Source organism: Tamandua tetradactyla, chromosome 3 (assembly GCF_023851605.1).
Source record: "Tamandua tetradactyla isolate mTamTet1 chromosome 3, mTamTet1.pri, whole genome shotgun sequence".
Classification (NCBI taxonomy): Eukaryota; Metazoa; Chordata; class Mammalia; order Pilosa; family Myrmecophagidae; genus Tamandua; species Tamandua tetradactyla.
The window spans coordinates 182,415,837-182,560,015 of record NC_135329.1 but is presented as its reverse complement, the minus strand read 5'-3'; the positions used below and the strand labels follow the sequence as shown (position 1 = coordinate 182,560,015).

The window sequence follows — 144,179 nt, the reverse complement described above, 5'->3', positions numbered from 1 at the left end:
AGCAATTAGTACTTCCCTGATTGGACTTTCCGATAATGGGCTATAACAGTGTATTTCCAGGACTTTTGTTGTTTATGTTCTCCCCCCTTTCTTTCTCTTTTAATCCCCCCTTCTTATTCTTTCAGTACATTCACACATTATGTAACTAAGAGATTTGAGCAAGATATATTCATTTTCCTTCCACCACCTGCTTCCCTTTCTTCATACACTGAAGGGTTCAGAAATCTATGAAAACCCCATTTCACTCCTACTTTTATGTTTTAGGAAGGCAAGTGATTGAAACAGAACACAGTATTTAGGTACTGCTGTTTATTGCAAACATACGTGCAAAATCTAAGCATTATGTATAATCTACTGTGATAGTTGTATTTATTGGTTCTGATTCTTAAAGCCTTCAAAATTATGAAACATATTTGTCACCTCTTTACACTTAAAAGAGAATTTGTGGGCAGCACTTCATGCTTCTTGGGAGAAATTTAGCATAGTATCATTACTTCATTTCAGGTATTGGATGAGGTTTAAGAATCATTACTTCCACTTATGCTCTGGGTCAAATTGAGTCTTGTTAAAAATAATCTTGTTTTCTTTCACAGACCTTTTATAAAAAAGAATTTGTGACCCATTGCATGTCTTTTTCCTTTGCCTTTTCTTCCCATTAACTGCTCCCAACCTTTACTTTCTAGTCAGCACAAGCCCCTTTTCTATGGTTTGCTTATAGGTTATTAAGAAAAAAGATGTAAACTCACAGGGAGGATTAAGGTAGACACAGCTGGTGTCAACAAAAACAGACAGAGATGAAAGAGTATTGAGCATGTCTGAATGGACAGCCCGTGGGGCTTTCTCGTGACTCATCCTTGACCTTTACCCTCCCAAATCATGCCCAAGGCAAGTAAACAGCCTTTCAAAGTAGGCTACCTTCTGGGACTCTTTGCACATTTTCATTATAATCTCTTTGCAAAGTGGTCAAAAATAAACCCTATGAAGAGAAGTGTTTACCGACAAAAGTTGAATTTGAAATGATGTAGAATCACTCTATTACCTATCATATAGAGAAAGTCCTAAACTCCTCATCAGTTTATTCTAAATGAAAAGAAAGGAAATGATCTTCAATGAGTGTTTTAAACATCTCTCTACACTATTCAAAATGGTTACATGGCCTTTGAAAATATTGCCTTGAGGCATCACGGATGATTTAATTTCTTCTTTGTAGTGTGCAAATTATGGACAATAAGCATGCATTTCTTCTATAATCCAGGAAAAGATTGTTTTGATAAAATGGAATTACAGTATACATTTTTAAATTATGAAAATACCACCTAGTGAGTTATTTTTACAAATGACTGGAATAAAGGAAGCAGCTTTTAAACGTTGAGCTATTTAATAATGTAGATAAATGGTCACAGGTTTAAGATATCCCAAACCAGGCAACAACTCTCCCTATTGTGTATTGCTCAGCCCCAATAGATAAAGGAATATATATATATATATAGTTGTGGCTTGTAAGTTGTAAGCGATTTTTGTAGTCACACTCAGCTGTGTGAAAAGAAACATGAGACCCCCAAATAATTTAACCTATAAAATCTCAGTGACTACTTGATAATGGATGGAACAGCAAACAACAGAATTATCTGTGGGCAGACACCTGTAATGGTCCCTCCATCTCGTTTACAGTGAAATTTCTTTGATAGTTGCACCTTCTTTTTTTTAAGATCCCAGTGTATAAAGTATTGAACATATGTAAAAGGTAGGTTAACTAGTTCTCAAAATCAGTTCAGAGAAAGAAGTGAAACCCAAGTCCTGATATCATGTTATAGGAAAATTACTTCAATCATTTTGTTCACATTGCGAGGAAAAACCTACCCCCTGAAAAACAATAAAACTTATTGTTAAAGAAAACTGTTGAGAAATCTAATATAGAATGTGTTCCAAGTGCTAGTTATACTGAATCCTAAACAACCAGCTTTTTATAGACTTGCAAATCAAATTGCTTTATGGTTAGAGGAGCATTTAATACAGTGTGACCAGTTTAAAGTTAACATTTGGTATTCAGAATGATTAATGGCACCATATTGTATTTCAATTACTACAAAATACGTCTCTGTAATAAACGATGGCAATAATATTCACATTAAGTCAATAAAAAGCATCTTCAAAGTGTGATGTATAAGTGCCATTATTATGGTATAAGTTGATCACATCATACAATGAATCATCAACAGTGGAACAGGAAATCTCTATAACAAAGCATATATTTTCATCTCAGCACACGGGGGATTTTGGCAGATCACCCTCATTAGTATTAACAGGAGTCAAGTGAAAATCTTTGCATGTATTCACAAGAAGACTTCTTATTCTCCCAGCCTAACTACACTTCACTCTCTTCAAACTGCATTTTAGCAGGTCCAAGTATGACAAACCAACCTGTTTCTCAGAGCATTCAAGTTCAAAGGGAAATAGACGTGACAAGTGGCTTAACTACTTATGTGCTGGAAAACTAGTAGTTGAGAAAACAGGTACCAAATATTAAGTATTTATTTTCCAAAAGGGGCTGTCCATTTGAAGGGAGGAGTATGGGTGCCGTGGAACTTAGAAAAGCTTCTGAATGGGAAATCCTAGGTGGGGAAGGGTTCATTGTTTTTAAAGTTGTTCGGAAAGGTACCTAGTTACAGAAGTAAGGTCCTGGAAGAGAAGGCCCCTGGAAGCCCAGGAAAATAGGAAAGTGGGGTAAAAGGTAAGGTGAGTGGTTTCCCCTCCCCTCTTTCCTGTCCACCCTACATGGCTTCAGCTAAGTTGGACATCATGCTTGAATGACAAGAGGTCCCCTTTGGATGGTCTGACAACTGCAAAGAACTTCTAAGTACTCTCCCTGGAGGGGTGGTGCAGGAGGACGTGAGTGTCAAATAACTAAAAGAGGAGCACCAATGTGTGGGGATGGTAATATTAGTTGGTAAAATTGTCCCCTGTACGGTTGAGTAGGCATGCAATTGTCTGATTGCTATTTCACAAGAGTTATATACAAATATAATTTTCAGTATAAAGGGGGAATAACCTGATCTTTTTCTTCTTTACTATTTTAAAAAATTTGTTTTTTTTTAAAACAAAATTCTCTCTTGCAGACTGCATGAGAGGTGCTGATAATTGCTGGTGGTATTGTAGAGTTAAAAACAACATTTGAAATAGCCTTTTATGCATTCCTTAAATTGCTCACTAGAAGAAAATGGAGTCACTGTTATGAAACCATCAACATCAGAATAAGAGGCCCTGTTTACTCCAATACAACTCAAAGTCATCAAGGAAGAATTCTAGAATACTGAGACACATTTGAAAGACAGCAGCAGTGCCAATAGAGCAGTAACATGAGATGGATATGGACTCCAACATATAGTTTCAACTAGATCTATGTAAACAAAATTTTCTTAAAAATCTGGGTTTACTTTCCTTGAACACCTTTGCCACATGACTCTCTTTATCGTCAGAAAAGTAGGATCCCTATTGCCCGTTCCCCTTGGTTTTCAGCTATTAAATGACTGTGGGAAAGTTAAGTTGCTTAACTTTCCTGGGTCTTGGTTTCCTCATGTTACATCTTCCAGCATTCAATCTAACAATTATGTGGAGATCCTAATTAGTCCATGGTCTGTTTTACTCACAATTCTGAAACTCCCACAGTTCCAAAAAATAGAAGCTGTTTTGATTTTTGTTTGTAAATTGGTGCCAACGTTAATCTGATGGTAAGATCTAACCTGAAACAACATGAGGCTGTGTACAGATAAAATCTATTTATTCTCATTTAGTATGATTTGCTGCTGAAGCATTAATAGGTATTATCTTTCTAAAGTCCCTGAATTCTAAATTGTAAAACATATCTATGTCCAAAGGATTCAGATACGGGACTGTCAATTTATATGATGATGATGAAGGTGATGATAATTCCAGCACTTTGTCTCACATTAGTACTGGTTACAGCACTTGATTCTTGATTTTTTGGTATCTTTATCTCTCAGCAACTGTGCCGGTATGAAAGGGTTATGTGCCCTAGAAAAGCCATGTTTTAATTGTGATCTGTCTTGTGGAGGCAGCCATTTCTTTTAATCCTTATTCAGCACTGTAGGTTGGAAACCTGATTAGATTATCTCCACAGAGACATGACTCACCCAATTGTGGGTATTGACCTTTGATTAGAGGGAGATGTGACTATACCCATTCCAGGTGGGTCTTGATTAGTTTACTGGAATCCTTTAAAAAAGGAGACATTTTGGAGAAAGCAAGAGAGCCACGAGAACCACAGTCAGAGACCTCTGGAGATGAAGAAGGAACGAAGGAATGTGCCCCCAGGGGAGCTTCATGAACAAGAAGCCTGGAGAGAAAGCTGGCAGACGTCGCCATGTTTGTCATGTGCCTTTCCAGTTGAGAGAGAAACCCTGAACTTCATTGGCTTTTCTTGAGTGAAGGTCACCTTTCATTGGTGCCTTAATTTGGACATTTTTGCAGACTTCCTTTAATTGGGACATTATCATGGACTTAGAACTGTAAATGTGCAACTTAATAAATTCACCCTTTTAAAACCATTCTGTTTCCAGTATATTGTATTCTGGCAGCAAGTAACCTAGAGCAGTGACCTTCTTGCATTGCCTTTTGCTGAGACTGTGACCTAGTTTCTGAGCAGAACCTACCACCCACTCCCAGTTTCCTGTACTGACGCTCTACACCCTCTGGTTTTGATTTTGCATATCCTCTGTTGTTCTGGGTCCAACCATCAATAACTTCTTGGAATGAGAAACTTAGCTTTACATTTGTTTAATGAATCAGGACAAAGACTCACTTCTTCAATTTGACTGTGAAAAACAGGGAGCTTGCTTAGTAAGGTTGGAAAAAGGACATGGAGGATGGGAACAATTCATCTTCTTCTGAAGTAGAGTCCATTCACATACTGATACCTAATTTATTTTTATTCATTATAATTCATTGTATACAAAAAAAGCTCCCTTAAACTAACATGTTTTGTGATATGAATTCTATTATCTATGTCTTATAGGATTGAGTTCCCTCTGCTTGGTCCCTCAGTGAGTAGGGTAGTGTATGTCTCCTAAGTCTCTACCCCAAGAGATGAAGTTTCTATTTCTTTCCATTGACAAATGGCTAAAGCACAAGGACCCCTTTCCCCATTTCCAGGAAATTGTCTCAGGCATTGGGGGAAACTTCCTTGCATTATATCTGAGTCTCTGCTAGAGATACTGGTTTCACCTCAGCTACCACCAAGCCAAGATTGAGAAATCAGAAATGTTCCACTCAGTTTTCTAAGTTTATATTTTTTAAAAGGCACTTTCTTTCCCAAAATTTATTGATCTAGCCAACCTATAATATGTGTTCATTTTCGAATACATCCAAAAGACATTAGTTGTTGATGAATCAAAAGGTTTTTTCTCAGACAATGTGATGGTTAAGTTCATGGGTCAACTTGGCTAGGTTATGGTGTCCAGTAATTTGGTCAAGAAACCACTGCCCTAATTGTTACTGTGAGGAGATTTCATGGATTTAAATAAATAGTAAGTTTATTGTATCTATGGCTGATTATATCTATCAGTCAACTGAGGAGATTGCCTTCAGCAATGAGAGCAGTCTCATCCAATCAGTTGAAGGCCTTAAAAAGAGAACCTATGATTTCAGCAGTCAGAAGAAAGAATTTCTTTCTCTACCTCAACCATACAGCTTCTCCTAGAGAATTCATAGAAAACCTTCTTCAAAGTTCACAACTTATGGCCTATCCTACAGAATTCAGACTTGCTCATCTTCATAGTTACGTGAGCCAATTCCTAAAATAAATTTAATATTTACATTAGATAAATAGATAGAGAGATTGATAGTATATATTCTGCTGTTCTGTTTCCCTGGAGAACCCTGACTGATATAGATAGCTTCACCTGTAAGGTGGTACCTTGGCTTCAAACCAAAGAATGTCATTACATTATTTAATTACAAAATAGGATTAAAAGGATGAAAGAAGGAGTTCACAATAGGCAGTATATGGTTTGTAACATAAATGCATAGGAAATAGGTGTTGACTGCAGGGATTGGTGGAGAAGGGAGACTAATTTGGGTTGAAATATCAAGAAGACATGCCTGAGGGATGTGGGATTTGAAGTGGACCTTAACTTTGGGTACTTTTGGATGGATGGAGATGGAGTAGGAACAGTGAGCTATTTTTGAAAAAAGTAACTTGTGAACAGTGCTGAAAAGGTGAAAAATGTGTATTTGGGGACAGAAAGTCTTTCTGTAGTGGAAGAAGAACTCTTACAAGAAACAGTGAGGAAAGGAGCAGGTTGGGAAGTAATTTAAGGTCTGATAGTAAAAGGCCTTGAATGAGAGGCCAAGATGTTTAGTATTTTTCTTACATACTAGGGAGCAGGTTAGATTTTGGAGCAAAAGATCCTGGATGTTGTTTATTTTGGGAAAAGATATGTGAAAAAAGGTATAAAGGTGGTAAAAAAGGAAGAAATTGGTAATACAGAACAGTTAAAAAATAATATAAGTGTTCAGTGGTAGAATGCTTGCCTGCCATGCCGGAGACCCAGGTTCGATTCCTGGTGCCTGCCCATGCAAAATACATAAATAAATAAATAAACAACAAAAAAAGTAATTATGTACTTTGCATACCTTACTCTAGCAATCCCAGAGGTAGTGACTTATTGTATCTATTTTTCAGGTGAGGCTCGGAAATGTTAAGTAACTTGTCGAGGATCACACAGCTACCATGTGGCTGGGTCCGAATTTGAACCCAAATTCATTTGCATCCAGATTTAAATTCTTATACACTTTACAATAAACTGATGCTGCAACAATTTAGTTGTGAGGTAACGAAGACCTCTATTAAAGTGATAGCAATAGGAATGGAAATAAAGAGAGAGATATTGCAAGAGAGAGATATTATGAAGGAAGACTCAACAGACCTAGTGATTGAGTGTGAGTGGCAAAAGCAAAGAGAAATCAAAGATTTGGTTTAATTGCTAAAAGCTTAGCTATTTGGAGAATAGTAGTAACATCAGTCGAGAAGGAAAGTTAGGAGGAAGCCCTGGTTTGCAGAGACAGATTATGAATTACTAATGAGTTGTGATCAACACTGGCCTCTACTTATCTCTCTCTCTCTCTCTTTCTTCCCTATTTTATCCCACCTTCTCTCCCCTTTATTACCAGCATCACTGAAGACAGTAAGGCCCTTATTCTAATCCTATTCTAAGTCCTATGAGATAAGACTTATATTATATGAGAGAGTGGGATGAGTGCAGGGGGATGAAAGGAGAATTATAATTTAAGGAGGATTCTCCACTGGATTTATCCTCAGTCCTCAGGCTTCACTGTAAGTGAACTTTAGTGTAAAAATATGATTACACTTACTTGTATCAGTCTCCCAGAATGGTACTGGGTCCACAGTGCAGTTACAAGACCAAATCACAGTAGGTATTTAAAATTCATGATGTTGCTGCTGCAAGGCAGAACAATGTAAATTGAAAGTCACAGCCTGGACACCATCTTGTGTCTTTATAAGGGGAGAATGAGTGGCGCTTTGACTCATGACAGGCTTATGGCAGGCCTGGGCCCTGTGGTGGCACTAATATAGCCATCACTGGAATGCCAAGAGGTGGCCTGCTGTGTTAACAGCTGTCATTTCGTGCCAAACTCACATAACTGAAAGGTTATGGGCCAATAAAAAATAATGCTTCTCCTCTTTGGTTATGAGATGCAAGAGCAAATACTTTGGAAAGCAAGCTACCTTGTTTCCTGCTAAAATATGCCTGTCAAAGTCACCAGCTTCTATGGTGAAAAGCATTTTGTAAACATGTATATGTCAAAATTTCTTTGTCTGGTCTGTGAGCCTTGCTGGAAATCATCTTTGGAGCATAATGAGTGCTAGGCCAACAAGAGAAGCTGATTTAGGATGAAGTTGCTTTAATGTTTCCATCAGAATGGCAGCCTGTGTGGGATAGTAAGCAATGCCTGAATTCTGGGGTGAGAAAGACCTGGTTCTGCCACTTGTCAGCCTTTTAATTTGGTGCAAGACTTGTAGCTTATCTGAGCCTGTGTTGCCTTATCTATACAATGAGTTAATGCCATTTATTTTGAAGGTTTGTTTAAATGATCAGACATAACATATACAAAGTGCTTTGATACACTAAGAAATTTACCGAGTTCTTATTAGCTGCCCCCTGCTAAGCAGTTTATATAACATCCAAAGCCACAATCTATAGAATCCTAAAGCCTCTCTTGAAGGGTTTCATTTCCTCTTTGACAAAGTATGGCTCTACTTGCAATCAATGGGTTACTTTCTGTGGTGTTATGATTATTATAGCAAAGCATTGAGGTTAAGTATTGGGACTCTGGACTCTGACTGCCTGGCTTCAAATCCTGATTATTCTACATTCTTCCTATGTAATCTGGAAAAATTTACTTAATCTCACTGTGCTTCATTCTTTTGGAAAAAAATCATAGGGTTGGTGTAAAGATTAAATCAGTTAATACTTAAATCACATGTAGAGACATAGGAAACAGTAAAAGTTATCTATTATTATTCTACTAAAAGATAAGATGAATGTTTTGTTCCCTGCTATATCCAAAGCATCTAGAAACATGACTGACACATAGCAGGTAATCATGAAACATTTACTGTATAAATCTGTATAAATAATGAAATGAACAAATGCATAAAGGGAGCAATTAGAGGTAGTTCTGGGGCTCAAGTAAGATTTGGACTTTGTGATGTCAGATCTCCTCTAATAAGTAGCTTTGGCACTAAAAATACAAAGAATAAGCACATGATGGAATTAGTAGCTAGTATCTAGTAGGAATTTCATCTACCCTAACTCATCATAAATGAGAAGAATGAGATTCCAAGAGGTAAGAAGATATTGTGTGAAGTACCTAAGTGGATTGACAAAGCTGATATTAGAATTCAGGTCTTTGGACATCTTAAGGACTTCAAATATCTGGGTGGAACTACCCAGGTGACTTGAACTCATTTATTTTTTAGGAAACTACATTTTAATATTTTTCCATGGAAGGAGGGAACCAGAGTGGGAAAAAGAAAGAATATTCCTTCTTTGAAGCTATGAGCTGACATAGGATGGAGAGTCCATAATGTTTGTGACATGAAATCTACATTTTAACTGTGATTCCTGTCTCTGTAAATATTAGCATTATTTTTCCAGTCACCTCAGTTGGGTCTTTTGGAGTCATTTTCACTATTGTCTTTCCTTCTTTCTCAGTCTTCAAGTCCTTTTGCTGCAGAACATTGTAGTTAAGGCACCAGCTTTGCATTTGGACATGGGTTGGGATCCCAGATTTGTAATTTGTCAGTTGTGTGACCTTGGGCAAGTCACTTAAATTTGCTGAACTTCAGTGTATCTCATCCATGAAATTAATTACTATACATACTCTAGGAGTTGTTATGAGGATTAATGAGATGATATAGCTAGAGAAGTTAGCACAGGGCCTGACATATAGTAAACCCAATGATGTAGCAGCTGTCATTGTGGATCATATTGATTCTTCCTGTGGAATGTTTCACTTAACTACCCCCCTTTAATGTAGGGTCACTAACTCCACTGTGGGTCCTGGACTCACTGGTGGTCTAAAACTTCATTTTCTTTCCTCTTAGACTCTACTTTTTATAGGTGTCAGATGAATCTTTGTTACATACTCTCACAAAATGTCTGTTGGTCCTGATTTCCTGTTTCAACATCAAATCTAGTTTCTGGTCTGTTTTTCAAAGCCTTTATCTTAAAATTCCACTCTGGTTCTCCTACCCATTTACTCACAGGCCATCTCTGCTCTGTCCGTGGTCCTGATTTATCAGGTTTACATACTCGGTTCACCCCTCTTGTAGCCTATGAAAATCCTTTTTTTATTTCAAGGCACAGCTGAAGTTACAGCTCTTTCAAGAAATTTTCTGATTATTCCAGTCTGCATTGAGTTGCTATTCTGAGTTCTGAGAGTACTTTGAAACTTGTTTGGATGGTACCTGATTTTCACAGCAATGGGAACCCATCAACTGTGGCTGAAAGTGAATTGTTATAAAACTATCAATACAATGCTACAGTTGGAGGTATGACTATGAAGATTTGTACCAAATATATCATTTGAATACCAGTATATATAAGGGCCCAATAATAAGCCTGTAAAAATATACAAAGTATTAGTAAATATATGCATGGATTTCTATAACATAGGTGCAGATGAATACTTAACGCTGATTTGTCAAAAGGAGACCAAGATATTTTAAAGGGTGCACTTTTTGTACCAAAATATTCATGCAAGTATGCAAAAATGCACAAAGATTTTATGGTAACATGTTGAAAATATTGAAAACAAGCTACATATTCATCAATAAAGCTTGAAATCATGGTGCCTCCATACCCAGAATACCATGTGTTCTAGTTTGCTAGTTGCTGGAATGCAATATACCAGAAATGGAATGACTTCTAAAAAGGGGAATTTAATGAGTTGCTAGTTTACAGTTCTAAGGCTGAAAAAATGTCCCAATTAAAACAAATCTATAGAAATGTCCAATCTAAGACATCCAGGAAAAGATACCTTGGTTCAAGAAGGTTGATGATGTTCACGGCTTCTCTCTCATCTGGAAGGGTACATGGCGAGCACAGTCAGAGTTTTTCTCTAGTAAGAAGGCACATGGTAAACATGGTCAGGGTTCCTCTCTCATCTGGAAGGGCACATGGCGAGCACAGCATCATCTGCTAGCTTGTTCTCCTGGCTTCCTGTCATGAAGCTCCCCGGGAGGTGTTTTCTTTCTTCATCTCCAAAGGTGACTGGCTGGTGGACTCTGCTTCTCGTGGCTATGTCATTCTGTTCAGCTCTCTCTGAATCTCTTTCATTCTCCAAAATGTTTCCTCCTTTATAGGACTACAGAAACTAATCAATACCCACCCAAATGGGTGGAGACACATTTCCCCCAATCAAGCTTAACAACCACTCTTGAGTGGGTTGTATCTCCAGGGAGATGATCTAATTACAGATTCAAACATAGTATTGAATAAGGATTATTCTGCCTTTACAAAATGGGATTTAGATTAAAACATGGCTTTTTTTAGGGGACATACATTCTTTCAAACCAGCACACCGTACAATTATTAAAAAGAACAAATTGGATGGATATGGAAAAGTGGCCTTGAAAGATTATGGAGAAAAAGCAAGCTATAACTCAGCATGAAACTTTCCAGAGAAAACTGTGATATGATTTCTATTCTCAAGGAACTTCAAGAACTTACAGTTAGGATACAAATTTGACCCAAGACTATTTGAAAATTCTGAGTGCTGAATTGAATTATGAGTGCCAAAGTAGTCCAAAGAAAGATAGGCCACTGTTGGCTGTGAGAGATTAAAAGCCTTTATAGGCAAAGTAGAAGTTCAGTTGGGTATATAAGAAAAGGAAGAACTTATTTATAAAGGCTTTCATATGCAAAGCCATAATAGATTTATTTGTAGGATTGATTTAGATTAAAAATTCATATACCGAATTTTTAAACTCCAAGTCATTGTTAGTGGTACCTTAATGGCTAAAAGTAATTGGCAAAGTTGATTCTTGATTTGACTCTTGATTTGGTAGTCTGTGAGCAGGCTTCATCTCTATTTTCTGATCTATGCTGTATCCTGAAGTACTAGCAGGATGCCTGACACATGGTAGATACTAAGCATTTGTTAACTAACTAGATTTTTTCCATTCTTACTCAGTGTTTTCTTTATTAAATGATTAAGGCCTTATTTATAACTTCTTTTAAATTGAGGTGCACCAAAGTGTATAAATCTTAAGTGTACACTGGTGCACACCATCCTGTAATCACCACTCAAATCAAGATATAGAACATTTCCAGCACTGTTATGGCCCCTCCCATTTCCCCACCCCATCCACTGCACAAGAGTCACTATTTTGACTTCTGTCAGCATAGACTGGTATTGCTGGTTTTGAACTTCTTGTAAATGAGATCATATAGTGTGATGGTAAAGTTCATGTGTGAACTTGGCTAGGTTATGGTGCCCAGTTGTTTGGTCAACTGGGCTTGATTGTTACTGTAAGGTATTCCATGTATTTAAGTCATTAGACAGTTGATTGAATCTATGGCTGACTCTATCTACAATCAGTAAAGGAGATCACCTTCCACAATGAGAGAAATCTCATCCAATCAATTGAAGGCCTTAAAGGGAAACTGATGATCTCAGCAGTCAGAAGAATTTCAATTTCTCTCTCTACTTCAGACAGCCAGCTTCTAGAGAAATTCATGGAAATCTTCGTCAGAGTTCCCAACTTGAGGCGTGCCCCATGGAATTTGGACTTGTCTATCTCCATGGTTGCATGAACCAATATCTATAATAAATATATATACATCTTATATATGAACCAATACCTATAATAAATATATGTACATATTATATAAAAATTTATTACATAATTTTTATATAAAATGTAAAAAATTGTTACATAAAAATTTATTACATAATTTATTATATAATATGTAATAAGAAAGAAAGAGCAAGCTATAGAGTAGTGTAAATAACTACATTGCTTGTAGAACATATATTTCAAATATATTTTATGTTCCCATATGCATAGCAAAAATTTAAATAAGTATTTCTGAGCAATATAGAGATTGAAAATTTACAGAAAATTGTTATGGGTTTTAAGTAGTTATACAGTATATAAAAATCCAACTCCTCCACGTTATAAGTTCAAGACCAAAGCACAGGTCAACTGTAATATGTATTTAAAATTTTACAGAAAACCTTGTGCTTGCTTTCTAATCATCTTGAGGTTTTTTTTAAAAGGGATGATGTTTATGATTGAAAGAATTGATTTTTTTTTCTCAGCATAAATTTTCTCCTGGCAATAAGTTATTCAGATGTTTTCTTTTAACCTTGGGGCTGCATTCAGATTTGACATTGTTCCTCTAAAAAACCATCATTTGATGTCCTCAAATTTCATGGATTTCTAAGTATGTCGCATCCCTCAAAACATGTCACAAAATATGTGACATTGTATTTCGTCATATAAAAAGTCACATTCTGAATGGCCTTTGTGCTGACCAGTCAAGATGTATGCTGGCTAACAATAAGCTGGGCTGGGCCAACCTGGCAGAACACCAACACTGGTTTTAGCCTTGTGAATTGGCGAAAGGTAGTCTCTTGAATCTGCTTCTTACTTTTGTCCTCCTTGCTTGAACTCTACCCTCTCCCACCCACCCCAGAATCAGGGGTCATTTTCAAGGAGAAGTTGGTCTGCAAGCAATGGGGAAGAGGAGGGGTTATATGCATGCTTTGGTCAAGGCGATATAAGGCATGATAGGTAGCTAGGATGGTGGAGTGGAAACAGATCTGTGTGTGAGTCCTGGCTCAGATATTTCCTGGTTGTGTGACTCAGGAAGACAGGTGATCTTTCTGAGCTGCTGTTTCTTCATAGGTAAAATGATTATGATTATATCTACTTCATAGGGGTGTTGTAAAGGCAAAATGAAGGTGTTGTAAAGGTAAAATGAAACTCATGTGCCTGGAGCACATGTAATTATGTGCCTGGAGCACAAGAGTTATTTGTAAATGTTGGTTACCCCCATCCCCGTCTTACCCACCAATTCACCTACCCTCATGAGCTTGACCTACTAAAAAAATGTAGGATTCGAACATTTTCAACATCTACTGATAAATACACCCTTTCCTCTGCCAAGGACTACCTCTCTGAGGAATTGCCCAATGCTAGGTCATGTACCTATTTTGTCAAAGAACTAAATCAATGATACATGAAAGCAGATACTAGGCACCTTTGAATGTATAATCATCAAGCAGCCAAGATCACAGAATACACCAATCTAGCAATTTAGTCCATAATTACATGTGTGTTCATATGAGCCAGTTTCACCTTTTTTCAACTGGCAGCTCCTTGAAGACAGATACCTGTTATTCTATATATATATGCCTTGCACAGTTATGAACATTCACTAAACACTTGTTGATGGATTGAGCACTGGCCCAGAGGTAGGAATGAACAAAGCAGCTTCTCCAATAGTCACGGGGCTTGATCAGAAATAAAACCCAAATCTGACTGTTGGAGATTAATTACACTTTATAAACAAACCTCTACATCATATCAGATTGGAGAAAAGCTTCCATCTGTAGCTATTCTTCATTTTCTCATTGGCTTTGCAGCAGCTCATTAGTGTAATGGAGATGCCTTGAGGCAAGCTTCGCTAGCCTTAGAGCAGAGGCAGATATCCCTGAGCTGTAGAAAGTACCTGGACAGGCCCTGAAAGCATGAGGGAAAGCTTTGGAGAAGGCAATTGAGAAACCTCCCAGTGAGACATTGTCTTCGGATCATTGGCCTGATATCACATAAAGGCCCCATCTGAGCCATTACAGCCTATTGTGTCAATGTGTTTTCTGGGAGGCTGTCATCCATAGATCACAGTTGGCAGCAATGGTAATGCCGCCACGGGAACTGTTACTATTTCCTATCGGTGAATTCTATTAGAGGTCCCTGGGTTACTGCCACTAGAGTTCATATTAACTCAGTCAAAGGGATGGTGATTGATTCTGTGGAATTTTGTGAATACACACAGAATGCATTTCGTACTGTCATCTAGGTTTTGTATTGCACTTCCATGATCTCTGCTACATGGCAAATCCAATATCATCTACTCGAATTGCTACAGAGAAAAAACCCAAATTTCCCATGCCATTTTAAAGCTGAAATACCTGCCCATTTGCTTTCTTCTCCAGTCACAAAAGAGTTAGACCTTACTATAAAGCATTGACTTCTCTTTTGACTTAACAACTTGATCTGATGAGAAGGACATATAATGAATGCCCACTGTGTAAGAAGCATAGTTGTAAAACTATGGGAAATACCAAAAAAAAAGTAATATATTAGGTTTGTGCCTCCAGGGAATTTACCATATATATAGTTAGGCAGAGGACACTCATAGAATGATTAAAGAATATAATTACTAAATAAATAACAAGAAGTGCCAAATTAATTCACAGGTGTGGCTCTTAGTTCAATAGTTATACTCTTAAGCAAATGAGAGGGTACAGAATCTTGTGGATCATTGTGAAAAATAGCTATTTTTAGAGGTCTTCTTATAAGGTAAATAGTGAGTCCTCTTATAGTCTAATGGATTGATATTGGAAGTTCTACATTTTGTGAATTATTCTTTTCTTTGAAGTAGGTTATGTATACTTTGGGTTCCTGGGCCAGAAAAAAAAAACAAACAAAAAAACCCCAGCACTGGATTTAGGAGTAGCCTTACGAAGTTTCCTAGATGAACTGAGATTTGGATGAACTGCTGAAAGTGACGCATGAATTAATAGTGATTTCGGTGAGGGCCGATATTCCAAAACATACTCAAAGCATAAGCAAAATAGCATCAGTCCTCCATTTCTTCCCTGAGTGGGTGTTTGACAGAGGGAAAGAAGATATTTGCAGGTATTTTCTCACCAGTAAGTGATTCCTTTCTTTATTCTGCCTTCCTGCCCTGCACTCTGACATGCTTTACATTCAGAATCTCAATAGCTCAAGACCTTTTGTTTATATGGATTCTTGGTGGTCCTCTGACTCCAGGTCAGGTCTCCTGGAGAAGAAGCAGGTGCAGGTGCTTTTAGGGTATCCTGAGTTACTGCAGCCAATGGCATACTGAGTAGAAGGGCTCAAGGGTCTGAGTCCTGATGTCAATTCCTTTGTTCCTGCAACTCCTCTCTGAAGGTCTTTGTGCTGGTTTGAAAGGAAGCATGCCCCCTAAGAAAAGCCATGTTTTAATATAAATCCCATTTCATAAAGGTAGAATAATCTCTATTCAATACTGTATGTTTGAAACTGTGATTGGATCATCTCCCTGGTTGATGTGATATAGTCAAGAATGGTTGTTAAACTGGATTAGGGGATGACATGTCTCCACCCATTTGAGTGGGTCTTGATTGGTTTACTGGAGTCCTATAAAAGAGGAAACATTTTGGAGACAGAGATTCAGAGAGAGCAGCACTACGAAGCAGAGAGTCCACCAGCCAGCGACCTTTGGAGATGAAGAAGGAAGACGCCTCCCGGGGAGCTTCATGAAATAGGAAGCCAGGAGAGAAAGCTAGAGGATAACACTGTATTCGCCATGTACCCTTCCAGCTGAGAGAGAAGCCCTGACTGTGTTCGCCATGTGCCTTCTCACTTGAGAGACAAACCCTGAACTTCATCGGCCTTCTTGAACCAAGGTATCTTTCCCTGAATGCCTTTGATTGGACATTTCTATAGACTTGTTTTAATTGGGACATTTTCTCGGCTTTAGAACTGACTGTGTTCGCCATGTGCCTTCTCACTTGAGAGACAAACCCTGAACTTCATCGGCCTTCTTGAACCAAGGTATCTTTCCCTGAATGCCTTTGATTGGACATTTCTATAGACTTGTTTTAATTGGGACATTTTCTTGGCTTTAGAACTGTAAACTAGCAACTCATTAAATTCCCCTTTTAAAAAGCTGTTCCGTTTCTGGTATATTGCATTCCAGCAGCTAGCAAACTAGAACAGTCTTCAAAAAACAGGGCAGATATCTGTGGGGTTTTGTTAGAGTGAGGCTCCATTTTGAAGATGGAGTGATAACACGGATGGCCAAAATTCCTCAGAATTTCTTCCTAAAAGCCCTTACAATGCTCCATAATTTTTTTATCGCCCTTTAATTTCCATAGTCCCCTTGTTGTTTGGGGTTCTCTTTGCTAGGTAGGTGGGAAGGTAGGGAGATAAATGATAGATAGATGAATGGAGGGATGGACAGATAGATAATTGGTAGATAGCAACACCCTCCTAGCTGGACACTCTCATTTTAATTCTCTGTGGTCCAGATCAGCAATTGTCCTCGAGCACAGAGACGTTTTGATCCAGAATTCCCTACTGTTTACATTAACAGTCCAATTCTTTACTCTAACATCAGCGTCTCATATACTTTCTCTCACCACCAATGAACACCTCTTTCAATCTCTCTTCAACTACCAGCATGTCTCCTTCCTTTGTATTTTTTTCTATCTTCTAAGTAAAATTTCTTCCTTCCACTTCTGCATTTTCCTGCTGCTCAAAAACCCCCTTCTCTGTCTCAAAGTACACCCTTCCAGCATAGATTCAAATCCATTCATTAATGTATCATTCCTCACTTCAGCACATTATTAACTTTCCCCTCATAATTTATATTTTTGTCAGATCCAAACTTCTTCATCTAATCATCCTTAAAGCATTTTACATTTGGATTTTGTTCTTCAATTAGATCTCAAGTTCTTAAAGACTGTGGCTATGTTTTTCCCTTTTTTTCACCTTTCTCTGCCCCCTGCCCACACCCAACAGCTTGCAATATACAGCATTGCCATTGTGCCTAAGAGTTATTATAGGCAGCCACCAATTAATCTTCACATTATTTTCTAAAAGATTTTTAAATTGGCTTTTGAAATTGGAACAATTCTCCTAAAGAACAAAATTTAAAATAATGCTTAATCTCATGGCCAAAAAGCACTTGAAAAGATGCTCAATGCCATTAGTCATTAGGGAAATGCAAAATCAAAACCCCAGTGAGATACCACTTCACACCCACTGCAATGGTATTAAAAAACAAGGGAAAATAAAAGGTGTTGGTGAGGATGTGGAGAAATTGGAACCCTCATACATTGCTGCTGGGAATATAAAATTAGGCAGTTGCTGTGGAAACAGTTTGGCAGTTTGTTCCTCAAAGAAGTTAAACATAGAATTACCATATGGCCCCCCAATTTTACTCCTGCATGTTTACCTAAAAGAACGGAAAACAAATGTTCAAACAAAAACTTGTACATGAATGTTCATAACAGTACTATTCACAATAGCCACAATCCAAATGTCCATCAACTGATGAATGAATAAATAAAATATGGTATATCACTACATTGAACTACTACTCCGCCATAAAAATGAATGGTGTACTGATTAATGCTACAACGTAAATGAACCTTGGAAACATTATTCCAAGTAAAAGAAGCCAGTTACACAAAGTCATATATTGTATATTCCATTTATATGGAATAGGTGAATTCTAGAATAGGTGAATCTATAGGGACAGAAAGACTGGTGGTTAGCAAGGACTGGGGAGAAGCAAGAATGAGGAATGACTGCTTAATGGTTATGGGGTTTCCTTTTGGAGTAATGAACACTTTCTGGAATTATATAGCAGTGATGGTTGCACAACTTTGTGAAGGTACTAAAAGCCACTGAATTGTACACTTTAAAATGGTTAAAATAGTATATTGAAAATTATATATATTTTATCACAATTTTAAAAAAGTGATGCTTAAGCTCCTTGTCAAACCTTCAAAAGTCTATTTGCTTGTACTGTAGCACTAACACCATGCTAATCTTATCATAATTGTTAGAGTTATATTGTTCCTAATAATACTATAAGTAGCTTATCCATTCCAGACTTATGTGTCATTGAGTTTCCTCTGAGCCAGCACAGGACATTGTGTGAAATAACACGGACCCTCTTTAGGTGATGAGTGGTATCAAGCTAAATTACAGGAAGAAGTGATAGGAAATAGCAGGGTGGTCATGGAAGACTTTCCGGAGGAGGTCATATTTATAATGAGACTTAAAATTACGAGAAGGACTCATTGATGAATAGAATGAGCAAACGTGTACCCATACAGAAGAACTATGGAAGGTCTCTAAAATAGAAAATAACTGGTCATGCTCAAGAATCTAGAAGGTCTGTGTGGCTGAAGCATGATGCTAAGGAGAGATGGTGGCAAGAAGTGAGACTTCAGCAAAATGCATGAAGATTGGTGGAAACTGAAATAAGCACTTTCAAGAGAGAACGGGTGAATGGTACAATGCTGTGTTCCATTGTGGCTTACTGCAATGAGCTGTGCTAAGTTACTTAGCATCCAATGTTCTGTGCCAAGCTACTTTACCATTACTATATGACATAAAACATTGATTTGCTGGGGGGGGAAATCGTGTGAACCAGTGTGTCTTTTATGTCCTATAAACATTAATCCCTTATTTGCCAACCCTATATGAGCCATTTCACATTCTGGAAACTTGTCCAGAAGCAGAAAAGACTAGATTTGCAAATTTAAAGAAGATTTGGAGAACCATCACTCTTTAATATGATGGGGTTACAGTGAGGTAGGAACACTTGAGCTTGCTGAACTCTTTTGTGTGGCCTGCACAGTATTTTTAAAAGTTTTGAATTGGTATGTTCAGCATTGAAATATTCAGAGGTTTTACATAAAAATCTGAATATGCAGCTCCTTATTTTCATATGGCAAAAATTCAGTGACCTGAGTAGTGGCTGCCTCCATTCAAATGGTGGTTCTATTCATTAATGTTACCTGGCTCATTCTGTAGAAGATGGGGTTTGCAAGACTGGTTATTCTTTTCATTCTCCAGGGCTCTGTTCATGTGCATGTGCATTCATAAGTTGGGTCTATGTAAGCTATGTGCATTAATAAGTTGGGTATTTAATTTCTAAGTAAAATACAGGGAATGCTTGTATTTTATTTACATCCATAGTCTTTTTGTGTACTTCTCTTTACCCCCAAATGCATACTCTTTATTTTAAAAGTGACCCAGATCCATACTAAACAGGGCACAGGTAAGTGAGATAAATGAATCCCAGAAATAGAAAAAAAAAATAATGAGTTTTATGGGCAAATCAAATGTTACCCTCCTAATTATCACTGTTACATGCTTAAAGAAGATCTGCTGATCAACTTTGGGTAGTGAGTATTTTAGTGTGCTCTTTTTTAATTTAATTTGATTTGATTGCTATGGTTCTTGTGAAAAGACAAGTGTATATAATGTCAATATAATTTTATTAGCTACCACCCACATAATTGCTTTAGAATAAGCTAATTCTTCACGCTTCACCTGGGAGTCCTAATATTATTGTAAACATAAACAGAGCATAAAACCTTTAATTTTCATGTGACAACAATCGAATCATTTTTTTTTTTTTACTGTTGCTCTTACTATTGAGTTGAACGCAACCCACATTTACATATTTGGTTTTTATTTTTCAAACAAACTGATGATCCCCTCCTTATACTAATTTACAAAATAAAACTAGGGTACTAGGCTACGCACCAACATAAGTCTTATGTCAAGTTAAGTTTGTATTGGGATTTGACATTTCTTCACATCTGATTCCTATGGTAAGACCCACCTCTACCTCTCATGACCCCAGTGGAGTAACTACGAGCCTTGTTTCTGAGTTTGACTATGAGAGGGTCCACATGATGTCTAAGCCTCTCAAGCACAGAGTTCATATTCCTTGACTTGTATTTGATGGATATTTGTTCACTGCATCAAATTCACTTTGTCCTGTTTCAACCATTGTTGACAGACTTAGTTTAAGAACAGGAAGTTAAAGGAATATTGCTCTAAGAATGAGCAACATTCCCTATCAAGATGAGCTTGCTCTACACAACATATAAAATCCACAGCCTTGGTATACAGCTTTATCAAAGAGTGGACAACGGAGGGAGCACAAATATACACATGCACAAAATGTTAATAGGTTCTTTCCTCCTTACGATTTTACTTTTGTTAATTTTCTTTTTATTATTAACTATAATTATGAGCAGTCCGCTCAGTTAGCATAGGGAACTATAACTGAATTTTAAAAATTCATTGTTAATTTAATATCCTATTGGACGTAAAAGCTCAACATACTCCTTTTGGTATTATTGTTTATTTGTCATGTTTCAGGTCAGAAGGATTCAAGGCACTTTCCCCTATCCCCTCCATGATTCAAAAGTTATAGAGATATATTTATTTTACATAGATTTTAGTTATTGCTGGTGTAGTCAAAGACTTTGTGATTTTCCACCTCACTGTCTTTCTGATATCACAGTGTATTTCCATGGAAAGTAAAATGATGTCAGAAATAGAAGAGCGATGCATTTCACAGAAAAAGTCTCTCTCACCTTCTAAGCAACACTCATTCTCTACTGTTATCTTAAAGTTTCTTTACAAATCTTCCTCTTTTTTTTTCAGCTTTTATCTCTGATTTCTAAAGTCAGTAGAAAACTACCCAGGTTTCCCTTCTCCCAAATAAACATTTAGTTCACATTTGTCAAAGCTCCAGATTGGAATGGTTTCTCACAAGGATTTCTATCCTCGCTTTTGGCAATTTTATGCCTGATTACTCAATAAACTATTAAATAAATACATGCATTCCCTGTATTTTCACCCAACAAACTTCTTTAAAAACTCATATCAAAGAATTCCCACTTAGGGAAGAAGCCTTCAAGTATGCACAGTGTATTGTTAATTACTGCACTTCTTTATAGCTCCACGGACACAGCAGATATTGTCAATGACAGTGAAGTGACAATGAGTCCACAGTGCTTCTGACATTCTGTCCTTTCATGGGAAGAGCACTGGATTGGGAGTTGGTGGAGCTGTTCTGAAATATAAATATGTCACCCCCCACCTCTTACCACAAATGGCTTGAGACTACTTACAATGATATTGCAGCAATAACAAAGCCATAAATAGAAGTAGTAAGACAGGACAAACAAAATGAGAACCAGAAATGTGCCAAGTCTAGGGTCAACTATAGTTGTTATTGTCGAGCTTGAAGTCGGGAGGACAGGATTATAGTCCAGGCTGTGCCCTAACACGCTACTGACCTTGGACAAGACACTCCATCTCTGTGTGTCATGATCCCCTCATCTGGAATAGGAGGGGATTGCCTTATCTGATAATTTCTGAGGTATCTTCTAGCTTTAGATTTCCAAGTTCTTGTTACTTGGGGTGTGCTGGTTTGAAAGGATGTTTGTCCCCTAGAAAAGACATGTTTTAATCAAATTCCCATTTCGTAAAGGCAGAATAATCCCCCCTATTCAATACAGTATGTTTGAAACTGTAATCAAATCATCTCCCTGGATATGTGATGTAATCAAGAGTGGTTGTTAAGCTAAATTAGGTGATGACATGTCTCCACCCATTTGGGTGGGTCTTGATAAATTTCTGGAGTCCTATAAAAGAGGAAACACTTTGGAGAATGAAGGAGATTCAGAGAGAGCAGAGAATGCTATAGCACCACGAAGCAGAGTTCATCAGTCAGCGACCTTTGGAAATAAAGAAGGAAAATGCCTCCCAGGGAGTTTCATGAAACAGGAAGCCAGGAGAAGAAGCTAGCTGATGATGCCATGTTCACCATGTGCCCTTCTAGATGAGAGAGGAACCTTGACTGTGTTCCCCATGTGCCCTTCCACTTGAGAGAAAAACCCAGAACTTCATCAGCATTCTTGAACCAAGTTATCTTTCCCTGGATGCCTTAGATAGGATATTTCTGTAGACTTGTTTAATTGGCACATTTTCTTGGCCTTAGAACTGTAAACTAGCAACTTATTAAATTCCCCTTTGTAAATGCTATTCTGTCTCTGGTATATTGCATTCCAGCAGCTAGCAAACTAGAACATAGGGCTTTTATGAATCACTCTGCTAATTAGAGAAATTTAGTTTCAGGGATACGGCCAGATGGGTACTGTTGGGGATGGTATAGACAACGCAAATGAGGGTGGGGATTGAGCCTGCTTTCACAGTGGAGAAATGGGGATTCCAAGCTGCCCAGGCTTTAATTTTCATAGGAACAGTGTATGCAGTTGAACTTCAAGAAACAATATATTTTTCTTTGCCCTGAGCTGCAAAATCATTTTCTTTCAATCTTGGGAACAACTACTTGTCCTCATTCATTGATTCACTTTAATGTGAATTTTTAACATTTCTTTTAAAGAAAAATTATCTTATTACTTTTCTATCATATATATTTTTACATTAGAAAGATACCTTAAGCAATAAAAAAGAGAAAAAGAAGAAAATAAAAGCAACACAAAACAAAAACCATGCCAAATCCCACAACCCAAAAATGATCATGATTCATTGTTCGAGTAAAGCTACTTTAAGAAAGAATGAGTAAATATAAATTTTTGTTTGTTTGTTTGTTTTTTCAGGTGCACGGTCTGGGAATCGAACCTGGGTCTCCTGCATGTAGAAATGTTTTTATAATTCTGAGTCATATTATATTTACTATTTCAAAGAATAAAAATTTACTTTAACTTATTTAACTCAAATTTCATAGAAAGAGAAATAAATGAAAGTAAAGCAAATTGTTGAGATTAAAATAAATACTTGCTCTCAAATATCTGTTGTGGGAAAGAAACCTTTGCCTTCGTTTAGCCCACACTTCCATATTTACTTACATGAGCCAGTGAGACCAAAAATGTAAGCCAAACTCATTCCCACCACTCTATTATTTTTTGTTTGTTTCTGACATGGGTAGTCTCTGGGAATCGAACCTGGGTCTCTGGCATGGCAGGTGAGAACTCTCCTCTATTATTTCCTTTTAAATGCAACACATGACCTCAGAGAATGATTTCAGTTAAATTTGGATATTTGGACCAAGGGTTCCCTGGGCATAAGTATCACCTCGCCGATCATCATCATCATCATAATCATCGCCAATCATCATTATCATCATCATCGTCATCATAGCCAATCATCATCATCACCATCATCGTCATCAGCATTGTCATCGTCATCATTATCATCATCATCGTTGCCAGCATCATCATCGTCATCATCACCATCATCCTTATGGTTGTGTTTAATGCATGACACTCAGGGAACTTCTAGAGAAAGGTGATATTTTGGTCCTAAGTATAGGCAGTACTTGGCAGGTGCCACTTTGTGCATGCAAAATTACTTAAGCTTTAAAAACAGAGCATGGAGGATGATCAAAAAGATGTGTTCAAAGGGGCTCAGGGGTCTGTCCCCACTCCTACACCGCATTCCATAACTCAGTGGTTTCATTCAGTGGAATGAAAGCAGAGTATGCAAATAGGGGACACAAGTTAACCCATGAGCAGAAAGTTAATTTTAAACTAGTCCTTACAAAACCTCTATTTTTGTTAATTTTTATAGCTTTGTAAGGTATATAATGTATGAGTGCAGTAGTACAACTGTAGCATTTATAAAGAAACAAATAAAAAGATATACTTTGAGGATGCATGCTTAGAATGTTCTTAGAAATGGGTGGCCTTGGAGACCCCTGTATACTAATTGGTGTATGCAGAATCAGCCTGCAGATTTCTTTTCCTTTGCTCTCCATTTGTAAACAGAAATTCCTCCCTCTCTTTTTGCCCTTTCCTCTAGAGAAGCTGAGAGATCCAGAGGGAACACTGTTACCCTAAAGAGCAAAAATTCCATAAACGTTATGCATTGACTGGGGTAATTTGATTCAGATTAAAGAAATTGTTTTACAGCACTTATTTTAGTTCATATGTTAATGGCCTCCATTTCCTGTGTTTAATTCATGTGTGTGGGCATTCTCCCAAGTACATATTCTGAATTAAATTAAGAAGATGCAAAAAAAAAAAAAAAATGTCCTGAACAGGCTTTTCAGTGTACCTGACAGATTCATATCAAATCCCCGTGTCTTAATTTATGACTGAAGGGGAATAACATAAATGGACTCTGTATTTTTCCCATGTAGCTCATTTATAGGAGTACCTCTGCTTGCTAAGAATATGCCTCTTGTTGGCCATTAGAACAGTTACTAGAATATTTATTAGGTATTAACACAGAAAGTGTGTTTGCATGTGCGGGGGTATATGTGTACGTGTTGGAAGAAATGTAGCTCTCTAGCTACTTACCGCTGGGGCTAGTTTAGATTGTAATGTGGTATATGTGAGTTAAAAAATAGCTGAATACAAGAGTAGATTTAGGTGAGACTCAGTAGCGGGCGGATGCGTTAACAGGGACAAAAGCAGACAGAGCCACTCTGCTTAAGGGACTTTGGATTTCTGGGATTCGGACAACCAATGACCTAATAAAATCCAGGCAGCAGAGCTGTTTGTGCTTAACACTGTGACATTCCCCAAGGCCACATCCCAACAGCCTTCCAGCTAAGCTACAGCTAAATTCACACCCTATAGAAGCTTTCCCTTGGCCTGGACTATCTTCATCCACTATTGTGAGATGCTTTATTATGTAGCTGTTAAATTAAATTTGTTGCTTTTCATGCCAGAGAAAGAGGTTCCAGAAATGAGTGAAATATTTCCTGTACCTTTTCTGTAAATTTTTTGATGCCTCCATGAGTGTGTGTGTGCACATGCATGTGTGTACATGTGTATGCATACATGCTGAAGGAACGAGAGGGAGAAAAGTGGGGATTTACTGCTGCCAATTATTACTATAAGTTATTCAGGAATGCAAGTCTTAATACTATTTGTAGGTTTCATTTGCATGGAAAGAATGCGATTTATGCATTAACATAAATTTGGTTTATTTTTCTCCTGATTCATACTCTGCCCCACCCTGCCCCTGAAGGCACTTGGACTTGAACTCTTCAGAATATAGAGAAGAGGGTCAAATGCAATTGGTTTGCTAAACTGTCATACAAAATTGCCCTTCTAACATTTGCAATATTTTCCTTGGCTGACAGGGCACTTTTCTGCCTGGAAAGTAAACAGCAAACAGTTGCCTATAAAATCGGTCAGAGCAAATATATTTGGTCAGGTGCAGGATAAATAGATTATAGATGGACTAAAATAGTCCTAAACAAAGCAAAACATTTCTCCAAGTCACACAGACCCAACCTGAAGGCTTTCAAAGGCAAAAACAAACAAAGCAAAAACTTCAATCTATTTGCGATTTGCTTATATTTATATTAAACGTACATTTCCTGAAGCTTTATTCTTTCAACTATAGATGACCAAAGCATCAACCAACCAACCAAAAACCCTGCGCCAGACAGAATTTTTACAAATTATGATGTCCTATGATGCCAGAGACCACAAAATTGGTTTAGAGTTCCTGGTACCCTCAAAATCATAGACAACATCATGGAATGATTGATGCCTTAAGAAATAGGAGAATACAATAAGTTGAAAACCAAGTCTTCATTATTAAATTTTCTTTAATAATCAGGAAAGAATTTGAAGAAATATTGACAGAATGTAGAGAAAGAAAATCTCCAACTTGGAAAAGCAAACCAAACAAAATCTTCATCAAAATCAAAACAAAGTAACTCTCCCTTTTGTGTTTACTAATCCAGCAGGTATTGACTTCCAATGACCTTTGGCTTTTTCTTGTTATTTTTCACTGTGTTAGTCCCTTAGCAAACCATCAACTAGGATGGTAGAACTTTAGAGTTAAGTGGGAATTTAGATTTTCCTTCCTTGAAACTCTCTTGGCTTTAATGATACTATATCCTCTTGACTTTCTCCTCTCCCTTTAGTTGATTCTTTTCAGTTTTCTATGCAGCCTCCTCTTTCTCTTTTCTGTAGATATTGGTGGTTCAGTCCTTACTCTTCTTGGGTGAACTTATTCACTTTCATACCTCTGGTGCCATCTATGTGCCCGTGACTTCCAACACATATCTCTCTTCTGAATTGCTGACCCATAAATCCAGCTCACTGTTGTCCATCTCCACCTTGATACTACAGGAGCACTTCATATTTAAAACTGAACATCCCAAACTGAAGTCTTCATTGCCCTCAACTGTAGTAGCTGCCCCCAAGATGGTCCCCATTATCCCCATCTCCTGGTATTTAGGACTTTGTGTAACCCTTTTCCATATTAGGTAGGATCGACCTGCATAAGCAAGACAATACTGTGGAAATGAAGTGTGCCTTCTGAGGCTTAGTCATGAAGACATTGTGGCTTCTGTCTTGTTCTCTCTTGGACTGTTTTCTCTAAGGGAAGCTTGCTATTATGTCATGAGGAGACTCAACAGCCCTATGGAGAGGACCATATGGCATAGAAGAGATATCCTACCAACAACCAGCACAAACGTTCCAGGCATGCAAGTAAGCCAAACTGGAAGCAGATCCTCCAGCCCCAGTCAAGCCTTCAGATGACTTCAGCCTCAGTCAACTTCTTGACACCTCATGAATAAACTTGAGCCAGAAAGGCCTAGCTAAGCCACAATGGAAGCCTGACTTACTATGTGAAATGAGCATTCTTTGTTGTTTTGGGCCACTAAATTTCGGGGGTAATTTATTGCACATCAAACATATAACCAATACTTCGATACAACCTGAAACTCTTCCTGCATTTCATCCCTCAGTGGACTGCAACCACAATCCAAGTTCAGTAACTCACACAAGAAATAATGAGGACCTTGTTAAAGTAGTGGCAATAGATGTGGCATGAAATGAATAGACGATTCATGTGATAAAATTTGATGACAGGAGGTGGGGGGTTAGGAGTGGCAGGAGTTTCAGATGATAGGCTTGTTCACTCTGTTTCATTTTTTACTGAACTCGGTTCCAAAAGGAATGGAAGAAACACCCAGCCAAATCACCATTAATGAACTATGTAATCTTTCAAAAATCAGTTTGCACAAATTTTTCACAGGAATCAGGATTTTAAATTTCATAACTAAAGAGGGAAAGTGGCAAGAGAAGTTTGCCTTTATGATGGGATGACAATAATCTTTTAGGTTTTCATATTTCTGTTATATTCTTGAAATTTCTCTTACATACATCATTTGCTCTTTACAGCAATACTGTTTATTAGCTCAGTCAGTTTTTATGTAAACATAAGAGTGAGAAAAATGAGATAGCAGTTGGTAGTTCTTTTTTTTTTTTTAATTGAAAGTGTGACTGTGGATACAACTCAAACTGACTTAAGCTAAAAAGGGAATGCATTGACTCTTGTATCTAAAAGTCCAAGAAGCTTCAGGTCAGCGTGATTCAGTACTCAACAAGGCCACTGGGATTCATTTCTTGGCCCTGCCTCATTGCTTCCTCTGGGCTGGCTCATTCTTAGGCTCTCTGTATACTCAGATTGATGGAAACCAGAGAAAGTCTCTTCAGGTAGCTTTTAGGAAAGTCCTGAGATTCACTCTGCCAGAGTGCCTACTCCTGAACCAACCACACAATCCAGGGAATATGGACTGCTGTTAGCTAGGCTTAGTTCACATGCTTCACCCCTGGAGTTGAAGAGGAAGAAGTTGAATCCTGAAGCTCACGAACTGTAACTGGAACCAGGGGTAGTTCAGAGAGGAAAATCAGAGTAGTATTACTAAAGAAGGCAACTTAGGAAGCTAGATGACTAAAAACCAGTAACTGTCCAATAAATATATTACAGGTAAAAAAAAAAAAAAAAAAGGGTGATATGATGGTGGCTCAGTGGCAGAATTCTCTCCTGCCATGCTGGAGACCCAGGCTTGATTCCTGGTGATTGCCCATGCAAAAAAAAAAAAAAAAAAAAAAAAAAAAAGATACACACACACACACACACACATATAGGTAAATAAGGAACATATGCCTGGTGCACAGTCATTACTCAGAAAAAAAAGTTAGGTCTAAATGTGGAAATTAAGGCAAAGAGAGTACCTAAGCCACAGTTAGCACCCAGGTTGTCTGCATATTAGATTAGTGCCCCTTCTACCCTTCCACTGTTAAGGCAGAAGGTCATCGGCCTCATGGGTTGCAGATAGTGGATGATTTTGCTCCAACCTCTGCTCCCTTCTCATTTCATGGCTGGGCTGAATCTTCCTGTGTCCTAAATGCTGGCAGTGGAGGTCATGGCCATGCCCATATACTGTTATTCCTGAGCCTATTATGGCTATAAAGATTCTTCAGACTTGCAGAACAGAACCAGAGTTGGAGGTGAGGAGGTAACTGGCAGCTGTGAGTGAAGTAGCAACCTGGAGAGAAGGAACATCTCTACCCTAGAAAAGCAACATAAAGCTTGGCTGAGCAACCGATATATTGCACATCCTTCATTAGTGCTGAGACCAGTTCCTAGCTTGGAGTCCCTGTGGAAGAGAAATTCAGCTCTACCACTACAGCAGGAAGCATGGTGTCAAGCAGGGACAGAGTTGTGCCAAAGACTCTGAAGTGCTATGGGAAAATGTATTTCCAAGGAGAGGCTAAAGTGCTTCCCGGTAAGAAAACAGCTTGGAAAATATGATTAAGAGGTGTCTGAAGCAGTTAAGACATGGTCACTTAGTCACAGCATCATAAGAATTGTACTCAGAATCCTTCAGAGGTTGTCCAAGGCTTGCCCTAGCTCAGTGGGGTCAACTGTAAAACCAACCACAGTGCCCACGCAGCTATACTATGTGTGAAGACATTTGGAAAGGAGGTTGTCTACTTTGGAAAACATGTCTTAATGCTGAATCACTCTTTCAATTGAAAATTCTTTCTTGTGCATTCTTACACCCCATTGTCTGTCTTTATTAAAGGAGCTAAATAACTTGAATATAGAGAGTGAGTTGAAGGACCAATTTTTCCTGTCTGTTTGACTTCAGGTTTTGTCATTTTAACTTTCAGTACCTTGACTTTTACATCGATAAATCAGAAATAATAAGTGACCTTCTTACCCTTTACAGGAACATAATGAAGATAAGAAGATACAATATGAAAATAAATATTGAGCCAGAAAGACAGAAATCTCTATTTAGACCAACATATGATTTTCACACTCACTCTTTCTAATAATGACCATCATACTTTTAATAGTAAGCCTCTGCACAGAAAGACCATACACAGTAATTTCTAGTTTGGGCACAGATGCCCGTATAAATTAGAAAAGTGAGTGGTAACACTTAGCTATCACTTGTTTTTGCACCTACTATAGGGAAACAATCGAGACTTTCTATCTTTTGCAAATATTTCAATACTTTGCAAATGAGGGCCCAGCTGGAAATCTGGGTGACTTCAAGTTTTGTTCATTAATTTTCATACCTTTCTAACAATAGCCTCCAGATAGGTTAAAATCAATGTTTTACTATCAGAAGGGGGACATTTTCTGGTGTGAATTGATCATAAATCTCGAAAAGGAATATTGCTCATTTCTTTTAAAAATGAATGGTGGCTCCTAGGTGGGAGCATGACGTGTATCATACCCATGAGCATTTTGTTTTGCCCAGAAGAGGTGTTCAATAGAAGTCTGGCAGTTTCTGTGGTTGCCAGCAATTTCATGGTTACTGTCTGAAGCACAAAGCGCACATCATTAAATTCTCCCTTCTAATGCAATATTGTCTTCCTTGAATTTGTAATATATTTCTAATATGGATAGGGAATAATTTATTGAGAGTGCACAGTCATGTTAAAGTAAATACCCTGGAGAAATACTTTCAATTAAAATTCAGAAGGTTTAAAAATCCAGGCTAGAAAGGATTTCCCTGACCTACAAAACCTAATAAGATTTTTCCCTCCTAATTTCTCCCTCTTCATGTCCCCTCAGTATGTGGATGTGTCCTGCTTTCTTACCTGGTGGCCCCATTTGGCTCTGCCCTCTAGACATTTAAGTCAGAAAATGGTTTTAAAAAATGTGTTGAGAAAACTTGACATACTGATCTACTCTCAAACTCATTTTTTTTTTTAAGCTGGAAGAGAGAAAGAAATCACAAAAACAAAGCAACAATAAAATCATTTACTCAAATAAGAAAAATTTGATCAGGAGAAAAATAGGCAGAATTTGCAGTGACTGGGGGATTAAAACAAGAGGAGCTTAGAGATCAGGGATTTTGAAGCCTGCAGGAGGGCAGGATGAAGGAGAGGGGTGCACAATTGGAGACAGAGATTTTGCTTTGAGGAGTGCCCTGTCTTCAATGGGACTCGGGACCCATCATGGTCTCATCTCGAAAGCAGGGTAGGAATGCCTAGGATGCATTACTATAAGGGTTGGAGACAGCGCATGTAACAAATCTATGCAGTTTGAGTATAGTTCCTCTATCATAGGTGCTCAACTATTTAGCATTATCCTTGAAAAGATTAAATATCTGGGCATGAGAGAAAGAAAATTCTCTTTTTCTGTGAATGTGTTATTGTTGGGATTATGGTTAAAGGTATAGCTATTCAACCAAAATTAATTAAAGCATGCAGGTTATAACCCAAAAAAATGAATTCAAGGGGATAATGATGTTCATTAGAGATCATTGTCAACTCAGAGGCAGGGCTGGGCCCAGGGTGAGGCAAGGAAGGACCGAGGGCAATAACTCTGAGGCACTGTCTCCAGGCATCCTGCAAGCCAACCCTGAACTTGCATAATAATGGAGCGAGAGCCTCCTTAATTTTTGCACTTAGGTGCCTCTCTTACCTTACTTTAGCTCCACCCTCTCCTCTTCCCTGTTGACGGGACCCCTCCTGGCTCTTTGGCAACTGTGCCTTGCCATCTCCTTGGGGCCTTCTTTCATATTCACACTGCTTGGAGACCCAGTAACCACTGTTGTCAGACTTCTTTGACTTCCCAGAGAATTCCCAAAGAGATCATTACAGGACATGGCATGTAAAAGGGAACAAGGTGCATTGAAGACTATATATTTTAACCACAGAGATGACCTAATATTTAGTCATCAAAGAAGTACACAGAGCAACTTGCTAAAATTTCCACTGTTGAAAGTAAGAAGTCATGACCTCTTTCTCACTCATACCGGAGCCATAGCATAAATGCTCAGAATAGCAAGCAAGAGTTTTCTTATTGGCTTTTCAAGAATGACACTGGGGGCTGGAGGACAGCAGTTACCACCAAGAACTAGCAACAAAGGGAAGATTGATGGCAGCTGGTGGTCAACCTCCAACATATATGTACATCTTAGATATTGTTTTCAAAATGTCTGAAAATATATGGTACTTTCCTTATTCAACTCATTCAACCCCATCCGCAATCTAAATCATTTGTAAACACTGCCTGATAACAACTATCACTTTTACCTGGAATAATTGGTATTATTTGATAAAATCATACAAAGTCAATTTTGTTTTGGAGAATGGAAATATATTAAGAATGCATTTGTCTACAAATAACAGAAAACCCAACTCAAGGACTTGAAGCATAAGGGTTTGTTTCTCAGATAGCAAGATATTCAGATTTAGGTGGTTCATAATGTTAACTCAACTCCTTAGCTGTCTTGGTCTTTCCCTCATAATTACAATATCACTGGGCAGCTCCAACAATTGCACCTGTGTATAAAGCAGAAAGAAGGAGAGACAATGGAAGGATGGCACAATTCTCACTGCCTCCTTTTACGATGAAAGCAAAAGCTTCCTGGAAACCCACAGTCCCTGGGAAGATTTCCATTTCCATATCTTGGCCAGTACCGTGACCCCGGCCATCCCTGACTATAAGGAAGGCTGGAAAGCACACACGTAGTTGAACTTTATTCCACTCAGAAAAGTAGGATTTTGTTAGCAAAGAAAAAAGGGGTTTGGACATCAGGTGGACAACCAAGAGCATTTTAAACAAAGGAAAAAGAGTTCACCTAATATGAGATGGGGAGGTCTCTCTGCAGCCCTGATCACAGATTTGAAATAACCTTGTGGAGAAGAAGTTGTGCAATGGAAAGAATACAAGGGGTCTGGCTACTAGAACTCACTTTGACACTCCTTGCTTGGTGATCTTCACAAGGTGCTTTAACTGCTAAGCCTCAATTTTTTTAATATGAAAAATGGGAATAAAAATCTATGCTCTTCCTTTCATGTGGGAGACCCAGGTTTGATTCCTGGACTACACACCCTTCCCCTCCCCCATTAGCATATATATATTTTTTTACATGGGCAGGCACCGGGAATCGAACCCGGGTCCTCTGGCATGGCAGGCAAGTATTCTTGCCTGCTGAGCCACCGTGGCCCGCCCCCCATTAGCATTTTAATTCCACCTATGACATGGAGCTGCTGTGATGACCAAGAAAGTAACTCTGAATATATAATAATCTACCTAGATGTAAAAGGTAATTGGGGAGGAGTTATTTCAACGGCTATGTCTTGGGAATGGAGGAAATTGGGAACAAAATAGACTTCTCTTAGAAGCAAGAGAAAGTGATGGGGAGAAGCAGTTCTTCTAAATCTAATTCATACCAACAGGAAGGCACCAACTGATGAAGTGGGAGTGACACCAGAGGAAACAACCCCATTATCTCAGAGGAAATAGGAATCAGGTAAGTGGATGCAATCAGATGGGTTTGGCTTTAGGCTTCAGAAAGCTATTTTCAAAAAGTTCAGAAAAAAGACAGCCCTAGAACTGTGACAGTGCTTTTCAAATGGTAATGTGTGTATAAATCACCTGGACATTTTGTTAAGATGCATACTGCAATTCAGTAGGTCTGGGTGAGGGCTGAGATTCTGCATTTCTAACAAGCTCTCAGGCATGGTCAAAGCTGCAGGTCCTAGGACCACACTTTGAATAGCGAGGTTTATATCACTGAAATGAAAGATGACCCAAGAAGGACATGCAGTTTTCAAAACAGAAATTCTGACAATACATAAGTAAATGACCCTGATGAAGAAAAACTGTAAGAAAGGTAAAAATTCTACCCTTTCTTGGACTTGTTGAGCTTCCTCTATAAGTTCAGCTTCTAAAAGAATGTGTAAACATTGGAAAGAGGGACATATAACCAAGGGCAATTACAAACAATTGGTATAGTCTTGTCTTAAACACATTAGAACAAAATAAGCTGTGCTATTTGAAAATTAATTAAAATTTAAAAAGCACTGCTTAGTATGGCGAAAGAGACCTTGCCCATTGTATTTTTCATATGAGGATGGTTGAAGAAAAGCTTTAGATGCTTCACTTGCAATACATGATATACCAATAAAAGATGACTATGAAAGAGGAACTTCTAGAGTTTTGACACCACTTAAGTCCCCCAACTAGAGAATAGGACTTCAAGACTAGCAATCTCAGAACATACAGTGGTAGGATAAAACAACTTTCTAGGTTTTTGAGGAGACTGTAGGGTACACTTGGCAGCTACAAGTGAATTCAAGGACCCCAGTTCTGGTGGCTTAACTTACTTAGGAGGTTAGAGAGTGTCTTAGATGAAATTTTTCATGAGGAGATTGGGAAAGATATCAGGGAAGTAAAAATAGGTAAACTTCCCATTTTCTAGGCAGATATAGAAAGTGAATTCCACAAATTGTGGCATTATTTCTTAGCAAAATTCAACAACTACTTATTAATCTGATGGCTTGTACAAACTCAGAATGAAAAGGCACAATTCCTAGGAACCAGCATTAATGTGCAAGATAGAGTCAGTCCATAGAGCAAAATGTCCTCATTGAATTAAATGACCTGGTCAGAGGCAATTATTGTTGTCTTCCCTAAGTGTTTTCTTCCTCAGACCAAATATTCTCAGTTCTTCCAAAGAATCCATGTAAGATATGAGTTCAATCCCCTCTAAAGTATTGGTTTGCTGGGTACTTTAGGAGTTCTGGAAGATAGAAAAATGCCAATTAGAAGGAAGTTAGAGGCCAAGCAGACTTCATCTCAATCTTAGGCAAAAGGGGCTGAGAACTGCCTGGAAATGGAATGGCCTTCTTTGGATGGAGCAGGGGGTGGTATTTCTGCCTATCTGAATGCTTAAACCACAGCTGGTAGGACAGCTTCTGGTGAAGGATGCTGCCAATGAAGGAGTCATGCATAACAGAAGGGTGGTTACTAACACACGTGGTGGCCCATGACCAAATTTGATCCACAGTTGTGCAGTTTGCTTTCTCTTGCAATTTTTTTCTTTAGAAGCTGGATTCCTTGTCAGCATTTAAAAAGCAAGAGATTACACATAGAAATTCAGATTTCTAGCTTCCCTTGAAAAATCAGAAGATCTGGCAGCACAGAGGGGTGTGCACACCTTCATGGCCACAGTGGCTGCAGTTGAGGAGCAGCTATCTCCTTTCAATGGAATGTGTGCCCTCAATGCCCACCATCCCTACCTGGCCCACCTCATGCATTGAGGCTACCTGTCTATACCTTAGGCATTTGAGTCTGTGCTTCATGTGCTGTTCTCTGGGGTATGTCCTGACACAGTGGATTTAGAAATTTCCTCAATCTGTTCTGTCTTGGAAATATTCTGAGAAGTTGTTTAAATCTGTAGAAAGACGAGTGAAATTCAGATATATGGAGAGACTGGGTGTGTGCTATAACTGTGGGACCCTACGGAAATGTAGTGAGTTGAGTTGTGACCCCCCCCAAAAAGAGATGTTCTCCTGGAACCTGTGAATGTGACCTTATTTGGAAAAATGGTCTTTGCAGATATAATTAAGTTAAAGATCTCAAGATGAGATAGTTCATCCTGAATTTAGGGACTGTACTAAACAATGGCATTTGTTCTCATGAGAGAAGGCAGAGGGAAATTTGAGACACAGAGAGAAGGCCACGTGAAGACAAAGACAAAGATTGGAGTTATGCTGCCATGGGCCAAAGAATGCCTGAAGTCAGCAGAAGCTTGAAGAAATAAGGAAAGATTGGAGGATGGGCCTGTCAGCTTAATTTCAGACTTCTAGCCTGCAGAACTGTGGGAGAGTACATTTCTGTTGTTTTAAGCCACTAGGTTTGTGTTAATTTGTTACAGCAGCCTTAGGAAGCTAACAGAGGGAGAATCTATTCCATATCAGTTCTAGGGTCTGGTGGTTACTGGCTTCCTTGGCTTATGGGCACATCACTCCACTATCTGCCTCCATGGTCACAGTGCCTCCTCCTCTTCTGCCTTCGTGTGTGTCTCTTATAAGGATGCTTGTCATTGGATTTAGGGACCATCTGGATAATCCAGGATGATATTGTCTCAGTATCCTTAATTTTATCTGCAAATACTCTTTTTCCAAATAAGGTAACATTCACAGGTTCTTGGGATTAGGTTGTGAGCATACATTTGGCAGGAAGGGGTCTCCATTCAACCTAATAGAGAAGACATGCTGGCAGGATGGAGAATATGGAGAAAAAATAGAATCAAATGAATACGATTTCTTCCTTTTATGACATGCAGTTATGTAATAAGCATTTGTGTATCTATTCCGTGTCAGATATGGCACCAGGTGCCAAGGGTGGCGATACAAACATGAATAAAACATGCACATGTTCTTGCCCTTGAAGGCACACAGTTGCTCTTGTCATCAGTTTTAGCTTACAAGTTAGGACTCCGAAATTTGAAATCCAGGCTCATTGGGTTCAAATCCCACCTCTACTAATTCTATCCTCTGTTATCTTGTACAATCTCCTAGTAAAATAGTGATGATGCCAATAATAGCTATTTCCTGGCATCGTTTTGAGGACTAAGTAAGACAATCTCATAAGAGCACCTAGGATAGCATTCATTGCTTAGGGAGCATTCAATAAATGCTCCATTCAAATACCTATAGAAGGAGCAACTAAATGAGAAAGGAAGTTTCATTTGCACACACACGTGCACACACTTTCTGACAGACTCAAATGGATTTGTGATTTTGTGATCTGCCTGCTCTCCTCTCCTCCCCCTTTCATTCTCACCTCCTCCTTCTTTCCTTCATCCTCCTTCTCTGTCTGTAACTTTTATGGTTATATTTCTTCAACATTCTATTGTGGACATTTTCAAACATATACAAGGTTGAAAGAATTTCCTGTGACTAATCATGTATCCACTACCTAGATACTACCATTAATATTTTATTGTACCTGCTTTGTCACATATCTACTTTCCATCTCCATGTAGGTTAAAATGTATTTTAAAAACATTTTTATTGTGATACTGTCTTTGACCCATGGACTATTCAAAATGGCATTTCTTAATTTCCAAAAACATGAGGACTTTGTCATTATCTTTTTCTTATTGATTTCTGGCTTAATTCCTATTGGGTTCAGATAATATGTTCTACACACAATGGGAGTTAAGCCAGAAACCAATAACAAAAAGATAACTGCTTCATTGTCTGGAATTTGCTAAGATTTTATGGCAAAATATAAGGTCTATTTTGGTAAATATTGTATGTCCCATTGAAAAAATATGTTTCTATAGGCATTAAATGCCATAGTTTATATTTGACAATTGGGTTGTCAACTTGTTGCTCAAATCTTTTTATCTTTATTATTTTTGTCTGTGTGTTTTATCTGTTACTGAGGGGGAAAAAAGCATGTCAAACTTTCTCATTATGATTGTAAATTTTTCTACTTTAATTCTGCTGGTTTTGTTTAACCACTGGAGACTATATTAATAGGTACATATGAAGTGTATAACTTCCTGGTAAATTGACCCTAACATATTATGAAATATCTTTCTTTATGCCTACTTTAGTTTATTAGCTTAATGTATAATTTGTCTTATATTCATAGAGTTATAACAGCTTTACTGTGTTTATATTTGTATGGTTTATCTCTTTTCCTTTCAATCTCAACATTTCTTTTTCCTTATGCTTTATAAGTGGCGTATATTTCAGATGAAGCATTTGAAATAACCAACATTAGACCATTTCTGATCTACAAAATGGTAATTTCATTATTCTTGGTATTGGTTTATTATTCAACATGACACTTTGCCTTTTAGTTGGACGTTTTAGTCTGTTTACAATTATTGAAATGTATTATTTAATTCTACCATCTTACTATTTGCTTTCTGTTTTCTTAAAAATATTTTTATTATAAACAATGAACTGACATACCAACATTATTGACATACAATCAATCCTGACATCCAAATATTCTTGACATGGTTACAATCAATGGCTCACAATATCATCATATAGCTTTGTATTCATCACCATGATCATTATTTTTGAACATTTGCATCTCTCCAGCAAATGAAAGAAAAAAGAAAATACTCAAAAATGCCATACCCCTTACCACTCCCTTTCATTGACCACTAGCATTTCAATCTACTCAATTCCTTTATAATTTTTATTTTTATTATTTTTTTGCATGGGCAGGCACTGGAATCTATCATTTTTAAATGCAATTTTATTTGAGATATATGCACACATCATAGAAACCATCCAAAATATACAATCACTGGCTCACAGTATCATCACATGGCTGTGCATACAGTCCTCATGATCAAATTTAGAACATTTTCATTACTCCAAAAAAGAAATAAAAAGAAAAAAGAAAACCCAAATGCTTTCTATTTTCCCTACTTATTCTATTTTTATCTCCTGGCCTAGCCTGCTAATTAACATTTTTAAAATTCTCGCTTAGTGGTGATCCTAGAAATTATAACATTCCTCCTTACTTTGTGAAATAAAAAGCAAATTGGCATTTTTACTATTTTGGACAATGCAAGAGTGTCAGACTTTTTAAACTCCATTTACTTCTGTCTCTACTTTTGTGCTATTTTTTCTTTTATTTCTTATCTATCACCTCCACCTCTAGTTCCTTCAGCTTTCTATCTTTGTATCCCCAGTGCCTACCACAGTGCCCCTCACAGTGAATGGCTGAATAAATAAAACCAAGCTCTAAAAGATCAAAGAACTTGCGCAATCTGAGTCCACAGCAGAGACTGAAATATCTCAAAATTTAAACTCAAGACATATCTTACTGCTACATCCAACCCTCTCCACAGAAAACTACAAAGTGGGCACAATGGAAAAGTCCTGGGTCCTGCAGTGAGCCACAGATCAGGGGAGGTTCCTGAGCATTGGCAAGACTTTAAGGCTCCAAATTCTGTATGGGCTTGGCTGACACGGCTGACTAAGACTATCTGCCTTGCATTGTTGTCTAAGTGGTTTCACGGAGCTGATGGAATTGGAAACATAAACAGAAGCTGCAAGCCCACAGAGCCCTGGGTGCTGTGCTCTTTAACCTGGTGCCATCTCACTCTGGTGGGCTATCAAGAACCCTGAACTTGAAGACATCCTTTCAGAGAATCGCAGGGAGGCACAAAATATCTACCTGCATCTGTGTCTTATACCTACCCTTTTCACTGCTTTTCAGCCTTTCTGGAACAAACCAAACAAAAGCAATCTTTCTCTGAAACCAGTCTTCAGTCTTATCTATCCTTTATGAGATAGGTGGAGAAAGGATAGCATATTTGATAGGCTATGAAAAAGCTTGCCTCTTTTGGTGTCATAAGCTAAAATTATCTTCTGCCCATTTGTTAATGCCTCCTTCTCTTTCTTCCTTCCTTATCAAATAATGAATAAGCACTTACTAGGTGCCAACCTTTGAAATATATGAATGAACAAGACACTGTCCTCTACCTTCAAGGAATTCACAGAACTCTAGAAGAGATAGAAAAACAAACAAATACTCATAATACACCTGAATTAATGCTGTAATAGAGGTAGTTAAAGACCCTGTGAGATCAAGGGAGGGGGCCATGCTTTTGTGCTATTTTTGATGTGTATTTTGATTCCATGTAATCTTAAACTTCACAGACTTTATTGATATTGTTTTATAGTGTCAATATAAATATTCTTCCATGCTCTTACTTTTTCCCCTTTATTTCTATGCCTTTATCTAGTATCTATCATTATTCTTCTCACTGAAAAACTCCCCTCAGTATTTCTTTTAATATGATTCTGCCCCCAACAATTTTTATTTACCTGAAAATTCCTTTATTTAGCTTTCACTTTGAAAGACATTTTTTTACTATGTATAGAAATCTAAATTCACTGTTTGTGCTGGTTTGAAAGGAAGTATGCCCCCTAAGAAAAGCCATGTTTTAATATAAATCCCATTTCTTAAAGGTAGAATAGTCTCTATTCAATACTGTATGTTTGAAACCGTAATGAGATCATCTCCCTGGTTGATGTGATTTAGTCAAGAATGGTTGTTAAACTGGATTAGGAGATGACATGTCTCCACCCATTTGAGTGGGTATTGATTGGTTTACTGGAGTCCTGTAAAAGAGGAAACATTTTGGAGAGAGAGATTCAGAGAGATTCAGAGAGAGCAACACTACAAAGCAGAGAGTCCACCAGCCAGTGACCTTTGGAGATGAAGAAGGAAGACGCCTCCCAGGGAGCTTCATGAAACCGGAGACCAGGAGAGTAAGCTAGCAGATGATGCCATATTCGCCATGTGCCCTTCCAGCTGAGAGAGAAGCCCTGACTGTGTTCGCCATGTGCCTTTCCAGATGAGAGAGAAACCCTGAACTTCATCGGCCTTCTTGAACCAAGGTATCTTTCCCTGGATGCCTTTGATTGGACTTTTCTATAGACTTGTTTTAATTCTCGGCCTTAGAACTGTAAACTAGCAACTCATTAAATTCCCCTTTTTAAAAGCCATTCCGTTTCTGGTATATTGCATTCCAGCAGCTAGCAAACTAGAACACTGTTTTTTAAAATCATTTTGAAGATACCATCCCATTGTGTTCTACTTCCAATGTTTCTATTGAGAATGTAGTTTTCAGTTGTTTTGATGCACATTTAAGGTAAAGTATTTCTTTTATCTAAATGCTTTGCAGATGGACCCTTTGGCTTTCAGCAGTTTTTCTATGATTTTCCTAGAAATAGTTTCTTTGTTTATATTCCATTCGGGGGATCATAGTTTTCCTTCATCTATGGTTCTTAACATCTTTTGTTCAATTTTGAAAAAAATTCTGCTTCTTAATCTTCTCAAATATTGCTTCTGTCCCATTCCTTCTCTTCTTCTGGAATCCAGTGATACATATATAAGAGTACTTTTCATCCAGCTCCATTTCCCTTTTATACTCTTATTCCTTATTTCCATCTTTTTCTCCCTATACTTTAGTCCAAATATTTTCTTCTAACCAACTTCCCAGGTGACTAATTTTCTCTTCATCTTTATCTAATCTATCACTGAGCCATTCTATTATATTTTTATTTTCAGTTATATTGATTTTTAGTTCCAAAATTTTCATTTAATACTTTTTACTGTTTCCAATTCTATGCCATAATTCTCCATCTTGTTATTTAATTTCCTGATCACATTAATTACAGTTATTTAAAAATCTTTGTCTGATAATGGCAATGTCTGAATTATTGTGGTTCTGTTTCTATTCTGTTTTTAAAAAACTTTTTAGTTTGAAATACTTTTGCACTTACAGCACAGTTACAGAAATAATACAAACCCATACTCAGAACTCCAACATATCCCTGTCCCCTCCCCAGATAGCAAGATTCACCAATTTTAATATTTTGTCACATTTACCATATCATTCTATCATCTATCTATCTATCCATTTATCTCTCCATTTTCTGAACAATTGAATGTAGATTGTATTCATTATGTTCCTTGAACACTTGTTACTTCTATGCACATTTTCAAAGAAGAAGGATATTCACATATGTATCCACCTTAAGTGCAGTTATCAAGTTCAAGAAATTTAGCATTGATAAAGCTTACAGTCTATATTCTATTTTTTTCATATGTTCCAATAATGTACCTTTGAGTCTTTTCTTCTTCCTCGTTAGATCCCAACCAGAATCATGCATTGCATTTAATTTTAATTATCTCTTTAGCTGCTTTTTCTTTATTTTTTTAATTGTGGGAAAAAAGATATATGTATGACATAAATTTCCTGTCTCAATCACCCCCAAATGTGTCATTCAATGGGATTAATTGCATTCACAATATTATAATACCCTTACCACGTACCATTTCTAAAACTTTCCCATCTCCCCAAACAAAAAGCCAATATACATTATATATTAACTATCTCGTGCCCCTGCCCCTGCCCCTGGCAGCCTGTTTTCTAATTTCTCTCTCTATGAACCTGCATATTCTCTGATATTTTCTTTATAATTAACATCAGATTTAAATTTAACATTGAAAATCTTTGACAATATCCTTTACTTTGATATCAACTTAACTTCAATAATATACACAAACTATGTTCCTATATCCTACTTTCCTCCCCACTCCTTTATGTAGCTCTGATTACATGCTTTTACATTATGAGCCCCAAACCACTGATTTATCATTGCATTTTATGCATTTTCCTTTCAGATCTTTTAGAAAGTAAAAAAGTGGAGTTATAAATAAAAAATACAATAGTACTGGCCTTTTTATTTACCCATATTTTTAATCCTCATTGTAGATCTCTATTGCTTCATACAGCCTTGATCTACGTCTATTGTCCTTTCCCTTCAACCTGCAGAACTCTCTTTATCATCTCCTGTAGAGGCAGTCTAGTGGTGATGGATCCTCTCAGCCTTTGTTCATCAGGGGGTGCCTTAATCTCTCGCTCATTTTTGATAGACAGTTTTGCCAGATAAAGAATTCTTGGTAGGCAAATTTTTGTGCTAAGCTCTTTAAGTGTGTCTTCTCACTGCCTTCTTTCTTCAATGATTTCCAGTAAGAATTTAGCACTTAATCTTATCAAGGCTCCTTACATATAATAGGTTGTTTATTTCTTGCAGCTTTTAGAATCCTCTCTTTATCTTTGGCACCCAGGAGTTTGATTATAATATACCATGCTGTACATCTATTTGGGTTTATCTTGTTTGAAGTTCATTGTCTTGGATATGAATTTTCATGTCTTTTGTTAAATTGGAGAAGTTTGGACCTTTATTTCTTTGAATATTCTCTCTGTTCCTTTCTCTGTTTCTTCCCCTTCTGGGATGCCCTACAATGTGTGGTGTCCCACAGGCTCCTCAGACTCCCACAGGTTCCACTCCACTTTTCCACATTCTTCTTCTCAAATTGGATGATTTCAATTATCTTATCTTTGAGTTCTCTGATTCTTTCTTCTGCTAGCTCCAATCTGCTATTGTATCCCTCTAGGGAATTTTGAATTTCTGTTATTGTGGTCTTAACATTGTTTGTTTCCTTTTCATAATTTCATCTCTCTATTGATATTCTCTGTGTTCATATATTATTTCCTGATTTTCTTTGTTTTTTTTTTTGCCCATGTTTTTCTTTAGCTCTTTGAGAGTATTTAGGACCATTTTAAAAAAGTTTTTGGTATGTCCCAGTTCTGGTCTTCCTCCCTGATAGTATTCTCATACTTTAATCTTCTTCTTTGCTTGGGCCATGTTTCTTTATTTGTTTTGTAATCTTCTGTTGAAACCTGAATATTTTGACATTTTATTGTATTATTTCTGGAATTTAGATTCTGAACTATCTGTTGCTTAAACTTCATCTAGTGCACAACAAAGTTTTCCTTGAATGGCAGAAGCTAACAAAACTGTTCCTTGGAGCTTTGAGAAAAATGTTTCTGCCAATTCCTCCTGATTATTCAAAGCTTCTGTTGGGGGATGGAGCCCAGAAGGGTCTCATTCTACCATCTTGATTGTGATGAGACCTCCCCTTCTCTTACACCTATCTCATTTTCTTGTCATGAGGGTTAGTAATATGATGCAAGAGAAAGCACTTAGTAAGAGCTGAGAAAGTCCTAGTGGCTGCCATTACCATGTTTGTTTTCCAGAATGATCTACTATCTGGCTTTTGAAATCTTGGTTTTGGTACAGGTTTTCCCTTTTTTTTTATCTGTTGTTTTTTTTAACATGTGCTGGACATTAAGTATAAGAAATTGGAAAGTTAGTTCCAGGCTCTGGATTGTGTTATCTTTTTCCGGAGTGGGTTTCCTCTTTCCTTCTAGAAGGCAGCTTGACCAGGGACAGATTCCCTTACTCTAATCAGGGATTGTGATGTCTAAAAGCCAGTCAGTCTTCAATTCTTGTCAGGGATAATTTGTTTCTAGTCCCCATCCTCACCCTTTCTTGGCAGACTCCAAACTCCAACCAATACCCCATGCCTTTGAAGTTGCTGATACCTCTGCTCATCTTCTGACCTTTTCAGCTGCATTTTTTGCTTTGTTCTCATCGTCAGCTTTCTGCTCAGGTTCACAGCCCCTCAGCTTTCACTTAGGTAATTACTTCAATGGGGTAAAACCTTGCTAAATATTGAACTCTTATCTAAAAGCTTTCTTTCTTTCCATAACATAGTCTTGTTGTGTTCTTGCTGTATTATTGCTTCTTTGATATGTTCATCATGAATTTTAAAATATATTTTGTCTGAATTTTCCAGTTTTTCTCAGTTGGTTCAATACTGTCAGTTCACTTTTGCTGGAAGCAGGCATCACGCAATCACATTTTTAAGAGCTTCTTCTAGTGTATAACAAGTGCTAGGAATATTGAGCTTTAAGAGCACTCGCTTTAGAAGCCATTTTGAATCTCACTTTCACTTTGACTTTTAGCCCCCAAATCACTTATTGACTTTTCAGATCATCAATGCATAGGTACATATAGATTTTTCTTGTACTTTTGATTTGTGCCCAGTAATTTAATCTGCCATATTGCTCTTATTATTCTTTATTTAAATTTCTATTCATTAACATGTCAGTTTTAGAAAGGCAAGAATCAGTCTCATTCATCCCTATAACCCCAGACTCCAGCCTAGTATTTAACATAATATGTGCTCAATAATTATTAAGTTAATAAAATTATGTGACTTTAAATGAGAATCCTTGGGCATATCTTGGTGGGTGCACCAGAACAGAAAATATGAAGGTTAGTTTTGCCATTTTAGAAACCAAATGATTATGTTCACAAAGATGAAATTCTGTGCTCTAGGGGCATTGATTCATGCTAAGCAAATTTTTTTTTTTTACTTTTTAAAAATTTTTTTTAAATTTATTATTATTATTATTATTATTATTTTATTAACGGAAAGAAAAAAAAGAAATTAACACAACATTTAGAAATCATACCATTCTACATATGCACTCAGTAATTCTTAACATCATCACATAGATACATGATCATCGTTTCTTAGTACATTTGCATCGGTTTAGAGGAACTAGCAACACAACAGAAAAAGATATAAAATGTTAATATAGAGAAAAGAAATGAAAGTAGTAATAATAGTAAAAAAAAAAAAACCCTATAGCTCAGATGCAGCTTCATTCAGTGTTTTAACATGATTACTTTACAATTAGGTATTATTGTGCTGTCCATTTTTGAGTTTTTGTATCTAGTCCTGTTGCACAGTCTGTATCCCTTCAGCTTCAATTACTCATTATCTTACCCTGTTTCTAACTCCTGCTGGACTCTGTTACTAATGACATATTTCAAGCTTATTCTCGAATGTCCTTTCACATCAGTGGGACCATACAGTATTTGTCCTTTAGTTTTTGGCTGGACTCACTCAGCATGATATTCTCTAGGTCCATCCATGTTATTACATGCTTCATAAGTTTATCTTGTCTTAAAGCTGCATAATATTCCATCGTATGTATATACCACAGTTTGTTTAGCCACTCGTCTGTTGATGGACATTTTGGCTGTTTCCATCTCTTTGCAATTGTAAATAACGCTGCTATAAACATTGGTGTGCAAATGTCCGTTTGTGTCTTTGCCCTTAAGTCCTTTGAGTAGATACCTAGCAATGGTATTGCTGGGTCGTATGGCAATTCTATATTCAGCTTTTTGAGGAACCGCCAAACTGCCTTCCACAGTGGTTGCACCCTTTGACATTCCCACCAACAGTGGATAAGTGTGCCTCTTTCTCCGCATCCTCTCCAGCACTTGTCATTTTCTGTTTTGTTGATAATGGCCATTCTGGTGGGTGTGAGATGATATCTCATTGTGGTTTTGATTTGCATTTCTCTAATGGCCAGGGACATTGAGCATCTCTTCATGTGCCTCTTGGCCATCCGTATTTCCTCTTCTGGTAGGTGTCTGTTCAAGTCTTTTTCCCATTTTGTAATTGGGTTGGCTGTCTTTTTGTTGTTGAGTTGAACAATCTCTTTATAAATTCTGGATACTAGACCTTTATCTGATATGTCATCACGCTAAGCAAATTTACAAGGAACTAATTTATAAAAACAACATAGCTTGATCAGTGTTTAAAGGGAGACAAAGCTAGAATGAAAATGAATACATATTATATATCTATCTATAATCTATGTTTTAAAATATGGTGTATATATACTAGGGTATCTTTCCAGAAACCTACAACCTCCAGATGGGTCCCTGGACTAGATAAGTCCTGAAACCTACAGGGTCCAGTCCCTCCAGAACATGAGCTAGCTCTATCTCCCTACCCCATGTCATTGACAGTCCCTTCCAACATGAAAAATGTAGAATGGCCATAGCCCAATACCCCTAAAGAGAGGGATAGAAAGATCAAAGGTGATGGCGGAGTCATAGAGAGAAGGTAGGGTTTAACAAATGAATATGATTGCTGAATCATTAAATTGATATTTCTTTTAGTCTCCAGTATCTTAGAGCAGCTACAAGTGAAAACCTAAAATTATGTATTGTAACCCAAACCAAACTCTGAAATCTGGTCTACAACTAATTGTTGTGCTGTCCTTTGAAATTTATTGCTTTTTTGTATATATGTTATTTTTCACAAAAAAGAAACAAAATATCATTCCTTCTAGCCTCCTATATTCTGAAGCAGCTAGAAGGGAAAATTGGAGAGGATGGTATAATAGCCCATGACAAACTCTGGGATCTGTCCCTGTAACTACTTGTTGAAGAGTACTTTGAAAACTATTTTTTCTTCCTTTGCTTTGTATATATGTTACATTATTCAATTTAAAAAAAGTCTCAAAATTAAAAAAGGTACATATATATATATATCTTCTTCCTTTACACTTTGTGCTTAACTTCTGTCTTTTGTTTAATGCTAATAACTTTCTGTATTATTGTTCCTAGATTTTGTTGCATTTATTTCATACTTTTACATTGAAATAGAAGGAAAAATAAACAAATATTAATAAATAAAAATTGATACTACTTATTAGTACAGGGCAATGTCAAATATGTCAGCCCACTCAGAAGAAGAAATTACATATCAGAAAATTGCTATGTTGAAGACAAATTAGGAAGGGGATGTTTAAGGTTGCCAAATATTGTAAGCTACTCAAGTATATCTTTTTCCATTCTAAGTGAACTTGAAAGATAATTGAGTGCCAGGACATCCTTTGCTCAGGACTGCGTGGAAGAAACTTATTTAATAAATACTTTTATCCTTCAGCTTTCCCTTTGCTGGTATTTTTACTAGTTCCCAGAAATTTCTGTTTCACTCTGTGAAATGTTACAATATTCAAGATTATAGTTTCTTTTAAAAGGTAACAAATGAGAGGGTGGCTGTTTCCTAATAGGCTGGGAAGTACTGTATATTTAAACACATATTATCTCCAAATCACTCTGTAAAAAAAAATCACTCTGAGTTCTTTGACAATGTGTTCATATACTTTGTGTAGATTTTGCTAATTTTAATTACAGAGGCTTTTGCTAGGAGCATTAGAATGTTCTACTTTCAACCACTTTGGACTTCACTTGTGGCCGTATCAATTCCTCCTGTCAAAGACAAACTGACAGAAGCCAGTTTTGTACTAGAGTGACCAAACAATACTGGATAAAGAGTAATATTACCTTTAAATTTTATTAAAATATTTCATATGTTCTTTAATGATTTTTTTGATTAATAGTTTATGGGTATCATAACAGATATTAGGTTATCTATAAGGTGATCAGAAAAATGTTCCCTGGGAAATTCTAATCTTAAAGAACAACAATGATGTGAATCAACATGTAGAAAGAACTGAAAAACAGAGGATGATTTAACACAACAACCCTCAAAGATTAGGAATTTCTATTGTAGTTAAAGCAAAGGATAGGTTAATTGGTGGTACAGGGAGTGAAATTTTGCATTTAGACAAATGGGTGGAAGGAATGAGCATCTCTGAGCTGTATTGCTACGTGGCCTTCATTAAACAAGATTTCCTACCTTCCCAATAAGGACCAACATCAAAGCAGGTGGGAGAAGAGTATATCATACCTGGTGCACAGTTGGCAAAGCCCTAAATGAATTGACCGTATTTTCTTAGAACAAAAGTTGAGAATCACAGAACAGTAGGAAGAACGAGAGTCGGGGCTGAATTGTGAAAGCATTGAGGTGGGCATCGAAGCATCCTTTCCCCTCTTTGGACTGCAAAAATGAAGGATAAGGCACTATCTAGCCTAGTCTTAAGGAGAGCAGTGACCAGTATTAAAAACTGTAAGTTGACCTACTCTTCTCACTGTTCTGAAAGCATTTAGAAGCATCCTTTTGGTAAAGAAAATTCAGTGAAATTCAAATGAGTGGCCAGTCAGCAAAAAACTGCTGCTAACATTATTAATCTTCCAAACTTCCCAGATCTATCATATGCATAAAAACTCATCACTGGGGGCAGGCCATGGTGGCTCAGTGGCAAGTTCTCGCCTGCCATGCTGGAAGCCCGGGTTTGTTTCCCCCGTGCCTGCACATGTAAGAAAACAAACAAACAAATAAATAAATAAAAACTCATCATTGGGCACTTGTGGAATAGGTATCCCTCATTTAAAGGAATGGTCCTTGTCAGCAAAGTTTGCAGTACAGGGACTTTCTATCAAATCAATCTTATTCTCTCATTGATTTCCATTACAAACTTGGAGATACATTCTGCTGTTCAATCCCATTAACTGTATACCAAACTCTGAAAATGGCGTGTTTAAAAAGAAAAACTGATAATATTCTGATAAAACACTGACAGTCATATTTAATATATTAATAGTAGCACTGTGCTGTATTCAACATGTCACAACAAAAAAATGCTCAGGATGATACATAACACAGTCCCACAAACTGTGCCTTGAGTATTGCAAAGTGTAATAATTTCTACTACATTAGTGACTTAGTTTCTCACTAGCCTCAAAATTGTCTTGGCATTGTTATCTTCAATGTAGCCAAAGCAATTTTTTTTTTGATTATTCAGAAAAGTTTTCTCATTCCCTACTCGCCTCCTTCCCATCTTTTTTTTTTTTTTTTTTGTCATAAAACCCTAAATATCTTGTGATGGTATTCTTAGATGAGGGGAAATCAGCTAACCAGGTTCATTTATACAAGCTTATCATATCATGGCCTGCTGGGATTTCCCCATCAACTCTTGGAAGAAATGTTGCAGAAGAAAGTAATGGAAGCAATGAAAGTTGGACTAGATGCTTCTAACGTCTTTTCTAACTTCTGAGATAAATTACTACTATTTGACACTGGTAATGTGTCTGTGTTCACCATGCTATCTCAACTTATGCACTTGGTATAATATATGTTAAATGACCGAATGTTTTGCATAATAGTTAAATGATGATTTTGTTCTTCTTTAGAGGATATTGACACTTCTAAGTACTGCTAGCTGAGACTGGAAAAGTGATTTTGGATAGTAATTGCCATAGGAATCATGTGCCATAAGTCATAATGGTATTAAAATGTTCAACATTGTAAGGTCTAGGCAGGGCATTCTTAATAATAAACTTTTGCTAATTTCTTGAATTCTTTATCTTTTATCATTATAATAAATAAATTTTTGGTAAGCAATAGACCACTTGGGTCAAAGGGAAAAAGCAAAGTATTCACCCCAGCAACATGCCCATCACCAACAATGCACGGGGTCCCCCTTTTGCTCCTTTTATATGAGCCACTGCAATGCAAAATTCAACATTCAGGGTTGACTTCAATTTTTTTCTTTAAAATATATTTTTAAAATTAAAATATAACAAACTCACAATTCTGTAAATTCAATGGCAAGTTCTGGATGCTTTCTGGGAAGAATGGTAGGTTACTTTCCAAGAGTTTTTGGTTAACTCACTGAGTCCAGAAATTTCTTTAGCCTATCATGTCTAGATACCTCAACATGTCACTGTCTCAAAATTAAGCACACTCAGGGAGTCAGACATGTGCCAGTTGAACTCACAAGGAACACAGATGTAATTAAAATGTCTTTGTATTAATTGATAGTAACATCTAGAACTGCCCTGGTGACAAGGCTCCTCTGGTTGTACCCAGCTCATTCTTTCCCCACAGGCAGAACAAGTAGGAAGCAGAAAGTACACACAGAATGGAAATAAAGAGAGAGGTTTTTTCTTTTGTTTTGTTGTTGTTGTTGTTATTTTTGCATTGGCAGGCACCAGGAAGCGAAGAGAGGTGTATTTTTGAAGAATATTTTATCCAGAAATGAGAGGCCTTGATGAGGCCACCGTTTGTTTTTGATTAGTAAATCACTTTTTGATGGCCATAAACATATTCTTTCAGATTCAAACCACTATTCTTGGGCAGATTCTGTTTACCAACTTCTGACACTTGTTTTCTATGATACAACCTAAGCACAGACCTCCTGTTCTTACGTTCTCTCAGTATAATAAGACTGTGAAGGGAAGCAAATGCATGAAAGGATTTATAATGATATGACCACTTTATAGATTAGTCCCCATTCAGACATCCCTAACACCTAGTTTCTCTACTCCAGACCCCACCCCCCACCCCCCTGCTCCAGTAAGTGTAAATATTTACAATACAATGCAATCTCTCCCAAAGGGAAATGAAAGTAAAGCTTCCTGATGTCAGTGAAAGTGAGGTTGGTAAAGCCACCAGCAAATGAGAATCTGTAGAACTAAATAAACAAATGAAGGGAAAATCAACAGGGATGATGACTTTATTGATGCTTCAGAAGAGAATACTTTGAACATTGAAGAACTAATTGAGGGCCTTGGGAAACTGATGCACCCTCAAACATTTTTACAAAAATGACCCCCTTTTTTATTATGCTGTAAAACTCGTATAAAAAACAAAGCGTTGTAAGGTACTCCACATTTTGTAGAAAATAATTAAGCCAACAATAATCTACTTGGTTTATTATTCATTCATTCTAAGGTTAGCACATAGCTATAATTACAACAAATTGTATTAAATATAAATTCATTTTAATACCACTGAGTTTTCTCTCCAAATAAAGTCTCAAGCATACCTTTTTTCACGAATTTCTTTGAAATCTGATCCTTGTTTTAATTAGATATACTGTGAGGGGCTACCAATACTAATCGCCTTTGGATAATAAATAATGACTTCCTGTAGTAATGCATGGTGGAAATGATAGAAATAGTTGAAACAGTCAGATATCTTGATTGTGACTATTTGCATATTAAATTTTCATCATTTTATTCTTAAAATATCCTCATTCCTTGGGGATAATTTATGTACTATGTAATATTTCTTACAGGATCATGTCCAAAGGGTGATATTATGAAAAATAATGTGTTTCTCTTAAGGCAGTGCATGGAGTCTGTCGTTGAAGTCAACTGGAGTCAGACCTATATCTGAATCTCCTTCTGCCACTCAATAAATATATGGCAAGGGGCAGGTTACGTGCCCCCTCTGAACTTTTTCACCTGTAAAAATGGTCCAATAATACCTTCTTCACAAGTGTGATAATCAGATGTGAATGTGTATAAAATGCCAGGTACAGAGAAGGCATTCAATGTGCTGTAGTTAGAACGTGCTGATTATTTTTTGTTTGCTTGCCAAAGTTATTATCTTAATTTGTTGATTAATTTGTACATTTGGATACTTTGCATGTGTTTTGCAATGTGAACCTAGGGTCTCTAGGCTATAAAAAGTAGCTAAATATGACTAATATTGAAAATTTGACTTTAGGAATGAACACCTTGTTGCATAAATCTCTTAGAATGAACTCTGAAATATGCTATAAAGCTTCAAAAAGAGGTTATGATGAGGTTTGCAGAACTGATATTGTAAACTTTTGGTTAAGAGATCTTCTGTAATGGTTGGCTGATAGTCATATGGGGAAAACCTCAATGGAAGCCCCCATTATCCACCCAAGCAATTTTTAGAAACAAATCTTGACTTAAAACCAAGAAACTCAGTTTTTCATCATGCACAGCTCAGTGCAAAGTGGAGGCTTGGGTTTGCTCAGATGCTCCTGGATTTGAACCTCTGTGCAGCTGCTTGATGGTTGTGTGACTGTGAACAAATTACCTACTATTTCTAAGTTTGGGTTTCTTCATCCATAAAGTTGGGGATAATTAAAATACCTACCTCAGGGTTGTCATGAAGATTAAATAAGACTGCATGCATGTAAAGTGTTTATGTCCCCTACAACAGTCTGGCACACTATAAGTGTACAATAAATGGTAACTATTATTTGTAAAATCTTCAGACTCACAAGTTAATAGGTAAATCAGATTTTGTTCAAATACAATAATAGTGTAATACAAAAATAAAAATTAAGTTCACTTGAGTGTCAAACCGCAATGCCCTATCCCCCCTTTTCCTAAACACACACAATCAGAATAGCCCGAGGAGTAAGGGGAGACCGTATAAGAATTTGGAGAAGGCCCTCCACTCTCCTCCATTTCCAAGATTCCTGTATGTTCCATCATGGGTCCTATTAGTTGAGATATTGTTTAGTTTACTTGGGTAAAGTCAGAAGTATTCACCTAATGCCAGATACTACTCTAGGCAAGTTACAAATGTTATTTTGACTCTTCCTAACAATCAGACTGGGCAGATGTCGCTAACCTTACTTTGCAGGTGGGAAAGCAGAGGCTCTGAGCCAGAAATTTGCTCAGTCATGCAGCTAGTAAAGTGGCAGCACCAATGACCATATGGATCAAGGTGAGTTGATGCATTAATTAGGATGCACTAGTTCTAATCGATTTTCTACATCTAGCCTTTCAAGAGAGGTAGAGCTGCCTTCTTATACTGGCTTTAATATGCGTGCTATCATGATACAACTAATTGCTGTTTGACTTTTAACTTTTATATACCATTTATCACCTACCACCATGAATGTGTATACATATAATAAATGCGCTAAAATCGCTGCACAATCCGTGCAAATATATTACAGTAAATGCACCAATTAAACGCAAAAAATAGATAGCATGCTGTAAATCTCAACAACAGAATTCCAGGCATTAAAAAGTAAATCCAGACCTTCCTCAAACCCAGTAACTCTTGTTCAATTTCCCCTGGCAAAAACCGAATTTCAAGTTATGCTCAAAATAGAAATCAGAATCTTTCAAATATTGTGATATCGATCCCATATAGTCAGGAGGGACAAGTGAGGAGGGTGATTAAGGTGAACATGTTTCTTTCATTATGGAAGAATGAAGTTTTTCATCTCTGAACTAACGCCGAATTCTGCAATCATTCCAAAAGTAGAGTTTCCGCCCACAGCGCATTTTGGGGAAGCTTGAACAATACTAACCACTTAAAAGTCAAGCAAACAATTGGTCAACGTTAACAACTTGTGTTGTGTAGGGTTTTCATCTCAGAGCTAACAGGTTCCCTACCTCCTTATCTCCACACCCCAGCTCTACGCTACAACCCGGTTCCTGAGCTCGCTAACCGCAGCTCTGCGCCGACATCCTGGCCCGCCTTTGAAGGACAGGCAGCGATACCACCTGGTGAGACTCACGTCCAAACCCCTGGGGGCGCCGCAGTTTGGGACCCGCGCCCACCCGGGGCCCTTCTAGTCTGTTTGAAACATTCAAGCTAAATGTTGCCTTTCAAACAACTCAAGTCTGTCGGGCCGCCACTTCTCCAGTTCGGGGTCAAAGGGAAAGGCCGGGTGGGCGGCGACGGCGCGCACTTAGGATCTCGCAGAAGGGGGCGGGGTCAGCGCGCAGCGCGCTGCGGGGCGGACGCACGACGCTGTCTCCGCGCAGCGCGCCTTTGTTCTGGGCCATTGTGTGCGAGTTCCTCCTCTGGCACTTCTCTGCACCCTAACAGCCTGAGGGGAACTCGTAAAGGGGCTTTTTGGTGCATTTCCCCTCCTTTATTTTTGAGTAAGTGATGACCTCCTTTGCATGGCCTTTCTCTCGCGCGGTTCTTCGACCCCGTGCCTAGGAGGGAGGCGGAGCGCAGTGCATCACCCCTCCTCCGTCCCCCGACGGCTTCTGCGCGACTCTCCCCGTCCCCCTTCTCCTCCAGGAGGCATCCTAACCTAGCGCTCGGGCCTTTCACCTCCCGGCTGCCTGTTTCAACGCCAGAAGGGCGACGCGCGGCCGCCTCCCCTCGGGGCGCACGCAGGGCCAGGCCTCCGGGGGCTCCTCAGGGCACCAGGGCAAGGGTCCGGAGACTGGGCCGCAGACCGAGCGCGGCTGCCTCGGCGCCCAAGGACCCGGCGCTGGTGTCGCGGCTGCCCGCCCTGTCCCTCGCGCTCGCGCTCCCGGGCCGCTGAGAGGCCGCCTCAGCGCCCTTATATAGCCCTCTAAAAATAGCTCGCCTCGCACCGCCTTGTAAGGCAGCAGGGAGATCCACCGCGCACCAATCCGCGCTCGCCGCTAGGGCCAAGCCCCGCCCCGGGCCCCGTTTCGCGTTCCCCATTGGTCCTCAGTGACTTCATGAGCCCCCTGTTTACCTTACATGGTCACACGAGGCCTAATGGACGCCCTCCTCCGAGATCCCACGGCTGCGCCGAGAGCCGGGCGCGGGGAGGGCGTTTGGGGAGGGGGAAGAGCAGGAGGAGGAGAAAAGGTGGGGGGGAGGGAGAACGTCTACAAACTAGCAAGGATGGGGTAGGGGGTGGGGAGGGAAGGGGGGGGGAGAAAGAAGCGATCGCGAGAAAAAAAAATGCAACCTCCCAAAATAAAGAGCAAAGATTGCATTAGGAGCGAACAGCGCTGTAGAAATAGATGGCAGCTTCGTGTCAGTGAGTTTGCATCCCCCTTCCTGATCCACGAGCTGGAGTGATTAGAGCCCTGGAAGGGAATTGTTACTCCCGTGGAGAAGTCCCCTTTTCCTGGCAGTCGTCTGCACTGTACACGCTGGATGCCTCTCTCCATCCACTCCGCTCACTCTCTCCTCTCTCCCTCTCTCCTGCATTGATTTTTTTTTTCCCTTTTTAGTTGACTGAAACAAAACAAAACAAAAGGGCCACTGGATGTCTGCCTTCTTGGGGGGTGAGCCAGACAGACTGACAAACAAACAGACCCAACTGTGCTCGGGGGAGGGTATCTCCTCCCGTTTTGCCCGGCAGCAGCAGCATGGACGTGTTGGCTAGTTATAGTATATTCCAGGAGCTACAACTTGTCCACGACACCGGCTACTTCTCAGCTTTGCCATCCCTGGAGGAGACCTGGCAGCAGGTGAATGATTTAAATTACTTGTGTAAATCGTGTGGTGGCGGCGGAGACGCAGGGGCTGCGTAGGTGTGGGCTTTGGGTTTTTGTTTATTTTTTTTTTAGTTTAAATATTTTTCTGGCTGTTTGTTGTTTAAAATGTTTTCTGAAACAGTCATATGCGCTTACTTCTCCACCCAGCCCCCTAACGCCTTAGTGTGCCGAGCTGAGCGGCCGGTCCGAGCTGCCTGCATTCAGTCACCAGCACATCCTTGCGCACACATTGTCGGGCGCGCTGTCCCCCCTCAGCAGAGACCTGTTTAACTTCTGGGGTTCGGAGGAGCCGGGTGGGAAGGTGGTTTGGGGGCTTCCGTGCGATCGCTGACAGAAGACCACGTCCCTCCATCCAGGAGCTTTGCCTACTTGGTACCTTAAATCAGATTCATCTCTTTCAACCAGTGCTGACAGCCGTCCATCAGACGGGGGTGTGGGCAAGAGCAGAGCGGGGTGTTTTCCCAGTAATTAGCGAGTGTCAATAAAGAATAGGAGCCTGATTTTAAAATTGGAAGGTGGGCAGAAGGGAGAGGAGCCCAGTGACAAAAGATACCCAAAGAAATCTACAAGGGGGATGGCAAGAGGTATCTAGCTTTGACAATGCACTGTAGATTTCCCTAGTCAAATGCATCCAGAAAGAAAACACTCTTTGTGTGTGTCCTTGTTTCTTTTTTTGTTTGGGGTTCCTATTCAGTGAGACAGCACAACCTCCGGCAAAAGGATGGTGTGTGTTTCAATGCCTGAGACTTTGTCTTAAAGGACTAGTTAAGAAACTCCAAGGATGGCACCTAATGGCAAGTTGACTGGGCATCCCTTGGAGGACGAAGCAGGGCTGGTGACAAGTTCACTGGGCTTTGTGAAGTGAAATAAAGAAAGTGCTGGGTCTACTGCGGAAACAGTGGTTTTCTCAGCAGCGATTAGGAGCTGCTGAGGGGACATTCTGCAGGAAAGATGGTGGGGGTGGAGGGACATGGGTATTCTTTAAAATTTCTACTGTGTGCCACTATGGAAAGTCCAAGAAGATCGTCCGGGTTTGCACATGGGAAGTGTGAACTTGTACAGTTCATCCTGGAGAAACCTGCTTGCCCTTGGGGAGGGCTGACAGTGGCTTGGTGTGTGTGGCTGCTCATGTAACTTTGCTTCACTCCCTGACAGCAGCTTGTTAAGGCTAATGAACGGCTGGATTTCCTCTGCCAGGATCCAAAGTAGGATTTGCCAGTTTGAGGCTGGGATGTAACACTTGCTGCTTTAGTAAGGAGGTTTGGCTTTTGATGCAGGGAGCAGAGGGGTAAAGCAGATCTTCTGACTGTGCCATTGTAACCAGTTGTTGTTCTCTTCTGATTAGAGCTGTGAGTTTCCTCATGGTATTGGCTTCTGGGATCTGTGTGTCTGTATGTGCGTTCCTGTCCAAGGGTGCTAAACAGATAGATACTCTTGACTCTGACTCTTTGTAAATACACGCACAGTGCAAACATTTTTAGCATAAAGCATTCTTTCAGTACATCCTTTCTCTCATCACATTAGTTGTTTTTCCTTTTTTTTTTCACATGGTAATTAAACCAAAATGTTGCCAAAATTTCATTTTTTGAAATAGCCTTCATGTCACACTATTAGCCTACTGGTGTAGAATCAGTTGCATATTAACGACTGTCTAGACAGGTTAGGGAAGGGAATCTGTTGATTTAGTCAGCCTGCCCAAGGCAGTCCCTGTTTGTGACTAACTGTTACAGCAGTACTGGAGGGAAGAAAGTTGGCTTTATTTGTTACAACGTTCTCTCCTGATGAATCATGCAACTTTGTTTTGGTTCAAGTTTTCACAGTAGTAAAGCCTGCTTGGGGGAAGGCCTCTCCAGAGGAAACCTGCTTTTCTAGATCTGGCCAGCACATCCAGGAGAAACTCTAGATCTGCAAAAAAACCATCACTGGTTTGACAATTAGAGGATGTATTAGATCTATTGTTTCCTTAGAGTCCTCCTCCTCTTTTTTCTTTCTTCCCCCCACCCCATCTAACCCTCTTCAAGGAACCTTTAGTTTAGTTTCTACCTGCAAGCAATGGAATTTTCTCCCCCCACTCCACCCCTTTCCTCTTGCCTTAACTCTCTCCAGCTGCCAACCCTCTCACCTTAAACCTCTTTGCCAAGCTATTTGAGAGGCATTCTCATAGTCCATAGAGAAACATAACTTGTGGGAAAATGCTTATAAATAAGATGTCATTCCACAGAGCTTTCTGCTCTGGCCATGTCACAACTGCTGTATATAAAGGTGACTACAACCCTAGGTCACACTGATGACACAAACTCCAGCCTCTTGTTTCCCTTTAACCATTGCCTCCCTCCTCCACCCTCCAGCCCTGTTGCTGCTTCTGAGTGTAACAGGGATAAGGGGAATGGGGCATGGGATGGTGTGGTGGTTCTGTGCAACTGTTGGTGCCAAATAAACCATCTGATGGTGAAATGTTGAGAATAGTTTGCTCAAAACAGCTGAAGAACATTGCTACAAAAAACCCCAGGCAGGAGGAACTTTCCTGATGATCTGGGGTAAACAGATTTTAGAGGTCGAATGGGGAGCAGTTATTAGATGATCTTAAAGTGAACAAGAGATGAGTGAAATAAGGAGATTCCAAAATTCTGATTTGGTTTCTAGAGAAAGAGGGGCTTGGATGATAAACCCAAATGCAAGAGCATTTGTGCATTTGAAAATTGAAGATGGGCTCTAACTATATGAAGATTTTATTTAAAAGTTGTGGTATGGGGTAATTGAGCCTGTGATGGCGTGTGGATCGTCATTCTGACATTGGGTTTTCAGGCAATGATATCTTAGCCACATACAGCTCTAACTCGGAAAATCATTGCCTGTGTAATTTTAAAATCCAGATGGACATCCCACATTAACAGCTCTCCATTCCTGGGCTCTGACTGCATACTTAAGCATTTGGCCCAAGTAACATCATCTCTGCTTGTCATATAGCTGTAAATTACATTGTGCTTATGCGGTCTATTATTTTATGGAATTCAGCTGACGCACAACTCTAAGTCTACCAGCCTTAAGCTCTTTGGAAACTTGCAGGAAAATTTCCAAGAGCTGTTTATGCAAAAGCAGAAAAACATCAAGGATAGGGCAGGAGCTGGAATGGTTTATGGGGTACCACTTGATGATGGATAGAGGGAGACCCATTCATGACTTCAGTCACCAGTGGAAATCACAACTTTTCTGCATCCACAACTGACTTGTAAAATAAAAATGATTTGATACAAGCCTCTTAGTTATCTCTCTTTCAGAAGCTCCAAAGACTTTTAGAATGTTGATACATTCTCTATATGTGGTCTGCTATTTCACAAACGTAGATCAGATAATGATGTCTTAAGTCTTATGTGGATTTAGGTTTGCTTCATGCCATAGAGGGGCACAGTATGTTTACTTGAAAGTTCTTATGAAATTATGTTTGTTGTTAATGCTGATTCATAATTGGCAGATGGGGTCAGTTTCAGGCTTCCTTTTTGCTCGGAGAAAATTTTCCACTGCTACTGGAAACAAATAAATAAATCATGGAGCATTCCTCCCTCCTCCCCCACTCCCCCATTGTTTTAAACTAATGGCATACTTGGCTACTGTAAGGATTAAAGCGTCCCCATAACTCTGCAATTTCATCTTGGTTTTAGGCACCCTGGAACACTTTTAAGAAGGGCCTTTGGTACAAAGCAACTCTAGGGGACAGCCTACAGAAATGGTTGCCTTCCAAGAACAGCCTCATGGTACAAGGGCTGGCATCTGGCCTGCGAGCCACATGCTTCTCTCTCCGCATGGTGAGCTTGCCTCTGCACTGCCTTCTCCAGGTTGGGCAGCCAGGTGCTGTCTCAGTCAGAAAGACAAAGCAAACTGTAGGGTCAGAATATCCGCAGGTTTGCCTCTGTCCCCAATTTGCAGAAAGCGTTGCCGTGAATTAGAATTTCTTGGCAATAGCACCACCCAGGGAAATTTGTAGACACAAAGGAGCCTTGCTAACCACACTGAAAGAATAAAATAGCTGGCTCTTTTTTTTTTTGGTGTGTGATTTGTGTGCTCTTCAGTTACTATAAATCTATTTTTTTAATTTGAAACAGTGACCTGGTAGATCAAAAAAATTAGAATTACCTGTGCTGTCTAGATTTTTTAAAATAAAAATGGAGTCACTAAATGCTGTATCTTTAAAAATGAAAGCACATGTGAGCACAATCAGTCACACACTTAGCCTTTCTTTAATAGATTCATTTCCACCTTCTAATAGACACATCTTTGTGTAGATTTAGGAGGTTTCAAACATTATCATTCTGTGTACCTGTTTGCAGTTTGGTATTTAAAGTGGGCAAACATTGTAATGCAGATATTGTGACTATAACTGTCCTTAATGTGGGGGCTGGGGGGAAGGAAGTCATCCTTCTTTGTTCTCCCTACCCTAAGGAGGATGTGATGTTGGGGTCCAGTCCATTTAAAGGGCAGAGCAGAAGATGCAGTGTGACAGCCCTACCCTGAAATGATTTATGTATGGGTATGTCCGAGACCCTAAGCATTCAAGTGTAGGCTCTTACTTTCTCGCAGCCCATTTTAATATAAATGCCAGTGGGGACTCTCTGCCTCTCCATTTAAGTAGATCCAGTTTAAAGAGAGTTTTAATGGGGCTTTTAGAAGCACCATTCTCTTATGAAGCTTTACATTCCTCTCTGTTCAGATAATTCTGTATTTTAACTTTTCAAGTACAAGAAGGCATTGCAATCTTCCTTTAATCACTCTTTGTTGCTATTGGGGAAAGAAGAGTATAGTTCACTCTGGCCAGTCTCAGCTGGCTCATACTGATAGGATAACTGCTTTGCTATTAGCTTGGTTGGTAGGTGTGCCCCATGTCTGCAGTTTGTCGTAGCATGCAAGCAGCTTTTATCACCTTTTGCCGGACCCCACCACTGTCGAATGCAGAGAAAGCTTCTGTGACTCTGGTTCACTCAATTTATTAGTTAGCATGTATTTGGAATTGGGATTTGCTGAAAGTTTAGGACAGCTCCCCAAGTTAGCAGAAGTGGTGCCAGAAGAGTGAGGGCTAAAGATTCAGTTGTACAAATCCCTTTGTTCTCCCAAATCATTTGAGCACTTGGTTAGCGTAAATAGGTGGAAATGTTTTAACACAAAATGCCAGTTTTACCAAGTACAATGATTAGAAAGCTGTATAACTACTAATGATGTTAAAGTTGGTAAAACAAGGTCCAATATGTAATCATTAATGTAGCACTAACAAGTTAAAAAAACATCCTCCCCTCCTCCTGAATTACATTCTTAGAACATTCACATGAGAAACTGTCATTCAATTTGGTTTAGGTGCTCCTGAAATGCAAAATACTGCCATTACCAGGACAGGCTTTTACCTAAGATGGTATGATTTTGCTCTTCCCTCTACCTTGCTTTTATTTTCTGCTGCTAATTTGCAGAATTATTTCTACTGCCTAGCACACTGTTTATTTTCCTCACTTGGTATTTTGATGTGACCCTAAGAACTTGGTCTTGCTAAATGCATTCTCTCTGTTCCACCATCCATTAGAGTGACTTCCAACTCCATCTGCCACATGTTTGAGTGTCAGCAGGGTCTTGGAATGTGGGCCTAGTGTCGGCTGCTTGGGTGTGAGTGACTTCTGATTTCATGGGGACACCTCTCTAGATTGAGTTGGTAGATGGACCCATTCACACCTTGTGGGATTTTTCTTTGTTTTTCGTAAAATATGGAAGATATGTCATAGTGAATATTTGACTCATGATATGTAAGATAGTATTTTTGATAATGCAAATTTGAATTGGATATAGGTTGTACCTTCCAAGATCTTGTATTCTAGTAGGGGAAGAGAAAGAATATTCAAAATTAAGTAATATGGGACAGAACACATTTGCCAAAATAAGAGGTTGTAAAGTTCTGTATTTGCTTTTGAACACTGACCTGTGCTTTTCTGTGTTTACCTACTTTATCACAACCGTGTTTATGAAATATGTTTGACGTTTACTAAACTTTATGGTGGACATGTTTTTAACTAATGGCTTGGATGCTGAGGCCTGGATATCTGAGGACAAATGAATGTACAGTGTGAATCCACATGTCCTTAATGGCCAGGAAATAGCATCCATGTCTGTGTCATTCGGAAATGGTTAGAGGTAATTAAAATAATTAATATAGGGCCATATGCAATACCTATTTCTGAATATGGGTTTATGGTTATTTCTTGAGGGTCATACTTGATGTCAGGCTGAGGACTTTGTAACAATGCGAGGAGTGTGGAATCTTAGAATTTCAAGTCTTGAAAAGGAGCTTAGCATCCTCATCTGAAACACTAGGTATGGACCAAGTGATTGTTGAAGCCAGACAAGGCATTGCAGCCCAACCAAGAAGTTCATTGTTAACACTGATGGTTCTGAGGCACAGGACTCTCCTGGATGCCCACATCAGTTTACTTAGTTTCCATTACACTGTGCTGAATATGTTTTGAGCCAGATTTCATTTGCTTCTTTCTTTTTTTTTTCCTTAAAGGGAGGCAAGAAAATCCCATTTATGCTTTGAAGATCACAAAAACATGGAATTCTGACATTATCTGGGCCCTAATCCAAGCCATTGAATATTGTGGAGAAGGCTTTATTTGCATAACTTCAGCCCTTTCCCACTTTTAATAATGTGGTAACCTGGAAAATGTACCCTGTACTGAAAACAAAACAAAAGCCCCCAACTGATTTTTTTTTGCATGGTCAGGCAACAGGAATCGAACCCAGGTCTCCAGCATGGCATGGTAGGCGAGAATTCTGCCACTGAGCCACCGTCGCACCGCCCCCCAATTGCATTTTATATTACAACGTACCATTAAAGTACTACTGCTTAAATAATAACAAATGGGATGCATTGAAGTATAGATAGTAGGGGGTTGGGTAGAAGATAGAACTGGGATTTTATGGAGAAGGCATCAAACATGAAATGGCTTTGTCTCTGACATCTCACCGACAAAGGGACTGCATGAAATGTCAACAACAATGCATATGAATTCAGAAGCCATTCATGAAAACTTTGTTGAAATATTTTAAAAATCTCACAAGGATTGAAGGGGCAGTGAAGTTGTATGTTTATAAATTTTTACAAAAAAATATTGCATAGTGTAATAAGCAGTTGAGAAAAAATTCTACCTCTGTGAGGTTTAAATGAAAAATCTTTTGGGGCTGGAAGATGAGGTAAGCCTAATTTTCCTAGTAGTTCCTGGTGAGGAAAGAAGAATATAGAGGTCCGTTCACTCCTTTGCCATGTTAAGATTTTGCCCTTCCCTGCCTCCCCCTGCCCTCAGTCTCTGACAGTTATAATGGTGAAACATCTCTTTTGGAACCCATCACACAGATTTGTTTCACCTCTAAGATCTTGGAAACTGAAAGTTCCTTACTGAACAGAGACTTCTCTATTCCTCTATAAAACTATAATCTACATCTCCAACTCCAGCTGTAGTGACAAGTTTCATACTTACATTTTCGAGTTGGAAATATGGGACTGACAATAAAAGCTTTTTGGGTTGCCTAATCATCACCTCAGCTAAATTTATGTTCCACACCCTAAACTCAACTTCTTCCATCAACAAATTCTCCTTTTGCTGGCTCCTCTGTTTCATTTATTAATATGACTATTCCAATCATCTAAGTTTGAAGCTTCAGCCATCTTTGGCTTCCCAAGACTGGGCCTGGTTAATAGTCTTAAGTTTGTCCTTTCAAGCATAGTAAATGCCATCCAAATTGGGTGACTCATTGTACAGATATGTTTCCTGCTTTTCTCTTTATTTATGCTGTTTCGTTCAGCCTTTTCCCTCTTCCTCCTCTCCCCTTTCAATTCTCTTTGTTCAAATTCTACTCATGCTTTAGATTCTAAATATTTGCCACATCTTCAAGAAAACCTCCCTCTTGCAACAGTAACCACCACAAGTTCTATACTTTTGAGGTCCTTTTTACTTCCTCATGATACTTTCAGCTTTGTGTTGTATTACAGCTTTTTTAAAAAAAAAAATTTTTTTTATCCCTTTTGTCATATTTTATCAGAGGTGTGAGATTTAGAACGGAGTATATGCCTTCATTATGATTTTGGTGATACATTTTTAATATATAACCCTTCAGCTACTAAGAAGGCCTTGCACATAGCTGGCATTTAATAGATATTTGGAGACTAGATTAAGATTTGTCAGTGTCTGTAGCAGTGGTTCCCAACTTTGGCAGAGCCATGGACCCATGAAGTCCTGTGCTAGGTTTCAAAGCCCCCAAGTGCTATGTTCACCTAAAGAGTTAGTGGTATGTCAGAGTTGCAGGTACTTACTCCTTAATTTGAAATAGTCCATTTCTTATATAACTTGAAGTTTCAGTATAACAAAGATTTATAATAAAACAGAACACTGCTGGTCGATGTACTTCATCCAGCTCATTGATGAAGGACAGTTGTCCAAGTGTTGTTACATCCTCTGTATTTTGCCTTCTCTCACCCTAAAGTGTGTAAGAGTCCTGTTTGGCTCACATTTCCTTTGACCTACCGGAGGTTTGTTTAACCTGGCCAAATTCCGTTTCCGGTACCATAGTGGTGTTGAGCATTAAACTCCAGCCATGCTGTGTTTCAAATAATTCATTCTCTGTAGGTCCTCAGGCTCGATTTTCCACTTCCCTCACCTATCCTGTGGTTTTAAAGGGGTGGGTGTATGCATGGACATCTGTTGGAAGATGCCGTATAGACATTAGATGTAACAGCTTTCCATATTTCTTCCTGACCTCGTTGTTTCGAAGTAGACTGTGTTCATAAAGACTTTCAAAGGAACCATCTTTCTAGTAAGAGGAGTAAAAATAAATGGTGGAAAAATTGCTACTGGGGGCATTCAGGCGAGGAGGCAGTCTCCACATCGATAGGAGGGTTAGCGCCTTTGGTAATGACCACGAGCATGTGGAGATCTCTGCAAAGAAGCCTTAGAAATACCTCTTTTTCAAACTGTGATGTTTGTCAAATTGTATGTATCATAGCTACAGTCTTTCATATAGAAACTGCCTTTGATGGGGGGTATGGTTGGCAAGAGAACATCATGAGAGAAGCTCAGAGCTCAGGTTGAAGGATGCTTTTGGAAAGCTCAACCCAACTGTGAAAACGGCAATTAGCGTGGAGCAGTTGCCTTGCAAAAGGGTACTCACGTGCTCCTGACCTGGCTCCCATGTGTAGGGATCTCTCACTCACATCCAGAACTGAGTTAGTAGGCATTCAGTGGAGTTGTCATAGTGTAGGCATGTATTTCTGGAAAGGTGGCAAATTTGCTGAGCATACAGAAGGTTGAATTGTCTCTCACCCCTAACTCCTACCTTTTGAGCTTTTAGTGTTTATTCATATGGTCACTAAAGGCCCTGTTCACAAAGTCCAACTCCTGCCTATGGTGTCAAAGGATGTCTTCTGTGAGGAAGTCCCTATGCAGAACTGATTCTCATGTGAGCTGTTTGGGATGCTTCTCAGTTCCAAACCTGAGTTGTTGATGTCACTTCTGCCTTCTAAGGTTGTTCAGCCCCAACTTGTGCGTTTTCCTCTTTATATCAAAGGTCTTGCTTTCCTTAGTATGGACCAAGAGATCCTTTTCTATGTGATAGGGGTTTTCCTGTTGGTTTATGAGAGTCTAACCGGCATCCTTACTGAGCTTTTGTTCTGAAGGGCTCAAGGTGTTTTGCTCATGATCTCTTATTATTGGCACATATTCTTTCTGTGACTAGGGAGCAGGCAGGTATTACAGAATTTCCCACTCTGAGGTGAGAAGATTAGGGCAGAGGAAGATTAAGCAAGTTGTCTTTCTAAGGCTGCAAAAGCAAATGACTTGCAAAATCAGTGGTGGAACACACTTTCCTCTTCCCTCTTTCCACTTGCCATTCTTCCCCATCATCATAATAAGCTTCACAGTAATACCTAATGTATCTTAAGTACCTCCTAAGGATTATCTCATTTGAGCATCTTTATTCATCATTTCGTTTAATCCTTGCAGCAGCTCCGTGGGATACTTATTCCGCTTATCCCTATTTTACAGATGGAGAAATTGTGGTGAGAGGTATTGAGTGGCTTGCCCAAAATCAAATGTCTTGGAAGTGGTTGAGCCAAGATGCAAACCTAACACTCTCAAGCCTTAGTTTTATATTATCTCCTATTTAGGTAGGAGGCACCAGGGCAGAGGTCACAGGGCATGTTCTGGTGATCAGTGGACCGGTGTGATTTAGACAGCTCTCTGGTCTGTTTTTCTTCTTTCTGTCTGGGCCCAAGGTTTCTCATCTCTAAGAGGACTAGGGGGTGCTTGATGCCCCTTCAGGTTACAGTGTTATTGTAGACAGATTACCTGGCAGCTTTGGAGACAGGCAGAGTTGGATTTGACGTCCAATCTTACTAGTTAGGTGACCTTGAAAAAGTCACTTAGCACCTCTGAGTCGCATTCTATCATCTGTCAACCCTCAGAGTGTTGTTGTGAAAATTAAGTAAGGTCAAGCATATTGGCACTCTGACGTGGTGTCTGGCACATAGCATCCACGCAACAAATATTCTCACTTTCCCCATTTTCAGCCTTCTTTCCTACCCTCAATAGGGGTGCAGAGCAGTATGACACTCTTTTTTTAAATAGCCCGACTGGTCTCGCTAAGATCCCATTGAGTCTGGAGTGTCTAAGAGAAGGTGATTGATGGAGGGCAGGGGAGGAGAGCGTGCTGGGGATTGGAGATGGTATTCTTTTATCCATCCCACAGGAGAAGCTCTCATTATATAAGGTGTACTTAGAACTGGGGAAAGACCAGCAATACTGTGCTTGTGGTACCTGGGCCTGGTTGACATCCTTGGAATTTGCTTGGCTTGCTTGTGCGAAGGTCTAACCTGTTCCCTTTCTTTCCTTCCACTCTTACTTGTAATTTACTTCTCTTAAGTTTTTTCCAGCATGAAATTAATGTTTTTTCTTTCTTTCTTTCTCTCTTCTTTTTTAGAAGCCAGAATTAGGCATATATAATATAATACAATGCTGGCTACTACACCTGCCATTTCTGCCTTACCTGATGACTGAGCTTACAGCAGCTTATGAGAATGAATCAGATTTTATGAGATCCATAAATAGCTCAGATAGGATTTTTATTTCATTTTCCTCTTTCAAATAAGACATAATGGAAGCACTCACATACACAAGGAAAATTCTTTCTGTGATAAAGTAGGGCATTTTTGAATTGGCCTTTGAAAAGCAATAATTTGATGTGGTTGTTCATGTTGAGGGGGAGGGGAAGAATCATGCATATGTGCTATAAAACGCTAAGATTATTTCCTTGTATTTAAGGTTTAACCCAGCACCTATGGAGAGATTTCAGAGATGCCAGCCTTGTGTGAAATTGCATTCCCAGTATACAACAGTGGGTTGTATATTGGTGTTTCCTTAGACATGTAGGAACCAGGGAAGGAAAGCCCCTTTGGATGGCAGGAGGTGGGTTCCCTGAAAGAACCTGCTTCGGTCTTTGTCTAGTCTACTGTCAGCTGTCCAAGCAGAGGGTGTTTTCATCCTTCTCCCCTCTTCACGGACTTACCTGGGAAGAGTTCATACCACTTCATATATCCAATGAGATTTTTTTCCTGGAATTTCACTTTTTCTAAAAAGGATATTTAGGCTTAAAATGTCTTAATATACATTAACCTATACCAAGAATGGAGAATATTTTTCTTCCCTTGTTCTTGGAAGGGTACTTAGAAGGAACCTTGAAAATAGAACTCAAAAAGAAAAACTAATGCATTTTGAAAAATTAACTGTGAGGATTCTAAGTGCCTCCCTTTTGCCACATGGAAAGTGGAAGCTACGTGTTGTATTTGCCATATATTATTCAGGGCCATTGTGATCAGTTTAACTGCAGATTTAACAGCAGTTTTTGTAAAATTGAATATCTGACTCTCCTTACTATTTAGATTTTTTTTTTAAGTACAATGTCCCCTTACGTTTTTCCTAAGTAGTCATTTGTGTTTAGCTAGATGATAATTTGTTCTCTAAAAGAACAAACTATGCCGTCTAGTACACCTGAACCCAAGGCGTGCAGAGGACTTTGCCTTCATGTCATTTATTTATTTCTGTTTAACATCATCTCAGTGTATAACATAAATCTTGGCTCTGCCGCATGCACCCACTATCCTGTGTTTATCATCAGATGATGTAACTTCAGCTTCCTCAATGTGCACTGTGGGGTTAAGAGTTAGGAACAGTTAGACTTTTAGAGATACAAATGGGACGTTTCTAGGCTGGACTGGCTTGAAGATGTGTTCTATTTGGCCTGTACACACATTTCAAAAAATTTTTTATTTGGATGCTTTTAGACAGATCATGCACAGATTAACCTTGCCCCCCTGTTTCCACTTCACTTCATTTTTGATCTCTTCATGGTCGGGTGAACATTTGGGTTTGTAACCCCCAGACTAGGAGCTCTCTAAAGCATTGTCTCTTCCAGAATGCTCTGATTTGGGGACAACCTTTAGTTTGACACCAGTCTCAAGGTGACTTGCTTTCTTCTCTTACCCAGCATCCATTTCTTTTTAGATTGCACCACCTAGTTAAGGGTCTTTGTTTGGGATTCTATTTTATAAAGCAGCTTCCAAATTTCATCTCACTTTTTTCCTACTCATCCAGGTTCTGTTGTAGATCATCGAAATCTGGGATGGAAAAGACCATCTGGTTCACCCCTCCCTTGCCTGGGCTGAGCAGTTGCTTTAGAGCATGTTCATTCCTTATTGGTATTTGTAACATTTTCCAATTTGGAAACTGACTCTGAGCATACTTTTCTTGGTATAAGTGGGAGTAAAATGGTATAATAACAAACAAATTTTTTTCTATCAGCTAACCCTCATTGATAAAAAAGGCTCCTATTGCCACTTCCAGAGACCCCGCTGGGCAGTAGTGGGAAAAACCAACTCCTTTCTGCAGAGGAAAAATATGTAACCAGTTCTGAGTTTGCTTAGCCTCATACACTTTACAAGTACATTGTACAGAATTTCATTAACTGCTTTCCTACCTGGGCAAATGCTTTTTTTTTTTTTTTTGAGCAAGTGTATTTTATATAACCCCATTCCACTGAGAAAGTGATGCTCTTTGTATGAAGAACTCCAGAACATTATAATAAAGTAATTTTCTGAGAGGCAAGTAATTTGCTTTTCTTCCTACCCTTGGCATTCAAATACTGCCAGCAGTGTACTTGGCCTTCATTTTCTAATGCTTTCAGGATGCTATTCTACATTAAAAGTATTTAAAAAACTATTATTTTATATCGGGTCTCTATGTTAGTAAGGGTGTCATTTAAAATGGTCGACCATATGGTGATTTTCAGGGTTATTCTTTTCCTGCTATAAAAGTCATTCCTTTGAATTACTTGGTGTTCAGATGTTCTACCTTTTCTCCACTCACCAATTCCTCTTTAATTTTTCTTTTAAAAATTTTCTGAGTGCAATGTAAAGGTCTATAGTTATTATATTATTATCTTACTATATACATACAAAGTTCATAATAATATTCCATTTATATTTCAGTTTTAGAAAACCAATAGCTGTTTATCTCACCTTGTGAATTAGCTACTATTAAAATATTTCTAAAATATATTTCTTGAAAGTAAAAAAAGACAGAAAAGAGAAAGAGAGGAAAAGAAAGAACATTATGTGGACATAAGATGTCCTTTGCACAAATAGTTTTTCTGTGAAAGAGAAGCAGAATGCAAACCATTTGTCCTCCTACCCAAGATATGTCTACCTACTTTTTCCTCCAGCGTTTGCATCCATGGTCTCTTTCTCTGTCTTCCCCTCCGCCCCCCATTCATAGATATTAGGATTTTTCAAATATCAGAAGTTGAGGAACACTGTACGTCTTATTCCAGGATCTTCCCGTCATTTTGCAGATAAGTCCCCTGAGCTCTAGGGATCCTTATTTAAGTCCTAGCAAGTTTAGAACTTTCCAGAATTGTGAGCTCTTTCCAGTGTTTTAAATGCAGATTCCTGCTAATACAGTGCTTGATGTAGCTTGGAGTCTTTCGATGCTTTTCAAATGCACTCCAAGGAGGCTACATGAGCACAGCGCTAAATACCACAGAATCACCTTGGGAGACAGTTTTATTCCCTTTCCAGTTTTCTTTCAGTTCTGATTAACTCAGGGAGAAAGTCTCGGCTTTGTGGTGGTCGTTTTAAACACCTTTTTAAGGTTTATTAATCTCTCTCTCTCTCTCTCTCTCTCTTTTTTTTAATAAAGAAAAACATGTTTCAGACCTAGAGCTTTTATAAGCAATGCATCCAGCTAAAAATATCGTTTTGGTTTTCTTGTTTTTAGTTTTATGATTATCTTCTGTGATGGCCATTTACAGGAAATATTGAAAAATATGTACAGATAATACATAATGTCTTAGTGAGACAATTAAAAATAAGAATAATAAGGAAATGATCTACAGATGGAATGCTGATATGGTAAAAATGCATGACGGATGGAATGGAAATGAAGTTTGAGAAACACGGGTGTGGTGAAAAATATAAGGGATTTAGAGTCAGAAATCCTGGAATTTAGTCTTGGCTTTGTAAGTATGAATCAGGGCAAATTATAAGCTGCATTGTTCCATCTGCAATGTGGAGATTATAATAATAGGATTGTTATAATCAAATGATAGATGGATGTGAAAGTGTTTTGTAGACTGTCACAAGCTATACAGTGTTACTGTTTTCTATTCTGGGGAAGGGTTTCATGCCTTAAACTATTCCTGTTAGCTTTCTTCCCCCTTAGGATTTCTACTCAGGTATACTGAGCAGAAACATAGAAGCTTCTTCTTTATTCATATGTGGCTGTTTTGTGCCTTAATTATGGCACTTTGAAACATTTCCTTCTGGTTGTCTAAAAGTGGGGACTTAGAACTTTCTAGTTTTTTTTTTTGTGTGTGTGTGTTACGTTTTTAACTGAATTTTGAGAATGTAAACAACCTTTATAGAAGGTAGTATGTCACATGAAAACTTCTGGATAAGAACAATACACAATAAGTATTTAATAATTAAAACAATTTACCACCTTCACAAAACAGTCGTGTGTGTGTGGGGGGAGGAGTATTGTAGTACCTTGGGGTTGGAGGAAGTTTGGGTTTGGGGTGGAAATGAGAACCCTAGGGACAGTATGCTTCTGAAAGTGGAAGTCTGTGCGGCTAAAATGACTCACTCACAATGTGACATTTTGGTAGATGATCAGAAGATGGGACTCAGCTGGATAATTTTGGACTTAACTGGGACCTCTAAGCCTGACTTCCAGGGAAACTTTCCTGCTTATGTCACACAGGGGTTGCGGTGACAGGGTAGCATGTGTGCTCTCTGGGACACGTACTCTTATCCCCATCCAGAAAAATCGAGGTAGGAGGTAACTGCAGATAGGAAGGGAGGTGGAACTAGGAAATGAGGACCTTATTGACAGTGTTGGTCAAGTCCTGTGAAACATACCCCACCTTTTTTTTTTTCTTTAAACTTCTTATTTTTAAGTACTTTCAAATTTATAGGACAGTTGCAAAAATAACACAAAACCCATACAGAGAACTTCAACATACCCTCCTCCCACATGTCTGGATAACCAGTTTTTAACATTTTGCTACATTGGCCATGTCATTCCTTCTTCCTGTTTACCTGTCTTTCTGTCTGTCTGTCTGTCTATCTATCTATCTGCCTATTTTCAGAGCATTTGAGGGTAAGTTGTTCCATGTACATTTCGTAAGAACAAGGATATTCATTATGTAATCAACTTAAATATAGTTATCACATTTAAGACATTTAACATTGATATAAAGCTTAGAGTCTATATTCCAATTTTTCATTTTTCCCAATAATATCCTTTTAAACCTTTTCTCCTTCATTATTAGATCCAGTCCAGGATCATGTATTGCATTAATAGTCATTGTCTCTTTGGTGTCTCTTTCTTAAATTGTGACAGCATATATACAACATAAATTTTCCCATCTCAACCACTCCCAAGCATACCTTTCCATGGAATTAATCACATTTTTGGTGTTGTGCTACCCTCACCGCTGTCCGTTACCAGAACTTTCCCATCACCCCAAATAAAAACTGTGCATCCATTATGTGTCCATTAACTCTGACTGAGGATGCTCACATTCGTGTGCTACTTAAGACAGGATCCCTACTGACAAGGATTTAAGGGCACCAGGTATCACATACAAAGGTCCACTCGCATACTGTCTCTTCCAAAGCCATGGTTGTAGTAAGAGCACATCTTGATCTCTGTGTATGAGAGTCTCTCGGGATCTCTTCCTGCCACTAATAATTGTGGCATGAATGCTGTATTCCCGGTGGACAGCACCACTGAGCTGCAGGTGAGCATGCTATCAGCCAGCATGAATTGACAGCTACTTCTTGGGCCACTGTCAGCATTGCTGATAGAGCATACATGGGCAAGCCTGGGGTATGGACCCAGGAGACCCCTTCCTCAGGGTTAGTCTGGCACCCCTGCTGAACCTCAGCAGTATAAGTGCTAGAAAGATATTCAGCTGGCCTGGAAGACAAAGGCAGAATCTGCAGGAGGGACAACAACAACTCTGAGTGGTATGTTGCCTTAACATATTTTTCGCTATGTTTCCTCTGTGAAAATTGTAGAATACCCACTCAGAAAGGAAAACACACAGTTTCTTGTTCTTGACTAAGAAATCAGCATAACTCGGCGACACTGGGGAAAAGACCTAGCTTTATCAGTCTCTGAGCACTGCATGGGAACTGCATGCTTTAGTAAAACGAGTTGGGAACAAGGAAACATTTCTTTGTTCTTATAGTCTTGAACTAAAGAAAGGACATGGGAGAGCATAGATAATGACTAGGTATTTCTTTTTAACATTTTTTTTTATTGTGAAATATAACATATAGGCAGTAAAGTGATAGATTTCAAAGAACAGATTTTAACAAGTAGTTATAGAGAAAATTTCAAGATATGATATGGGTTACAGTTCCACAATTTCGGGTAATTCTTTTTAGTTGTTCTAATACACTAGAGACTGACAAGAAATATCAGTATAATGATTCAGTAGTCATACTCATTTGTTAAATCCTGTCTTCTTTGTTACAACTCCTCGCTCTCATTTGATCCTTCTCCCAGTCTTTAGGGATATTTGGTCAATGACTGTCCTAACTTCTTCATGTGGGAAAGGAGTGTTGACATTATGGGGTAGGGGGATATAACTAGTTGATGTTCTTGGAGAGACTGGTGCTTCTGGGTTTCAGGGCAGCAAAGGGGTGATCTGGAGGTTTTATGTTTCTGAAAAATAAACTTAGTGAAACTTTTATAGAGCTTCAGATAGGGCCCTGGGTTTTCAGGAATACTGTTGGTTGGGGTTTGGTGAACCATGGCAATTTGCAATATCTAGCTGAAGCTTGCATAAAAGTAACTTCCAGAATAGCTTTTCAACTCTATTTGAAACCGCTTAACCATTGATACCTTATTTTGTTAAACTTCTTTTCCCCTTTTGGTCAGGAAGGTATTGTTGATCCCACCGTGCCAGGGCTAGGCTCACACCTGGATGTCATATCTCATGTAGTAGGAAGATTACGAGAGTTGGGCTTAGAGAGAGAGGCCACATCTGAGCAACAAAAGAGGTTCTCTGGAAGTGACTCTTATGCATAATTATAAGTAGGCTTAACTTCTCCATTACATAAATAAGTTTCATAAGAAAAAGCCTCAAGATTGAAGCCTTGGTCTATTAACTTGGGAGTCCGTGATGCTTGAGATGACAAGGCATTTTTATGTCATATGTTAAAGGCACCAAGAATTTAGAGAATGGGGAATGGAGTGAGGAGATACGAGATTCCTATACCCACAAAGCAGTCACTGTGAAAGAAAAAGTTAGAGAGCAGGAGTGGCAGAGGTGGCAACTGGGAACCAGGCTGGTAATGAAAATGAGGGAGGCAGTCAGGGCATAAGAAAATCAAGAGTGGTGGGGATTGTAACAATGTAGAAGGTGTGTACCGTCTAAAGGTGAGTTGCCATTCAGCTCTAGCCAAATGTCACTGAAGGCATGCAGAATCTGTTGCCAGGTATTCTGATATTTCAAGAGAAACCAGAAATCTGAATTTTTATTTCAAGCTCCTTGACTTTTTAAAAACATGAACAAAATAAAAATATTGCATGTTTTGAAAACTACTGTACCCTGGATCTGGCCACTGGGCTACCAAAGTATGAGCAACCTCCATCCTTTTGAGTCAAGGGACTCTGTCAAGTGAAAGTTTGCATCTGGGGTAGCCCTGAAAGACAGTGCTGCACGGTTGTTTGACACGGGCCTTTCTTGCTCCGTCTGTCTTAGCCACATCTCAAACAGGGCTCTCCCCTCGCTGTAGGTAGAGTTTGGCCTTGCTCTGAATTTCCAAGGGGAAACCGAGGTAAAGTGGTACAGGAATGCCAGCCTCTTGACTCATATCTGTAGGGATTTGTTGGGACATACCTTTGGCTCAGTCTCTCACATGAGGATTTGATTCTGGGGTCAGGAATGTGACAAACCCTTAAGTATACAATTGAGTTTTTGCCATCAGTGCAATTTGTAGGCAAGTGTGGCCATATATGCTTAAGGTATGCATTGGACAGATTCCCCATCTGGAGGGCCATACCTTTTTTCTGCAAAGTTAAATATTTATATGCCTTTATGGTTTACTTCTAATTTTTAAAAGCTTATTCAACTATTTAAAAAAGCACAAAATGCTTTGGATCAAGTGGTAACATTCCAAGTTCACAACGAATAACTTTATTGGAAAACATTGTTTTGTTCTTTAAAGAAAATCAAACATGTCCCAAAACATTTCAAGAACTGGCTGATGTTACGATCCTGGCTAGTAGGAGACTATGGAAGCAACAGAAGCCAGGGGCTGGGGTTAGTACCCAGTAAATGACATCATCAGAGAGCTTTATCATCATCAGTAGTTACTCTTCCTCCTCTCATTTTAGGGTTCCTCCATGGTGGCTTTCCCCATCAAGTGCAGACTTGTCTCATTTTTTTTTTTTAACTTTTTATTTTGAAATATTTATAGAATCACAGTAAGTAGCAAAAATGGCATAGAGTCCCATGCACCCTTCACCCAATTTAGTCCTGTGGTGACTTCTAATACAGCCATGGTATGTCTTATTTCACTTTAAGGTATTTGCTATGAGAAAGCAGGCTGGGTGTTATAGGAGAGAAGGACAAGAAAATGGGGTAGAGCTCTTATGGGGCAAGAGGAGCTGATGTTCCTAATTCTGGGTAGAAGGTAAAGAGAGAGAAGAGAAGAAGGCATCCAACCCCCACCCCCACCCCCTTCCACCACTACTCCAGCCTCCCTGCACCTGGAACCTTTCAGCTGTTAAAATGAAAAGCCAATTATCTTCTATGTAAATACATAAAAAGAAGGAATAAAAATGTCTACTATATACTGATATGCATACAATTTAAAATGAAAGAATACATAAGAATTTGTAGGCATTGTTGGGGAAAAGGCAGAGAGAATGATGGGGGTAAGAAAGGAGAAGATTTTACCTTCTTACATTTTTGGCTGTGTTTTGAATGTGCTTGACCTTTATGTACGTTCACTACTTTTAATATTTTTAAGATCAATCTGGGTGATGAGATTGTGGACTGCTTATATTTTCTTCATTATATGTTTTATATATTTTTAAGTTTTATATGTTTAATTTAAATTATCAGGCTTCTTGAGAGGACTAATAATTTGGGTTGTTAACCATTGTCTATAATTGCAGTACAACTGCTAGTTTTCTAGTGGAGTCAATAAATTCACTCCACTTCTCCCCTCCCTAACCTAGTTTAGGTACAGGAATCAGATAGATAGCCGTCAGATACCAGTTTTATTATTGGTACATCTGGATTTAGACCCAGTTGGGAAGTGCAGTTTCAATCTGGCTTGATAATATTTACCCAGTTCCCACCCTCCATCTAGCTCATGGGTTGACCCACCCAAAGGAAAGTGAGTGTTCCTTAGAACAGCAAGTAGCTGGAATCCCCACCTCCCGCTTGAACCTCAGTGGGGCCAGTTGTGTCCTGGTCCAATATTGCCTCCCCACTGGAAGGGGGCAGATTAGGGCCTTCCATGGAGAGGTCAGGAAAATGGAGCAGGGCTGAGTGCTGCGCTCTGCCTTTCCTCCAGTCTCAACAAGCCAGCACGATGTTCTTCCTCTGAGACAGGAGTGAGTGAAGGTAGTAAAAGGAAGCTTGGATGCTTTCCTTCAATGGTATTTAATTCTCAGAGTGGAGGTCCCTGAGGGCCAGGACAAGGAAAAGGCCTTTCCTGACTAGAATGAAAACCCTGAACCAGTGGAAATGCTGCAGGTGCTGGATATCCAAGGCGGTCTGGGGCCCGGGGAAGCAAGGGAAAGAGGTCAGGGTGCTGGAAAATTGTTGGGAATCAGAAGTGGCAGTTTTGCATTAGTCTAACAGAGCAAGGAGTCCAGACTATGTTGTCCCATGTGGGTACTGAAGAAAGACTGGCTAGAATGTGCCAGGGTGTAGTCAAGAAAGGAGAGTGATCCAGGGTTGTGTTTCATTCCATTGTGTCTTTAATTCTTCCAACTTCACCTGCAAGTATAAATGGAGAGAGTTTGAGAAATGTAGAAGGGTGGTATGCAGGTGATAAGAGCAGAAGAAGAATCAAAACACGTTGGCCGTGAAAGCTGCTTTGTCCTGTACTTGTCTACTTGGCACTTGCTTGCCCTTGGTCACTGCATCAGAACAGTAACTCACTCTTAGTCCCTTGCCTGGCCCTAGCTAGATCTAAGCACACTGTCCATCAACACATGTTGGAGACATTAGAATGATCACACTTGTTTATAATCAACCATTGGGATTATCACTAAGGAAGTAGAAATGGTTAATTTGAGGCTGCTACTTTATCTTCTATGATTATATATTTTCTTTCTTTAGGTCATGCATGTAATTCCTTTCACCTTCCTCCCTTCCTCCCTTCCTCCCTTCCTCCTTCCATGCCTCCCTCCCTCCCTGCCTTGCTCTCTCCTTTTCTTCCTGGAGGACTTTCAGTGTACCGAACTCTGTATGACATGCTCAGAATACTAAACAGACATTGTCCGTGCTCTCATGTTGCTTAGATTCTAGAGGTGGACTCAGAAGATAAAGTAATGGACACGGAAGTATAAATTGGAATTGGGATATAAGGAAAAGAACAGGGTATCAGGAAAGAATGCTCTTCATTGACTTCTCCAGCCACATGAGAAACAGCCAAGGAATTTTCCTATTCATCACATGGTTCTTAAATACTTCCTTAAACATGGTCTCAAAAATTTTTCTAGGAAGGTTATAGTTACCACTCAAAAGGAACCTAAAATAGAAGAGACATTTGGGGACATGTATTACCTTTAGACACTTGCATTACGTTTGCTACTAGTGTTTTCTCATGTTTTTGTAACCTCTCTTCTGTTTATCTAGCTAGAGTTTTAATCTTGCTAAGCAGAGATTTTGTCACATTACATATTATGTGTAGATAGTAGAACCTTGTTTTACGTGACCAATATGTTCCAAGACCCTTGGCATAAGTTGAAAATCATGCATAATAGCAAACACCATTATTTATCACACACATTTTTAATAAATAAGGCAAATGAGCCACTGCTATCAGTAAGCAAACAAAATTAATCATAGAAATAATTTTTTTAAATCATATTCCCTCTTTCGCTGCCTTTATTTTTCTGATTGCTCATCATGTATACCTGAATTTGTGTGTTGAGTTTGTGTAAAATGAGGTCCTACTGTATTATTAGTATTGAGTGAATGTCATTGTTAAATAGCTTTTTAAAAAATTTTTTTACCACAACTTCTTTCTTTTTTGTTGCAGATTTAAATTAATTTCTCCATTAAAAAATAAGGAAGGAACTAAGGAAAATAAATGGTTAATGGATCTTTTCAGGTTGCAGATCAAATCAGACAAAAGATTTTGATGGAGTATATCAGTGAAGGCTTTAATGGTATGTTACTGCACAGCACTTCCTAACAAAGTCTGTATATAGAAAAGCAGTAGAAAGTTTATGGGCATCAGTGTTGGTAATTTTTTTTTTAAATATAGGTATGATGAGAGTTCCATTTCTTAAGTGCTGTCCCTGGACTGTCAATTTGCCATTGTCCCTTGTTGACAGCTTTTTTTTTTTTTACATGGGCAGGCACCGGGAATCAAACCCGGGTCCTCGGGCATGGCAGGCAAGCACTCTTACCTGCTGAGCCACCGTGGCCCACCCCCTTGTTGACAGTTTTAAATAATATTATCAATAATGTATCAGGTCATATTTGTCTGATTCTGGCTTGAAACAGTAAATGGATTAAATTGACGTAAAGTCGAATTTGCAGCAGGGAATGCTTAACCTTCTATCTGGAATCAAATGCCAGAATCAAAGAAACTGAAGATAACCAAGAATTCACAAAGATTAGATATTGCTTCATTTGCATGATTGAATAAAAGATTTTGGAATTAAAATGTAGCTGAAAACTTTGTTTAGTTTGAATGTCAACATGTTTGCAGCCTTGCAATTGATAGTGGCATGCCTGGGGGTGTAGTGCAGGACAGTGAACATGAAGTGAAAGATTAAACGAACCCTTGTTAATTGGTTGTACATGACATTTGTTGGTGCTGGTGACTAGGTGATAGGGGCAGTTGGGTTAGGTCAAATGATTCATGAGAGAGAAGCAAAGATCCTACTTCCATCCAGGAGCACACCCAATGCCCTGGCTACTGTGCTGGGTGGAAATCCTAGGAAATCAGAAGCAACATAATAGGGTTGGTGGTTTCATTTCATGTAGGTGTAACAATTACTCTGTATTTTGTTTTGGTGAAAAAAGTTGGAAGTGATCATTTTGGTGTTTGTTGGTGACCCAAGAAAACAGTGAGAAACTGGTGGTAGTGGGATGCTCTAAAACAATTTGATTGCACATGAAGGAGTGCTACCTTTGTGTGATATATTTAACATTTTTTCCTTCGGTTAGTCCCCTGGTAGGAGTTTGTACTCACTAGCATTTTGGAAGTCAAAATTTGGTCAGGATGGCTAATAGTTGTGAAGTCAACACTAAACAACTATTAGCCATCCTGAACTCGCTCACCCTACCTATACTATATTCTACTATGACAATACCCAGGCCAGAGGCAAGCTTTTCATAGGAGGCTATCAAAATCTGGTTCCTCTGCTGAACTCCCATAGCGGTTGTCTCCACAGATTTGTCTTTAATGAAGCATCATTTTCCTTGGAACCAGCCTGTCCTTCCCCCATCTTCTCTCTCCCTCCACCAAGACAGAGAGTGAAGCCCTCTCTTATGATATTGCAGAGTTAATAATGCTGCTCTATTGATTTTGTGAACTCTGTCACAGAGGAATGGGTGGGGGATGGGTCCAACTCTCACAGTGTGTTTCCTCCAATTTCCTTTCCAGCCCTGGAGCTTTTGTTTTGAATCTGGAAGCTTCTGAGCCGGGCTGGATTTCCAAAGGTCAAATGTGCCTGCACATTTTGTCCTTAATGAGTTAGCTCTGCCTGGAGCCCTTCCCAAACTCCAGCTTTCAACCTGAGCAGCAGCAGCACTTCATAACCAGATCAAATTGCTTGACATTCTGCCCTTGAGAAGTGCCTCAAGGAGCTGCTGAGGGTTATTGGCCAGGAGAATGTGGTCATAAATGCATGTCTACAGGAATGGGTGAGGTTTCCTCTTTGCTTAGAAAGCCAGAAAAACATCAACAGAGAGGCTACAAAGGAGAAAAACATACCCAGGCACTGAACCTTCTGTCCCCTCCCCAACTAAACATATGATGGTTTTAATGACAGAAGGTAGGGAGTTTTGGTAGGGAGGGGATTTTTTCATCATGTCATTTCCTCCTTTTATTCTTTCTTCTCCTTCTTTTCCATTTTTTTCTTGACCTCCTCCTTTTCCTTTTGCTTTAAAGCTCGTATGCAAAGATCAGTTGACCTCTGAGGAACTGATGTTTCTATTATTTAATATGAAAATTTCTTAACCCATTGTTGATTTTTTGCCTTGGCTACTAGGCAACTCAGGGCTGAATTCTTGGCTCGATTCAGTAACCTTTTTTTTTATTAGCTGACTTTTTTTTTTGTAGTAGTCATCTCTCTAGATCTTATGTTTGTATTTTAAGGTTCTTTTTTATATATGTGTACTTTACATTAGGGTTATAAATCTAAAAAAGAAAACCCCTCAGATGATTTTTTTTTTTTTCTGTTTAAAACATAACCACTAGGCCTCACTGGAATCTTCTAAGTCCTTAACCTTTTTCTGAATTCTCAAGGAGGGTCTGAAAAACTGCCATTGCCATTTGGTAACACCTTGCAAACCCAGAACAAAATAGCAACATAATCATCAGCCAAATATATGTCATTTTCTAGGTTCTACAGATGCATTTCTTGTTGTTTTTAAATGTGTACCCTATGAATTGGAACCCTTACACTGCTCATCCTTCCGCAAATGTACAGCGGGATTTCATGCCTTGAACCATTGCTTGTGTTGTGTACTCTTTTTAGAGTGTCATTCTCTTCCCCTACTTGGCAAAATCTCAAGGCCTAGCTCAAAATGGCATGCTCACATGGTCTTCTTTGATCTCTCTAGGACAGTGAGTTGGTTCCTTCTCTATGTTCCCATAGCACTCTCGTCACCCTTGTTATTATTTACACATATGATATGTTGTCTTTAATTGTATGTATTTCTATCCCTCTGTCCCTACTAGACTATGAGCACCTTGTAGGCAGGCATTGGACCCTAGGATCTTCTGAAGTCTCTAGTGAGCTATCTTGTATAGAATGGATACTCTGTAGAAAATGGTTGAATTAATTTAAAAGAGGTACAAGATCCAGTCCTTGCCCCTAAAAACCTAATAAAGTTCAAAAGAGCCTAACACTTTTATTCTACCAGAGCGTTTTTTCTCCCCTATCATTATCCTTTTATCTGACCAAGTCATCCTGGAGAAAAGCATTCAAAGAGAAATAGTAGTGGCCCAGAATCACAACTTAAAAAAAATTAAGCATTGATTGAGCAGCTGATTTGCCATTAGCACAAGAGAAGTTTTAAGTCTGGCCCCAGACCTCAAGCTCTCACATTCCTCAGTTCTTGCCTCCTCCTGTTTGACATTCCATGACAGCATCTCTGCATCTACCTCATGATTGTGTGGAGATTCTTCTTGAGAGCAGTGATTCAAGCTGAGTGGTACTGGGGCTAGTGTAGCCAAACTGAGGGCTAATGAATGTGCTGCTTATTCAAGAGTTTCCTCCAGGTGGGACTCTTCTCAAAGTATTTTGTGAGAAAACTCTGTGGGCAGTCGGGGCTTAAGTTCTCCCCACTGGCAACTACCCTAAGAGAGATAGTTTGACTTTGAGATCTCATGCCATAGTTTGATTTCACAGCAAGGAAAGAACTGTCCAAATCTGCTTCTGTTCTTTCCTTTCTCTCTCCCTTCATATGAGGTAGAGTTCTCAAAATGGTAGCCGTGGACATGTTTCTTGGCTCACACACTGTTGCTATTTTTTTTTTTTTTTTTAATATTAGCTGTCAGCATTTTAAAAATTTAGGCAAGTCCACATAACCCTCTTGATTTTTGGCTTCTCTTTAAAAATTTGCCAACCCTGGACCTCCATTTCCTACATGTTATCAATGAGCAGGAACTTGTAGCAGCTTCCCCTTTAGATGGCTTATGGTATCCAGTTTGCCACAGTCTCTCACACTCCTTACATTCTTCCTTGACTGTTTCACTAATGTATATTAACCTCCCAGCACCTATAGGTATTTGAGTTGGTAAATCCTAATCTAGATTTATCAGGAGGGGCATTGCTAACTTCTAGAAAAACAACACATCCTTCGAAACAGACCTTGCCTACTCCAGCACCCCAAGGACAATCATATGAACTTGTATCATGGGACTTGGTCTAGGGCACTGGGAAGAAAATGCAGTCTGGAATCTGATGGAGACTGGAAGTTATTTGATATTTCTATAAGCAGAGAGATCAAAGTAGTAAAATCCATCCTCCTTATGTCTTACTTCCCTTAGACAAGCAAGATTTGGTCATGAGAAATTTATTATATTCACAGATAGAGGACTTTCCTAGAATTGGAAGGTATTGGGTATATGTATTTATGTATGTATGTATATGTATATATTTTACCAACACCTTTAGTTTCCTGGTAGATAACCAAGGTCCAAAAAAGGAAGGTGACTTGAAGAATGCCACGGAGCTAATTCTGTAGGGCGAGCTGGTAAATGATCTCCTGATTTTGTTCTGTGCGTTCTCCATGGCATCACACTGCCTTTGTTTTACACACTTATAAAAATGTCCCAAAGTTGAAGGAGTCTGATATCCAAGATTTATTAGGCACCACTTCCCAATTAAATGCTAAATTACCTGATTTTTTACTAAGATGGTCTTCCACCATCACACATTTCTGAATAATGATAATTTTCGTCACCCACTGGCCATCCTTTTTTTTTAGTTTGTTACTGACAGACCATTATAGACAACATCATTGTGAAATTAATTTTTAGGTTCCATGTAAGGAGCACAGCCATTTGTAAATTCTGTCCTTGAGCTGACTTGCTGCCCAAAGTTTAATGGATCCGTTTAGTTAGAGGTGTGTTACCTAATAAGAAACAGCCAGTGGCTTCCAGGATCTTTACACAGGAATGACAGTCTTACTTTTGGTCTATTTCCATTACTCCTGTTTTTCCTTCTTTTCTTCTTTGTGCTTCTATTTCTTGAGTATCTTTTTCTGGCTGTTTCTCTCTGAATCTTGAACAAAAGAATGGGTGATTGACAGTATTTCAGAACTAATATTCTGAAAGGACACTGAGAAAACAGAAGAGTTGAATCTGGTTTAGGCAAATTTGCATTTTAATGTGTATTAAAATTAAGAAATGTTTAAATAAATTTTGGATAGCAGGATCAAAGTCTCCCTTTTAAAAATATGTCAATTTAAGTGTCGTAGTATTTGGCATTTCTCAAATAAACAAATCAAATAAGGCCTTCAGTAAGTTGTATTGTAAGTTTTCTGAGTTCAAATTTTTAAAAGTGTTACCAGTTCCATTTCCTTCCATCTCAACGGTTCCACTTGATGTTGACACATTGAAATAGCCAAGATCCCATTATCTTTAACAATCCCACCAAGATAGGGAACGTCCAAAGAAAACTTGTGTAAAAAAGTTTGGGATCTAATGGTGTGTTTCCAACTCAGATATTTGTTTGTAAGATCCCCAGCCTTAGTCAGGAATCCTTTATTCTGCAAAGATTACTAAAGGTTGATGGTTTATTCAATTTTTATTTATGTTTTAAGATTCTATGCAGAAGGTTGAGGTCAGGAAAAGCTAAATTGTTAGCCAAGAAACTTTTGTTTCTGTTCTTGGTCTGTTGGTAATATGGCTACAGGATTGTGGAAATTTTCTTAGCTAGATTCAGTTCCCATAAATAGGATGGGGATTTTAATTCTTGCTGCCTATGTGGTCTCATAGTGAGAAGTTATTACATAGTATGAGGTTACATGACATATGTTAATAACCATTTCACCATTTCATGTGCTTTTCGCAAAAGATTTCTCTGTAAAAACAGGCTTCTGTCATTTTGCCTGATGAATTGGAAAAGTCCCTGTTTCACCCAGGTGCTCTACTTATGACTTGTTCCTGATTCTGACAGCCTGTTTTTCCAGAGAAAATGAAAGGTCTTTACAGCTCTCTGATTCAGTGAATTGAGGTTTGAGACTCAGAGTGTGATTTGAAGCACAGTGTGGATAAAGCATTCCCTACCTTAGCAAAAGATATCCTTTCAGTGTCATAGTCTTTAACAAATGTTGAGAGTTTAGAAGCCATCTCTTTCCAAAAAGCACATACAAAGAAGAATTCAAGTTATTGAAGATCAAGCTAAACATGACTAAAGTTCGTGACAATCACGAATATAGACACAGACATCAAAATATCTCTTTAATTAAGGCAGAGGCTCTGCTGGGGCCCGCATTCCATGATTCTCGTTAGAAGAAAACATGTTTTCTTTATAGAGGAGTTTTATTAGCAGCAATGTTCCGGTATGTGGTTCAGGTTAATTAATGATGTAGTCACGCTGGTGTCTTGCCATGAGTTTTATTCCAGTAAGTAGGGCTCTAGGAAATCACATTGGCATAGCCTGTCATGCCAAAAAGAAATCCTTAATTTGGACCATTAAAATATATCTCCGTGAAGTCTGTCAATAAGGTAGTTTAAGAATGCTTAATATGGAAATTGCCTTAGACTGAGAATTCATTCACCATCAACCATAAGTAGAAAATGCAAGGGTTTCAATGAATATGTACTGTTGTAAAATATTTCGTTGACTGAGATGATTGAGACCTCAAAGACCCAGACCACCCACAAGCTCCGGTAGAGTTGACCTTCACTGTGTGAGGAGGTTTGTACCCAGAACCATCTTTTCCCCTTGAGAGTTTTATTAATTTTAAATCATGGTGGTGTTTTAAAACTTAATTTATGTTGTGCATATGTAGCAACCTTCCTCGGAGGTTGAAACAGCAGAGCGACGGGATTGGAAATTAGATTTTCCCCCTTATGCTGCTAATGTAGTTCGTTTTCCATTGGGATTTCCCCTTTGCATGGGCTGATGATTTCTTTGAGACTGTATGGAAATTGGTTCAGACAGGAACAAAGGGGAGAGGGGATGGCAGTGATGATTCACATTAGTGTCTCTTCTTCATTGAGGCTGGTGTGTCCGAAAGTGTATGTCATCCGAGATCAGCCAAGCTGCCTAAGGTTAAGTAAGGGGCCAGAGCTACTGGAATCCAAACTTCAGGGCCTCAGAGCTTGATTCTTCCCTGTCAAGTTGGGTTGAATTGTCAGTTTGAAATCTGTAGCATTGTAACATGGTTCAGAAGTGGGCCAGGCACAATTTTAGTCTTCTTTACATGATGGAAAACCATCTCTTCCTTTCTCCCTCATCTTTTCCCAGCCAGCATGTGAAAGATTCCTGTTGCCTAACATAATGAACAAGGAAGGGAATGGCTTTGTGACTTGGGGAACAATGACAGGTTTAGAGAAAGGCATCTTAAATGCATTAAAAAGAATCTGCATTCCATTGTCAGTGGTTATACATGCACACACACATACACACACACACACTCATACACTCTTAAAAATCCTGTACAGCTTATATTCAATATTTTCACCCTTAGCTCTTGCCAAGTTCAAACGCCATACCCTCTTAATTGGATTTTGGCTCACTTCCAGGTTCAGTGTTTGAGGGCTCTGTATCTGTGAAATAATGATCCTGAAATAAATAGCACCTCTCAGTAGAGAGATCCTTTTTTTGTAAGATTCTTAAAGGGAATGGAGAGAAATGAAATGCTTCTGTGTTTAGGAATTTAAGGAAAAGTCTCTAGAATGGGTCAAAACAGGAATTTTGAAGGCTCATGCCTGAATGGAGAGTGAAGCTTTTTTAGGATGTCTCTGAAAACAAGAGTTCTTGATAATTGCCAGATTTGAATGGACCCCTTTCATTTAAGGGTTACATGGGGATGCTAACATTGGGTACCAAATTGCTATGACCTTCAAGTGCTTTATAGACTGACGGCCAGAGTTGCCTTTCTCAGGAAGATCTTTTAGGTGACAGAAATGGGAATAAATAATAGAAAGTGGGTTGAACCTCTATCTTTATTCCCTCAGGACCCCAGCTAATAAGCACCTGGCATGGAGGCCGGGAAAGGGGTGGGTTTTATTTATTTGAGCGACACTCAGAGCACATGATGCAATACAGATGGCTGAGAAGAAATGCCATCTTTGCATCTGTTTGAATTGAGAAGTTGTGAGGACCCAAGACTAAACTCTTTGTCTTGAGAAGAGGCTCCCATTTTATTCCTACCTAAGCAGTGTGAATTACTGAGTGTCTCCCCACTCTTGATACATGAAATGAGAAGAAAAGGTGATGGAACTTTTTTTAGCTATAGGGTAGGCACTTTAGGGTAGATTTCCTGGCTGGTGAAATCAGCTCAAGACTTCCCTAGAATTTCAGGATTGATTAATGGCTTCATTGACTCATGTATTATTCATCCAACTTGTGTATTTTGGATGCTTTTTCTAGGCAGGCACGGTGCTGGGCACTGGTAATTCATTGGTGTATAAGATGAAGTTCCTGCTCTCCTGAAAACTGCTAATAATTTCTAGTAGGGAAAGGGAGGCAATAGACATGCAAACAAACAAATAATTTAGAACTCTCCAGGGCTTGGTAAGGACTGATATAAAACAAGTTGTGTAATGGAGAATGAATGGGGTATTTGGGCTGGTTTATCTAGGCAGGTTAAAGACAACATTTAAGTTGAAATATAATAATGAGAAGAAAGCAGGTATGCAGTGATCTGGGGGACCTGCATTCTGGGAAGTGGGAATGGTGGGTACTGTGGCCCTGAGATTTGGTATGAGCTTGGTGTATTTGCGGACAGCAAGAAAGCTCCTATGAAGAGTGTAGTGACCAAAGAAGAGAAGGGTAGGGGTTGAGGAAAGCAAGGTCAGATTATGTGGGGTCTGGTTTGCCATGGTAAGGAGAAAGAGTGAATATAAGCCATTGAAGGATTAGGAGTAGGATGTTTGAGCTGAAAGGAGTCTTTTTGTGTAGTTCACTCATTTTGCAGGGGAGGAAGTGAATTCTCTGCTCAGGTTATGAGGAAAGAAGGGTCGTGGCTGGGAGTGTAGTGAACCTGATTCCCAGGCCAGGATTCTTTTTACTAGTAAAAAATGTCAACTGAAATAGCATCTTGTCCACTTGTCTTTACTGCTTCTGTTTTTTTTTTTTTTTTTTTTAACTTTTTATACATTTATTGTTCCCCTGAGGAGGGGTGCACTGTTTCTGGAAGTTCTGCAATACCAGGTTGATGCGTGGAGTGGACGGAGCAAGCTCCTATTCCATCTCCTAATTCCAAAAATCCATTTAATATATTGTCCTCGGATAGAGGACGTATCAGATATTAAACTGATAAGAACAGATACTACACTTGATGTTAGCCAAAAGGCCGAGAAGCGATTTTACTGCTGCTTTTCATGGCGGTTTCCGGAGGCCAAAGGAGACAAGAGGAAGTGGCAGAACATTCTCTGAGGCCAGGAAATGATTGTAACTTCCAACACAGGTGCATATCCTCAGGGCTTCCGTGTGACCTTTTTAAAAAAAAACTTCAAGTAAGCCTGTTATTTTAGAATGTTTTATATTTACAGAAAAGCTATAACGCTAGTACAGGAGAATTCCCATGTAATCCCAGTTTCCCCTGTTAAGATCTTACATTAGTATGATACATTTGTCTTCCCTGTGGCCTTTTCTGGACCTAAATTGACCTGTCAGTTTGGAATACTTGATCTGTCCTGACAGAGGCATTTTTGTCCACATGGAAAACATTGAAGAGACAAATAAATATAATCTATAGTTAAATCTTAAAATAGGGTTGAATTGTTGAAGAAGTGTTGGTAATAAACACGCATACATACAAACCCATTATTTCTGACTGCAGTTTTTTTTTTTTACATGGGCAGTCACCAGGAATCGAACCCGGGTCCTCTGGCATGGCAGGCAAGCATTCTTGCCTGCTGAGCCACCGTGGCCCACCCCTGACTACAGTTTTGATGAAGAAGTAAGACATTTTGGCTTCCATTATACACTTGGACCGCTGCTTGCCCAGGATTGTGATAGCGGTTACTTTTTCAGTTAGAGTTTTGTTGGGGAAATTGCTTCATTCATTTATTCATTTGCCAAATACTTGAGGCAGGGCACATGTCGGGCCAAGGCCTAGGTGTCTTTTGAGGTGCCCACATAGTTGTGAAGCTTACATCTTAGATGCAGTGAGTCTGATGTCCACAGTGAACCAAAGAATGAAAGTTTCCTAACCTCCTGTCAGTTTGTACTATTGAATACCTTAGGCCTCATAGTAAAGACCGTGCGGTCTCAGGGCAGCTGAGAGTTCAAGGACCATCTTCTTCTAGGTTCTCCAAAGTCCCATCCTTTTGCCGGTCAAGTGGACAGCAGAGCAAAGTGTCAGTTCCTGGGAACCTGTCTGTAATGAACATTTTTCACTTTTCCATCCTAATTGTTCTACTCTACTACTTCATAGCATCACAGAATTTCAGATTAGTAGGCCCCTTAGAAATCCAACCCCTTCCCCTGGAAGATAAGAAACAGCCCAGAGAGGTGGAAGTCACTCAGCAACTTAGCCGGGCTGATCTTCATGATCCTGAGTTCCCTGCTTCCTTAATCCTTTATACCCAGCAGGGAACTCAGAATCATGAAATTTCCTATGCTATTTATTTGGTATATTAGGTTTTCTGTTTCCGTGTCCTTGATACATTTGTTTATATTTGATGTCTCTTTGGGAGTATAAATAAACTAATACCAGTTATGTAATAGCTATTCACTTATGTAACATGCATGCCGGGCTCTGTTCTAAGCACTAGATATATATCAAGTGATTGAACCTTGCCACACTCCTTTGTGGTAGGTACTACTGCTATCCCCTTTTACAGATGAGGAAACTGAGGACAGGGGGATTTGGTAACTTGCTCAAGGGTCATGCCAGCTAGTAAGTAGTAAAACCTGGGTCTGGACCCAGGCAGTCTTGGTCCACACTGTTCTTAACAACCCAGCCTGCCCCCCACCCCACCCCTTGCACTGTTCTGCCTCTTACTATAAACCACTAGTCTAGCTCTGTAACTGAGGGCAGCCGCACAATGGCACATCCTTGCAGCTACCTTAAATATTTTGGCAAGTTGATTCCAAATGCCTCAAATTAAGTAAAAGTGCAACCAGCCCGTGTTAGGAAAAGCACCTACATGTTTGGTTTCCTTCTGTTTTGGGCTACCATCTTACACAGTCTGAGGAGTAGAACAAACATTCCTTTAGCACCCCCACATTATCTTTAACATTCCACAGTGGAAGTTCCTGAAAGCTCTTGGTTTTGAAAGTATTCTCTCTGATCACCAGTTACTAAATTGCATCTGCCACTAAGGACCCTGATGGGATTTGAACCTGTTGTTCTTGGGATATTCAAGCTGCAAGTGTGTGTCTGTGTGTGTGTGTGTGTGTGTGCATGTATATACATGTGAAACTGTACTTTGGAGAAAAAGAAGTAATTGTATATGTGCATGTGTTTTCTTCATAAGTTGTGTAGGGATAGGGTATATTTTATTAACCCCAACTGAGAAGGATTAAAATGTTCTAGAAGGGTGTCAATGAAATGAGTTCGCCTTAAAAAAAAAAAAAAAATCCCAATTGCCTGAGTCAGCCTTTGCAACCTATTTGGGAAAAGAAGGGGAGGTGATGTAATGGGTTCGGCATGTTCCAGGCTAGGCCACTAAGTGCAGAGGGACCCGGGAGTTTGGAGAGGGTGTGTGATTGCCAGCACAAAGTTTAGAGGAGTGGGTGGGGTGTAAGAGCGGGTTGTAAAACAGAATTAATAACCCCTTGTCAGACCTTTCTCTGTTAATTGTGTTTTTCAGTAATTTGGGTTTGAATGAAGGCTCTCTACCCTATTAATGTTTATTTATTTCCTTTGGCAAGATGCGTTGGGGAAACGGATGAGATTGGTGAGTTTAAATTTTTTGTTTTGTTTTCCCATTTTGGTAGAAAAGGCGAGTAATGTGAGTTTGGGTTTTCAGTGAATACTCCTACCCCCCTCCTCCACCCCTTTAAGAGGCAGGAGGCAAGAGATGGCCAGCTGGTGCCTTGAACTGACACAGGTGCAGGGGCTGTGGGGGGTGGGGAGCCAAGAATAATTACAGGTTTCTGAGGCATCAGTCCCTGCCTGACACAAGCGCTCATCGAGAAAACTGCTCTTTATGGAAAATTAATGGTGAAGCTGAAAAAAAAAAATGTCAGGGCCATTGTCCTAGGGAAACCATCACTTCCCAGAAGGGAGGCTTGCTCTGAAGTCCTTGGACTCTGGTCAGGAGCTGGGGCAGAATGCCCTCCTTCTCAAGCAAGAACCTGTCGGCCCGTCATGGGCCATAATGGGTTTTTCCTTTAGGAGTTTCTCTTCTGCACTTCTCTTTTCAACCTCGTTTCCAGTCCGATCTAGGCCTTTGCTCTCACTGTGTTATAGGTAGGGTTATATTATTACTATATAGGACTGTTGAGGCATGAGTTTCATTTTGTCCATGAAAATGTAATAACGGAGGCAGGGATGTCTAATGAAATTTATTTTCAGGCAACAAAGTAAGAAATGATATTTCCTTCAGTGTGCATCCAGATAAACAGGTTTGGTTGGGAGTTAAGCTGATAGGGAAGCAGGCTGCTTATGTGATCCAGCTGTGTGTGAGCATTGGTATCTCTTGATCACTCAGAATTTGGAATTTGGTTGTAGTTCTGTGACCAGGTAACAGCAAGTGACTTTTCTGAAGGGCTGATGGAGGGCAGCTAGCTGCAGGGATCAGGGTGGAGGGTAGACCAATGAACTTCACCTTGGTACATTCTAAAAAGTCACATCTGGAAAAGCAATACTGAACCAATTTAAGAAAGCTGCTCAGTGCACTGGCCATCTTGTCTTTGGTATCACAGTTAAGTTTGAGGTTCGTAGACATTATGACTAAGGAACATTCATTTCCAAGTTAAGGAACATTCATTTCCAAGTTGTTGGATGTATGAGGGACCCCAGGGACTTCTTTCAGAGGAGCATAAAATCTGGGCCACAGCTTGCAGCTCTGCCCAATTTAAGTGACGTGAAAACTTGCGTTAACATTGAATTTGGATTTAAGTTATTTTCAGGATTTCTTTTATGAGTTGCAACTAAGGAATCCTTGGGAGATGAAAGGGATATTTGAAGCTGCTTTGCATTATGTGCTGGGTGAAAGTAAATTCAAAGACATCGCTCTCTTCCCAGGCCTTTAATCTTGTCGCCTTCCTCCCAAAGGAAAAATAAACAGACAAATATTTTTCTTTGTATGTTGAAAATGGTTTGGGGAGGAGAACCATTGAACAGTTTTTGATAGAAATATACCAGATTTCATGTTTGTTTAGAATTAAATTAATTTCTTCATCACCGTCTCTCAGAATTTGTAAATTAGTAGAGGGAAATATTTCAGAGGTTTTAGCACCAGCAACTAGTTGATGTGAAAAACAGTTCAAAAGAATGTGATCTTACTTGGTTGCGGTATAACTTACTTAGTTATTTTGTGGATTTAAGCAATTCTGACAGTTTGTGTACCTCTGGGGTGTGCTACTGATGTGGGTTTTTATTTTTAAAACTAATAGCTAAAAAAATGCAGTTAGAGATTTTCACTTGCGTTCTGTACTTCACATTTTCTAGACAATATTCTTTCCTAACGTTCTACGCTAATGTTTTCCAGTAATGGAAGTCAAAAGAAAGTGAAAATTTCTTCAAAATCTCCTTAGAAAACACTTTGTAAGTCTTTTGAGGTTGATTCCTATTACTGATTCATAAATGTCCTCTGCCATGAAGTAGGTTCAGTGTACAATCCTCTTCCTCAAACCCGCTTTAAAATGTTGAAACCCAGGAAGGCAGGCTACAGAGTTCAAGTGTTTGGTGTTTAAGGTTCTCCCCTTGAGCTCACTGAGCTTGTTAATCATGTTAATATTAGCCCCCCACCCCTGAGAAAAACAGCACCAGAACTCTTTAGCCATACTTCCTTTCCCATCTTTCGACTCTGACCTAATTTTGAAAGACTAAAAATATGTTAGAGCCATTATATCATATCATCCTTTGAAGGGGAAAAAAAAATCACCAAGTCCCCATAAACATCAATCTTTGTAATCCTGCAATTTTTTTTTTCGAATTGGTTTCAAGAAAGTGTGGAATAATGCTTTTGCTAAAAAGTACAAAGTGTAAATATATCTAATAATAGGTTGGAAAAAAATGAGTATTTTAGAAAATTTCATTAAAAAGGAAGCTCCAAATTACCCTACTTTCAGTGGCTTGTTTTATATCACTTTGAACTTTCCATTCTGGGATGTATGTGAAGATTTCAAGGCATGAAAAAGTAATTAAGCTCTGGGACACTCCCCGGAGAAAGGTAAGGGATTCGTTCCCCTGTTTCTGTACTTCAGACTCTTTGGGGACCATGGCACCATGGTTAATAGCACGTGACAGAACCACTCATAATAAATGCCAGGAAGGGACTCCCATGGGCAGCCAAGCACAGTTCACTTGCCTGTGCAATTACCTGGATGGACATTCTTTCTGGAAACCAAAGTTCACATCTTTCTCCCCAGAAGCAGCAACCCTATCACCATCATCATCATCATCATCATCACCACTGGGATAAGGTCTGATCTCGGAAGATGTATGACTTTTTGAGTTCCCACAAAGTGGAAAGTTCATTTCCCCATATTTTTGTATCTACCCTCTTCCCCCAGTTGGTTTCACTTCTTTTTATTTTAACTTATAGCTCTATCGGTGAAAGAGATAGATCTGCTGGGTTTATGGGAACCTGGCTAAAAAGACTATAAATGACTGAGAGTTGATTATAAATGTGAAATTATAAAAGTAGAAGTGGGTAACCTTTTATTCCATTGACAGTGCATTATTCCAGAAGAGTTCACTAGCAACGTACAATTCTTTGTTCTTTTTCTTTAGTTCACCAACTCGGTTATACATGGGTCAGAAGGCGTCAGTTCATAATGGTACATTTATTAAGTGGTGGCAGAAATATTGGAAAATTGGCTTTTTCTTGGAGCCAAATTACAAGACACAGAAATAAAAATGAGAACTTCGTGTTCTAAATACTTGGTATTAGAAGTTTTAGAAGTCCAAGGAGCCTGGACTAGCATCTACCCCAACAGAACATGGTTGTGGTAATAGTGGGGGTGATGTGTGGTGATGTCTGCGAAGTGAGTTTAATTCTTTTTTTTTTTTCCCAGAAAGTCCTAAATCTTATACCTCTACACCACTTCAAACACTTAGATATCTCTTGCCATCTCTTGAGATAACAGAGGTAGAGATATAGCTACAAAATATTAGTTTTATTGTTTAAGGATCTATCTAATGCAAGGAATACAATAATCACTTTTAAGGAAATCATAATCCTTATAAACCAGACAACCCACTGATCTGTGGACTCTTAGGTACATTTTGGAGATACTGTCTAATTGTCCAAGGTTGGGAGTGGTGTCTTTAAACCCTTGGCAGTCAGCATATTCTCTTTACTCTGCTTTTTCTAGAACAGGCTTCCTAAAGGAGATGGGTTTTATGTTGAACTTTTAATGAAAGATAATTTCAAGCATATAGGCATGAGGGAAAGTGAAGAGAGTAAAAGAGCTAAAGGAAACCCTATAGTAAACTATCAAGGTTGTAGGGGAAGTGGCAGTAGTAATAGGAAATATTTGCAGTCCTGACTGGCAAGATTTATCTTAAGTTATGTCAAGATAAGGACAGGTTGAAGTAAGACCATTTTGGTAACCTGGGAACCATCATATCCATGTAGGACTAAGTTTCTTACTTTTTTCTTTTTTAATTCATGAAAGTGACTACTTTTTGTCAATAGCAGGGAGATTTTGGCAGACTCAATTTGTGCTGTACTACTTGAATTATCCTGTTCTCTTTCCCCTTCTCTATGGCATGGCAGTAATAGGTTTGGATTATTTTTTCATTTTTAACTAGGTCTTGGATTATCACTTTTAATAAGCATGTTTCAACAAATAAGGCCATGAAAAGAATGGAGAGAATATTAAAAACAAGTTTCAGGATGATCATTTCAAAACCAATATCAGGTAGTCCTTATTAAGAAACTAGGTTAAGAAGAAGCCATGCATTTCAAAGTTGAGATATCAGAAAGTCTTCACAAAGTTCTTCTGTGATGCATAAATATATAAAAAAATCACTTTGAACTTGGGAACATTTCCTTTCTATTGCATTTCCTTTCTATTGCTAACTGTAATGGATTTTTGAGGGGGTGGGAGTGGATCCAATGGCTTAAGCCTTAAATTGTATTGTCAAGCAGGTCAAGGGAAGCCTCATATATCCAAGGTGAGGCACCAGACAGGCATAATATATGTGATTAAATTGATATCTGCTGACTCAGATTTGAAGTTTGTTGGCTGGAGTGTCGTTGGGATAGAGTGCATCTCTGATTCTGGTGAAACAGGCAAACATTTGAACTATATGTACAATTTGCAAACCATAGACACCTGTTATTTCTTTCTTTTTTTAAAAATAGTTTTAGATTTACAGAAGTGTTGTAAAAATAGTATGTAAAGTTCCTATATACACTTTGGCCAGCTTCCCCTAATGTTATATCACCAGAGAACAATTAGAACCTAGAAATTAACATTGTTACGATGCCATTAATCCATAGATTTCACTTGAATTACATTATTTTTCTCACCCATTTCCCTTTTCTGGTCCAAAATCCAGACTAGGATCCATGGCATTTAATTGTTGTAACTCCTTAGTCTCCTCCAATCTGTATCCTCTTCTCAATCTTCCTTTGTTTTTCATGACCGTGTCAATTTAAAGAACAATGCCATTATTTTGTAGAACACTTCTCAATTTCGATTTGTCTAATTTTTGTTCATGATTGGAATGAGATTATGGCAGGAATATCACCACGTAATGTTGTGCCCTTTTCAGTGTGTCATATCAGGAGGGTGTCAACATGTCTTTTTATTGGTGGTGTTAACTTTGATCATTCAGTAAAGGTGGGAGGGAATATTTTGAGAATATCTTGTGGGGAATATTTTGAGACTCTGCGAATATCTTCTTTCTACCATACTTATATTTACTAATCATATTATCTAATGGTGCTCTTGCCTGCAGTCATTGCTTTGTTGCCTAATCTTGATTTTCTATTTTCATCATTTTTTCTATGCTTAATTATATTTACTGTTAAGAAGAGCTGACACATTTCCATTTGTTTATTTATTCACTTATTTATTCATATCTGTATGGACTCAGAGATATTTATTTTATTCCGTGGGTTATAATCCTTTACTATCATTATTTCTTTTTGTTGTTCAAATTGCCCGGACTTGGCCATTGAAGACTCCTTCAGGTTGGCTCCTGAGTCTTTTTTAACAGATACGCATCACTTTATGAGTGCTTCCTTACCTCTAGCACCACAAGTTATTCCAGGCTCATCTTTTGTTTTCTCTGCCTTAGCTCTTGAATCACCTGTTTCTCCAAGGATCCTTTTATTGGAGAATAGCATTACAGACCAAGATCTGTGTGTCAGTTGTGTTTATTGATTCTGAAGTCTCTTTGCTTATAAGCCCTCTCAGTGGGCAGAGCTAGGAAATGTATGCATACTCACATGCACACACACACACACACACACATTTATTTTGATATATACTTGTGTGTATATGTGTACATACTCCATGATTAAATTGCTACCTCAAATTCCACTTTAAGTATCATGGTGTTTCTAAAGGGAGTTCTCATAATCATTTTTTTTTAAACATTAAACTTTCTCTTTGGTTTGGAAATAATCTAACATCAGGGTCCTCCCCATCCTTAGTATAGTATCTCCAACGCTCCTGTTGAGAAAAATCCTTAAACCTCTCACTTTGGTTTCCAGCTGTCAGTATCTTTGCTCTCCAAGGTTCATCTTCAGTAGGTATTAGAAGTGAATTTCTCAAGTAAAAAAATCATTCCATAATAATGTCGCAGAGCCGTCCAGTGCAGCCTGTTGTATATTTATGCTTCTCTAGTTCTCAGTGAGAAAAACAATATACTGTATCAGGATCACAAGCGATAACCTCTCCAATGTGGCCCCCATTTTTTTATTTTTTAGGAATGGGAAGTTTCTCCATCCTTAGATCATATGTGTGCCTCATATGCTTCTGGAATTTGAACCAGGGCATAATGGATAGGTTATTTTTTTCATCCTCCCAGAAGAATTTATAAATGTGTTTAGAACATCTCAGCTCTTCAGAACTCTGAATATGAAGAGATCTGACAATCATCACTAATTTCTTAGTGACTTTCAAATCTTTGTGCTGGAAAGTATGTAGGAGGACCCGGCATACCAAAGCTCTGTCCACAGAAAGTGGTTGCTGGGTATGTGAAGTAGTCCTTGTGTGAGAGGCTGGTAACTAAACTCAAGGGCATCTTATAACCCATGATTCAGCTGATTATTAACTGGGTTATACTGCTTTTTAAAGATCTGTTTCTGGTCTTTGGGCAGAGCTTGAGTAGCATAATACTTATATTCCTGAGGACATGTATTGGTGGTCATTTCTAAGGTTGCCAGCCTCAGCTTAGTCCTAGGTTGTGAGCTGATGGCTTTTGAAGAGAGGCAGAGGAGAGGTGATCAAAGTGATTTTGCCTTTGTCTGGCAGATATTAGGTACCTGTTGGGTGATAAGTACTGTGCTTGGTGGTTGATGGTTTGAACAGGGAAGGGAAGACTTAAAGAAGGTTTCAGGAATAAAATCTTATAATACAGAGGTGAATTGATTGGAGCAAATACTTAAGGTTTCAACATTGGAGAGAAATAAATGATAATTTCTACCAATGAGATGGAAAAAGGAAGGGAAATTTTTGAGATATGGATTTCAGAAAAGGGATAAGGGAGCATAATACAAATTTCTAGAAACTGAAAAGGTGGTAGAATTTGTTTCCAATATAAAGTGATGGGTAGTACAGAGCCAGAACTATTATTTAGTCGATAAGCAAAACAGAATCAGAACTTACTTTTTCCAATAAACTTTCCTTGATTAATATTATATATTTTAGAAGGTAGAATTAATTGCTTGCTCATCCCCTAAGAAGTTATCAGCACACTTTATCTTATGCTACTTATTTGGTATCAGATTCTGTATACATTCATGTCATTTTTAGCTTTTCTTTGTTTTCCAGTGTTGTCACATGGATCATTTTTATTCTGTCTTCTACTTCTAACATGTACAATGTTTTATATATATATATATATATATATATACACACACACACACATATATGACATATGCACCTTTCTGTGAACACTGTAGTTGAGTAAACTCGTGACATGAGTGTTGAATGAAGAGTGGAACATTTATTAGTTCATACTATTAAAAATCACAGTGAAGTCCAAAGCTGATTCATAGTTAAAATCTGGTTTTCTTATTCAGTAATGCAGAGCTTTACCAGAGTTAGGTTGACTAAAAAACAATCTTTCAAAATGTCACCAAATAAGATCCTTATTTGGTGACAGAAACAACATGACTAGGTATATCATTAAAATATATTCTGAACAGAATCAGAACATTGCTTATAAACATAGCAGTATTACGAAGGCAGTAAATTAGGATCTAGTCAAATTTTAAATTTGTCATCACTGTTTCTTTGTTGAAACCCAGAAGATAGAGTAAATTGAATTGATAGTGTGAGTTAGCATCACTATTTTATACAAGAGTTTGGATAGTTGGATTTTTAAATAAGGAGACCTTTTAGAGTGCAAGCTTCTTAAATATCTACTTTTGCCATAAAAGCACTTCTACCATCTTGAAAGGACTTATGAACATCATGGAGGAATATTTGTTCAAACTCTGAACTTAGGGGTTCTTCTCCATTTTTTTACCACGTGAAAACTTTTATGTTGAGACATATTGGGTTCCATCTTTAATGGTCAAATAACTATGCTTGAACTTATTTGTGTCACATACTCAGAGATCCTAAATCATTGTAATAGGATTCATGCCTTTTGCCATAAAATATGCGTTAATTGTATTTTTAATGACTTGCTATAAACTATAGGGGTTGTGTCTTGTACAACAAAGGTTTCTTAAGAGATTTTCTTTAGAACAGTATCTATTCCTGCTGTTTAGGGAATCCATCCCCAAAGTAGGGCTTACTGCTGGCTGATCATGGCTGAGCTCACCTCATAGTTTGGGTGGACATGGCTTGTCCTTCAGAGCAAGCTGGAAAACTGACTTATTTTTGTGACTTGCTCAAGTAGATTTTGGAAGCTAAAGTTGAACTCTAGATGTCTTGTTTGATATGCAAACTTTTTTCCTATTTGTTTCTTGCTTCTTTGGGAACTCCTGGGAATGCTTGAAGCATCTTACCTGCTAAATTGGGTTGTGGGATTGGAAACCGTATTTTCTTTGTTTAATATTTGCTGGGATCTTTGTGATGTGAGATACTCCTTCTGGGTGTCTCAATCCCTTTCCACTATTGTAGTTGAAATCACTCAGTGTGATTTTTATCAACCCTTCAGAAGAAGTACGAGAATAAATAACAGGGTCCAACAAGAGACTTTTCAGGTACCAGCCATGAAACCATTCTCCTCTTTCTTTCAGCATTGGGCCTCATGGTGTTATTTGCCTCTGATGATGGTTTTTCTCCTTCCCTCTTCCCCCTCTTCTGCAGACATGCCTTGAATTGGAACGTTACCTACAGACAGAGCCTAGGAGGATCTCGGAGACCTTTGGTGAGGACTTGGACTGTTTCCTCCATGCTTCTCCTCCCCCATGCATTGAGGAAAGCTTCCGACGCCTGGACCCCCTGCTGCTCCCTGTGGAAGCCACCATCTGCGAGAAGAGCTCGGCAGTGGACATTTTGCTCTCTCGGGACAAGTTGTTATCTGAGACCTGCCTCAGCCTCCAGCCTACCAGCTCTTCTCTAGACAGCTACACAGCCGTCAACCAGGCCCAGCTCAACGCAGTGACCTCATTAACGCCCCCGTCGTCCCCTGAGCTCAGCCGCCATCTGGTCAAAACCTCCCAGACTCTCTCAGCCGTGGATGGCACGGTGACGTTGAAACTGGTGGCCAAGAAGGCTGCGCTCAGCTCAGTGAAGGTGGGAGGGGTGGCAACAGCAGCAGCAGCTGTGGCGGCAGCTGGGGCAGTTAAGAGCGGACAGAGTGACAGCGAACAAGGAGGGGTGGGGGCTGAGGCATGCCCTGAAAACAAGAAGAGGGTTCACCGCTGTCAGTTTAACGGATGCCGGAAAGTTTATACAAAAAGCTCCCACTTAAAGGCCCACCAGAGGACTCACACAGGTAGTGGTACAAGTTGGCCGCACGTGGTTTATTCTTTTCCCTCCTGTTAGCCTCATGGTGGGAAGGGCCTCTCTTGGTTCTGAGAAGCAGCACCCATGCTGCTTTAAGAGGTGATAGAGAGGCAGGAGGGCCAGGGTGGGCAAAGAGAAGGATGCACTTGCTACCCTAAGAGATTCAGGAGTCCTGAACCCAGGACACAGGTTTGCCGCTTGCTGGCTGTGTGATACCATTAGAGGCAGTGCCGATCGCAGAGAAGAATCAGGTGGTTCTGTGGAAGCCCGAAGGGCAGCGCTGGTAGTGTGAGTCCCTGCTGTACGTGATACATATACTTGTCACTTAGCTGGCACTTCGGTGTTTTACGAATGTAGCTGTGCTGTTTTGATCAACCCTGGAATCTTTGGAGGTACATTTGAAAGAATTCACAGTTGAACAAGGTAGCTGGGGTGTCGGTCTTCACTCTTTTCCCAGCATCCCTGATTTTTCATCAAAGTCACCAACAGCAGGAGGGTTTCAGAGTTCATTAGATGTGATCATTCTATAATTAATTGGCAACTCCTCTTTTGCATTGTTCTCTGGTGCGAGCTTTATGGAGAGATGGCAGAATTGCTTTTTAATGAGCTTGTTACTGAGAAGTTGCTAAAGTGATTACATTGCTATGTGTGTGGTGAGGGTGGATGGGGAGGGATGTGGACTGTGTATTTTACTCAGGATTTCCGTGGTGACTCCAGAGAATCCTATTGGTGTTTTGATGATGGAATAATTTATAAAAGTGGGGTTTACACAGGAAAGAGTAAGACTGGCATTTTTCTTGAAACTGATCTTTGTTCTCTGCTTTGACATTGAAACTTAGAGGTAGTGTCTTCTTTTGGTGTTGTCATCTTAATAGCAATTACTGTTACTGGTGGTTTTTAAATGAGCCCCCAGCAGTGCGTCACCTGTGGGTTTTTGTATGTGTACTGCTTGTACACTACAAGCTGGATAGGGAAAAGCCCAAAAGAGGGAAATGGTAGAAGAGCATTCTCCGATGGCAATGAATGATTGCATAGGAGCTAGGGAGAAGTGTCTGGTGAGAGTGTTTTTGTTGGCTCACTCTTGTCTTGCTGGTATTCTGTGGTGGTTTATGGTTTATGGCACCCAGGAAATGTGAAGTGGGAAGATCACAGACTGAACTATCAGGAAAACCTAGGCTCTTGTTCTGATTCTGCCAGTGACTAGCTCTGTGATCTTGAGGATGGCTCTTTATCTCACTGGGCCTCATTTTCCATATCTGTCAAATAATCTGGCTTTTAAGACCCATTTTAACTTTACTATTCTAGGGGGATGGGGTTCCATGAAGTGTCTTTCTGACAGTAGGAATGCATAATACTTGCCTCGAAGGATTCACTGTCAGGAACCCCAAAGTTATTCCCATGGGATGATGAGAACTGAGGTAGCTTCCATGCCAGCTCAGTATCTAGGCATGGTAAAAAGTATTGCTCATGGTTTCCCAATAGACTTTGGCTTGAGTTCTCTACTCCACGTATACCAAGGCTAATGCTTCTTGTTTTCAGCTTTTTCCTCTATTATATTCCCCTGGAGGTAGTTTTTATGTTCCTTTCCTTCAGAAGTCAGCAAGTAAAGTGATGCCAAGACATTGTAATGCTCTCAGGCTTCAGTGTGTGGCCTATCTCCTGTTCTCTTGAAGAAACAGGGAAAAGCAGGATGAGGCAAGAATATTGAGCTTCGTTGAGGGTGTGGGATTTACGACTGTGGATACATTTCTGAATGATTAATGCTAAGAAACTTTATGCTGCCCAGTATGGAGGCTGGACAGCTTTGGGGAAGCAAAGATTCTTTCTTGGGAGTCCAGAGTATTTTCTTCTTTTTCCTAGCCCCTGTTTCCTTTAGAACTGTCAGAAGGGTAACTGTTGTGATTTATACACTATTTGGTGCTTTGTTTTTTGGATGTTGTCTACTGAGAGTGATTACCAAGGCAGAGCTCATTATATTACCTAGCACCTGCAGCCGCTTGCCTTATGGCGGATACAAGTGGAAAGACACGTCTCCACAGGGGATTTACTGAGACGCCATACATTATTAGAAAAGCAGTATTGCAGAATAGTTAAGAGCAGTACCTTGGAGTCAGAGGAGTTGGGTTTGAGTCCTGGATCTACCACTTTGTAAATTTATGCCTGGATAAGTTATTTCTCCTCCTTGAATCTCAGCTTCCTCATTTGAAAAATTGAGATAATTGTTTCTGTCTCCTAAAGTTGTTTTAAAGATTATATGAACAAGTACCTGTAAAGTATTTGGTAGATAATAAGAGCTCATAAAAGTTAGTAGTGGGGTTGTAGTAGTTATTGCTGTTGTTGTTATTGATTAGTGACGATTGGGTGAAAGAAAGTTTTATGTAAGCTAGAAGTAAGCCAATTAGCCAAAGTTAAATCCCAACAAAGAGCAAGAAGCATTTGTTTCCTTGTTCCTCATGGCTGATCATGGGGCTGTGTGAGAGATGATGCTTTTGGGCACCAGTTGTGGAGTGTCAACCTGGATATGCAAGCAGTGGCCCATTGAAGTTGACAGTAATGTAAAGCATGGCTTCCCTGAGAAACACTGGAAGCAATTGCCTTGAGCCCTCCTTAAGCATTTTGTCTGTAAAACCTCCCTCAGAGATAAGAATGGAAAGAAAAGTGGTGTAATGAAAAAGAGAGACAAGAGAGGAGCTAGGTGTGGGTATAGAGGATGGGGAGAGGGAATGTGAATTAATTTTGATTAAATGAATGAGAATCAGAAGTATTTATTTGAAATTGGTGTGAATGGGGCACATGGGAAACTGAAAACAAAGGTGATAATTTATGTGGTGTGGATGAACTAAGAATAATGAAAAAAGCATGAAGGATGGAATCAAATTAAGTACAAACATATAAAGGATATAGATTGGTAAAAGCTTGAGGGCAAAGGTGTATGGCGATGGGAATTCTGGTTGGAAGAGCCTGATCATCTAAGTGAGTGGAATGGGGAGACCAGCTGACCCAGTGTTGAGATGAGGTGTTTTATAAAGTGGGATAAATGGGCTTTGGTTGTATGTAGGCAAGCTATTTTAACACAGGGCTCTCCTTAATTCAGTGAAAATATTTCCTCATTTTTCATTTGGGGAAGTGTTTGGGGATAGGAAAAAAGAAAGAAAGAAAGAGCCATCCAGAGAAAGAGGGGAAGATGTTGACATTTTGTTCTCATAGTTTCATATATGTGTATATATTCTACACAGTAATATGTTGAAAAGATGACACAGTTGCAAAAGTAAAATAAAAATGTGTGGGTCTCCCATTTTCTATGCATAAAGAAAGACAATACGTTGTTGGTAGCATGGATTTGCTTGCATTGAGGAATTTTAAAAGTGTTATTCATTTAATCTTTACGTAGATAGAATTTACTGAGCCGGAAAAGATACACATTTTTTCCCCCTTCTGTGGCTGTATTTTGAAGATGCTGAATCCTTCAAATTCTTTGCCCTGGAGGTTGGTAGGCAATGAGGTATTATTCATTTATTTATTTATTTATTTTAAGGTAGCAGATGTTCAAGTTAGTAGCTAGGGCACAAATACTGGTTGCCCAAGGAGGTGAAGTTAGGTTGGGGATGGGGGAATTATGCTGGGGGTGGAAGAAGATGAGGCAAGGACTAGGACAAAGGGAATATTGTTAAGTATCAGGATCTTACTGAAAGGAAATATATGAAAATGGACACATGGTTTTTTTCTTTGAAAAGAGCACTTAGTGCTGGCATGAACATAAAAATGTGCTTTAGCAGCAAAGCCACTGCAGATCTTTTTCTCCCACTATGTTTTCTGATCTTTGCATAGTATTTTGTTCTTTCTCAATAATTCAACCATTATGATCATAGTTTTATTCCTTTTCTTTGAGTTGCTAAATTATCCTTATGTTTTGATGCAAGGGAAACCGTTATTTATAATTTTTAAACAAATCATTTTCTAATGCTCATTCGCAACCAAAATCAATTTGTTAAAATGCTAGTAATTTTTATATAAAAAGATAAAATAATTAGTTGTCCACATTTCTTCTTGATCACTTCTGAGAAGAAAGAACAACCTCTGTTTCAACTGGTTCAGTGGGTTGAATCCAATTCAATTCAATTGGTTGAATTGTTATTAAATGAGCAGACTTTTCTAGTTAGGATGTTCATATAAAAGTATGTCCACATTTATGCTATGAAGAGTGAGTCATGCTAGTAACTCAGGACAAAAGTCAGTAATTAAGTCTTTGGTGTTGTTAGGGTAGAGGAAGATATGAAGAAGCTATATTCTATTAGGAGATGTTTGGAAGGCTTTCTCTATAAACCAGAGTTGTGTTAGCCTAAGACATGGGTGGTGATAAGGACATTCTAGATTTCATGCTGAAGGACATAATGGACTTTTCAGGTGGGAAGGTAAAATAAGTGTGTAGGTTACCTGAGTATTTTACATCTGCTTTGGGGAGTCTTACTGAATCAAGAGGTGGTGCAATCTGTAAATTTAATCAGGATTTAAGAAAATAGCTTATTTTCAAGTGAAAAGGTCGCTCAAAATATTACAAACAAAAAGGCAAATGTAGTGATTAAGAGGTGAAAAAAAAGTACTTATTCATTCTTTCAGTTTGAATCATAGTTTGTTTATTTTACTTATTTGACAAACACTTCTAAAACGCTTGCTATGTGTCAGGCATTGTTATGAGTCTTTTACAGATATTAACCCTTTGAATCCCTTTAATAACCTCCTGTAGGCACTATTCTTATCCCATTTTACAGATGAGAAAAATGGGGCCCAGAGAAGTCAAGAAACTTGCCCAGCATCACACAGCTTGGAGGTGGCTTTGATCCAAAGCTGTATTGCTCCTGTCCATGCTCTTAAATTCTAAGCTAATGAAGGGGAAAAAAAAGCCAAATGGATATATTTTTTTAATAACCCATTGTTAGGAAGAAATGAGAACCTTACGGTTTAAATACAAATGGACTTAATGAAAAGAAGTGACTTCTAAATAGATAAGAATTGGGAAGGTCCTTAAACTTATTGCCTCATCAAATCACTCAGAACCAGTACAAGGAAATTACAAAGGCTATGCCTTTGTTTCCAGGCCTATTATAGTTACTGCTATAGCTCCTATTATTATGGTCATTAATATTAAACAATTTTTTTTTTGCCTTCAGGAGTAAAGAGAGACTTTCTTGTAATAGTCCCATTGCCACTTATTAAAATGTTAAAAGTTAAGAGTCTATTCCTATGAAATAAGAAAGGCAATCATTGTCATATTCTAAGGGACACTGGGGATCAAAAATGTAAAAATGGCTTAGCACAGTTCACGCAGCCAGCCACAGGCAGAATTAAAACTGGACTCACGTCTGGCTTAGGCTTGCATCCTATTTGCTAGACCATCTTGTTGCTTATTTACTGTATTTACTAAGTCATTCCTCAAACAGGTATTAAGTGCCCACTGATGCCTAGCTCTGTGCCATGAAGTGACCAGCAAAGAGGAAAGGAAGGGGCCATTCTGAGAAGGACACTAGAGGAAGACAGGGCTAGAGGAAGGAAAGGCTTCTGTGAGGAGTCGGAGGCAGCATGGAAGATTTGAAGATAAAAAGTCACTTTTCTCTTTTTGTCCAGGGTGCTTATTGATGCTGTTCATCCTTTTAAATGATGGCAGTGTGATAATGCACTAATTTATATAAATAGAAACCTTAATTCAAGGTCAGGCATATCAGCAGGATAAAATTAAATACCTAACTGTGGAACTGTAGGGGGCCAATCGACCACTTTCAACCTCTTCAGTGCCATAGATAAGAATTCTTTGAATTTATACAATAGCGACTGAAATGGGGCAATTTTAAGACATTAAAGGACTTTTAATATGCTGAGGCACACGGCTGCTAATGAAGTTTATCCATGTGTTGAGGCAGAAACTCATTAAACCCCGATTATGGGATGGAAACTAGAATAAGGACTAAATGTTCAGTTCACAAGGTGGAGAGAGTTTAATAGGAGGGTTTGGTAGTTTGGATTTAGCATATTCAAGAGCTTAGGAGAAGGATTTTGAAAAGAAAGGGTGTGAAATGAGGTAGTGGAAAACTAATGATGGAAAAATTTTATGATTCAGGAAAAGCTTAGAGCTTTAACACACAAAAATTTAGCATTATGCTATCTCTTAACCTTTGTGATGATAAACTTACACAAATACATGTACTGGGTAGAATAGCTTAAACTCGACATATATACAGCAAGTACATTTATTTTATCATTGTAATATGATAATAAATGTAAGCTTCGTGGACTGCCTATTCAAGGTGTACTTTTAATGACTAATTGGTAGCCACAAAGTAAATATGTATGCTAAAATAGGAATCAAGGACAAAGAAGAAAACATGAAAATAATGGGTATTTCATCATGAACGATTAATATTTATTGAATGCCTACTGTACTAGATACTATTCTCCACCTCTAAGGACCTCCCTTTTTATATAAAAGTCAGAAATATGGTTTCATAAAGCCACTAAATTTGGAGCCTGATCTCTAAAGGGAATATAGCAGGGAGGGGGTGGGTAGGAAGGAAGAGAAGAGAAAAGAGGAATAACATTCTAGAAAAGGTAGTAGAAGTAGTAGAATTTTGTAAATTCTGAGATTTAAAGGTTAAGCCAGCTATGTTTGGCATAGAAGAGGGAGAGGTCCGTGAGTAGTCGTGCAAATAAAAGAACAGCACTGGAAAGACCAAACGTGAACATTAAAAAAAAAAAAAGCCTTTTAATAAGTAGATAATAATGTACAGAAGCTGTTTCTATTATAATAAGTGTTATTGTCCATGATCATAGTGGTTTTCCTGTACACATTATATTCCAAGGAAGAGTTAACTTTCTTTGCAAAGAACAAAGGATATGATGATGTTACAAGAATTAATTGGTAATAAGTAATATTTTTCCTAGGTCTCCTGAAGTTGAAACAGCAATGGGGTGTTTCTGTTCGTATCAGGAAAAAAAAATGGAGTTTAAGAAAGTTGTGCATAAGAAAACATTTTTTTTTAACTTTGGAATAATCTTCTTTTTAAAAAAACTCATGTTTTAACATGAGAACAGATGAAAAGATCATTGTGAAGTGATATCTTTCTTTGAAAATTATCCAATGCGGTTATTAGAAATTACAGTTGAAGACTTCGATTAATGGATCATAAGGACAACAACTTTTCATGTAAGGAAGTTAGTCTTGACAAGCAAATGGAACTTTCTTTTAATCCAGCCACATGGTGGTATGTGTCAGGTGACTCAAAGCCTTGCCAGGCTAGACTGCTTCCAGACCAGGCACTCTATATTTGTCCCCACCCTATGGGGGTAAACTGATGGCCCTGGGCAAACTGTTTCCTAAAACCTCAGTTCCTTCCCTTTGTTTTCTTCATCTATAAGTTTACTAGCTGTTACCTGCCTGTTTTTTTGCCATGTGCTACTTTCCTACTGCCCCTTTTTCACATCAGATAGGTTCTGGTAGCAATACGTTACTGATTGGTGGATTACACATTGATCAACCAGTGTATAACACTTCAGTCTTTTATTATTATTTTTTTTAATCTTCCATTATGGGTAGCCATTAATGGAATTTCAGGATCTGCAGGCAAGTGGGGAGACATGACGGGGGGGTGGGGGTTGCTAGAAACTATGGAAGCATTTTTCTCTCCCAACCCCTCCTGCTTCCCCAGTACATTTTCTAAGAGTAGATTCTGTTCTCAGCCGTCTTTTAAAATAATGTGTTGACGTGACAGTTATTAAGTTAAATGTTAGTAGGAGCATGACCATTCAAAATAATCAAATGTAGTGACTTTTTAATGTGCTGGTTATCCTGCCAACCACTGATGAAGTCACTCCCCATTCTTGCCATGTCTCCAAGATCATTTGCCATTGGTAGGACCTGACTAGCTAAAATAGTCAGCTAAAATTAAATAGGCAGCTAAAATTAAAGGTGGAAGTGCTTTAATTGTTTAAAGGTGTCTGCGGTGAATGTAAGCTTTCCATGGTCTGCTCCATATTTCTGTTCACCTTCTCCTTTACCATCCCAGTTTACTGGGCTAGGTGAGCTGGGGACTGAACCAGCATTGAACATCATAAACTTTTAGGGATGGAAGGCCAATTACCAACCAGTTCCTTATGAAGCCTAGGTCCAGCTTTGTACTAAACCAGGCATACTTTTTTGGACCTTCCCTGCATCTTCTCCTCTCTTCCCTTAAACTGTTACTTGTGTTAAGGTTAGATACCTTTTATTTTGTTCATAAAATAAAATGCATTTGTAATTTTTATATTGTAAACCACTCATCTGGTATAAAATATATACTTGCGCTCTTACATTGAATCTGCCTTCAAATGCATTCTCTTTCCATTACCATAATTAACATTTAATATATGGAATTGAGTAAAGTAATACATACATTTTCAGGAAAATGCAATTATTTTAAATCTCAAGAATGTTGAGATAGAATAGTTTCAACCATTTCACTAGACGAGTTAAATGTGATGAAAGCTACTGTCCTTTTGTTGCACACAGGAGGTCGAAAGGGCATCCCCAGCTGAGAAGGTCCTTTATCTTCAGGGTAGTATGTTGCCCAGTTAGATGTGCCATGGTGTCTAACATCTTTCTTTGGAGCCCTTACTATTTTCGTATACAGGGATATTTTATAAAAAGACTAATACATGGCTCCAACATAGAAACTAATGTTAAGTGAGAGGGGTTCTAGGAGACTAATGGGTGCCCTAAGGAGGTACAATTATATAATATATATCCTAATGAATATGATCCAAGGAAAAGGTTGGCTGATACATAGTCTAGTATATAAGTTTAGCAAGAAATAATAGGAAACATTTTAGAATAACTGTGCAGTAGTCATGTTTACAAGTTGTCTGTCTTCATATAGTTTCATGTTGCCTCAATGGAATTAATTATAGGGCTGTGAACTTGTAACACGGTGTTTCAAATCCCCTTACTCTGGGATGCACAGTACTCTTCCCCTGTATTCAACTCCTTATTGTAGAAAGGAAATAACGATTCCGCATATTGTATTCTCAGTTGGTTATGAGCCTGTTGAAACTAGTACTGGTATTTTAAAAAGAGCAACAAAAGATACATCTCCTTTCTCTGATATAGGTAATAGGACATTTTATGTTCCTAATGTTCCGGAGAGAGTATCAGAAAATCAATACAAATAAATTCAAGTACACAGAGGAATCAACCTATTCGAAAATGTAGTCTATGGCAGAATGACAGTGTGTATTATTAAATATCTTTTGCTTCAGCCACATGTAAATATTAGCATGTACAGAAAGTTGCAAGGGCTACTTATAAATTTAGGCAGAGGGTGATTTTCTGGCTTTTTTGCTTTTTTCAGTTTTTGTTGTTGTTTAGTGTCTCAAGGCTTACAGCTAAACTGAATTTGAAACTAAATACTGTCATTACAGAAGATTTTTTTTCTGAGTTCTTCCAATTTCTCTGGGGACAAAATAATGGCCGCTGGAAGCAGTGGAGAAACAGTAATTAGGGCAAATAGTAATACTGTGCATGATTGAGGAAAATGTGAGGAAGGGAGGGAGAAAATGCAGCAGACAGACTTGTACAGCTTGTTACTAGGAAACCGCATCAGCATTAAATACAGTGTGCTAATTGGCTATCCTGTTTCTGCCTGGGTACCAGCCTGGGCCTGCTACACAGCTGTTTCTGCTCTTTCTGGTTGCTAGGTAACTGCATCATTTTTTTTTTTCCCTCTTTCTTTGTATTCTGGAGGCTAATTGGCTACTTCTGCTCCTGGTGTTGCTGCTGGGTACCAGTCTGGGCCTGCTGCTTTGCTGTTTTCCAGAGGGATTTAATGGGGGGAGGGAAAGAAGAGGGAAAGGAAGATATGCTGGCAATTAATGGAGCATAAGTGCAAATTCTGCACAATGTCTGGCACCTGCGTCCCCTTATCCTGCTTTCTCAACTAAATCTTTTGGCCATGAAACACATTAGAATCTTGAAGTCTTCCCTTTCTCTGCATACCTTATGAGTATAGTTTAAGAGAATCAAGACATTTGAAGCCTTATCACTTAAATTATGGATTTAGTCTTCTTGAGAAAGAGCTGGAGAATCATTACACATCTATATTGTTATGAGCACTAATAGAATTTGCGCAGGTATTAAATTACTACGTAATGAGGCAGCATCTTTATGTTTTAAGGATAGTACCACTTATTCTCTTATTTGCCCAAAATTCTTTTGTGGCCATTCTTCTTGATATTATCCAGAGTATAAAGTAAGAAATAAAATGGACTGAAAGCTATTACGGGATTTTCCTGACTTTTATCCATTATAAAGGAGCAAGTGGAAACTTCTAGATCCTTATGACTTTCCATTATGGATTTTATTCCTCTGATGAGCACAGGTCCTGAGCACTTTGTGGATGATACCTTGTACTTACAGTGAATACTGTGTGTTTTACTTACCTTAGTATCTTTTTTTATGACAAATAACCAGATATAGTACAGAATAACTCTGAAACCAACTTTGTAATTTTAAAATCTTGTTGAGTGATTAGCTTCCATATATTTACCGTATCCTATTTAAGTAGAAGTTCCATTCCGTAGTTCCTGAAATTCTCATTGAAAGTGTGGGGAGGAAGATTCTTCAGAAGTTAAGTGATGCTCCAATGATGTTTCACTTTAAATGGTTGAGAAAGCATATGTAAATTGAGGCCTCTTGAAGAGGCAACTTCAGCCCCCGTGGGAAGGAGCTGTTTTATTGAGAAAACTCTGAACCTGTTGTGTGACTGTGCACAGAAATAGTAAAGGCAACTCTTATTTAACATTAACGGCTGCTACTGGCTTCCCATATTAATGAGATCTCGCATTCCCTATCCAAAGTGCAGTGAGAAGAACCCTATTCTGAGGAACAAACACGTCTACCACAAAAATAAGATCAGGCTCTCTTTTGTCTTTCTTTGTAAAGTATTTTTTAAAAAGCCTTAAACTAGGCTAGGATGATGGAGAAAATATTGCAGTGTTCATAGATCTTAAGCAAGCCAGTTAGCCATCAGTAGTGTTCAAACTAAAAGAAAACCTGATTAGCTGAGGATAACTGCAGAGCAGATTTAGTATTGTTTCTGTTGTTGCTACTAAAAAAAACAATCTTTGATCACTCAGAGGATCTGCCCATTAAAGAATCTAGCCATTTGATGAGGAAGAACCATTAGAAGAAAGGGTATTTCCTCATCATTTGGCAAGTCTTATAGTCTGACTTCCGGAGGGGAGCAGTTTTGATTTTTTAGTCTTTGTTGATGGCAGATTGTCAGAAAAACAACTTTTCACGTGTGTTATGAACCGTCTATTAGATTTAAGCAGGGTGTGGATCGAAAAGTCCAAAGAAATCCTGGGTGTTTGTCTTGCCCAGTTGTTTGGGTGGAATGACAGCTGCGTAAGCACTCTGGTAAGATCTGGGAAGCCCAAGGCAGGAGTTTTTGAAGTGATCATGGTTAGCCCCAGAGATAAATGACCACAGTATGTGCTTTCGAGCTTCCTCTCTTCATATTCTTCTGGGAAGGCAGATCTTTTTTCTTTTGATATCTCCATGTTTGAAGCAGTAGTGGTAAGCAAGTGTGCTTTGGGGGATGAGGAAAGGAGATAATCCATGTGGTTGCTTATACCTTTGGATTCTCCTTGGCCCTGAAAACCTACTTCTCTAATTCTCATGGCCACACAAGGCTACTCCCTATTAAGTGAAGTAAAGCAGTTGACAGATTTGGAAAAGAGGAATCTGATGGCTGCTAGCTCCCCAGCAGGGCTACCACCCACCTATGCAATGCTTTTATGTGAATCATAAAATGCCACAGTCCTGTGCCTGAGGGGCAGAGCCCCTCCAGCCCTTCACTTGGACGCCCTTGTGCTCATGACCTTAGGTGGCTACCCTGTTCACTGCAGGAACTGGGCTTTTCAGGCAGGCCTTCCCTGACCCTTTAAGAACTGTAGAGGCTAATGAGGATATAGCAGGAACATGGGAGTTGCACAGCTAAGGTGGGGGGTGTTGGGATCTCCTCTCAATGGCTGAAGATGCCATTATGTCCCAGAGCAAACCTTTTAGCCTAGCTGTTCCCCCCAAATGTGAGATCATTAGTTGCTTAATGCAGTGGTTCTCAACCATGGTTATTTTGCCTCCAGGGGATGTTTGGCAATATCTGGAGATATTTTTGGTTGTCACATCTGGGGGCTTGCTACTGCATCTGGTGAGTTAGAAGCAAGAGATGCTGCTAAGCATCCTTGAAGGCACAGGATATCCCCCACAAAAAGAAAAATTATCCAGCTCAAATTGTCAGCAGTGTAGAGGCTAAGAAACGCTGGCCTGAAGCAACCCCTGCTGTCCTTCTACTCTTCTCTTTGGGTTGGCCTGAGCCACTTGGAAAGAATTTCCTCATACTTTAAGACTAGTGGTCAGATTGTGTCTATCCGATTTATGATCTTTAAAAATATTGACAGCATTGTGTAGTTTGTTAATTTTACTAGGACCTGAAAATATTTATGCCCCCCCCCAATGAGGGGAATGTCTTCACTCCTGCTAGATCTAAACTTCCTAGATGTGACATTTGTGATTGTGACTCTTTGCAAGTGAATACACTCCACTCCTGTTGAAGGCTACTGACCTGTAATAATCTGAGATTTTGCTGAGGCAGGATTTGAATCACATCAGTTGTGAGGTTGGAGTGTGGGAGGGAAGTAGGGGCACTGAGGAGCTGCATGGTGAAGTGTGGCCTCGTTCTCCACCTGTCTTCTCGCACCCAGCAGCCTCACCCGATTGTAAAACTGGTTTCCTTGTGTTAAATGGTTGTCACACTGAAGATGAACTATTAGTGCGGGGATAAGAGTGAAGTGTTTTCAGTCAGAAAATAGGGCTGTTAGTGGGAAACTGAATTACACTGGTACTTGCTGTTTTGAGAATCAACTTGGATGCATTTCCTGTAATTCACTATTCTACTTCCCACTAGCACCATGAGGAAAATACTTGGAACTATTTTGCCTTCTTGGGGAGAAAGGTGCTATTTCATGGTAAAAGATTTAAATGGCATTGCCTAATGTACACATACTTTTTGCCTGCCGTTTGACTGGAGATGTGAATTATGCATTGGCCCTTTCAGCTACATTCACGTGCATACAAAATAACATTGTCAGATGTGTCATCCCCAGATACAATGGACAATATGTTATTATAATTGTACAGCATTGTCCTTGTGTTTGGAGATAATACTGCTGACATTATTCCTCTCATACATGTGAATGTGGCTGCAAGGAGGACGTGACATCTGTGTCTTTTTCACAGATTAGTTTATCCCTTGCCACTTGGAGAGATTGTGATTATGAGCTGGCCATGTGAGGTCTTGGTGAGGGCCTTGTTTTGGATCACAGTTGTTATTGGACCTGAGTGGAAGACCCCGTAGGGAATTAGACGTATTTATCTTGATGACCTGAAGGTGCAGTGGTTGTTTAGTCATGCTTCTAGGAGCAGGTGTGTAAAGAAAGCATAGTCCAAGTCATTCCTGCTTGGATTGGTGTTGTACATAAGACAATTGGGAACCAGGTCTAGAAGTGGCTGCTTCTGCATTATGGCTCTGCCCAAGTAAGCAATAATAATATTGCTCATATCGATCTTCACAGCTTACAAAGTGCTTTCCCACACCTCATTTCATTTAACCCTTGCTTATCCCCTGGGGTAAGTAGTCACATTATTCCTATTTAAAAGATGAGGAAACTGAGGCTCAGAGAATGATTTTTCAAAGGTTTCACTGCTGAACTGTAGCGGAGCCTACCCCACTCTGCTTTTCCTTTAAAGATCAGTTATTTTGATTTTTTCTTACACCTAAATTATAACAAAATATAAATGAATTTAGTTGTGTTTATAGTTCAAGGAGAAAATGGCTTAATATTTGGTATTCTGCTTAACCCACACATGTGCTGACTCACACGTTAGTCATTCTCTTACTTGCACAATGCAATCACAAATTCAGAATTGCTAACAGAATGGAAACTACAGTCTTATATATTCCTATACTCTCTGCTGGTTGATCTTATGAATCCTTGTTCCTAGTTGTTCCTTCCACCCCCATTTTAAGAAAGAAAGGAACTTTTAAAGATATGAATACACACAAAGTGTTGTTTCTTGAACTGAAAACTTGTCACTGGTACACTTTCATATTTTAGAAAATTTATGAAGAAAAATAGTAAATAGAAACTTCTTTCCTACTCCTGAAAGAATGCATCCTAGCAGTTCTCTTTTATTGCTAACTTAGAATATCCAAATGGAGATGCCTTACAGAAGAATTTGGGGGAAACTGTGAATGAGGTATAAATTGTACATGCTTGTCTTAATTCTTCCTGATCTTTGGTGGGTGAATTTGAACAAATAATTTTTGTGCCTCTATTTTTTCTTATAAGATAAATGTGGAGTTAAGGATATTCTGTTTTATGATTTTTTTTGCCCCACTTTCTTGAGGGAATTTAGGGATGAGTTAAATGCCTTATGGGAAAAACACTTGATTAAATAAAGGAATTATAAATCCATTAATGGACAAAGATCCGAAACCCAATCTGTGATTCTGCTGATATGTGCAGTGATCTCTATAGCCACAAATGCTCATGGAGAGGAATAGCTGCTTTCTAATGTTCTGCCAAAAGGATCCACTGGAACCTTCGAGTGGAGGTTCATTTGCATTGTCTTCCAGCGATCTGGAAACAGAAAAGGTTTTAACACCAAAAGACAAATTCCTGGAAGGTAAGAAAGAATAGCACATATGATCCCTGAGGTTCCACTCTTTTAGGGATTGTTTTCTTCTGGATTTTTCTTTGTGTGAGCCTGTGTTCTTATGTATCTTTGTATTTTCAAATTTACTCTGCCCCCGCCCCGCCCCTTTGTTTTACCTGTATTTACATTTAACAAGTCATTGTAATTGACAGATCCCCCACCCCCGTCTTGATAGTAGCCATTTGCTTGCTAAGAATTTGCTAAGTATTTAGAATGCTGCTGAATCCACCTGCGCATCTATTTTTCCCACAGTCAGATCTTTAAGGTTTTTTGTGGTTTTCCCTGGTGTCCATCTTCAACAAAAAGAATGCTTAATGAGCAAAGCCAAGGGTTGGCAGGAATTCTTACAAGGGAAGGAAAGCCTTTCATACCTCCTTCCCACTACTGTCATCGCATGGGCTAGGAGGACCGTGGACACAAAGCTTATAGGATCAATTACCACGAGCTTGCTGTTAAACATTTTTTTAATCTGTTGCAAGAAGAATAAAGCAATAATTAAAATGAACTGAACAGCTTTTGCTCTATTGAGGCGTTAAATCTTTGTGTAAACACAATCATATTGTGCAAACACCAGTCTTTTCATTTGGGTGAGTTAGATGGTGAAGCCGCTGAAGTTTTGAGGTCTCTAGGTCAAGGACCCATTTTGACATGGCTTGGAAGGTCATCAGCTCATTTGTGTCTCTGTTAAGCTGCATGGAGGGCTGGGGAGCAGGCATGATTCTTTGCCCGCCGCAGCACAAAGAGGAGCTGGCTGGCATTTGGCAGATAGCGGTCTGTGATTGAGGGGGAAGGAAACTGCACACAAAGCAAGACTCTGCTGTGCACAGGCGCTGGTAGGGAGTGCTGGGGAGCCTCTGGGACTCAGGCAGTGAGACCGCTTGAATATGGAGAAAACAGCAGCTATAAAATATAAATGTGTTTATTATTACATTGGGCCCATGCTATATAATTTTATACACACTCATATTTGTGATTTACGGCCTCAGTGCCATATGCAGGAGAAGCTTGCTAATTTACCCAAATTGATAGGGAAGTCTCTGAAGATTTTCAAATTGGAAGGAACAGTAACTATGAAAAAATGATCTCCTAAAATAACCCAGGCGGGGTGTGGGGGGGGAAGAGGCTGCTGTGTTAGAGGCATCCTTTGTTCATTTATTTTGATAAGCAGAGCATAGCTTTAATTATTCATGCTAATGCTTGCCCTGTAAGGAGTATGCCTCCAATGACACAGCAGCCATGGGTTGGTGTTTAGATCTCTGTGGGGCGTTAAGACTGCAACGTCCTGGCTAGTTTTCTTGGGATTTGTCATGCTTTCACCTGTGAGAAGTGAGGCAAGCCGAAGGTGAAAGAGCATACCTGCTCTCCTGTCTGGGATGCAGGTATTATCTCCTTGTCTAGGCTGGGGTGGAAGAGAGACAGGGTGTGATAGACACCCCTTTTTCCACGCCCTCTATATATCATGCAGTGTGTCAGGTACTTTACATATGTTGTTTCACTGAGTCCTTACAATGTGGGTGGTGATTTTCCCATTTTATGGGTGATGTTGAGAAGAACCTAGCAATACCTGGCTAAAACATGGCAGGACTGGTTTTAAGACTGCATATAACTCCAGTGCCCACTCTTCTAGAGAAGCAATCAGGAAAAGAGACACTGAGCAAAGACTCCATGCTCCTTTCACTGCAGCCCATCCCATTTGCTGTGCTTTTACCCATTTCCTTGTCTTAGAATCAACTACCATCATCATTTCTGACAGCTTTCCAAAGTGTTTCTTGTCTTGGCTTGAATTTTGTGTTCTGAGAGCTCTTTGGAAGGGATGCACTTTGGAACAATGTCTGCTGGGTCCACAGTATACAGAGCATCCCAGCTCCATGCCCTCTGCTGGGGAGCTGCGTGTAGACAGGTCACTGTGACCCCAGGTTAACTTGGTGGACCCTTTCTCCATGGCTGCATTCCTCCTATGAGAGAATGTATGCTGAAATGGTTACCCACTCTATTACAGTAGAACCCTGAGTGGCATCTCTGATGCATACCCCTTTCATTTGCCCCTTACTCAATCAGTTCTAGAACTTGTTGGTAATACTTCCTAAATATATTTTTGTCCACTCCTCTCCATCTCCCCTGCTATGAGCGTGCCATCCATGTTCCAGCCACTACCTTCTCTCTGTGGAAAGCCTCCTAGAGGGTCTCTCCACATCTAGTCATTCTACTCTGTTCATTCTCCATGTTGTAATCAGAGTGATATTTTTAAAACTCAAATCTGATCATGTTATACCTCTGCTTAGACGCTCCCAATGGCTGCCACTGTTCTGATGATATGGTCCAAGTTTTTAAACATGGATTATGAGAGTGCGGTCCAATAGACGTATAATGCAAGCCATGTGTATGATTTTTAATTCTCCAGCAGGCCTATTTAAAACGTAATTACTTGTATGAGCTAATTAATTTTAATATTGTATTTTACTTAATATATTCAAAATATCATTTCGACATTAATCAATATAAACAATTACTAATGAGCTTATTTTACATTCTTTTTTTTTATACTATGTCTTCAAAATCTGTTGTGTAATTAGACACTTGCAAATGCATCTCAGTTCAAGCACGTTCACATTTCAAGTGCTTAGTGGCCACATGTGGTTCATGGTAATCAGATTGGACTGGGCAGGTCTATTAAGAGTTTGCACAGTCTGGCCATGTCCCATTGGTCCTGTTTCCCCCCACAGTGCACACACACCAAATCTTCTCTGTGCTAAGCTTCTGGGACAGGTGTGGGAGGGGGAGGGTGGCTGTAGCAGAGGAGTGAGAGAACCTCACTCCTGCTTAGCAGTTTGAAGAAATAGCCCAGCACTGAGCCAGCCACCTTCCACTCTGCAGTGCTTTTTGGCAGTTGGAGGAATGGGTCATAAATGAAGCTCTTGCTTTGCTACCGGTGTTGTAGGTTTCCACTTTTGGTTAATCCAGGGCTGTGTCAGGCAGCATGGATGGTTTTTGAAAAGGTGAAGGGAATGAAATGGAAGCATTCTGGTAAAGTTGGTATGCAGTATTCTTTTCTGAGAAAAATGAGCTGCCTACCCCGACAGAGGTCCTGTGGCAAGTCATGATTAAGTGAGCAGCAAATGAGACTATGGGACCTGGGGGAGGCTGAAGAGTAGTTTACATTCCTGGCTTATACTCTCTACATTCCTTTATTTAATCATTTATAAAAAGTTAGAACAGTTATTATTTGGGTGCATCTACATAGTTCCAACATTCTTTCCAGTTGAAACATTTGTTTTATCAGAAAATATTTCCAAGGGGTGTGTAAGCATTTATTCTATTTTAATTGCTGTCACTTAAATGAAATACAGAACTGGACAGTACTTAAGCGTGTAGACTCTGGAAGTTAAACCGTTAGGGTTTAAATCTTCATCATACCACTTATAAGTTGGGCGTACTTGGCAAGTGGCTTAATTTCTCTGATCCTCAATTTTTTCATCTAAAAACGAGGGAGGATAGTAGCATGTGCCTCAAAGGGCTATTGAGAGGACCAAGGGAGAGAATATATGTACAGCCCTTGGGATCCTGTGGTGCTCAGCTCATAGAGAGCACTCAACAATTAGCCAATAGCCAGTTTCCCAAGGATTTTTGAGTCCTATCCACTGGCCAAGGGTGTAATTGAGCCACAAGTCTTGACTCAGTAGGATTATTCAAGATATTTTCTCTGCAGAGATACATTTGTTGTCTAGTTTGTTTATAAATAACATTTTATATCTTTTTCCCACATTTAGTTCTCTATTCTATGTATATCTATGTGAACGAGAAAAATACAGGCATCTCATTAAAGTTTGATTCAGCCATCTATGTACCCATATATACGACAAAAAAAAGCCAAATGTGTTTCAGTGGATGAGAGCTTACTGGTGCATGAGTACGGGCTAGTTTTCCATGTGTGTTGTTGAGTTTGTGCTGATTGGTCCAAATTGTTTAGTTTTCTAATCAATAACACATTGCAAGTTGGGGCTAAGGGTGTCATTTCTGATCAATAAATGAAACACCAACTCCAGGAGGTCTGCTGCTAACCATCTTAGTTAGAAAGAGGTGATTGCAGGCTCCTTACGGACCATAAAGGTATATCACGATACTTACAGGGTGTCAGTAGGAGACACATTGCATGAGCGTTTTTCTTGTTTGAAGTATTTTAATAACCACCTTTCCTGTATGGTACTTTACAGTGTACATAGTACTTGCACTGTCTTATCTCTCTTCACACTTCACAGTGATCCTGTGAGCTTGACATCAAAGAAGGGATCAGCTCCATTTCACAGAGGAGGAACATGAGACTCAAAAAGTATATAACATTCCTAAAGTCACATGGTAGTAATAAGTACAAAGACTTCTAGTCTTTCAGGTCTCCTGAATGTCGTGTGTGTGTGTGTGTGTGTGTGTGTGTGTGTGTGTGTGTGTGTGTGTGTGTGGTTTCCACAAGCTCTGACAATCTTTCTGAAGGAAAGAAGTAATACGATGTCAGATTATGTTTATACTGCAAGATTTAGCCATTTGGGTATATATGGTTTTTATTTACTGGTTTCTGTTACCCTTTGAATTAACTGCAATGAACTGAATTTCATAAATGAAGTTGTTTGTGACAGAACCAAGCAATCAGTGGCTTATATAAGGTGGAAGGCGATATTTGCCTTTTTAAATATGAAAGTCCATGCTCTTAGGCAGCTGTTCTCTGAGAAGTTGTGAGAAGCCCAGACTCATTCCATCCTGTTGGTCTCCATCCATATTTCTCTCCTTTTGATATGGCCTAAGTCCGTGCAATTCAAAATGGTGAGCGCCACATCTGCATTCCAGGAACCTAGTTTTCATGCAGCTATTTTGAAAGTGGGAAGACCAGCCTTTAAAACTACTGCTTGAAAATTGTACTTGTCACTTCCACTCATACCTTATCAGCTAAAAGTTAGTCATATGCCAAGGAGCTGGGAAATGAAGTCTTCCTTCTGGGTGGCCATGAGCCCAACTCAAAATTGGATTTCTCTTACTATAGAAAAAATGAGAATGAATATAGGGGAACAATTGGCAGTTGCTACTTTACTTTTATTCTTAAGAATGTTTCTTTTAAGGCTGTAATGTAGAAATTTCAATGTAGAAGACTTGAATTCTAAAATTCTAAACGTGTAAGATAGTGGAAAGAAAACCTAGTACATTCTAGTTTGTAGCACATTATCGCAAAATCAAAATAACTGCATGAAAGCTAGTTTCCTGTGGAGTGCCAGAAGTTCTGAATGGAAACCTAATTTAGATTTTGCATTTAATGAGAATATTGCAGTATTGGAATAATATAAAGTGACTGGGAAATTGACGACTGGAGACAGCAAGCATATAGGGTCAGATTAATCACATCTTAATATTTTTTTGCACCTTCTTTTTCCCTCCAAAGTTTAAACTCACACTGCATTGATATTTCCTTCCCAGAATGCCTTCATTCTTCAGTAGAAGAATGAAAAGAAAGCATTTGGTGGCCGTGGGTTTAGCACAGGCAAATTAAGGGTGTTTTGAGGTTAGAGATATATAGGCTGTCAGGTGGTGTGGGGGATATATCTGCATATGTGCGTGTCAGTACGTTCATGCTGAATTGTTTGCAGATTTGGGGGAAGGGGGGGTTGTGCATGTATATGTGTGTATTAATATGGATTCCGTAAGGGCTTCAGTCATTGTGTTTTCTTCCATAATTATTCCTTTTATGAAGCAGTGAAAAGAGGGTTTAGGAAGACCTAAGTTACAGTGCTTAAAGGAGATTTGAAGCAGGATTAACAATAAATGTATATATGCATTCAACCAAGTGATTCATGGGTGCCTCTGTATGCCTCTAATGTGCTCTGTCTGGAGGATACTATGGTGAATAAAGTGTGGCCTTTGCTTTGTAGGGACCATTTAATTTTGTGGTCTACAACGTGTAACCGGATTACTCAAGCAAAACATAAGTCTCTTTTGGAGAAAATCATAGGAGCATAAAAGAAGGAGCACCCAACTTTACCAGGGTCAATGTAGAATCACTCCCTGAGGATATGCTTCTTGAATTCCTAGTATATGCATCGTGCTAGGCTATAAAGATACAAATAGACAAAGATGTGTTCCCTGATCTCAGGGCAGTCAGTCATTTTGAGGGGATGGTTTGACCTCAAGGTACCTCAGAGTCCAGCCACCACCTCTTCAGCCCATTCTTGGAAATCTAACTGCTGTATTCACCTTTTGCCGCAGGTAGGACAACCCAATATCCCTATATCTTGGCCTTTGTGCATACTGTGGCCTTCTCCCTAAATGCCCACTGCCCATGCCCCTGACTTCATTAGAGTTTCAACCAGGCTTATCTCATCCAGGACTTCTGTCCTCTGTACAGTCCTCCAGAGCCTTAGGAATTCTATCTTCCACATGTGTAAGCACGAGCACTTATCAAAACACACTGGCCTTGTGTTTAATGTACACATGGCAGCTTTACTGTCTCGTAATAAGTCTAGTGCAACGACCCTTTCCTTTTAGCCTTAGTCTCTGACAGTGTCATTGCTCAGTATGTATTAGAACTCCAGTTAGTGTTGGCTGAATCCAGCTTGTTACCATACAGAGACTGTATTTTTACCAGTGAATGAGACAAGAAGTCTGTTCGACTTTGCCTGCTCACCTGGGGTGGGGAATTGAGGTATTTTGGAGATAATGCATGTTAAGGTTTATGAATCTGGAAGGCAAAGTTGTAACAGCTTTTTGTACGATTGAATTTTGATTGGCCAGTAATGTGTTTGTTAGCGAACATCACATTGAGTGCATATGGTATATTTGAGCATGTGCTCGACTTGGTAGGTGATTAAGAAGATGTAAGTGACAAAATATCTAGCCCAGGACCTGTGCACATTAGATACTTAATCAGTATTTATTGAACTGGAGGAATAAGATGTCCCTGTTTTAAAAGCATTTTCCATCTAATGTAGGTGGAGAAAAGTAGGGCAAGGGATCAAGACATGAAAAGATAAAATCCACAGAATGTAGTAAATAAATGGCCAAAGAATAAAAACTCAGACCAGGCCATAGTTCTTTGGAGGGGAGAAATACTTTGGGCTGGGAAAACGTGGAAGAAAGAACAATTCTGAGTAGAGTATATCCCAGTGAGTGGAAAAGGCTGGGGAAGGCTGCTTAAGGATGTTGGAAAGTGGAGGGTTTATGCAAGGAGTAGTGGGTGATAAGGGTAGAAAAATAGGTGAGATGATATATTATGGACATCTTTTCCTAATTCCCTAGGCAGGAGTATATGAAATCTGTGTTAGGTTGTCACTTGTCAAAATAAGAAGCTAAAATTTTCCTTTTGGGTTACCCGTTTCTTAGACTTCATACTTGGGTAAGCTGCATATTTGGGTTGCTTTACTAATGAGGAAATTCAATCTCTGAAAAAAAAAACATTTTCAATTGTCTTGGTAGAGAGTTATGTTGACATATTTATGGTTTAAATCTTGACTGACTTAATATTTGCCTCTAAAAATCTCCAGGGAACTGGAACCAAGTTTATTTCATCTGAAAGGCAGCTGATCCAGGGGGGGCACATCTTTCCATCATTTGTATGTAAATTATCCCATTTGGGTTTCTTGAGAATTGATGAAGTTGTTTTTTTTTCCTTTAATTTTAGTGCAAATTGCCTTATGAAATATCGATGTGCTTAGGCCACTTCTCCACCATCTGCATTTGTATAGTCAAGGAATAACAATTATTGTTAGCATTAACTTAATCAGAACAAATTCAGAATGCTGAAGCCAGTCATTTGGTAGCTTCCAAAAGCAGATATGAGTGGTTTTGAATTTTCCATTCCTGAGTTCTCTATACCATTCATTGGACCATCTTTTTTCATATATACCATTTATCATATATATATATATATATATATATATATATATCAGAAAATTGACTTTTCCCTCCTAGTAATAAATGATTCAGGCTTATATCTTCCAATTTTTATTTAGCTAAGAAGAAAAATTCAGTGTATTCAGGACAGTAAATTAGGCATCATCAATTACTGTGATGTGTACCAGTTGGTGACCATCATGGGTCCCTGATCTGGTGAAGATTGTTTCAGCTTCTCCTCTGCCCCCCACCCCCACCCCCTTAATGTACCTCTGCCTGTTTCCCTTTTCCATGACTCTCAGGTATACCCAGTCCTCTCACATATCTCTCAGGCTACCCAAAGACCTCCCCAGTAGGGTTTTCTGAGGACCTACTCTCCCTCAGAGCGATGTGCTCTACAATTACTTTTTCTTACCACCATCCTCCATGCAAGAAAAAATAAATTCCTAGTTAGTCTCATTTGTTGTCCACTTCAGTTGCCAACCTCTTTTGGGGTAAGGGCTGTTCTTTGGTGGTTTAACTTATCAGTGGGGTACTTCGGCATTGAAGTATGTTCACTTTCACAGTAGGTTGTTGATGCATTTGATATTAACCATACTTGTACCAAATTTTTTGGAAATAAAATAAATTTTTTTTTATCTTTATTCTTAAAATTAAAATTTTAAAAGTAATTCAAAAGTTAATAGTTTAATAGTCTGTGCCTGCACAAGTCCACTGCTATATGGAATTGTAAATTCCCATGTAGTTGTCTTTACTTTTTTTTCCTTTTTACATGGGCAGGTACCAGGAAACAAACCTGGGTCTCTGGCATGGCAGACGAGAACTCTGCCTGCTGAGCCACCGTGGCCTGCCCTGTATTTACTTTTGAATGCATAAACCTAAGATGGACCATGAGTTTAAAATTCATATATATATATATATTTTTTTTTTTACATGGGCAGGCACCAGGAATCAAACCCTGGTCTCCAGCATGGCAGGCGAGAATTCTGCCACTGAGCCACTGTCGTACCACCCTAAAATTCATATTTTTTAATAACCATATTCCTATCTAAAGACATCAAACTGAATTGTGGAAACTTGGAGCAATACTTTTTTACTACTAACTGGAAGAAATAACCGACAAATTAGTTTCAAATAAATTCACCTGGTCTAGTTGTCATCTCACCTGGAAAAAGATGACTTTTAACAACCTTTTTTCTTCAAATTTAGCGTATCTCTAGCCTTGAACATTATTGCAGCTTTAGTAATCACCAGAATAGATTTTTATTTCCAAATTGGCATTGTATTTTCTTTGGATTTATCTCTTAAAAATCTGAAAAGAGTTATTTAAAAAGTGAAACTTGATGGCAGCAAAACATATAGTTTCCAAATGGTCATGCCCACTGTTTTACAGCTTGAGAATATACAGCGTCAGGTATGGATGTTGAGGTCTAAATGCTAAAGTGAGTTTAGAGTCCTGTGAAAATTTTGATAATAAACCTGCCTTAAGAGTTAGCAAATTTTTCTTTTGTTTTATTGAGGAGGGTGTGTGAAAATATTGAAAAAATATTAGAATAGTACATTTTAAATTGATCAATAAATGAATTTGACTTTGGGAATTTCATGGCACCCTTAGCTTAAGGGGTAGATTCTCAGGCTGTCTAGGAGCTCTGAATAAAGTGGAGAACAAGACAAACGTGGCTTCTGCTTACCTGAAATTTACCTCCTAGCTATGGTTGAGTGACCCTAGATATACCCATAAGTTTTGGGAGAGTGATGGAGAGCAGAGAGAAGAGATGAGAAGGCTTCTTTGAGACGCTTAGAATAACAGCCCTGTTTCGTAAAAGCTCCAGATTTCTTCTGTTCTTGGGGACTTTGCACGTGCTGCTGTTTAAACTTGCCAGGTGTTCTTCTCCGAACCTTGTTACTCCTTCTTTAGATATTGACTTAAACATCACTCTCGCAGCTTCTTAAACCCATGCACAGAGATTCTGGAAATGGTTTCTGGTATAGAGGGTCTGGGATGGAAAACAGAAATGTGAATTTTCAGTAAATGCTATAGGTAATCCTGATATGGAAATAGGGAAGGGAACCCCCAAAACAGGGAAGGACTGCCATCTCCTTTGGTGGGATAGTAACCAGAGTCAGGCTGATAGTGATGAGAGTAAAAGGAATAGGGTGGAGAGGAGAGCTTTCACAAAGATTGTGGTAACTGATCTTGGGTACTGTCTTCCCTCTGCTTAGTCTCGTCACAGAGAACTCCAAAATTTTAAACCTGGGAGAGTGCCTCTTCCATGGGTAGGACATTGGGATGCCAGCACTGGGCCGGGTATGGGGGAAGTCATGGGAAGAAGGAAAATAGAAATATATGCAAGCCCCATATGTCAGTTTAAATTTTCTAGTAGCTACATTTAAAAAAAAAAAGAAAAAGAAACAGGTAATATTCATTTTAATCATATATTTTATTTAACCCACTATGTCAAAAATATTATAATTTCAGCATATAATAGATATCAATATTATCAATGACATATATATTCTTTTTTTCTATTAAGCCATCCAAGTACAGGGTGTATTATGCACATTTTCAGCAGTTTGCGCTGAAGGCAGTCCTACCCAAACAAAAAAATCATAAAATATTTTCTCCACTAATTTAATTTAACGCATTACAATGAAATAAAATTAAAGTTCACGAAGGTCACCTCCTCCGTTGCCTTAGTCACATTTCAAGTGCCTAATAGCCACCTGTCACTAGTGGCTACTGTATTGGACAGCGTAATTGTAAACAGTTAGGGGGATAAAGTCACAACCCTATCTTACCTCTCTCCTTATTCAGAAGTAGTTGTACCTCATTGAGGATGTGGCTTAAATTCTGGCTTATAGATTTTTTTTTTTTTTTGCATGGGTACGCACTGCGAATCGAACCCAGGTCTCTGGCATGGCTGGTGAGAACTCGGCCACTGAGCCACCATCGTACTGCCTGGCTTATAGATTTTTAAACAGCTGTTTTAAAGTGGTGACCCAGGTTCTGAGGAGTTAATCTAATCTATGCCAGTTATTCTTTATCAGCTGTTTTAAGAATTTAAAAAAAGTGGGGTAAATGTTTGCATGCTCTGTGGGGTGCCTGGTGTTTTGTGCAGTTTAGTAGCTCAGTCCTAGGATTTAGTAGGCCTTCAAGTGGGTAGGTAATGGATGAGTGAACAAAACTAGCATGGAGCATAAATGAATAAATATTTTTTGTAGCAGTTACTATAAATACTTTTGAAATTTTGGAAAAATAAGGCCCTTTTCTCATTTTCCATCAATCATCTATCTAATGTAAAATCCTTGAAAATATATACTGCTTAAGCTCCAACTGAAATCTAAGAGAAACTCTGAGACAGTTTTCCAAAGCAAAGTCAATACCCGGCATTGCTTTAGTTGCAGCACCTACAACCTGAGAAGAGATTGCTAAGTTACAGAGTAAAGTTTACTGGTTACTCTTTTTCCAGTCTTAAGAAAGCTTAGTGACATTTTCTCTCCCTGATGTCTTTATTCCCCAGGTGACGTAAATTCTCTAGCGCTGCAGTATGTGATGGGAAAGCAACTGATTGTTTTTTTCTGATTTCCTCTGCATATACTCAGTGGGCATATAAGCCCATTTCCAACTATTCTGCCTCCTTTCCGTTGTTATTAATCACGCGGTGCTGTGACTACTTGAAACTTAGAAGTCACTTGTTCATTTCAAAAATCTGGGCGTTTTGAGGTCCTTGTCTTCTTAGTACTTGGATTAGAAACTTGAATTTTGGCACTTCAGGAAATGGATGCAATAAAATTTGAGTTAGTGATATTTGTTTTCAAGGAACTTTTAAAATTTGAGTTCAAGATTCTGTCACATGTTCATAGGTCATGCTACAATCTGTATCTTAAAGGCAAATTTACAGCACCATATATCTGATCTATCACTTAGGCGTTCCCAAATATATCTTCAGAGAGAACCTTTACAAATAAGATCCATAAAATGACGCACTTGGTTTCCCAGAGGGGATGTTGCCCAGGAGCCTGTAGCCTCAGGTGTGAGGTGAAAGTTGTAGGAGGATTTTCAGGATTCTTCTTTTTTTAGGCTTGGGGAGATAGGGAAAAAGTAGAAGTGATCTTTCTTGGTGAGGGAACACTTAATCCATTGTTGAGAACCACAAATAGTCCCAATTAAAGAGCAGAGGCCAGGTTTTAAATAACCAAGCAAATATTTTCTTCTCGTAAACCAGTCAATACCTAGAAAGGGAGGGATTGGAAATCACCTAGGCTGCCTTGTCCTTTGTGTGAACTTGCATCTCCATTGCAAATTGGGATGCTCTATTCATATATGTATACAACAGGATAAGGCAGCCACCCTGTGCCAGGCACCACCTTAGTGCTGTAGGTATTGGATACCCTCCTGCAGCTTCTGTTTTAGCGGGGAGAAGCAAATGATAATCAAATACACACAACCAATAGTCAGTCTAATTTCAGAGTGCTGTGGAGGAAGGCAAGCAAGATAAAAGACATGGAGAAGGTATTGAAATCTGCTAACTTAAAGAGTATGTCTGGGTAGGTCCTTTTATGGAGGAGGCTTTTGAGCAGAGACCTGAGCAAAGGGAAGGAGCAAGGGAGTACAAGGTGGAGGAAAGAGCACATGCAAAGGCCCTGGAGAAAAGAGCATCCTAGGGAGAGCATCCCAGGGGTATGTGGGGTGTGATGTAGGAGGTCAGATCAGAGAGGTAGCCAGGGGCCCGGTGGTGTCAGACTTTGTAGAGAGTTATAGGAAACCACTGGCGCACTTACACTTTTAATTGTTCTTAAACTTTTTAGGGTTGTGGACTTGGTCAGTCTAGTGAAGACTGTTAAACCCTTTGCAGAATAAATGCGTAAAATACTGATTGTCAAAGAAACCAATTATATGGAGACGTATAAATTAAGGTCCCTGTAAGAGACACACATGCTCTGATTTTACATTTTCAAAGAGTCGTTCTGAGTTCTGTAGGAAGAGTAGACTGTAGGAGCCAAGAATGGAAGTACTGAGACAACTGAGGGACCGTGCAGTCTCCGGGCAAGAGATGGGAGCCTTGGAATAAGGTCATTCTCATCTATCTTATAGGGCAGAGGTCTCTAAACTAGTGTTGTACTAGACAGTCTGTTAGAACGCAAGAAGAAAAATGTAATATTTTTATTTACATTCAGTTTACCCTCATTCTTTTAAATTTCTACATTGAATGTATTTTATGTGGGTTATATAGTAAGACATTAACACTTTTATATAATTCATTAATAAATCCGCAGATATTGGAGGTACATTCTCAAAACCTGTTGACAAGAAGATATGTTGATCAGTCAAATTTGATGATCACTATATAGGGAGAGTTACCCGGTAAGAAACTCTAAAATGCTATGCTGGTTTAAACCACATTCCATTTCAGAGGCCATTGTGTGGGAAAGCATGAATTCTTGGCATGGCTCAATTTTGCTAAAGTGTCAGTTATGTTTCTCAAACATCCTTAATTTTTTTTAAGAGTCTCCATGTGAATATAAATCTGTTTAGCGTGATCAGACCTACCATCACCTCTAAGGTGACATGGACGCCTTCAGGGAAACAAGTTTCTTGGGGTTACCACCAGAGTAGTATAAAGTAGTTCTTCATACTCATCCTAAAATTTAGGAGGTTCTGAAGAGTGTCCCCTGCTTTTAGCATTTTGAACTATGTGGGTGCAGCCAGGCTCCCTCGTCCATCATCTCTGTGATTAGGTTTTTCTTCATGTACCTTTTGAACATAAGTCTTAATGTTTTAAGCCTCTCCCATCTGCCTGTCTCAAATAGACCCCTCCTGAACATTTTTGTCCACTCTTGAGGTGCGGGAAGCGAAATGATGTGCATTTAACTACTGTGGATGCAATCTAGTGTTGTATAAGCATACAGCATCTATATAATTTTTCTGCCCCTCTGATTTCTGAACTCTGCCTTTTGGATGCTGCATTTGGCTGAGATCTTTCTTGGTTATTTTTAACCTCTTATTAGTTACTATTTGCAGAAATAGCACCTTGTAGGTAAACTAATCAGAAACTGGAAAAATACCTTGATGAATCACTAAAATATAACTGTTAAAATATCATCCCTGCACCGAGAGGCCTGTCCTTGGCGTTATTCTGTACAGCACCTAACTGCAAGCAGGAAACCGTGCTAGGTGATAAGATCCAGAGTCAAGACCAGACGCCTGCAAGCTCTGTCTATACAGTGGCAAAGGGGCCCGTTGTATTTGGCCACTCAGCTGCTGGAAGGACACAGAAATAGCTACTGGATAAGATCGTTGGTTATGCCAGGAATTAACTGCCTACATCATTTGCTGGGAAATAACTGAATCCTTTTGATTATTTGTCAAAATAAAAGAAAAAAAAAGCTAGTTTAAAAAAAATCAGCAAGGGTAGGAGCAAACAGTTTGAAATGAAAAAAAAGCCCCAATACATCTACTTTCTCTCCTTTATTTTTGCTCTGTCCTTCCTGCATCCTTCAGAATGTGGTTGCCTGTGATAGGTGGGTCAGTTCGATCGCAGGATTGATTTGGGAACTGGAAATCTCTGCTTATTACTGCAGAATTTCATAGGATTTCCTAGGGACCTTGTTGCAATTGTGGTATGTTTAGTGCCCAAGGTTTCTAGGAACTTCCTCTTTCACTTGTATTTGAAGGCTTTTGGGGGTAGATGGTACTTTGAATTTCTGAAGTCCATGTGCCTCTCATGCCTCATTCTCAATTTTTTTTCTCTTTTTGGTCTGGTGCCAGCTTTCCATTTGAAGTGACAGAGCCTTGTGGGTGATTAATAGCACTGAATATATGGTACCAGCTTCCAATATGCCTCTCCAAGAAGGCACCTCTTCCTCTAACCTGGAATGTCTTACCTGTCCACCATTATCTGCTAACTTAGAGCAGACTTAAAGAACACTCAGTTTTTTCCTGGCCCTTTTCCCATCAATACTGAGAAAATATTTAAAAGTTACAAAAACTCTTTCCTTTCCGATGTTTAGTTTGCCCATACTGACCCCAAACTTGGTTATCTGGGAAAGTGGGCTCTGAAAGTTTTTTATTTGACCCTAGTTAGAACTGTCTTGAGAGCAGCCCCTGAAAGCACAAGTGGGAGGGGAAGAAAAGTGAGTTTAAATTAATTGAATACTTACTCTGCACCAGGCTCAGGAAATCCATAACTTATTTAAACTTTACAATAAATATGGGAAGCTCACCCCCATTTAACAGGTGAGGATGCTGAGGCCTTGAGTTTATAATTAACCCAAGAGAACCCAGGTGTGCTGACTCCTAAGTTTATGTGACACCTCCACTCTGCTAGCTTCCCTTTAGCAGGGACATCTTTTCTAAAATTTCAGCCTTTATGGAACCAGAAGGTGAACTTTTAACACTGCTCAATGATTTTTCTTTCCTCTGGTTTCCCACTGAGTGGGTTTCCCCCTGTCCTGCCAGCCCTCCTTTATGCCCTCTGTGTTCTCTTACAAAGAACTACTTGTGTTTCTCATTCCTCTTCTCTATGGATCCTACAGAGCAGTAGCACACTAGGGCACCAGTTTAATGAAATCAGATTTTCAGTCATGTTTGGCTTGAGTTTAGGTGATACAAATAAAGAATTGCAAATGCTTTGTAGTTTGGTTTAAAAGGGAGGAAAAAGTTGGAAGGAAGAAAGTAGGTCAAGCATAGTATCTGGGCAATGTCTCCTTAAGTGCTGCCAAGTGAAGGTTTAGCTACTAAAAATGGAGAAACATTGGGGCAGCCATTTTTACCTTAAAAGAAACAAATATCTGGCACCTATGCATCCTGAAATTCTGGGGTTGGCAGTTGGCAGGCCCTGACTATGATAATATTTGTAGTATTTACCATTTATGTGGATTTTATGTGTAGACAATACCATTTTAATTAGTATATAGTATTACTTATTTTAACATATGTGTTTATTAAATGTATTTTAACTTATCCTTTCCAAACCCATTTGGAGTATACATTATCATTATCCCCATTTTATGGATAAGAAAACAGAGGCACAGAGAGGTTTATTAACTTGCCCATGGTTAGATGTTTGAGGGCAGAACAAGAAGCCTAGCCCAGGAGGTTTGGTTTTGGGGTGCTTGATCACCATGTAAATCTGTCACCCAGTTATGGGGCTTAGTAGCTTTCAGGATTTCATGGGGCTTCAAAAAGTTATTTTTCTTCTCAATTAGAACCAGCCCACCATATAGTAGGAAGGGTAAATATTTGTCACGTTTGGTGACAGATGTGATGGGTTACAAATCGGTCCAAGGAAAAGTCATGTACTTTCTCTTACATATCCCCCCATCTGTATTTACTATATGAAAAGGTCACTTGAGCACAGGTGCTCCAATTTCCTGCTTCTGAGCAGCTTCCTTGTGGCTAAAACCTCGCTCTACAAATTGACTTTAACAATATTTTGTAATAATGTGTACCTCTAACATGAATTCTCTTGAATCATTCAGTTATGGGCTTCACAATTAGGACTTTCATGACAGTATTTTACTTAAATGCCAGAAATCTTTGGATGAGTTTTGTTTTGCTCCCCTTCCCCGTCTCTTCGAACTCCTAGTCCTTGCTCATGACTTTCTGTCCACTCATCTACTGGAAGGAACAGTGGTTCTCGGAGACCGAGTTGTTTGCCCTGTCAGCTACCTGGCTACAGTTTGTGGTGGAGGGAAGGGGAAAGAAGAGACTAAAAGGTCCGAACTTGTAAATTACTGTAGGTTCTGGAGAAAAATAGAATCAGAAGCATTTGTGGTTCCGATGAAAATAGCACATCTCTTTTCTGTTTGGACTGCGGGGTCAGAGTCCTCTGGGGATTAGAAAATAAATAAAAATTGATCCCTCACTAGTAGAAGGAAATGCTGGGACTCTGGAACATCCAAAATAACAGCACCAGATTTGAGGATCTTGCAAAACCACTTTTGAAAGTAGAAAACACAGGAGGCTTAAAAGTGACTTGCTTTAGTCTCGAAATGTAGGCTTTTGAGAATGATTTATACAGCCCTTTTCCCAGACCAGTGGAACCTGATCAGGTGTGAGGCTGTTCTGTGCCTGTTGCTGACCACAGGCATTCCATCTCTCGTTGCAGGTGAGAAGCCTTACAAGTGCTCATGGGAAGGGTGCGAGTGGCGTTTTGCACGAAGCGATGAGCTCACGAGGCACTACAGGAAACACACAGGTGCAAAGCCCTTTAAGTGCAACCACTGCGACAGGTAAAGGGACGTGGAAGCTGCTGGATGGTGGTGGGGAGATGGGGGAGCAGGTTGGAGGGTCAGCTGTGTGTGTGTCCTTGAATTTGTCACAAGCATCTCCTGTAGATAGTCATGGGAATGCCTTTTACTTCTCTATCGAGAACATGAGGTTGCCCATGAGTTGGGGGGTGGGAGATACGTTTTGCACATCATCAAGAGTCTATATATATGACTTCTTGGTTCAGTTACACAAATATTTTATGAGCGTCTGCTTGGGCCAGAAGCTGCACTAGAGACTGGGATACAGGTATCAATAAGAAGTTCCTACCTTCAAGGAGGTGACTATGACAGGTACTTTTAGTGTGGTATGAAAAGTGATAGGACAGAGAAGCATCACGTGTAGCTGCCTCTTTTGATCTTTTTATTTACATCAACATCCCTTTCCCTCATAATAATATGAAAGAATAGAAATCTTGTTTAAGGGAAGGAAGGGCTGGTTGCATGGCTTTTCTCAGAACATTATTGGAAATGAATTTACTGAAGAGGGTCCCTGTTATTTGGGGGCCTGGACCATTCTTTCCTATTTTAAAACAGGTACAAAGGTCCAAAAGATGGCACGTCTTCTAGAACATATCCTCTAATCCAAATTCAAACCTTCAGCATTTGATAGTGTCTAAAAAAGCACGTAACAACAGATACTGCCCAAGTAATAGTATCTGACAGCCTTGGCATTATCAACCAATAAACCCCAAAATGGAGACTCTGCAGGCCAAGGTGAAGGCAGGATTAGGTTTAGACATAATCAAATAATGGGCTTGCATCTGAGCGTGTTATCCTTCTAATCCTATTTCTCTGTTTAAAAGGAAGCTTAAGAAAATTAACCATCTTTTTAATGCAATACTAAAGGTCTCGGTTATGATGAGAAAAATGCTTCTAATACGATAAAAGCCCCTGAAAGCCTCAGGGTTCCCCAGCTTGGCCAGCACTCCCAGGATGGCAGGAGGGGGTGTGCAGGATGTCAACAGAGGCCTGGCTCCCCAGGGAGGAAATGTGATCGCTTTCCCATCCTGCCTCCCCCCAACCCCGGTGTCCCCGCACATCCAGCTGGCCAGGCTTCCTCTCCTGTCCTCCCCAAGTAGTGTGTGTTTGTTTGGACAGCAGGAAGGAGTGGCCAAGCCTGGTGTGTGCTGGAGTTGGCCTGGTGATCATTTGCGATGCTTATAAAGGAGCATTCATGTTTTTCCTCCTTTTTTTTTTCTTCCTGAAGAGGCTATTTTCCTCTTATCTTCATTCTTTAAGAACTAAATAAAGACCATGCCTCCTGGAGCCCAGAGATAACCTCCCAGCCTGGAGCTGAGGAAGTGCATTTCACTAGGCTATTGTCTCTTCTCTTGAAGCTCTGTCTCACTACCCCAGGAACGTAACTCGTGTTTGTCTTCCTTCCCATTACCTTGAGGTCCCCCAAACTGTGATTCAATGGTTGTTCTACGGATTGGGCCTCAGTAATGTTTTTCATTATTTGACATCATCCCTCAAGTCCCTCTACTTGCCCACGCATCTCTAGTCCTGGTTACTAATACAGAAGCCACACCCATTGTGGACTCTGCCCATGGCCAAAGATGAAACCTCTGTGAGTTGACAGTGTGATAGCAGTAGGTGCACACAAGAGTTGCCCACTGCTGAAGGCTGGGGTCTTGGTTTGCCAGGGCTGCTGTAACAGATACCACATGCTGGTTGCCTCCAACAATAGGAATTCATGATCTCACAGTTCTGGAGGTAGAAGTCCAACATCAAGGCCTCAACAGGCCGTGCTTTCTGCCCGAGTCTGTAGCTTACTGGTGCTGGCTTGGACTCTCACTAATGTCTCATGATAGGCAATACCTTGGGCTTCAAGTGCAGTGAGTGTGGTAAGAATACAGCAGGTCTGGAAGGTGACACAGGGGAAGGAAAACCTGGACAGACCAGAATATTTCTTAAAGACCTTTTACCCTCAGAACAGAGGGTATCTGTAGCTCTTGGCAGGACATGGCCTCCTTTGGTAACCCGGTATATATGTGCACAAGAAATCTGCCTCTTCTCATACCTCTTTAAATTTGAACATTCATATTGCCTTATTTAGAGGTTAGGCTAAGATTTGGGTTTCTTTCACTTTAAAGCACTTATCAAGTCTAACCTACTCTTTTATTTTGCTTATGAGGTAGTTAAAAAAAAAAGAATTTTTCTAGTCAATGTTTAAAGTTCTTGGATGTCACATTGTCTGTATTTCTGACTCTGTCTGGAAAAATCAGAAGATCTGACATCAGTGAGCATTGTTCCCATAATTTGCTGGAGCTGAACAGCAAGCACTACCCGTTTTCGATGGCCATGTGATCACTGATTTCCCACTGTCCCCACCATTACCCTCTGGTCTTCCCAACATGATGGCAGACCATCAGTCACACTTGCTTCTTTGTTTCCTGTTAAAGAAGAGAGTAGTTCTTCATATCCAGGCCTTACAAAAGTGGAGCATATAATCCAAGAATGCTGTGTGTTTCTTATACTTGACCCACTGCTCTTCTTTACTTCATCTGCCTGGTCCCAGCCAGATGCTGGATTTTGTGACCTTTGGCTTCAGGCTTGGGTTGGGCAAGAAAGCAAGAAGAGGCTATGCCATTTCCTAATGATCAGATGGAATAGTGCTGCGCACTGAGTGTCCAGTTGCTAGAGGGATGAGTGTTGTTTCTCAGCCCATGGAGCATGAGGCTGCTAATGCTGACAAACAGGGCTTTCTTTCTCCTAGTGATAATATGGAGGCCATTGTTCCACCGACTCAGCAGCGTAGAGGAAAAGGAGGCATTATGATCCATAAGTTAGTCTCCTATATATAGTAAGAAATGCCAGCCAGCATCCAACCTTTTGGTACCCGCAAGGAGTGCTGTTGGCTTTGGCAGCCATGTGCCCTGATACCCATGTGAATTTAATATGCCTTTTTTATAAGCAAGGCAAGTGGTTGTGGGGGTGTGCCTAGTTCTCTATAATCCTCCAGTTTCAGTCATGAAGGACCTTCTTATTTAAGGTCGTCTGGTTGCTGTATAGTTATAAATGCCCTCTGGGGGTATATTACCTTTAGAATTATTTGAATCTGCATTTCTAGATGCTGAGTTTATCTATTACCTTTTAGTGTTCCTATGTGGCACTCAGTAAGTATAAATTAATAAATATAAATTAATCATGACTAAGTATCTTGCTGCTATATTGAATTTAAATAAAAACCTCAATGGTGAGGGATCTGGTCTAATTTTTAAAATCATATACTTCCTAGAGTTGGAACAAATAATAATGCTAGTTTGATTCAGCAGGGGTGCAATTACATTTCATACTACGTTAAAGATTTGATTTGTTTTTTTCACGTTTCCTTTTCTGAAAGAATTTGAAGGGTAAAGGCAGATGCTTGCATATATATTGCCAGGTACCTTGTACAGAGTAGGCAATTGGTAAAGGCAGAATAAAACCCTGGAACACATACATTACCGGATGACCGTTTAGAATGAAACTCTGTATGAAGAATGCTATTTTCCTGTAAATTCCTACTCTGGGGAAAGGAAAGGAAGTGGAAGGAAAGGGAAAATAAGGGGCTTTTGTTCACTTCTCGAGCCTCTGCTCCCTTCTCACTGTCTGAAACACCTGCTTTCCTCCTTTGTGCATTCCTCCACAGGATTCTCTGTGTCTGTTTTCTCACAAAGTCCTTTTTGCTCAGGCCTGATCAGATTAAATGCTGTTATTTGTTTTCTGTTTGTTGCCATGACAAATCACTACAAGTTTAGTGGCTTAAAATAACATGAATTTATTATATTACAGTTCTGCAGGGGATTCTAGGGGAGAATCTGTTCCCTTGCCTTTTCCAGTGTCTGGAGGCTGCCTACAGTCTTTGGCTTATGGCTCCATCCTCTGTCTGCAGACCCAGCAGCTCCAGACTGAGTGCTTCTCACACTGCCACCTCTCTGGGTTTCTCTTTCGATTCCTTTTCCATTTTTAAGGACCCTTGTGACTATACTGGGTCCACTTGGATGAGCCATGCTAATCTTCCTATTTGAAGGTCAAATGATTAGCAGTCTTAATTCCCCTTTGCCATGTAACCTACCTAACATAGTCGCAGGTGCCAGGGATTAGCTTGTGGCCATTGGGGGTGTTGGGGTGGGGGCAACATTCTGCTGCTCCAGCCTTCTTAAACTGACAGCTCAGCTCTCCCTTCTTTTCTGCCTAAAAAGCATATGTGACTAAGTACATAGACTCTGGAGTTAGACTGTGTCTTTTTGATGAATTTCCCATCTGATAGTGAGGACAAGAATGGAATCTTCTTTATGGGGTTCTTTTAAGGATGTTAGGTTTATAAAAGAAAGCTACAAAAAAGACCTTCCCAACTTGGATCTTCCTCTAGGCTTTTGGGATGAAGGAAGCAGAGAGCAGGAGGGAGGGAGGAAAATGGGAAAGGAGGGAAGTTGGGACAGAAGAAAAGAGAACAGTCAGTGGGCAATAGGATATGTGTCCCGAGGCAGGACAGAGTAATGCAAGTTATATGTTAAATTCCCCACAGGCTGAATTGCTTTTTATGTGTTCCAGTGACATCAAGTACTTGCTTTTAAATATTATTGTTTTATAGCAAATCAAACCGTTTTAGATGAATTCTAAGGGATTATCTAAATATCTGGGTCATAACAAATGAAGGCCTGTAATAAGTGGGTGTAATTGGAATAGTTATTAGTCCACATGCTATTGGATCAGATTGTATTCTGCTATACTTTTCCCATTCTTACTTTCATTTTGCCTTTGTTCGGTTTTGCCTCATTTCCTTGAGGTTCTGCCCTGCTTGTGTACCTCTTCAAGAAATGGACACAAACAAGGGTATGGAGAATGTTGGGGTCCAGAGAAAAGGTGGGTTGTTTGTTTGTTTTAAGAATAAACAAGTACAGGGAAATCCTGCATTGAACAGGAAACCTTGCTTTCCTGAACTGGGCAGCTTGTTAACATCCCAGCAAGAGTTTTGGATTGTGAGGGTGTCTCAGGGCTCAAGGAAACCTGGGAACCTTCTCACAGGTAGGAGAAGAGCCGGTTTCAAGAGAAGGATCCAGAGGGAGAGCATCCCCAAGAACCAGTGAGAATCACTGCTTTACTGGAATTTTAGCTATAAGTTTATTGCAGGCTACAGGGACATAGAAATACCCACTCAATTAGTCATAAGAAATAGAAGCTGACACAGGCTGGTCTTAGCTTCAAAGGGGATTGGTTAGCTCAGGTAACTAAGAACAGAATTAGAATTGCCTTTAGGCTTGGCTGGATCCAGATTCTCAGCTGTTGGGAGTCTCAAGGCTCTCTCTTTCTCTCTTTCTATCCTTTGGCTCTGCTTTTTCTCCGTTTACTTCATTCTCAAGCAGGCTCTTTCCTAATTGGCAATATGAACACCAGCAGCTACAGGCTGTTGGCAATTTAGCAGTGCCTGTGCAAAGAGAACTTCTCTCTCCCATTAGTTTCATCATATGCCCCAGGATTGGCTCTCATTGACCTTTATGGGTCATATTAGCAGATCACCATGTCCATAACTTCAGCCTTAGAGGGAGGGTCAACCCAAGACCACCTTGAACCCTGGAAGGTTGCTACCTCAGAGAAGACTAAGGTGCAGTGCCAGAGGAAAGAGGAAGGAATGGCAATGACCACCACATCTACTCTGAGGCTGAGGGAGTGAGGCGAGGATCTCAGTGAGGATCCTTAGGTGGCAGGAAAGAGTTCAAACAAATGAGCTCAGTCCTTTTGGCTGGAACTGCCATCTTGCAGTAATTCACCAAAATGATGAACACAAAGGAAAGGAGGAGAGGGACCCTTTATATTCCAGGCCTTTTAGAAAACTTGGAGTTGTTCCTTTGGCCATATACATGCAAATCTATAAGAAAGGTGATATGGTAGACATCAAGGCAATGGGGACTGTTCAAAAAGGAACACCCCACAAATGTTACCATGGCAAAACTAGAAGAGACTACAGCATTACCCAGCATGCTGTTGGTATTGTGAAAAGCAAGATTCTTGCCAAGAGAATTAATGTATGTATTGAGCATATTAAGTACTTTAAGAGCTGAGATTGCTTCCTGAAGCTTGTAAAGGAAAATGATGAGGAAAAGGGGAAGCCAAAGAGAAATGTACTTGGGTTCAACTGAACTGCCAGCCTGTTCCACCCAGTGAAGCACACTTGGTGAGAACCAATGGAAAGGAGTCTGAACTACTAGAGCCTTTCCCTATAAATTCATGGCATAAGAGGTATAAAATATAAAAGACTTGTGGATTGTGAAAAAAAAAAGGGCTCAGCAGATCTGCCTGGAGGCTAATCCCAAGCCTTACTGACTTTACTTACTGACTTTAGCCTTGATTTCCTTACCACAAGAAAGGGGTAGGAGTGTGTTTGAATACTTGAATACTTTCCATGGAGAGTGGCTAACATGGTTTTTTGTGGTTAATATTGGGGAAGCACCTAGCACAGTGCCTGCATATTGTAACATATGCTCTCTTATGCATTCTTTCTTTTAACTTGAATATAGAATTTCATGTAAGCCCATAGGCATAGCTCAGGACTAGAACCTGGGTATTGAAACTTCAGGGTTCCCCTATTCAATGATAAAAGTTAATTATTCTTCTCCATATTTATAGTATCCAGGCATGACACATACTATTTCCAAAGCACTTTCACCTTCATCTCTTCTTAAGCATAGGCAACTATAATAATAATAATGAACATTAATTAAGATCTTTACCATATATCTTGTAATATTATTCTAAGCTCTCTATGAAGATCAGCTCATTTAATCCACATAACCAACCTATGAGGTAAGTGCTATAAGCATGTCCATTTTGGGGAGGGATTAAAGCACAGAGAGGTGAAAGTGTTCCCAGTCACACAGCTATAGGAAGAGCTGGGATTTGAACCCAGGCAGCCTGACTGCTAGCTGACCTTTCTCCCAACACAGTATGTACTGTCTTCAAGATGGGTTAGCCATTTTCTAATGGGTGATGGAAGTTGAGTTCTTTTACCTGAACCTCTCTAATAGCTTTGTTGTTGTTTATATTTCCTAGGTGTTTTTCCAGGTCTGACCACCTTGCCCTCCATATGAAGAGACATATCTAAAAATCCTAAAGGCCAGAATCGCCATGGCATCAGCTGTTGTCTGAAGGAAATGCCATGAGGCAGGGGGCTGGACTTCAGGCGAGCTCCCATTGCCTCACAGAAGAAAGTTCTCACTTATAAACCTCTGTGTACACACACACACACATACACACACACACTCACTCTCTTTCTGTCTCACACACACAGACAGACATGCTGTCATGCATTCAATTCTATTTAAAATATATACGTCTCTTTATGCCTTGCCCTAGCCAGATGGTAGAAGACAAAGAAGAAGGAAACCAGGTGAACTCAGCAAGGCAGACTGGCTGCTTACTTCAGCACTATTGGAATTATTTCCCGCGGTTGCCAATGGAAATCAAAGAAAATGGATGTGACGTCTCTGCAGATGGACGGCAGTAAGAGGGGCTTATTTAACTTGCTTCTCAGTGCAACTTGATAGGAGAATACGACGACTTAAAGTTGCATACGTGTAGCACTAACGTTTCTTTTTAAATAGTTGGGGGAAAAATGACCTAGAAAACCAAATTGCAGTTTGGTAGCCAAAATTAACTCTTGGTTTATTTGTCCTTTGTGTGTGAAAAGTCCTACTATTCCGTGCGTCAGACTTCCTCACAGAACTCTCGATCGGTTTTGGTTCTTCTTAGCACTATTGTGAGCTTTCGAGTCAATACCAACGGCCTTAGCGGCGGCAGACTCTGGAATGACACCTTCCACCTTTCTGGCCTGCATTTCTCTAGACTTCACTCTCCAGGGAGGAGTTTTCTTTTCTTACTTTTTGACTCTTGCACACCATATGCACTAGGGATTCTGGAAACTTCTAGCATGACTGCAGAGTGGCCAAGAGAATAAAGTCCTTGATGATAAATCACAGTATATCCCTTGAGCCTCACCTTATTGCCAGTGCTAGATTTTTTCTTTTTAATCTCTCTGTTTTTGCTAATGAAAACTTGAAAAGCTTATTTGGAAGCTTAAATGTTTTATCTTTTCTCCGTGGACTAAACCTCTCCAGGACTATCTCGGCACCTGGATGCCCAGCTCTCGAAGCAGCCAATCAGATGGGACATCACAGTTCTCTCATCCTCCTTGAGGCCTGATGACCTCAGCTCATAGTGATCAACCACTGTGTTGTGTGTCGTTGCTACCCTCTAGCCAGTTACAGCATAGATGTCGCTAGTCTCAAAGGGCAGCTGCGCGTTTAACCTAACTTTGGGTTATGACCAGAAAAAAAGCCAAAAATACCACTCTTTCCGGGAGTGGGGGACAAACTGAGGATGCCTCCCAAGTCTAGTGGCTTCACAAAACATCATCCTATCTTCCTCTCTCATACCCGCTGAGCTCACATGACCCCACGTGTTAAAGTACACATTTCAAAATGCCCTTGTGGGAATGGAGGGTTGACTTTTAAGGAGAGGGTGGAGGTGTCTCTCTTGTGGTCTGTCTAAAGGAGAGATGTATTTCTCATTTTTTTTTGGCTAGGCCCACCACGACTTGTGACTTAGAACACCCAGGCTCAACAGAGGCCTCCCATTTACTCCGCAAGCTGACTTCAAGGGTGTTGACAGTCCTCACTTTCCATCTCACACATACACCCGATATCAGTCTATCTACCCCCATTCTTATCTAGCTGGCACTGGCCTCAACTCCAAAGACTGCCTTTAGGACCATTCAATGGCCTATGCAAGCAAGCGGGGTGGTTATTAGGACAGATTGTATATTTTGTATATTCTGGGACCATCCCTTCGAGACACGTCTAAAAAACAAAATGGCATTTGGTCCACACATGGTTGCTGCTCCTTCATACCAGCTGGCTCCCCTCCTGCCCTCCTTTGACTGTTTGACTCATTGACTGTTAAAATGCCACCCCAGACACATTTGGGATGCAAAACTGAAGTCTTTAAGAGGAAATAATAATATAAGAAACACAAACACATATATGACAGCAACCTTCAAGATCCTTGGCATTTCGTTTTCAGCTTTCTGCAACCTCTGATTTCATTGAATTGTTGAAACTACTCGTCTGAGGGTAAAGGAGCCTCTTTATCACAAATGCTGTAGCTGCCAATTGGACACTTGGGGCATTTTGAGGTCTGGCCCTTAGAATTTTCTTTCTCTCTCTCTTTTTTTTTTTTTTGACTTGTTTGCAATTTAGACCAAAAAAAAAAAAAAAAAAGAAAACCAACAACAACAAAAATTCTAAAACACATACACACAAAAGCTGCCCATTTGCCAGAGGCAATTATGTACACGTTAGTTGGAGGGTATTGAAAAAAATCAATTTTATTCCAAAGATTTAAAACTAGGCATGACTTAGAAACAATTTCTGGAGCACTGCTAGCTGACAATCTTGTAGTTCTCTACTGTATTTGAGTGCATTTTGTGGCCAGTCCATCAGGGCATACCGTGGGATTATATTTGAATGTGTGGTGCATCCTTTCTGGATAAAGGATGTGTGAGGGACCTTGAACCTCAACTGTATTAAACTGTAGCGCCTCCAGTCAGTGCACTAGATGAAACTTTAGACACCCTAGATGTGTTGGTTCTTTTATTTTCCTTTCTATAGCAGCTTCCAGCATGAATGCTGCACGCACATACCAGTGATGGCATTAGCCATGGCTGTCAAGATTTGCAAATGTTCTCTCCCAAGCTGGAGCTGCTCTCAAAATGCTATTATTAAGGGTTTATAATATTTAATTTAATTTTTGAACTGCCCAATGCAAGGCTCAATTAAAAAGAAAGTTAAAAAAAAAAAAAGAATGCAAAAGAGTAATCATTGCTTGTTTGCTCCCTGTTGTCATTTGTGGTCTTGACAATATCTCATTTGAATGTGGCAGAACAAAGGCCCCTTGGTCCTCATCAGTGTCCGAAATGTTTGGAATTTCTTTCTTTTGTATCAGTGAGGTCCTTTGTAATCTGCTCCTGACCTTTCTCAGAGCAGGGTGCCCTGAAACACGATGGTGGTGCTTGCTTGTTTCAGAGTCATTTGTTGACCATTGGCCTGAGAATTTGGTGGGTGCTAAGTGTATGATTGTGAAACTGTTTTTCCCTAGCCCATATTGACCCCTGTGGCTGATAACCAGTCCTAACTGTGGGAGGACAGGGGTAGCTCCAACCATTTTGAAAAAGGATTTATGATAAAATGTCAGTCATCTCTTGAGATGGCAAAGATGATTGGCGAGAGCCTGCTAGAGTGAACAGGGCTTTCAAAGAAATAACCGGAGGAAACTTTGCTCCACAAAGAACTGGTTATTTAAAATAGTGCTTTTGTGGACATTTGAAACACATTAAGCCCCCTTTTCATTGAAATTGTTACCTCCTAACATTCCAGGGGATCCCAAATTTGAAAGGAAAAACCTGGCATGGTGTTTCTTGTAGGTGTCCTTTCAAGCACGCTTTACTCCAGGGTTCAGAGTTTGATGTGTAGAAAAGAGTGTTTCTAAGCCATTGACAATTTTCTTTATTTCAAATTATACTTCCTTTCTCCTCCCACATGACTGTAAGTCAAAGACGTGGAAACCTGAAATTATAGTGCTGCTCCTAACTGCTGGCCTCCGGTCCCACTAACAGTTAATTGGCCCCATGTAATGCCTGGTGGTGATGAGTATTACGTCCACAAAATTAGATGCTCGGATTCCATGACAAAGCTGCATTTTATAAATATTCGGGACCCCAAAATGAACTTCATGCTGACCATTTCCTTTTCCTCGCTATGTGTTTTCCCTTGCAAAGCCCTTCAGATGCTCTGCTCTCAATGCCATCACCTCCCTTCTCCACCTGCTGTGCCCTTTTTACATCTTTGATTGCTTGATTATAACAGGGTATAAAAGACAGCCAACCTCATGCATGATTAGCAGAACTGATTCCTATTTTTCAAAATCTTTTCTGAATCTGGAAGCCAGAGAAGATTTTTTAGGACTTTAGTTTTGAATAAACTAGTTTTAGTTTGGGATTATCCATGTTTGTATGTATCAAAGGGGAAGTAAGTGGTAAGTGGGAATTTCATAGCAGCCCATCCAATACATTCAGAACCTTCTTTCTGCCTATGGCTCCCATTCTCAAATTCTTTGGTAAGGCCAAAAGAAGTGAATTCAAATCACAAGAATGGCAAAACCCAGTGATTAGTTTTAATGATTGAAAATTAATTCCTCTAGGGAAGTCACTGCATAAAATGTAAAATATAGTGGGAAGTGCATTTGTCCTCTCTTTCACATGAGTTGGTTTTAGGAGAAGGAAGAAAGTAGGGAAAGTCAGACAGATGCAACATATTTTAATTATAAAAACCAGGTTCATTGTTTCTTACTTACTCCCTCCTTCCTTTCGTGCCTCTTTTCTTTCCTCCCTACCTCCCTTCCTCCTTTTTACCCTACCTTTATTCCTTCTTTCTTTCCTTCCTCACTTCCCCTCCCTTCCTGTCCTTCCCCTCCCTCCCTGCCTTCCTGCTTTTCTTCCTTCCTTAGTGCTTCCCTCTCTCCCAACCCCCCCTTCCCTTTTTTTCTTTCTTATCTTATTAGGGCCAGTTTTCTAGCCGCAATTTTGCACCCAGATCTTTACCAAAGTGAGACGTTAGTAAGTAGAACCTGATTAAAATGTACTTGTGGAAGCTTTCCCTAGCATTTACAGGAAATGGCCACCTACCAAGTGCAGGGGTGGGAGCTGAAGGGGACAACTTGTGTTCTGGGTGTCTGAATTTAATTTTGATAAACATGATAATATCTCAGTTTGAAACTGGAGGGGCTGGCATGAGTATGTATCAATGCCTCGTTGATGGCCTACTTTCCTCAATGAGGATCTTTGGGAATACTTGAGCTGGAACAACAAAAATGTGTCAAAGGAAGCAAAAATTGCTTGTAAATAATGTGACATCCCATGACTAACTGCCTGAGGTTCAGGGTTTTCTCTTGCTTTTAACACTCTCTTAAATTTCCTCTGTTGTTTCCTGATAGATCCCAGAAAAGTGGGGAGAGGGGGGTGGAAGCTGCAATTAACTTTCTTATGTGCATCCTTCCAAAATAGTACTGTATTCTTCAGGTGTTTTGCATTTACTTATTGTCCTTGGGAAACAGATATCAAAAATAGGGGGAGAAATCCTAGGCTGTCACCTCACAAATATCCCAAACAAGATACTCTTTTCAAACAGGGCTCCCTCTTAGCGGCAATGAGGGATGGTTGATTTTTTTCTTTGTTGGGGACTGTTTATACAATTTTTTTCAACTGTGAGCTTTGGAATCATAAATTGCTTTGACTCCAGCTTCTGTCTACTGCCATAAAATGGACCCCACGTCAGACTAATGAGGGTGGTATGTATACACTACACGTGTGCATATGTACCTATTGTACCTTCGCAGAAGGAAATCAGGCTACTGACGTTTTCGAGGAGTAGCCACCAGTGCCTAATCTCTTTTTGGGGGGATGGATGCTTATAGTTGCCAGTATATAGAAACCACACTGGGAGTTCCACATAAGGGGGAGGGGAGCTAAGGTTTGGGAGGGGGACATTGTAATCCTATGCCTTTGACCTGGAGACAATGATTTCTGTAAATCTAGGTCCTGAAAGGCTTTTGGGCTCAATGGCTGGTTGTAAAACCTTTTTTTTTCTCCCTTCCTGGCATGCATTTCCTATTTAAACCAAGACTTATTTTAATTTCCTTATCTTTCACTTCTGCTTCATTCCAGGGAGGAAAAAAATATACCTGTTATGGCCAAGATTCATTTCTAACACAGAGGCAAAAATAAATGTTTAATGTTTTTGAAGCCTCCCCAGTCTTTCCACAAAACCCCCAAACCCCTCTTGTCACTGGCCCGCCCCTCACACCTACCTTCATTCTAGCCATCATCATTTTTCTTTCAAGTCTCTATTACCCTCTTAACAGTTGCTTGAAGAAATTTATTTTTGCACTATACATTTTCTTTTTGCCAGATGTGTCTAACAAGTATATCTGGAGAGACCTGCCCCCAGCCCCCTCCCTTCACCCCTTCCCCCGGTCACATTCTCTCTCAGGCCTTCTCTGGTATTTATAATATATCACAGAAGTACCCAGTCTTATAGCCCTTGGTTATGCCTTTTTTTGACATTTTATTTTTTTTAAGCTTTTTATATATATATATATAAATATATTACTTTGTCAATTTTTTTGCTGTACAAAAGTCTTAAGATTTAAAACTATTATTTGTATTATATGATGGTGGTATGTTAATGTTACGAAATTATTAATGAAGAAAAAATTTATTTTTGTTACTGGTCTGTTTCATAATTCTTTTTTAAATTGGTATATTGTAAGATATCTATGCAAAAAATGTTATGTGACGCATTTTTATTTAAGAATGTAATATGTGTAATAAACAGTAGAATGTGTTTGGCCTTGGAATGCCTTACTGTATCTCTCCTTAGGTTATTTTGTTGGGGGTAAATATCATTAAAGAGACACCAGTGGGTGTTTATATACCTCATAGGAGATTTCTTTCTCAGAGAAAGAAAGGGAAAGCAAAAGGTTATATAGAGTAATTTTCTTTGTTGGGAAGTTTTTTGGCTGGTGTGTGTGTGTATGTATGTGTGTTTTATGGTTTTAATGAGGCGATTCAGTGCCCAAATAAGAAGGGACACTGAAAGCAGTTTATCTCTTTGGGAGGCTAGGGGGAGGAAGCAAATGGGTGGAGGTTATGAAAAGCAATATTTTAGAACGAGGTGGTTTATGGAATGTTATTTGTTCAGGGGTAGGGAGAGGCTTATTGAAAGCAGTTTATTTGGTGAGAGAAGGAGACAATTTTCTCTGGGATGGTGTTAAACGGGAGTATGTTTGGAAAGGATAACTTGAGAGTAGTATGTGGCAGAGAGCAAAAGGGAAAAGGTAAGAGGGAATAATTTACCCGGGGCGGGGGCGGGGGCGGGGGAAGGAAGTACATTTACAGAGATGGTTAATTTTTACAAGGGGAGGAGAGGGCTAGGCAGAGACAGAGAAATTTGGATGGCTATACATTCTACAAAAAAGGAGCTGCAAAGATAAGTAGCTTCAGTCACTGAGGAAAGAGAGAGATGAAAGGCCCTGGAAAATTCTCAAAACTGAAAAGAACACTTCTTTAATCTTCTCTTCCACACAGGACTTCCAGGAAAGAATATCCAAGTAAGGAGAAAGGTAGAGAATCTGACTGGTAAATTATCCCAGCATCTTTGCCAGTGAGTCCCCAATAAAAGTGGTGTCTTTAACTAGAAACAACAATAAACACATTTGACATTATGTGGATCACAGTCCTACTGAAGCTTTATTTTTCACACTTTGGACTTACGAGAGCAGATACAATGGTGAATATCTTCTATCCTTACATGAATCTGACAGACAAAAGAGATTTTTCAATAAATTTTCACATTAAAAACCATGGCTACAGTGGCTAACTTTGCTGCATTGGCACAGAAATTTCTCAGTCTCTTTGACAGGAATACAGGTATGGGAAGGATTGCAGTAGATTTGGAAAGGAATCTAAGTGATCGTGTTCTAGTCTTAAATAAAACTGAAGGTAAAGAGAACAGTGGATGCAGCAGTTGCTAGAGAAAGGCTTTTGAAAATTGTTAGCCATCCCCTGCCACGTCTCCTGAGCAGAAAGTAGG

At 39.3% G+C, this 144,179-nt stretch overlaps 1 protein-coding gene and 1 non-coding gene across 5 annotated transcripts; one reads left to right on the top strand and one right to left on the bottom strand.

Moving 5' to 3' along the window:
* Positions 1-53,107: 53,107 nt before the first annotated feature.
* Positions 53,108-138,757, top strand: KLF7 (KLF transcription factor 7). Of its 4 annotated transcripts, XM_077154862.1 has the most exons (5): positions 53,108-53,265; positions 54,328-54,567; positions 96,912-97,545; positions 129,330-129,453; positions 136,528-138,757. In XM_077154862.1, the coding sequence occupies exons 2-5, from the start codon at positions 54,466-54,468 to the stop codon at positions 136,577-136,579; spliced, it is 912 nt and encodes a 303-aa protein (XP_077010977.1). In that variant the 5' UTR covers positions 53,108-53,265; positions 54,328-54,465; the 3' UTR covers positions 136,580-138,757. The 4 variants fall into 4 exon arrangements, with proteins under 4 accessions (XP_077010977.1, XP_077010980.1, XP_077010978.1 ...); XM_077154865.1 differs by lacking the exon at positions 53,108-53,265 and having other exon boundaries at positions 54,008-54,567; positions 96,912-97,340; XM_077154863.1 differs by lacking the exon at positions 53,108-53,265 and having other exon boundaries at positions 54,008-54,567; positions 96,912-97,542.
* Positions 85,463-85,653, bottom strand: LOC143678609 (U2 spliceosomal RNA). Its single transcript, XR_013173388.1, has one exon. It is a non-coding gene; the product is annotated as a U2 spliceosomal RNA (small nuclear RNA).
* Positions 138,758-144,179: the final 5,422 nt, after the last annotated feature.

Bases quoted from the DNA above. Each gene is read 5' to 3' on its own strand.
- KLF7 (XM_077154862.1), top strand. From the start codon at position 54,466: ATGGACGTGTTGGCTAGTTATAGTATATTCCAGGAGCTACAACTTGTC. The intron at 54,568-96,911 runs GTGAATGATTTA...CCTCTTCTGCAG, and splicing joins TGGAGGAGACCTGGCAGCAG to ACATGCCTTGAATTGGAACG. The intron at 97,546-129,329 runs GTGGTACAAGTT...CTCTCGTTGCAG, and splicing joins CCAGAGGACTCACACAGGTA to GTGAGAAGCCTTACAAGTGC.